Below are 143,439 nucleotides of genomic sequence, written 5' to 3'. Positions count from 1 at the left end.
AAGGATTAAAGTTCTAAGGTTGTGTTGTGCTCGTTGCCACTAGGGATAAAACATTGATGCTATGTCTAAGGATGTAGTTGTTGATTACATTACGCACCATACTTAATGCAATTGTCTCGTTGCTTTGCAACTTAATACCGGAGGGGGTTCGGATGATAACCCGAAGGTGGACTTTTTAGGCATAGATGCAGTTGGATGGCGGTCTATGTACTTTGTCGTAATGCCCAATTAAATCTCACTATACTCATCATAATATGTATGTGCATTGTCATGCTCTCTTTATTTGTCAATTGCCCAACCGTAATTTGTTCACCCAACATGTCGTTCGTCTTATGGGAGAGACACCTCTAGTGAACTCGTGGACCCCGGTCCAATTCTCTTTACTGAAATACAATCTACTGCAATACTTGTTCTACTGTTTTCTCGCAAACAATCATCTTCCACACAATACGGTTAATCCTTTGTTACAGACAAGCCGGTGAGATTGACAACCTCACTGTTTCGTTGGGGCAAAGTACTTTGGTTGTGTTGTGCAGGTTCCACGTTGGCGCCGGAATCCCCGGTGTTGCGCCGCACTACATCTCGCCGCCATCAACCTTCAACGTGCTTCTTGGCTCCTCCTGGTTCGATAAACCTTGGTTTCTTTCTGAGGGAAAACTTGCTGCTGTGCGCATCATACCTTCCTCTTGGGGTTGCCCAACGAACGTGTGAAATACACGCCATCAGCTCTACTCATAGTATTCATGGCGAAGTTTCTTCTTCGTTAAATTGTTATATGGTTGGAATTGGAAAATACTACATGTAGTAACTCTAAAATGTCTTGAATAATTTGATACTTGGCAATTGTTGTGCTCATGTTTAAGCTCTTGCATCATATACTTTGCACCCATTAATGAAGAAACACTTAGAGCTTGCTAATTTGGTTTGCATATTTGGTTTCTCTAGAGTCTAGATAATATCTAGTATTGAGTTTTGAACAACAAGGAAGACGGTGTAGAGTCTTATAATGTTTACGATATGTCTTTTATGTGAGTTTTGCTGCACCGTTCATCCTTGTGTTTGTTTCAAATAACCTTGCTAGCCTAAACCTTGTATCGAGAGGGAATACTTCTCATGCATCCAAAATCCTTGAGCCAACCACTATGCCATTTGTGTCCACCATATCTACCTACTACATGGTATTTATCCGCCATTCAAAAGTAAATTGCTTGAGTGCTACCTTTAAAATTCCATCATTCACCTTTGCAATATATAGCTCATGGGACAAATAGCTTAAAAACTATTGTGGTATTGAATATGTACTTATGCACTTTATCTCTTATTAAGTTGCTTGTTGTGCCATAACCATGTTTCTGGGGACGCCATCAACTATTCTTTGTTGAATATCATGTGAGTTGCTATGCATGTCTATCTTGTCTGAAGTAAGAGAGATCTACCACCTTAATGGTTGGAGCATGCATATTGTTAGAGAAGAACATTGGGCCGCTAACTAAAGCCATGATTCATGGTGGAAGTTTCAGTTTTGGACATTGATGGCGTGTATTTCACACGTTCGTTGGGCAACCCCAAGAGGAAGGTATGATGCGCACAGCAGCAAGTTTTCCCTCAGAAAGAAACCAAGGTTTATCGAACCAGGAGGAGCCAAGAAGCACGTTGAAGGTTGATGGCGGCGGGATGTAGTGCGGCGCAACACCAGGGATTCCGGCGCCAACGTGGAACCCGCACAACACAACCAAAGTACTTTGCCCCAACGAAACAGTGAGGTTGTCAATCTCACCGGCTTGCTGTTGCAAAGGATTAACCGTATTGTGTGGAAGATGATTGTTTGCAGAGAAAACAGTAGAAACAAGTATTGCAGCAGATTGTATTTCAGTATTAAAAGAATGGACCGGGGTCCACAGTTCACTAGAGGTGTCTCTCCCATAAGATAAAAGCATGTTGGGTGAACAAATTACAGTCGGGCAATTGACAAATAGAGAGGGCATAACAATGCACATACATGACATGATAAGTATAGTGAGATTTAATTGGGCATTACGACAAAGTACATAGACCGCCATCCAACTCGCATCTATGCCTAAAAAGTCCACCTTCGGGTTATCATCCGAACCCCTCCAGTATTAAGATGCAAAGCAACGGACAATTGCATTAAGTATGGTGCGTAATGTAATCAACAACTACATCCTCGGACATAGCGCCAATGTTTTATCCCTAGTGGCAACAAGACAACACAACCTTAGAACTTTCGTCACTCGTCCCGGTGTCAATGCAGCATGAACCCACTATCGAGCATAAATACTCCCTCTTGGAGTTAAAAGCAAAAACTTGGCCAGAGCCTCTACTAGTAACGGAGAGCATGCAAGATCATAAACAACACATATGTAATAACTTGATAATTAACATAACATGGTATTCTCTATCCATCGGATCCCGACAAACACAACATAGAGTATTACGTATAGATGATCTTGATCATGTTAGGCAGCTCACAAGATCCAACAATGAAGCACAATGAGGAGAAGACAACCATCTAGCTACCGCTATGGACCCATAGTCCAGGGGTGAACTACTCACTCATCACTCCGGAGGCGACCATGGCGGTGTAGAGTCCTCCGGGAGATGAATCCCCTCTCCGGCAGTGGTGCCGAAGGAGATCTCCGTAATCCCCCGAGATGGGATCGGCGGCGTCTCGTAAGGTTTTCCGTATCGTGGTTTTTCGCATCGTGGGTTTCGCGACGGAGGCTTTAAGTAGGCGGAAGGGCAGAGTCGGGGGCCAGACGAGGGGGCCACACCATAGGGCGGCGCGGGCCCCCCCTGGGCCGTGCCGCCTTGTGGTGTCGCCACCTCGTGGCCCCACTTCGTGTGTTCTTCGGTCTTCTGGAAGCTCCGTGGAAAAATAGGCCCCTGGGTCTTCGTTTCGTCCAATTCCGAGAATATTTCGTTACTAGGATTTCTGAAACCAAAAACAGCAAGTAAAACAGAGAACCGGCACTTCGGCATCTTGTTAATAGGTTAGTTCCGTAAAATGCACGAATATGACATAAAGTGTGCATAAAACATGTAGATATCATCAATAATATGGCATAGAACATAAGAAATTATCGATACGTCGGAGACGTATCAGCATCCCCAAGCTTAGTTCTGCTCGTCCCGAGCAGGTAAAACGATAACAAAGATAATTTCTGAAGTGATATGCCATCATAACCTTGATCATACTATTTGTAAACATATGTAGTGTATGCAGCGATCAAAACAATGGTAATGACATGAGTAAACAAGTGAATCATATAGCAAAGACTTTTCATGAATAGTACTTCAAGACAAGCATCAATAAGTCTTGCATAAGAGTTAACTCATAAAGCAATAAATCAAAGTAATGGTATTGAAACAACACAAAGGAAGATTAAGTTTCAGCGGTTACTTTCAACTTGTAACATGTATATCTCATGGATAATTGTCAACACAGAGTAATATAACAAGTACAATATGCAAGTATGTAAGAATCAATGCACAGTTCACACAAGTGTTTGCTTCTTGAGGTGGAGAGAGATAGGTGAACTGACTCAACATAAAAGTAAAGAGAATGGTCCTTCAAAGAGGAAAGCATCGATTGCTATATTTGTGCTAGAGCTTTTATTTTGAAAACATGAAACAATTTTGTCAACGGTAGTAATAAAGCATATGAGTTATGTACATTATATCTTACAAGTTGCAAGTCTCATGCATAGTATACTAATAGTGCCCGCACCTTGTCCTAATTAGCTTGGACTACCGGATCTTTGCAATGCACATGTTTTAACCAAGTGTCACAATGGGGTACCTCCATGCCGCCCGTACAAAGGTCTAAGGAGAAAGCTCGCATTTTGGATTTCTCGCTTTTGATTATTCTCAACTTAGACATCCATACCGGGACAACATGGACAATAGATAATGGACTCCTCTTTAATGCATAAGCATGTGGCAACAATTATTATTCTCATATGAGATTGAGGATATGTGACCAAACTGAAACTTCCACCATGATTCATGGCTTTAGTTAGCGGCCCAAAGTTCTTCTCTAACAACATGCATGGTCCAACCATAAAGGTGGTAGATCTGTCTTACTTCAGACAAGACGGACATGCATAGCAACTCACATGATATTCAACAAAGAATAGTTGATGGCGTCCCCAGAAGCATGGTTATCGCACAACAAGCAACTTAATAAGAGATAAAGTGCATAAGTACATATTCAATACCACAATAGTTTTTAAGCTATTTTGTCCCATGAGCTATATATTGCAAAGGTGAATGATGGAGTTTTAAAGGTAGCACTCAAGCAATTTACTTTGGAATGGCGGATAAATACCATGTAGTAGGTAGGTATGGTGGACACAAATGGCATAGTGGTTGGCTCAAGTATTTTGGATGCATGAGAAGTATTCCCTCTCGATACAAGGTTTAGGCTAGCAAGGTTATTTGAAACAAACACAAGGATGAACGGTACAGTAAAAACTCACATAAAAGACATATGGTAAACATTATAAGACTCCATACCGTCTTCCTTGTTGTTCAAAACTCAATACTAGATATTATCTAGACTCTAGAGAAACCAAATATGCAAACCAAATTAACAAGCTCTAAGTGTTTCTTCATTAATGGGTGCAAAGTATATGATGCAAGAGCTTAAACATGAGCACAACAATTGCCAAGTATCAAATTATCCAAGACATTATAGCATTTTACTACATGTATCATTTTCCAATTCCAACCATATAACAATTTAACGAAGAAGAAACTTCGCCATGAATACTATGAGTAGAACCTAAGGACATATTTGTCCATATGCTACAGCGGAGCGTGTCTCTCTCCCATAAAGTGAATGCAAGGATCCATTTTATTCAAACAAAACAAAAACAAAAACAAACCGACGCTCCAAACAAAGTACATAAGATGTGACGGAATAAAAATATAGTTTCGGGGAGGAACCCGATAATTTTGTCGATGAAGAAGGGGATGCCTTGGGCATCCCCAAGCTTAGACGCTTGAGTCTTCTTATAATATGCAGGGGTGAACCACCGGGGCATCCCCAAGCTTAGAGCTTTCACTCTCCTTGATCATATTGCATCATACTCCTCTCTTGATCCTTGAAAACTTCCTCCACACCAAACTCGAAACAACTCATTAGAGGGTTAGTTCATAATAAAAATTCACATGTTCAGAGGTGACACAATCATTATTAACACTTCTGGACATTGCATAAAGCTACTGGACATTAATGGATCAAAGAAATTCATCCAACATAGCAAAAGAGGCAATGCGAAATAAAAGACAGAATCTGTCAAAACAGAACAGTCCGTAAAGATGGATTTTATTAGGCCACCAGACTTGCTCAAACGAAAATGCTCAAATTGAATGAAAGTTGCGTACATATCTGGGGATCATGCTCGTAAATTGGCGTAATTTTCTGAGCTACCTACAGGGAGATAGACCCAGATTCGTGACAGCAAAGAAATCTGGAACTGCGCAGTAATCCAAATCTAGTACTTACTTTTCTATCAAAGACTTTACTTGGCACAACAAAACATAAAACTAAGATAAGGAGAGGTTGCTACAGTAGTAAACAACTTCCAAGACACAAATATAAAACAAAAATACTGTAGTAAAAACATGGGTTGTCTCCCATAAGCGCTTTTCTTTAACGCCTTTCAGCTAGTCGCAGAAAGTGTATCTCAAGTATTATCAAAGGGTGGTGCATTGGTATTATAACCAGGGGTGTTGGGAGTTTTCTCAACTATGCATTGTATATTATCTATGTAGGTTTCAGAGGCTCCCTTTTCATTAGTTTTAGGCTTGCTATTCTCATCAAACAAATTTTCAGGGACAAGCCAAGCATAATTATTTTCTAGTGCCTCGCACATTCCTAAGAGTTTGCATGGTATTGAGGTTTTAATATCCCCCTCATAATTAACTTGATTAGTATACTTTTGTCTATCTTTTTCCATTTTTTCAAGGGTACTGGCAAAATTGGTATAAGAGCCTAGCATATTATATTTAGTGAAGACTTTTCTAGCTTCTCTTGCTACTCCCCCAATTTCTTTAAGAAGGGTTTCTAATACAAAATCTTTCTTTTCCCCCTCTTCCAAATCACCAAGTGTAAGAAACATGTGTTGGATTATAGGATTGAGATTAACAAATTTAGTTTCCAACATGCGAACTAAGGCAGCGGCAGCAATTTCATAAGTGGGAGCAAGTTCTACCAAGTGTCTATCTTCAAAATCTTCAGTGGTACTGACATGAGTGAAAAATTCTCCTATATTGTTTCTCCCAATTATAGACCCGCGTCCTACCGGTATGTTCTTTGTGGTAAAATTAAAAGGAAACATGATGAATCAAGTAAAGTAAATGCAAGTAAACTAATTTTTTTGTGTTTTTGATATAGCAAACAAGATAGTAAATAAAGTAAAGCTAGCAACTAATTTTTTTTGTGTTTTGATATAATGCAGCAAACAAAGTAGTAAATAAAATAAAGCAAGACAAAAACAAAGTAAAGAGATTGAGAAGTGGAGACTCCCCTTGCAGCGTGTCTTGATCTCCCCGGCAACGGCGCCAGAAAAAGATGCTGGCGTGCAGTTGACGTGGGAGTTAGAGATCTCTGTGGTGTAATTTCCTTCACGTCCCCGGCAACGGCGCCAGAAAAAGAGCTTGATGGCGTGTATTTCACACGTTCGTTGGGCAACCCCAAGAGGAAGGTATGATGCGCACAGCAGCAAGTTTTCCCTCAGAAAGAAACCAAGGTTTATCGAACCAGGTGGAGCCAAGAAGCACGTTGAAGATTGATGGCGGCGGGATGTAGTGCGGCGCAACACCAGGGATTCCGGCGCCAACGTGGAACCTGCACAACACAACCAAAGTACTTTGCCCCAACGAAACAGTGAGGTTGTCAATCTCACCGGCTTGCTGTAACAAAGGATTAACCGTATTGTGTGGAAGATGATTGTTTGCGGAGAAAACAATAAAACAAGTATTGCAGACGGATTGTATTTCAGTATTAAAAGAATGGACCGGGGTCCACGGTTCACTAGAGGTGTCTCTCCCATAAGATAAAAGCATGTTGGGTGAACAAATTACAGTCGGGCAATTGACAAATAGAGAGGGCATAACAATGCACATACATGACATGATAAGTATAGTGAGATTTAATTGGGCATTACGACAAAGTACATAGACCGCCATCCAACCGCATCTATGCCTAAAAAGTCCACCTTCGAGTTATCATCCGAACCCCTCCAGTATTAAGTTGCAAAGCAACAGTACAATTGCATTAAGTATGGTGCGTAATGTAATCAACAACTACATCCTCGGACATAGCGCCAATGTTTTATCCCTAGTGGCAACAAGACAACACAACCTTAGAACTTTCCGTCACCGTCCCGGTGTCAATGCAGGCATGAACCCACTATCGAGCATAAATACTCCCTCTTGGAGTTAAAAGTAAAAACTTGGCCGCAGCCTCTACTAGAAACGGAGAGCATGCAAGATCATAAACAACACATATGTAATAACTTGATAATTAACATGACATGGTATTCTCTATCCATCGGATCCCGACAAACACAACATATAGAATTACAGATAGATGATCTTGATCATGTTAGGCAGCTCACAAGATCCAACAATGAAGCACAATGAGGAGAAGAAAACCATCTAGCTACCTGCTATGGACCCATAGTCCGAGGGTGAAATACTCACTCATCACTCCGGAGGCGACCATGGCGGTGTAGAGTCCTCCAGGAGATGAATCCCCTCTCCGGCAGGGTGCCGGAGGAGATCTCCGGTAATCCCCCGAGATGGGATCGGCGGCGGCGTCTCGGCGAAGGTTTTCCGTATCGTGGTTTTTCGCATCGGGGGTTTCGCGACGGAGGCTTTAAGTAGGCGGAAGGGCGAGTCGGGGCCGGACGAGGGGCCACACCATAGGGCGGCGCGGGCCCCCCGGGCCGCGCCGCCTTGTGGTGTCGCCACCTCGTGGCCCCACTTCGTGTGTTCTTCGGTCTTCCGGAAGCTCCGTGGAAAAATAGGCCCCCGGGTCTTCGTTTCGTCCAATTCCGAGAATATTTCGTTACTAGGATTTCTGAAACCAAAAACAGCAGAAAACAGAACCGGCACTTCGGCATCTTGTTAATAGGTTAGTTCCAGAAAATGCACGAATATGACATAAAGTGTGCATAAAACATGTAGATATCATCAATAATATGGCATAGAACATAAGAAATTATCGATACGTCGGAGACGTATCAGACATATATCCTCAATCTCATATGAGAATAATAATTGTTGCCACATGCTTATGCATTAAAGAGTCCATTATCTGTTGTCCATGTTGTCCCGGTATGGATTTCTAAGTTGAGAATAATCAAAAGTGAGAAATCCAAAATGCGAGCTTTCTACTTAGACCTTTGTACAGGCAGCATGGAGGTACCCCATTGTGACACTTGGTTAAAACATGTGCATTGCGATGATCCGGTAGTCCAAGCTAATTAGGACAAGGTGCGGGCACTATTAGTATAGTATGCATGAGACTTGCAACTTGTAAGATATAATTTTCATAACTCATATGCTTTATTACTACCGTTGACAAAATTGTTTCATGTTTTCAAAATAAAAGCTCTAGCACAAATATAGCAATCGATGCTTTCCTCTTTGAAGGACCATTATTTTTTACTTTTATGTTGAGTCAGTTCACCTATCTCTCTCCACCTCAAGAAGCAAACACTTGTGTGAACTGTGCATTGATTCCTACATACTAGCATATTGCACTTGTTATACTACTCTATGTTGACAATTATCCATGACATATACATGTTACAAGTTGAAAGCAACCGCTGAAACTTAATCTTCCTTTGTGTTGCTTCAATACCTTTACTTTGATTTATTGCTTTATGAGTTAACTCTTATGCAAGACTTATTGATGCTTGTCTTGAAGTACTATTCATGAAAAGTATTTGCTTTATGATTCAGTTGTTTACTCATGTCATTACCATTGTTTTGATCGCTGCATTCATTACATATGTTTACAAATAGTATGATCAAGGTTATGATGGCATGTCACTTCAGAAATTATCTTTGTTATCGTTTTACTCGCTCGGGACGAGCGTAACTAAGCTTGGGGATGCCGATACGTCTCCGACGTATCGATAATTTCTTATGTTCCATGCCAGATTATTGATGATATCTACATGTTTTATGCACACTTTATGTCATATTCGTGCATTTTCTGGAACTAACCTATTAACAAGATGCCGAAGAGCCAGTTGCTATTTTATGTTGTTTTTGTTTCAGAAATCCTAGTAACGAAATATTCTCGGAATTGGACGAAATCAACGCCCAGGGTCCTATTTTGCCACGAAGCTTCCAGAAGACCGAAAGGGATACGAAGTGGGGCGACGAGGCGCCGCCACCATAGGGCCGCGCCGCCCTATGGTGTGGGCCCCTCGTCAGCCCTCCGACTCTGCCCTTCCGCCTACTTATAGCCTCCGTCGCGAAACCCCTGATACGAAGAACCACGATACGGAAAACCTTCCAGAGACGCCTCCGCCGCCAATCCCATCTCGGGGGATTCCGGAGATCTCCTCCGGCACCTCGCCGGAGAGGGGATTCATCTCCCGGAGGACTCTACACCGCCATGGTCGCCTCCGGAGTGATGAGTGAGTAGTTCACCCCTGGACTATGGGTCCATAGCAGTAGCTAGATGGTTGTCTTCTCCTCATTGTGCTTCATTGTTGGATCTTGTGAGCTGCCTAACATGATCAAGATCATCTATCCGTAATACTATATGTTGTGTTTGTCGGGATCCGATGGATAGAGAATACCATGTTATGTTAATTATCAAGTTATTACCTATGTGTTGTTTATGATCTTGCATGCTCTCCGTTATTAGTAGAGGCTCTGGCCAAGTTGATGCTAGTAACTCCAAGAGGGAGTATTTATGCTCGATAGTGGGTTCATGCCTACATTGATATCCGGGGAGTGACGAGAACCCCTAAGGTTGTGTTGTGTCGTTGCCACTAGGGATAAAACATTGATGCTATGTCTAAGGATGTAGTTGTTGATTACATTACGCACCATACTTAATGCAATTGTCCTGTTGCTTTGCAACTTAATACTGGAAGGGGTTCGGATGATAACCTGAAGGTGGACTTTTTAGGCATAGATGCAGTTGGATGGCGGTCTATGTACTTTGTCGTAATGCCCAATTAAATCTCACTATGCTTATCATGACATGTATGTGCATTGTTATGCTCTCTCTATTTGTCAATTGCCCGACTATAATTTGTTCACCCAACATGCTTTTATCTTATGGGAGAGACACCTCTAGTGAACTGTGGACCCCGGTCCATTCTTTTATACCGAAATACAAATCTGCTGCAATACTTGTTCTTTACTATTTTCTTGCAAACAATCATCTTCCACACAATACAGCTTAATCCTTTGTTACGAGCAAGCCGGTGAGATTGACAACCTCACTGTTTCGTTGGGGCAAAGTACTTTGGTTGTGTTGTGCAGGTTCCACGTTGGCGCCGGAATCTCCGGTGTTGCGCCGCACTACATCCCGCCGCCATCAACCTTCAACGTGCTTCTTGGCTCCTCCTGGTTCGATAAACCTTGGTTTCTTTCTGAGGGAAAACTTGCTGCTGTGCGCATCATACCTTCCTCTTGGGGTTCCCAACGAACGTGTGAATTACACGCCATCAGATCCCACCAGGGACTCCGGGAAGGACGCCGAAGGAACTTCTGCAAACCCGGAGAAAACCTCCGGGGCGGAACATGCAGAACAGAAGGAAGAAAACGCAGCCAAAAAATCCAAGGCTCGTCAGCGAGACTCCGAAGCCAAAGGGAAATGGTGGCCCTGCACCACTACTGAAATGGAGCTGCAGAACCTTGAGGCGGAAGGTTTCCTGCGTCCCGGAAGCTGGCGAACAGTTCCGGGTTCCCTAGCTCCAGCCCCTCAAGATGGCGAGATGGTGGTGACTAAGACGCTAGTGGAGCGAGGCTTCTCCTTTCCGCCCTCATATTTCTTCTCGGAAATCATGAAGGAATATGGGCTTCAACCCCACAACATATCGCCAAACAGCGTCTTGGCGATCAGCAACCACGTCACTCTCTGCGAGGGTCATCTCCGGGTAATTCCTGAACTTCCCCTATTCCAATACTATTTCTCCGTCAAGAAGGAGAAGATCCGCCAGACCTCCGAGCTGGCAACCTGCGGGTCCATCACCTTCATGCTCCGCCCCGGCCGCGTCTACCCCCATACCGACCGTCACGAATCCGCGCGGTACTGGTCCGGAGGCTTCTTCTATTTGAAGGATGTCTCCGACCCGGTGGGCGAAAGGAAGCTGCCACCATTCAAGAACAGCCCTGCCAACGAGACTCCGGCATGGACGCAGTGCCCCCACCTTTCCGAGTCACCTCAGCTGACCCGCGCAGTCAGGCGGATTTTCAAGCTCACGGAGGAGGGCCTGACGGGGAAGGACCTTACCATGTCTTGGTTCACCAAGCGGATCCAGCCACTTCAGCATCGAGACCGCTTGATGTTCCACTACACGGGGCGCGAAGATCCGATGCGCGCCTCGAAGGACAATCTCTCCGCCGACGCCATCGACAAGAGGATCCGGCTCCTCATCAAGATTCCGCGTGAACTACATGTTCACGTGTGTAACAAGGACATCCACACCAGCGGCTCCGGGACCGCGGTATGTTATCTCGAATTGAACATTGTTTTCCTTTGTACTCACAATTTTGTCTAAGTGCTGGCTCTGTAACTTAGCTCGAGGCCCTCGAGGAAGGCGAACTCGGAACTCTCCTCCGAGTCCCATCCACGGGCAACACGGATCCGGAAGCCGCATCGGAGACGGAAGCTCCCGAGGTTCCGCGCCCCCCCAAGAGGAAAAGAGCTGCTCCCTCCAGCCCTGCAGCCAAACGCGCCCGCGAAGTGCCTAGCACTGCGACTACCCGGAAGGCAGAGGCGGAGAAGAAGTGCCTCAAACTCATCGACACCAGCAACAAAGCCCAACCCGACATTCATAAGTTCTTTAAGCCTTCCGGGTAAGTGCTCGATTTCCGAATTCCAAAATCTTCTGTTATCACGAGCAAGTACTTACTTAACTATTATGCTTTTTTCTTTTACAGAAGTTTCGGAAGCCAGCCCCCCAAGGCCCCAAGAGCCCTCAAGAAGAAGGTCAAGCCGTCTCCGGCTTCCATCCCTGTTACGCCAGAGGTCGAGGTTCCGCCCAAAGCCTCCTCTGCCACCAAACCGGATCCCAAGGACGTCATCAACATTGATGACCTTCCTGAAGACCCAACTGGCCATGGTGGTTCCGGGAAGGGCGCATCCTCGTCTACGCCTCCGCCTGAGAACCAACCTTCTCCGATCCTACACCATGGCACTCGGGACGGTGGTACGCGATTTACCCAGCTTCGGAACACATGCACGATGACAGGGCCTACTGCTGCTTGTCTGGATTTATCTGGGCTCTTTCGCGTTGTTACAATGAGTTGTGGTTGTGCCTCTAGGGCTCCCAGGATCCGGCTTATAAAGGCGCACGGATCTAGGGTTTACATGGAGAGTCCTAGCCGGATACAGGTTTGCCTAACTACGGTACTATGCCTTGCCGTGTACATCAAGGATCCGCCTCCCTCTATACGTCGTCCCAGATCCGGGTTCCTACTGGGCCTCCACGGATCCGGGTTCCTCCAAAGGTCGGTCGGATCCGGCTCCCTTCTCCTGGGTCGGACTTCATCCTTCAGGATCAACAACGAATCGGGCCGCCCGATGGGCCACATGCCACATCACCGTCTATGGGCCACCCGGGCTTGCCGGATCTAGGCACTGTCGATGGTACACCCATGAAGTATACCCACAACAGCCCCCTCCCTCTCCTCCTCATTATATAGGTGGAAATCCCCAAGTGTTGGTATCCAAGTCTTCGAATAAGACCTGAAACCAAAACCTTCCATAGGGACAAAACCTACCCAAGGGGGGAATCCTACTCAAGGTGGGACTCCCACCCCTTCCTTGGGGGGGTTGGCGGGCCACCTATGGTGGAGCCCACCTGGGACTCCTCCCCTTAGGGTTTGGCCGGCCATGCACTTTCCATGGTGATTTCTTCCGGACTTTTCTAGAACCTTCTAGAACCTGCCATAAATGCACCGTATCATTTCCAAACTTGGAATATGACTTCCTATATATGAATCTTATTCTCCGGACCATTCCAGAACTCCTCGTGATGTCCTGGATCCCATCCGAGACTCCGAACAAAACTTCGAACTCCATTCCATATTCCATATCTACTAATACGACATCAAACCTTAAGTGTGTCACCATACGGTTCGCGAACTATGTAGACATGGTTGAGACATCTTTACGACCAATAACCAATAGCGGGATCTGGAGATCCATAATGGCTCCCACATATTCAACGATGACTTTAGTGATCGAATGAACCATTCACATGCGATACCGATTCCCTTTGTCACGCGATATTTTACTTGTCCGAGGTTTGATCATCGGTATCTCTATACCTCGTTCAACCTCGTCTTTGACAAGTTCTCTTTACTCGTACCGTGATATGTCATATCTTATGAACCATTCATATGCTTGCAAGCTAATTAGACTACATTCCACCGAGAGGGCCCAGAGTATATCTATCCGTCATCGGGATGGACAAATCCCACTGTTGATCCATATGCCTCAACTCATACTTTCTGGATATCTAATCCCACCTTTATAACCACCCATTTACGCAATGGCGTTTGATGTAATCAAAGTACCCTTCCGGCATAAGTGATTTATATGATCTCATGGTTGAAAGGACTAGGTAACTATGTATCGAAAGTTTATAGCAAATGAACTTAATGATGTGATCTTATGCTACGCTTAATTGGGTGTGTCCATTACATCATTCATTAATGACATAACCTTGTTATTAATAACATCCAATGTTCATGATCATGAAACCATGATCATCTATTAATCAACAAGCTAGTTATACAAGAGGCTTACTAGGGACTCCTTGTTGTTTACATAACACACATGTATCAATGTTTCGGTAAATACAATTATATCATGGTATGTAAACATTATCATAAACACAAAGATATATAATAACCATTTATTATTGCCTCTTGGGAATATCTCCAATAGGATTATCATGAGATTTATCAAAATAGCATGGATTATCATAAATAACAGTAGCATAATTATTCTCACAAGTTTTACTCACAGGGAATATTTCAAGAGAATCCTCATGAACATAACATTCGTCCTCCTTTGGTGAGCATGGAGGGCAATCAAATAATGTAAGAGATAAAGAGTTACTCTCATTAGAAGGTAGGAATGGGTAGCTAAACCAATCTTCCTCCTTTTGTTCATCACTCTCCTCATCTTTTTCATCTAATGAGCTTTCAGGTTCAACAACTTCTTCTTCCACGGGTTCCTGCAAATTGTGGATACATTCTTGTGCATAATTGAGTCTCTCTTTATAATCAATGATATAACAATTATTGATGAAATTTTCTGTGCAATAATCAAGGATAAAAGAGACATAATCTTTAAGGTCATGATAAGCAGCACAAGTTTCATAATTTTAGACATGAAGGATTCTATTTCAGAGGCTCCCATAAATAAGACAAATTGTTCTACTTCTTCGAATCCAAGATGAATATAGTTATTCCAATGATAGTTTGAAATTAAAACTTCTTCACTAAAGTCACATTGGAATTTAAGATGTTTAGTATCCTGTTTAGAGCAACAATTTATATCATGGCGTTTAAGCAAAATTTTAGCAATTCTATCCAACTTTTTCAACACACCACTCATTACTTTTCCCTTATATGATTCTCTATACTTCATAAATAATTCTACAAGTTCCATAGAGTATAAAGCAAGTCCTTCCATAACAATAGTTTTTAGTTTTTCGATTTTTCATTTTTTTATGGATTTTCAGATATATAGGAAAAACAAAACAAGACAAAAATAAACAAAACAAAACAAAATGAAATAAAAACAGCGAGAGAGGTGGAGTGTACTCCCTAGGTGAACTTATAAGTAGAGCTATGCTCCCCGGCAACGGTGCCAGAAAATAGTCTTGATGACCCACAAGTATAGGGGATCGCAACAGTCTTCGAGGGAAGTAAAACCCAAATTTGTTGATTCAATACAAAGGGAGCCAAAGAATACATATAAGTCTTGACAGCGGAGTTGTCAATTCAGCTGCACCTGGAAAAGCACTAGCAACAGGGTGATGTGAAAGCAGTGGTAATATGATGCGGCGCCAGAAAATAGTTGGTACTACTTTGATGGTGTGTTGACATGGAAATACGGTGCAACAATAATATGAGAGCAATAGTAGCACAAAAGTAGCAGTAACACAGAGGCAATGACACTGGAAAATATTCCAGTGCGCAGTTGATTGAAAAGCAATGATGATGAAATAAAGGACCGGGGTTCCCGGCGATCTACGCTAGTGGTAACTCTCTAAATAACAAGTGTTGGGTGAACAAATTACAGCTGGGTAATTGACAGAATTGAATTTAGCATTAAGACAAAATATCCAGTCTATTAATATCGTAGGCATGTTTTCCATATATAGTCATACGTGCTCGCAATGAGAAACTTGCATAACATCTTTTGTCCTACCATCCCGTTTGCAGCGGGGCCTCAAGGGAAACTACTTGTAATTAAGGTACTCCTTTTAATAGAGCACCGGAGCAAAGAATTAACACTTGGTGAAAACATGTGATCCTCATATCAAAGCCATCCCCTCCGGTTATCCCAATTCGAGATCACTTTGGGGCCTCGGGTTCCGGACAAAGACATGTGCATACAATTTGTAGATACAATCTAAGCAACAATTATAGAGCCTAGATCTAAGATCATGCCACTTGTGCACTAGTGACAAGCATTAAACATAACAATATTGCATCAACAAATACTTCACAAACTTATAAGATATACTGAACATAATGATCAATCCATCGGATCCCAACAAACACAACACCGATTACATCATATGGATCTCAATCATGTAAGGCAGCTCATGAGATCATTGTATTGAAGCACATGGGAGAGAGTACCATCTAGCTACAGCCAAGAACCCATAGTCCCTGCGGGAACTACTCACAAACCGCGCAGGGCTGGAACAACGAGAGCCTCCTAGACAAGTGCGTTCTCATGGGTCATGAGCCGAGACGGTGGCGCACCAAGGGCGGCAGTTAGGGCTGACGCAAAAAACGAGAATGCCATCAGCGACGATCTGAATCAGCGGCGAGAACTTCAAGGTTTTGGGTTTTCAACTACCACGGTGGGCAACGGCGGAAGGATGTGGTCGGGTGTGTTTTGGTTTGTGTTGTCTAGGGTTGGTTTTGTACGCGGCGGCTGCAGCAAGGGGCAGCGGCGGCGGTGTTGGTGGTTTTGTGCGCGGCGGCTGCAACAAGGGGCAACGGCGGCGGTGTTGGTTGTTGAGGTTTTGGATGTAGACGTGGCGGCATGACAGACGTGTGGCGGCGATGTTGAGCAGCGGCTGCAGCAAGGGGCAACGGCGGCAATCTCTGGCGGCGGCGGCAACTACGTGCGGCGGCGGTAATCTTGGCAGAAGTGTCGCGGAAGAGGCGGCTATGATACCATATAGGTTTTAGGGTTTTGGTGTAACGACGTTGCCTGTTAGGGGCGTCGGGTTCGTGTTGATATAGATCGATGGAACAGCCCCATTGTAGCTTGTGTAAGGGGCACATACCATATTGGAGTATACGTGTATAGTAAAAGGAAAATAACTCTCTAATACATGTTTAACAGTGCAAACGGTTGTACACTTGGCTGAGGTGAGATTGTCGGAGACGGTGTTGAGATAGCACCGAAGATGCATGTCAGCAAGCGGTGTTGCAAGACGACCGGCGGGGATCGATGGAAAAAAATCCCATCCCAACCTCGGTCGTTGGTCGCACACTAAGCTTGCCACGGCCGAAATAGGCCAGTCAGGATTTCATCGATTATCCTCTCGATTCCGGCGATGCTAGCTCCGTTGCCACCGAACTACATCATCTCCGTCTACCGCTGCCTCCGTTTTGGACCAAATCAAGGTCGGTGCAGCTCCGGTTTCACAAAATTAGAGACGGTGCTAGAGCTACCGATCAATTCCGGCAATGGAGAGCGATTGTGAGTGGGGCGGCAGAGGATTTTGGGGTGCGGCGAAGGAATCTCTGCCATCATAGCGGGGTCTAGGGGGGGGGGGGGGGCGTTGGTGCGGTTGGAGAGCCAACATTATACTTTGCAGGGTCAATGTCGAGTATATACTCAATCGCTTGGCTGATTTCTATAGTTTTTACTCCTCTAACCGTTTTGAGGGTTCGGCTTGGTGCGGTTTAGAGAAGTAAAAAAATAAAATCTACTTCTCTAATATATTATAAGGATCGGTTGGAGATGGTCTTAGCCGGTACCCGGTAGCAACCTCCTAAAAACACGAAAGTTGCAAGCCTCGACGACATCATCTTCACAAGATTTTAGGGATTTCAAGATATGATGCAGATTTAGAGGACATGTTTGTGCGCGAACTCTTTATGAATAGTAAAATAAAGAATACATCATCCTTTCTAAATTCTGATATGTTTTTGGATATTTTAATAGGGACTACATACAAATTGAAATGAGCGAACAAACTCACTAAAATGCGTCTATACACGTGCAATTCAGAACAATGCCAAAATAATTCTTTATAATTCGGAATGGAAGGTGTACTAAGAAATAGAAGAAGAAGTAACAAATCCTGTCGGTAGAGAATGCATGCAGGTATGTGCACTTTAATTTGAAATTAAGACACAATTGGGACGTGCTTATTTGGCTCCTAGGTTCCCGTGCACCCTGTATGAAAAATGTGTAAAAAAAGTTCTAAAATATGGGTCGTAAATTATATGAGTAGAGAATGTATGCAGGTATGTGTGTCGATCTGTTCACAATATATGAGTAGACATGTACTATTCATAATATAGCAAAGTTCCATCTTTTTTTTTGTATAGGTTACATACGGTCGATTTTATTCTTGAAAAGTTGCACGAGTAACTATCATGGTGACATGTAGGTACGTGAATTATTTTAATTTTCTAATACATTTTAAAGAAGTTATTCAATTTTTGAATATCAGGTGCACATCACCCGAGTGCTCCTTCGTAATACTTGAGACAATTGTATGTAACTTGTGAGAGAAAAAGAGTCAACGTAACATTACCAGGACCGGATTTTTACAGTGCAAAAAGATATAAATTTTATTTTATCTTTTTATTTGTGTGTGTAGGCTACACATGATCGCATGTTTACTTGAACACTTGCACAATACTATACTATTTACATGCATGATGCATGATCTATTTCAATTAATTCTAAACTTGGAATGAGATACTTTGAAAATCAGGTCCACATAGACCCATGTTACCCTGGCGATTTTCGTTGCAAGATAATATGCTAATATGGTGAAAGGTGCCCATTGATTCCAGACGATCTCTCTTGGAGAGGGGGCTACATATGTAGAAATGAGGCGGTTACACTTTGTAGAAAAGTGAGCGACTACCTCGGAAATGGTGAATGGAACCTGGGTGCGCGCGCACCCATTTACGAAAAGTTTAAAAAAATACTATTTAAAAGTTTGCAAAAAATGTGAAGTAAATTTTTGCATGTAGATATTATGTTGATACTTACTCGTGCGTGTTTTCACGGAAAAATACCATTATGTGTGACCTACACAAAAATGACAAAATGCAAATTCCTATTCCTGTGAATAGTACAAATTCCTGTTCACTATTCTCATTTGGAAATTTTATCATTTTTATGCAGGCCACACACAATGGTATATTTTTTCGTGAAAACTCACACGAGTAAGTATTAACATAATATGTACATGCAAAATTTTACTTCACATTTTTTTGAAATTTTTAAATAACATTTTTTGAACTTTTCGTAAATGGGTGCGCGTGCACCCAGGTTCTATCCGTCCGGGTCGGCGACTACCTTCCATACTATGGACCTAAACCCCATCGCAGCACTCCAGTACGACCTATTTATGTCATACGTTGGACTTGTTTGGCTCGACATGCAGTAATATGGAGAATGCTTCTCTTTTAAACGGAGACAATAGCTTTGTCTAATCAAAGCTTTGTCCAATCAAAATTTAGACAAGACGACACGGAAGGAAACTTATAGCGTGAGCGGTTGAACACACGGATGTCTGATCGTTCCCATCTCTGTTGGTACAAGTAGGGGTGCAGTGGTGTGAAACAAAGCGCAGGATCGAAGCAATGGCGTCCGCGGTGGTGTGCGCTCTGCTGCTGCTGGTGCTGCTGGAGGTACGTCTACGTTCTTCCGAGTTTGAGTTGGAGTTGGAACGAACATTTGACATGTCTATAGCACTAAGTTCACAAATCAACTACGGCCGGTGGAGGGGAGACCGTGACGTCGATTGCCGTCTTCTGGCGTCAATCCTTACCAGAGACGGAGACAAGGGGGGGACGAGGGGGGGGGGGGGCTGTGCCCCCCTATGCTCATGATTTTGAACACAAGCTATGGTAGCTCATTTATTTGTCTGATTTTAGCTAGTTCTACCCTCCTCATACTAAGATTGTCTCCTTATACTTCATTCCTGGCTCCGTCCCTGATCCTTACGCGGACAGGGAGAGGACACAGAGCGGCAGGGTGTTGGTATGGACACTGGAGGACCTGGGCGACGCCATGTTGCTCGAGCCCGTCGATGTGGTGAAGCAAGGGGTTCCTACCGGTGGTGTTTGGCGTCTGGCCGGAGGCGGCGGGCCATAGACGCTCATGGGTTGGATCGGGTCGGCGCGGAGATCTTCCATGGACGGGCGCATCTGCCGGAGTGGGGGCGGCAGGCCATAGAGGCCACATGATTGGATCGGGGCGGCGCAGAGAAGGGCGCCGCTGCCATAGAGGGGGCGGGCGGCGGGACGGGGATGGGGATGGGGATGGGGATGGTGACGGACAAGCCGTCTAGGAGGGAGGGGGACGGGCGGCTTAAACTGTTTCAATTAGCTCCAAAATTCAGAACCATCTCACATATGCACTTATGTTCGTTTCTGCCATGCAAGTCATCGTCTGTGATTTGTAAATTTATTATTGATGCAGACCTGCAGCGTTGTGTGATTTCGTAAATTTGGTATGAAATGTTGTAGTTGTATGTTATTCATTCTTGGAGTTAGGATCCATCTAACAAAGGAGAATATAATCTCTCAAACTTGTGCAGGCTCTGGCGAATGATTGTTGGAAGCAAGGACAAGGACATGGGCCTGGCAGTGATGTACCGTAGCGTTGATTTCAAGAACTGGGAGAAGGCGGATGACATGCTGCACTCTGGGAGAACCGGCATGTGGGAGTGTCCGGATTTTTACCCGGTTGCAGTGACCGGTGGCAAGGGGAGCCAGATCCTCTAACGTGTAGTAGCAAAGTCAGGTAATCTACAGCACACTGACTTTCCTTCTTCATATCTATATGATTATGATTAATTTGATCTAAATTAACATGCACAATATAAATAGGTGGTATCCATTGAAAGTAATTACTTACAATCAAAATTATGACCTGCTATTTTTTTTTGTTTAGATGATCTATGTGAACAGTAACTACCCACAGTAATTTGCTACAGTGTAATATGTACAGTGTTTCCTACATTATCCTGACTTTGGTTCTTCAATTTACACTACCTCAACACTGTAGCAGCCTGACTTTGCTCTTTCACGTTAGAGGATCCGGTTACGTGGCAAGGAGGTGCAAGGCGGCGAGGAGGAAGTCAAGTACGTGCTTAAGGTCAGCCTTGACTATACTCGGTACGACTACTACACCATCGGGAAGTAGGGGGGTGTAGCCCCCTATGCTCATGATTTTTTTTTGAACACAAGCCATAGCAGCTACTTATTTGTGTGATTTTAGCTATACTTCTTGGCTCCGTCCCTGCATCTGCATGCGACAGACCACTACGTCCCCGATGCCAAGTTTCCAGACAATGAGCTCGGATTTGGCTACGATTACGGCAATTTCTACGCGTCCAAGTCGTTCTACGACCCAGCAAAGCGCCGCCGTGTCGTCTGGGGATGGGCAAACGAGTCAGACACGAGCCAGGATGACACCCTCAAGGGGTGGGCGGGCATTCAGGTACAACACATACATGATTAATAAAATAGCACATGTGAAGTAGAAACTTGTCCTTACAAATTACTTTGGTCTCTGTATTACTGTAGCTGAATCTACTGGTATCAAATATGCGTTGCTAGGTCATCTTAGGGTACAGAAACATATTCGATGACGTATCAGGGTTTACATGTGGCGTGTCCCCCTGAAAGTTTAATCTTTTGCAGAAAGACCAAGATTATGAAATCCCCTCCTTCTCTATTTAGGGCATCTCCAGCGGCACGACGCATTTTATTTTCCGCGAGCGTCCGTTCGCGTCGCGGACGCTAAAATATTCGTTTTTTTGTCCGCGCGTCCATTTGCGTTTGGGGTGGCTCCAGCGGGGCGACGCATTTATTTTTCTTATTTTTTCTCTTCTCCATTTAAACATAGTTTCAAATATTATATATTGGAACATGATTTTACACAAGCTAATACATAGTTTGGAACATGGTTTACACAAACTAATACATAGTTTGAACCATGGTTGACAAAAATAAAACATTGCAAAATGAGAAAACCAGTTGTGTTGATTTCCGTATGTTTGCTGCCAAGAAAGAACATTCGAGGGCAGACCCAGTCACCCAAACTGGAAGATCCAGCTGGTCTCGGTGGTCCTGTTGGTTCTTTCGAGAACGAACATCCAGAAACCTTGACTACTGGCTTCGTGTGGCCCGTAGCCATATTCGCTGCAAAGAAAGAACACTCTAAAATCTAACTACCAGTGTCCGAGCCGGATTCGCCGGTGTGGTAGTGACTGCGGCACGCCATGTCGTCGAACACCTTGACGATCATCTCGCCATCACCCCTCGTAGAGGAAGGTGAGCTGGCAGCTGGGCTCGAGCTCGATGTCGCGCGCGAACTTGTCCCACCCGGTGTGCAGGTACATGTTGCCCTGCCCATCGAACAAGACGTCGACAGGTCACCGATAGAAGTTGCAGCTGGCCTCCCGTAGCTGCAACTGCGCTGGCTCGATGCCATCGACGAACTCGGCGAACTTGTTCGGGAGCCGCTTGATGCCGAGTGGATCGTCGTCGATGCGGAGGAGGAACTCGAAGCAGCGGTCCTCCTGCGAAGACGAGGATTCCGCAGGCGACGGCGACAGTGGTGTCCTAGCTACTCCACCACGGCGGCCCCTGCCCCGGCCACGGCCCCGGGGGCGCCCAGAGGCGCGGCCTCGCCGCCTCGCTGGCCACCAGGTCCGGCCATGGACTTCCTCGCGAGTTTGGCTACGTCGCAGGAAGAGCTAGGCAGCGCTACGGCGGAGCTTCTGGCGGCTAGGGTTTGCTTGGAGGAGTGGATGAGGAAGAAGAAGGCGCGTCCTCTTTATATAGGCCGGAGGCAGGAGTCGGTCGTGGGACGCGTGGCGTCGCCATTAACTTCGTTGGCGGAGGTGGGCGGCGGCCGCTCGGGAGCCGAGGCATCACCATTAACGTGGCGCAGACTGCCGAAGCGACGCAGCGGCGCCAGTCGCTGGCGCGCCTGAGAAGACGCATCGACGCAGGGTCGCTGCCATCCGGGCCCGACGAAACGTCCGCAAGACGCGAGCGGACAGTTTCGGCGTCCGCGTAGCATCCGCAGAGACGCATCCGAGGCGCATATTTGACCAGGTTTGCGTCGCCGCGGACGGCCCGGTCACTTTGCGTCGCCCCGCTGGAGGAGGCCCAGACGCATTTCCGGTCACGCGGACGAAAACGGTCGCTCAGCATCCGTTTGCGTCGCGCCGCTGGAGATGCCCTTAATACACCCCCTTTGCCCAGAGGTGAAGCCGATGGACCCATTCCAAGCCTTCCCACCAGGAGTGGAGGGAGTGGTTTCCACCGGTCGGTAGGTCCGCCGAAGAGAAAAATAATGCCTAATTCCCGTCGGCCCCGCAGTTTGTTCATCTTCGGCCGAGCAAAAGTGACAGTAGTGGCCGGAGCCGTCGACTATTTCGACCGCCTCCGGCATCCCATTCTTCTCTTTCCTGGCGTTTTGTGACCGTGTAGTAGAGATCTACCTGTCACAACAGTCTGAACTCCTCGAGTGCTCTGTAGAAGAAGAACGCCGATGGCATTCATTCAGAGCCACTAGTAGAAACAAGGGCTTTGGTTTTTTGCCCCAAAGAGCTTTTGCACCGAATTTGGCACGAACCGGTGCTAAAGGGGCTCATTAGCACCGGTTCGTGCGGTCCAGCCGTTCGAGGGACCTTTAGCACCGGTTCGTGCTACGAACCGGTGCAAATGAGCTATCTTTTGCACCGGTTCGTAACACGAACCGGTGCTAAAGGTTCGTTGCCAGCCGCGGAACCTTTAGCACCGGTTCGTGTTACGAACCGGTGCAAAAGATTGCTCATTTGCACCGGTTCGTAACATGAACCGGTGCTAAAGGTACTTTGCCCTATATATTGAGCTCACCCCCAACCAGCCAACTCACTTAATTTTTTCTTGGAGAAAGGTGTGTGTGTTGAGTGCTACCTTGTTTTTCTTTGGCATGCACATAAGGTGCTCGATGAAATGTCTGAGAGAATGATGCCGCTTGATTTTACACAAAACAAAAATGATATGAGGTGCCGGAGTGACACTTGAGCTTTCTCCTCTTTATTTCCTCCTCGATCAAGGTTAAGAAACTTTACCCTTTCATTTGTACGGTGCTAATTTCCACTATTTATAAATATTATGATGTTTTGTAATGGTTTTTTGATAAACTTAATTATTTGATGTAGATGAACCGGCGGCAATGGATGTACGTTGATCGACGTCTACCCGAGTTCACTTCGATCGATATATGTAATATAATGGTTTCCTATATATATGTGTATGCATTATAACGTGTTTCGAATGGAGGCAGAGTCTGCCGCGGCAGCATTTTAGTGCAATTCCCTGCCGGGGCAGAGTCTGCCGCGGCAGGGAAGGGCACCAAAACCTTGCCGCGGCACAACCCTTTTGCACCGGTGCTAAAGGTCCCCCCGCCGGGAGCTCCACAGCGGGTCACGTGGTGCCCCCTTTAGCACCGGTTTGTAACTGAACCGGTGCAAAAGGGGGGGAGGGGGGGGGGCTTTTGCACCGAATGGTTTGCACCGATTGGCCATCCGGTGCATATGACCTTTATAAACCGGTGCAAAAGGCCCTGTTTGCAGCCGCTAGCTGTAGGACTCGCGTCGCTGCTAAGTGTACATTAGGTCTAGTTTTGACTCAAACACCTCACAGTTTGCTAACTAATTATGAATCGAACAGTAGCACAAATCGTACACATATTTATCACACGATAAACTCCACCTTAATGAATATTTCCTCGCCATCTTAAAGCCATCACACACAAACATCAGTGTACCTTGGATTTGAACCATTGATCACGGACTACTTACAAGTATTTACCTAATAATGTGCTACTCACAAATAACAAACATGGATTTGTGTGGACTGCATCATATTTTAGGTGGAAAAATCAATATTGTTACAATATAACAACTTATCAATTTCAATGCCTAGTTACAGTTTCATGACTTTGTTGTAGTTCCTACTTGATTGTATGATGGGTGTTTCTTAGACTACTCATAGTGGGAGTAACTAAGGTAGTAATATAGAGCTACATGCATTACCAACTATGCAAATTGATGACATGACATGATATTAAATGAAGAAAGAGATGGTTGTGGTAACTAGCTATGTTACCATAACATCACACTTTTCAAGATAGAATGAGTCTACAAGCTAATTAATACACTCATGCATGATACTACATCTAAGTATGCATTATGAAGGTAGTAACATAGAATAGTGTCATATGCATGACACTACTATATGTTACTCCCCACTATAACTAGTCTTATATTTATTTAAGGGTGAGTTCCAGCTTACATTCCCGTTGTTGAGATGAATTGCCTCATTTAGTATTTTCATCGGGATTACTCCTTTGGTGAAAGTTTTGTCTATTCTTACCACTTCTAAGAGCAATTCCAATAGTATAGCCAACAGTTGGCTATAACAAGATGTCATATCATTTGTAGTCATCATATAGCTAACATGTACAATAGTTGGCTATAAGAATGTAGTACTTTACTAATATATGGCCCACCTTTCACTCTCACAAGGTGCCTAGGAGCACGTGCAAGAGCTCTGCTATGTGCATAGTAGCCCACCTCCCTTCTCTCTCCTCTTCTCTCTCCTCCAACTCATCTAAAATATATTATTTAATGTCTTATAGTCAGCTGACTGGACTCTATTGTACTTGCTCTAAGATTCTAGGAGCGAGCTTCCATGTAGGCCACTGGTTCGCTAAATTAGGTACACGTGGCATGCCAAGTCATGGTTTATGTCCTTTTTTCTTTGCACTTGAACCGGTTCGACTCCGCTGACCCACACCCGCCTAGATAAAGCGGTGCAATTCAGTTTGGGTCAGACCAAGTCAGGGGAGGAAAATTGCATCGGGACGCAAAAAAGAGTCATGCCTCTTCTTCCACCCCGTTCCATGTTAGGCGAGGTGAACCGGTTCTAGCGTAGGGAATGAAAAAAGGACAAAAATCGTGACATGGCCATAGCCTTGTACATGGTGACCGGGACCGACCCTTAAGAGTGTTCTCAGTATATTAGAAGGGCTAAAAAGTGGCAAAGCTTTCACTAAATGTGGTAATCCAGAAGAAAATCTACTACTAGGAAGTAGGAAGCTAAAAACTAGAATTCACTTTTGTCTTCTCTCTCGCGCGTTTGGCCTTCACCTAGCTTTGACTTCGGTCTCCCATACATAACTTTATTCTACCCCCTTTATATTGTCTGAAATCCTACTAGTTCCATACCTAAGTTCAAATTTCAAGCAACGAAGGTTACACAATAACTAGTATACGTTCAGGATCAAACTCAGTTAGGTAGTTTGCGCCTGTACCTTGCGCTGCAATAGACGAATACAAGCAAGTTCAGGAACTGCAGCCCGGCCATGAACCAGAAGAACCGATCTAGATGCCCTTCGTTGAGGTTCTCCGGTATCCAGCCATGTTTCCCTCCTATACTTGTCGCCGAGCCGATAATCTTCAACATGATCGAGACAAGGTAGCTACCGAGAGTGACCATGATGAGACTGCAAGCCTGGCACATGCTTCTCATGGCGTCAGGGGACTGCTCGTATGCGAATTGTATGAAACCGACCACGCTGAACACCTTCGCCACACCGACGAAGAAGTACTGCGGTACCTGCCAGAGGATACTCATCGGAACCACCACGTTCCGATGCGATAGTCCTATGCTCCTCGCCACATTGAGGCGTACCATCTCGACCGAGGCAGCTAGGACCAACGAAATCATCGCGAAGAACATACCGACACCGATGCGGTGCAACTCAGAGAGTCCACGCTTCATGCCGGTGATCCTGCTTGCCATAGGCATCAAGAACTTGTTGTATGCCGGCGCCAGCATGAGGATGCAGACGCAGTTGAACGTCATCAGGGAGGCAGGAGGTACTGAGAAACCGCTGATGCGATTGTCCATGACCGATCCTTGTTCCACGAACAGCGGGAACGAAGCTTCTGCGGTGTTGAAGATTATGGCTGTTGCCAGGACCGGCAGCATTCTCACTAGGATCTTCAGCTCCTCCACTTGTGTCACGGTGCAAAGCCTCCAGTGGTTCAGTAGGTCGCCAGATGTTTTATCACAGGTAGTGACTGTGGCAGCTCGATCAAGAAATCTGAGGAATGATGAATATTGTTAAAGAGTCAGTACGGAATAAAAAGATATGAAGAGGATGAGCCAAAGTAGTTTGATACAATGAAGAAAATATATGCAGAAAAAACTATACGTTAGTCCTGTAGTGTGCATCAGCTTCCGGCTGCCTGCAATGGCCGACTCCTTCCCTGGAGTCTCATACAGAAGATGGCTGTCAACCGGCACATCCACATGAAGCTTTCGAATCGCCGCAACCGCTACCTGGCAGGTCCTCGTAAGCGCGCTTCCTCCGGGCTTCTGGTACCTGTAAACTCTTGTGCAAGAGAGAAATCCAGCAATGCCGACTGCCAAGAAAATTGTAGGGATCCCAAAACCGAGTGCCCAGCCGCAGTTGTCCTGGATCCACACCATGATCGTGCTAGCGAAGAAGAAGCCACCATTGACTGCGAAGTAGTACCAGTTGTAGTAGAGCTCCTTCTGGGCCTTCTCCGCAGCGTCGGTGTCGTCGAATTGGTCGGCTCCGAATGTGGGAACACAAGGCCAGATACCACCCAAACCCAGAGCAGCCATGTAAAGTCCTACCGAGGACAATGCATCCTGAGGAGAGATCGCCACTGAACTGATACCCTCTGGAGCCTCAGCTGATAGTGTCAGGAAAGCCATTCCCTGTAAAATATCACATGAATAATGTTCGGAAATTTTGGCACGAAGAAAACGCGTAATCAATCTAGGATACGTAATCGAGGATCACGGATCACTTACCAAGGTGAAGATGGAGAGGGAGACTACGATTGTTCGGTGTCTTCCCCAGTATGAATCTGCCAAGAATGCTCCGAGTGGAGAAGCAAGGTAGCAGGTACCCTGCCAGGAAATGTTGCGACTCGCTGCCTCGACATTGCTCTGGTGCTGCACCTTGGTCAGATAGCTCACAAGGTTCGTCCCAACCGCGTAGTACGCGAGAGCGCCGCAGAATTCACCACCTGCATATGCGATGCGAAGAACCAGGTCGTGAGAAAACCAAAAACTGATCATACTCCATTGCAAGAGAGTTGCAGCAGCAAGGAGAGTAGCTTACCAAGAATGGAGCAGCAGGCTCTCCATTTCCCCGAATGCTCCCTGGAGGCTGGTGCTCCTTTGAAATCAACAGATCCATCGCCGGTACACGGATCCTGCAGAGGCATGGAGACAGAGACAACGTGCGTGGTGAGATGGTGAGAACAAGGCAGGTAAAAAGGAGGAAGAAAAAGGCCTGGGCGCCGTGTGAGGTGAGAGCTCGTGGAGTTCTCGAATGGCGCGGCTTGCGCACTTTCATCTATGCAGCTTTATACTTTGTGCTACGCGCTCTGCTACGATGTAATCACAATTCTCACATGGGCACGGCCGCCCCATATGTATACTACTTCCGCATTTGTGTGGATCGAGTAGAATGTACACAAAAAAAACTTCCAAGATTTATTCTCTTTGATCGCTCAAGTGCAAAACAACAATAGTCTCTACTCTGTAGTCAAGCCGATCCATGACATCAAAGAAACATCTATTGTTCAAAAACTAAGAAAACGTTAGAAGGAAAACAAAATAGACTTTTTTTTATCCAGGCTCTTAATTTGTCAGTCCTAAGTCCTAGTGTTGAGCTTCATGCACTAAGAACATCTCCAGCCGTTAGGGCTGAAATCCGGCGCTAAATAGCGCCGGATTGGATAAAAGTTTGGTCTGGGAAGGCCCATTTTCCCAGCGGCGAGTCCAGGGTGGATGAATTTTTTTGACAAAATACGGCGAATTCGGACAGAAGTAGGCGAAACTCGTGCAAACATAAGCGAAATTTAGTGATATTTAACTTATATAGGCGAGTTCGTACATATATAGACCGAATTCGTACATATATTTGAATTCGGCGACGGGGAAACATTAACTTAAACTAAAAGCGGCATCCTACATGCTAAAATGGCGGTAGAAGGCTGTGTAGTCCGCGCCATCGTCGTCGTCGTTGTCGCTCGAGCTGGTGGCATCCTAGGGCGGCGCCGCCTCGTACCAGCGGCTCGAACCCTGGCTAGAGTCGCCGGCGCGTGGCAGCGTCGGCCGGTACATGTCATCGTCGCTGCTCTCCTCGAGCTTGATCAGCTCGACGGGCCTGGGCGCGGCGTTCGTTGCCGCGGACGGTCCGGCGGAGCGGACGGTGCGTTGCCGCGCGGCGGCCATGTCCAGCAGCCAACGCTGGTGCTCCGCCTCCTGGCGCTCCCAGTCCCGCCTGGCCCACTAGAGCGCGGCGTCAATGGGGAGGGTGTTGTCGGCGGGCACCAGGTCATTCAGCGACCTGGCGATCGCCTCCTCCATCGCGGCGTCCTCCGAGCGCTTGGCCTCCTCCTCGGCGAGCTGGTTGGCGGCGGCCTCCTTCTTCGACGTCTTCCTCTTCCGCCCGCGCGGTCGAGAGGAGGGTTGGTCGGGGATGACGAGGGCGCCGCTCCTGCGCCCTCTTGTCGGCGGCGGAGACGCCGACTCCTTCTTGACGAAGACCGGTGTCGACGGAGACGCCGGCTCCTTCTTGATGAAGACCGGGGGCGCCGATCCGCCGGACCTGGACGAGGACCTCGACCCAGACGAGGAGGAGGACAGTGTCATCCTCCTCGACGTTCAGGAACTGCCGTGTCAGTGCGACACGGTAGCCGCCACCGGCGGCGGCATCCCCAGGACTGGGGAGTTCCCACCCTCGATGTGCGCGAGCACATTCTCGAGGGTGCGGCCAGGCGCGCTCCACCAGCGGCGGCGGCCGGCGGCGTTGTTCCTAGCGGGAGGGGGAGGAGGCCCGTCGTACTGGGCGAGTTCACGCTCGTACCTGCACAGGAAAAAGGCGGTCCACGCCTCGTAGTTGTCGGGGAAGAAGTGCGGCTCCGCGTCGATCTCCGCCTCCAGGGCGGCGCGACCCATCGCCGGCGGCGGGATCGGGACGCTGCCCGCGCTGAGTCGCCATCCTCCCGGCGCGCGGAAGTCCGGCGGCGCCGGGTAGCCCGCCATGTGGAGGAGTCGGCCATCCCATTGGTGGAGAGAGCGGCGACCGAAGCCATTGTTGGCCGCGTTGTCGTTCGCCATTGCTTGATCACCGCTAGCTCACTCGAGATTGGGGAAGATTGAGCACAGTGAGCGTGGTGAATGCGGCCAGACGCGGTAGTTCGGCGATAGAGGTCGACGCGCGTGAAACCGAGGTGGCGGCATTAACTCGCCGCGTGGAAACGATGTGTCCGGCGAAGACTGATCGGCGGCAGGCCTTTTCAGCGTGCGGAAGACGATGCGATGAGGATGACGATCGGTCTCTCTCGCCGACAAGTTGGGGCCACCAACCGCGCGGGAAACTTTCTCGGCGTTTCGCGCTCTTTCGTTTCGTCCGGAGTCCTCGAGCGCTCCCCGGGGGCCTCGTCGGGGAGACGGCTGGAGATGCTCTAACCAACTATTCCAAAAGATCAATCTGATGGAAATAGTTAGGCAATCTACTTATACAGTTTAGGACAACTAGAGGGAGGGCAAAAATTGGTCCAGACCTGGAAAAGTCCGGTGCTAAAAAGTCAAGCCCGAACCTGATCCGACTGGCAGGCCTATAAATCAGGCCCAAACCCAGCCAGAATAAGCAAAAGCCTAGCCCGGCCCAGCCCAACCTGATATTTACCTAAATCGTGTGGTATGTGAGCCTAGCCCGATCCAGGATTTTTGGGCTGGGCTAGGTTGGGTCATTTGGGCCGGGCTGCCCATGCCCAACTGTAGTATGGAGTATGTCGCTGTCTACAAACATGACAATAAATTCACAGAAAATCAAACTATAAATTCAAAACCGGGCAACAAGTAGTAACAGCAACCATCTCCTTTTCAAAGTTGATGATGTTTTACAAAATATAGTGACAATCGTTTCAATCATATTTTCTACAAGGATTGTTTAACTTTGTAGTTGGTAGATACTGTACTCCCTCCATCCCATGAACATGAGATTCCGAATATGTTTGGCCTGATAACAGCGAATGCTAATGTTGGAATATATGAGATATTAGAGTTACCTATTTCCAAAATGAGAGAAGGAGGGAAGGCAGGCTAGAACAAACTGCTGAAAAACGCCGAAAAAGTCACGAGATCAAAAAAGAAATGTGAGAGTGAAAGAAAAGGAAATATCTCTCTATCTGGTTCCGTGGATTGGGCGTAATAATCAAAATGGCATATAGGCGACTACGTAAACTCAAAAAGTCCATCTGAGCGGAGGAAGAATTATATCTGGTCCTGAATTATATCAAAAACTCCAACTGCAAAGATACTCAGAAGTAGAAACTGACCGGCGACGATGGTATGCCATGGAGAGGAAGAAGAGGAAGCAGCAGCCTGTCCTTCTCTGCCTCTGTGACGAAGCTATCCATTCTTCTGTTCCGCTTTGCTCTACTCCCCCACGGCGACGGATGCTGGGATTGCTGGCTGGTTTTATACACCAAAAAAGTAAGATTAGGGAAAGGAGGTAACGTAGGAAGCACCAGCAAAGCAGGTTTTCAGTTCTCACTAAGAAAGGAGGACTAAATGATGAATTTATCAAAGAAGCTGCACAAGTTCACATCCACCAAAGAGCTGTCATAAACTTGTCCTTTCTCGAACAGCACTCATCAAGGAGCGAGTGATGACGTTGAGATTCAGTACTACCAGTAACTGCATTAACTGCATGCAGCATGCCAGGCAAGATCGAGAAAAACTGTCCCTCAAAGAAACAAGTGGTACCAGAGAAGACACGAGCGTTTCCCCTGATCTTCTCTTGAATGATTCCTGCGAGGAGGAAACGTAGAGCTCTCCTTGTCAAGCTCACGTTGAGAATGAGGCTAACTGTTTGCTGAACGCAGATCATTACAGCCCAGAAAGAGATCGAATCCCCAGCAATTCCAAAAAAAAGAAACATCAAAATCGGGGCCACATATTTCCATATCAGATGCAAGAAGTAGTTGGAGAAGTAGCAGCATTGGCTCATGCTGGCAGGAGGGGGGGTGCTCTTATTTAATTTCTGTGGTAGCCAGAAGGTGGTTGCAATTAAGATCACTAGAAAATAATCTCGTGTTAGGCAAACAAGATCCATGGGGGTAAAAGTAATCTGAAATTGCTGGTTTGTTTCAGATAACGATAGATCTCAAAGTCGCGATGGCATTATCAAATACCATGATCGGAGTAATAGCACGATCGATGTGTTCCACGGGTGCCGGGGTGGACGGCTGAGCTGACTATTTATAACGGTGGTGCCTACATCATGTTGCCTTCTTGTGAACATTGTTGTCGGTGTGCCGCTAACATAACCTTTTTTTTTCCAAACTGGTCATTATCTGTTTGGTTGGCCAGTACATTTGAAGGAGCTTCCACTGGTAAGCCACATTTTCATGTTGTTCGTCTAGGGTGGCTATGGAACAACACAAGATGAGACTCATCTGATTACAAATTATTATCCACGTTTTTGAAAATGTGAATTTATGATTCTTCACATTTTTAACTTGTGATGTTTACGGTCCCATGTGAAAACCTTCTTGATATTGTTGATTATTAGGTAGTCCGATAACAACAATAAAATGAGTAAGAAGGACAATGGGTAGGGTATGGATAGGGTAGGGCAATACCGTATCCATACACATGTAGTCACTTAGACCCATATCCATACCCACGGATACAAAAAAACTTTACCCATACCCATACATGGTGGGTACCCGTACTCATTGGGTACCTGGTGGGTAGGTCAAATTGTACAGAAGTCACTAACAATTTTACGTTTATCGACAACAAATTTGATTAAAAAAATTAATTGTCTCAACTCAATACTAGGTAGTTGAGTACATAAGAATGAACAAAATATAAAAGTCACATTCTCATATTTTTCACCCAAGGGCGAATTTGGCAGGCGCATGTCTAATAAAGAAAACTTTCCTTTGCTTACCATTTCTTATAATAGATTTTACTTTTATGGAATCTCATAATACCTTCTTTATTTTATTCCTTTAACAAACAATCCGTGCATGTGGCTAGAAAATTTGGATCTCATTACGGTTCATATAGAGAAAAAAAACTTATATCGGCAACAGGAGAGGACAAAGTATAAATAGAGTGCCCAAATCTCAACCAAGAACTTGGTCAATTTTTTTAAAAAAAAATGTGCATTTGTGCCTACAAAATGATAATAATTTTTTCACATAGTGGAATAATGTACTGCTTGCTTTCAGAGAAATGTCTGTTGCACGGATAGATTCGGTGGTGTTAGTGTCGAGTGATAGTCTCAGATTTAGCAAAACAAAGTACGTTTTCAGTTCTCACTCAGAAAGGAGGACTAAATGATGAATGGATCGAAGAAACTGCACAAGTTTACATCCACGAAAGGTGTTCATAATCTTGTCCTTTCTCGAACAGCAGTCATCAAGGAGCGAGTTGAGATTCAGGCAAAAACAGAAGAAGTAGCTGAAAACTGTCCCTTAACGGAACAAGTGCCGGAGAAGACATGAGCTTTTTCCCTTGATCTTCTTTTGATAAAACGAGATCATCTAAATGATTCCTGCCACGAGGAAACGTAGAGCCGAGAACTAGATCGAGCTGCCAGCAAATTCCAAAATGTAATCAAAATGCGGGGTCACATGTTTCCTTCCCTGATGCAGAAGTTGTTGGCCAAGTAGCAGCAGCATTGGCTCATGCTGAGGCATCTCCAGCTGGCCGAGCGTATCTGAATCGGTCCGTCGATCCCGCTTTAATCGGCCGACCTAAACGGACCGACTCGTCTGCTCAACCTATCTGTTCACCAAGTTTAAGAAACCGATGCTGCGATGCAACGGCGTGTGTACAAGGATTTTAGGGAAAGCCTCTTACGTGTAATACGTGGGGTTCCTGTGTTTATATATTGGGGCAAAGGCCAAGAGTTAGGGTACAATTACAATTAGAGTACAAGTCAAATACAACTAACTATATCTATCTGCACACGCTAACACCCCCCCCCCCGCAGTCGCAGCGGGGGGCTCTCGGACGCAAAGACTGGACCGAAAGTCGAGGAAGAGCTGAGTCGACAGCCCCTTAGTCATCACATCGGCGAACAGAAGTGAAGACGGAACATGTAACACCCGAACCTCGCCAAGAGACACCTTCTCGCGTACGAAGTGGATGTCAATCTCGATATGCTTGGTACGGCGATACTGGACTGGATTAGAGGACATGTATATGGCAGAAACATTGTCACAATAAACCAGAGTAGCAGAACAAAGAGGTCGATGAAGCTCCTGAAGAACCTGCCGTATCCAACAGCACTCGGCAACAGCATGAGCCACAGCTCGATATTTGGCATCTGCATTGGACCGTGAGACAGTCGTCTGTCGCCTAGAAGACCAGGAAATAAGAATGTCACCATAGTAGACGCAGTAGGCAGAAGTCGATCGGCGAGAGTCGGGACATCCCGCCCAGTCAGCATCAGAGTAAGCTGTGAGTGTTGTCGAGGAGGAGGCACGGAGATGAAGACCAAACTCCAGTATGTCGCGCACGTAGCGAAGCACTCGTTTTACCAGAGCGAGGTGAGGGGAACAAGGTGCATGCATGTGCAAACAGATTTGTTGCACTGCGTAGGAGATGCCAGGACGCGTCAGTGTGAGATACTGAAGAGCACCGGCGAGACTCCTATACTCGGTAGCATCAGCAAGAAGGTCACCATCAGAACTAGAGAGCTTAGCTTGAGTGTCAACAGGGGTCGCCACAGGATGGCAATCAGACATGCCAGCTCGCTGCAGAAGATCCATCGCATACTGCCGCTGAGAGAGGAAGAGTACATCGACGTTCCTTGTCAGCAATGCCCAGAAAGAAGTGAAGTGGTCCAAGATCTGTCACGGCGAACTCCCGATGAAGCTGATCAAGCAGACCCTGAAGAAACTGAGCAGAGGACGCAGTCACAATAATATCATCCACATAGAGCAAGAGATAAGCCGTATCAACTCCTGACTGAAGCACAAACAGGGAGGTATCCGTGGCAGAAGCAACAAATCCTAGCGTCGCGAGATGAGTAGCAAACCGTTGATACCACGCTCGGGTGGCCTGCTTTAATCCATACAAGGACTTGTGTAGGCGACACACGTGATCAGGACGGGCTTCATCAACAAAACCAGGAGGCTGTTGGCAATAAACCACTTCATCAAGATTGCCGTTGAGGAAAGCATTCTTGACATCAAGCTGACGTATAGGCCATGAGCTGGAGATATCGATGGTGAGAACCAACTGGATGGTAGCAGACTTGACAACAGGACTGAACGTCTCATCGTAGTCAATTCCAGGACGCTAGGAATAACCACGAACCGCCCAGCGAGCTTTGTACCGCGCTAGAGTGCCATCTGAGTGAAACTTATGCCGAAAGATCCATTTGCCGGTGACAATGTTGGCACCAGGAGGGCGAGGTACAAGAGACCATGTGTTGTTGTCGAGGAGAGCCTGATGCTCATCAGCCATGGCCGACCGCCAGTTGGGATCCTGCATGGCCTGACCGTAAGTAGTAGGCACAGGTGCAATAGTCGTGTCGGAGACATGGAGATTGATGTTGTTCTTCGAGCGACTGACACGCCCGGACCTTGTGATTTTTACCACAGGAGAAGCAGCAGAGGGTGCGGCAGGGGTCGATGATGAGGTCGTGGAGGAGGTCTGCCGCACGTCACAGGAAAGACCCGCTGAGCGGCAGGGGCATCCTGCCGTGGAGCCGCGGCAGAGCTCACGAGAGGAGCACGGGCGGCAGCGGTGGCCAGTCCCGGTAGTGTCCTGTCTAGGTCGGTGAAGAGGAAGTCGAGCCGACATGGCGGCACCTGCTGTACCGTAAGAGCCACTACAACAATCTGAAATGGAAAAATAGTCTCATCGAAAACAACATGTCGCGAGATTAGCACTTTTCTTGTAGACGGATCATAGCATCGGTACCCCCGATGATTAGATGGATAACCAAGGAAAACACAAGGAAGAGAACGAGGACTCAGTCTGTGTTTGGTGGTAGACGTCACATTAGGGTAACAAAGACAGCCAAATACCCGAAGCCGGTCATAGGGAGCTGAACGACCATGGAGGAGGGTGTAAGGGATCCGCGACTTGATTGCGGTGCTAGGACGTCGGTTAAGAAGATAAGTGGTGGTGGCTAGCGCTTCAGCCCAAAACTGGGAAGGAGCATGAGCATGAAACATGACGGTGCGCATAGTATCATTGATGGTGCGAATGGCGCGCTCGGCTTTACCGTTTTGCTGTGACATGTAACGACACGAAAGATGTACCATGGAACCGCTAGAGTTTAGAAGTGTATTAACGGCGGAGTTGATGAACTCGGTGCCGTTGTCGGTTTGAAGAGAATGAATAGTGGTGTTGAATTGAGTACGAGTGTACGCGAAAAAATTCACAAGAGTGATGGCAGCATCAGATTTGGTGCGCAAAGGAAACGTCCAATAATAATGAGAATAGTCATCGACAATCACAATGTAATATCGAAAACAAGAATTACTAATAATTGGAGATGTCCACAAATCAACAGTGAATCAAATCGACAATAGCACTAGACGCTATAGTAGATGAACTAAACGGCAACCGCACATGTTTGTCGAGCTGGCAGGCGTGGCAAACAGATGGGCGGCACACTTTATTACACTTGATAAACTCTAAACGCCGAAGAGAGGACATATCATCGTGTCCAGGGTGACCAAGACGTTGATGCCAGAGATCTTCAGAGGCGGTGACTAGCAGGGCGGTGGACGCATGGCGGTGGCGACTATGGCGGTGGAAGACGGTGCTAGGCAAAGTGTAGAGATCTCCGTCACTATTGCAATGAAGAATCACACGACGGGTCTTCAGGTCCTTCACAGAGAAACCAAAGGCGTCAAACTCAATAGTGCAAGCATTATCGCGAGTAAATTTGCGAATGGAAAGCAAATTACGAATAATACGAGGAACATGAAGAACATTGTTGAGTTTGAACGAGTGGCCGGTGGGAGAGGAAAAAGTGGCATGACCGGAAGACGCAATAGGGATATTACTGCCGTTTCCGACGGTAACAAAGTGTGGAGGCAAGAGGGGTATCGATCTAGAAAAATGACCATCATCGTTGGTCATGTGAGAGGAGGCCCCCGAGTCCATGACCCAGCCTCCCTATTGAAGGGCAAGGCTGTTCAGCGCCGCGATGAGCGCCGAGTTGTCCCATGTTGGTATAGAGTAGAATGATGGAGCCGACTGGAAGAGCGGTGCTGCAGTGGTGTGGTAAGCCTGACGGGCCGCGGGTCGCGGACCAAGGATGCCCGAGACACGCCACTGCCATTGCCCGGCGAAAAGCACACCCATGGGCCCGAGGGGGCGGGCATCACGGGGTGGTTGGTGGTGGAACCGCCGCCGTTCCAGGGCTTGTTCTTCTTCTGCTTGGTGAAGGGTTTTCCCAAGCCGGTGGAGGAGGAGTCACCGCGTCAGGCCGTGCCAGTGCACGAAGGCGCGGAGGGACGTGCCTGGGCGACGAGGGCGGTCGACACCGCGTTGGAGGCGGCGTTGGCCTGCTGCATCTCCTCCCGGAGGAGCATGCTCCGCGCCCTAACGAAGGTGGGAAACGGATCCTTCATGGAGATACGGTGGCGGCCGAGGTGAACCGAGGCCCGAGCCCGCGCAGAGTGTTGAGGACGAGCGCACGGTTGGAGACCGGGGAGTCGTTGTCGGCGAGGGCGTCGGAAAGCTGCTTCTACCAGCGACAGTACTCGGTGATCGAGGAGGTGCCCTGGACCAGCTGACGGAAGTTGTTGTCGAGGTAGATCACTTTGCTAGCCTTGTTGGCGGAGAAGAGCTCGAGGAGGGAGAGCCAAAGCTGGCGCGCCGTCTGGTCGCGGGAGAGGACCATGTCGGCCACATCCTCGTTGATCCCGGAGTGGAGGTAGTTGAGGACGGCGTAGTCGTTGGAGGACCACGTCGGATCAGAGGGGTTGGCGGTGGTGGTGCCGTTGATGTGGCCGATGACACCGGCGCGGCCGATGGAGGCTTTCATGTAGATGCTCCACTTGGTGTAGTTGGAGGCGTCGAGGGAGAGGACGACGGGTGCATTGCTGCACGTCATGCCACCAGCGGGAAGGGAGCCGGCAGGGAGGGAGACGAGGACACCTGAGGTGGAGTCGAGGTGACCAGGGGTGGTCATCGTCGCAGCGGAGGAGAGTGGAGGTGGCGGCGTAGATTGACTAGGCAGCGGCAGCTGTTTAGGTTCTAGGACCTGAACGTATCTGATACCATGTAGAACGGTTTTGGGGAAAGCCTCTCACGTGTAATACGTGGGGTTCCTGTGTTTATATATTGGGCCAAGGGCCAAGAGTTAGGGTACAATTACAATTAGAGTACAAGTCAAATACAACTAACGCTAACAATGGGGACACCAAGCGTGTCCTCCCGTGTCCACCCGCGTGTAGCTAGGGCTCGCATGGAAGCGACCCAATGGCCTTCTACCTCTCGCCATCAATGAAAGTAGGCTGACTCCTGCTTCGCGCCGCCCGACGCTACGCTTCTGCTTTGGCCATGCCACCTACCGTCAATCAATGCCAGTGTTTCGTTCTACGCGATGGCATCCAATGCTCTGGCCCTTTATAAGCAGCCCAGCGACGACCATTTTCTTCCACAATGCCTCTTTTTCCATTCCCCACCACCACCACCAGCACAGGCATCACCACAGCAATGGATAGCGGCATAGGCTCGAGGGGAGGATGCCTAGGACGTCCTCCGGGTGGTGGCCGTGGTCGAGGCTGCAGCCGAGGCCGACGAGGAAGGAGTAGCGAATGAGGCCATAGTCAGCCACCAGCGTCACCATCGCCACCATCATCGCCCGAGCGCGTCGCCATCGACCTCTCCGGCTTCGAGTTTGGCGTGACCATCCACCAGGGCATGAGCTGCGACAGGCAACGCCTGCCCCCGAGGTTCGCCTCGATTGTCGATGGGCAAGAGCCCCACCATGTCCTCCTACGTGTGTCTGGCGGCGTGACCGGCCTGTGGCCCACGGAGGTGATGTTCGACGGCGAGGGGAAGATGTTCCTCCATAACGGCTGGAGGCGCTTCGCCCGCTCGCACTCCATCGACGTCAGGAACTTCGTCTTCTTCAAGTACAACAGCCACAACGACTTCAGCGTCAAGGTCTTCGACGAGACCATGTGCCGCCGACACTACCACTCCAACGCGGACGAGTAGGGTAATCTATTTACTCTTAGTTCTAACACAATTTATGACATGACACAAAGTCAAGATAGCCTCCCCCACCATTCTTTGGATAAACCTGTTGTATCTAACTTGAAATCATTAGATTGTGGAGAATTGGCAGGCGTCCTCTCATGGATTGTGGGGAGTATGGTTATTTCCTTTTCGGAATCTCATTAGATTGTGGGGAATTGGGAGGCATCCCCTCATGAATTATACCATGTTCCGCACAAAATAACTTGAACTCATTAGAAAAGCACTCTACATCACAATCAGACCGAACCTTTTTTTATCTTTCTTTCAAGTTCATTCTCAACTTCAGTCTTATAGATTTTAAAGAAACCAAGACCCTCATCTTTAGTTTTCAGGAGATACGCACAATAGTACCTAGTCGAATCATCAATTAAATTCATGAGATATTTCTTTCCACATGTTGGCAACTCACCATTCATCTCACATAGATCTTAATGTATGATCTCTAGTGGTGCAAAAATTTCTTTCCTTCGCAGGTTTGTGAGGCTTGCGAGGCTGCATTGCTTGCACACATGCATGACACTTCGAGCATTTGATAAAGGTGAACTTTGAATTAAACTCATATCAACAAACCGCGTCATACAATCAAAGTTAGCATGAAAAAGTCGTGAACGCTAAACATTAGTCTCACTAACACTAGTGCTTACATGGTTCACAACATTGTCATAGAAGTCTTGCAAAGAGAAGTGAAATATTTCTTCACATTCATAATCCTTTCCAACAAAAGTTTCATACTTAGATAGTACAACTTTATTGGACTCAAACACCAACTTAAACTCATCTTTCAGTAGATGGGAGCCACTAACGAGATTCTTCTTGATAGAAGGGACATGCAAAACGTTCTCCAGTTGCACGATCTTCTCGAAGTAAAATTCAGATCTACCATGCCAACACCAAGAATAGTAGCATGTAACACATTTCCCATCACGACAAAGGAACCTCAGGCATGATAGGTAAACATAGAGATGTCAACACACACATGAACATTAGCGCCCGTATCAACCGACCATTTTGTGGGCCAAAATACTAAAAAATAGTAGGTAATAAATTATCGTACCATGAAGTTCCTTCCTCAGTGTTGCCAACAATCATATTGATAGAATTTGAGTTATGTCTAGCCCAACATTTCTTCCTCTTCCATTGTGGACAACGATGATCCCAATGGCCCACCTCGGCACACACACAACAAGGGTCGTTCTTCTCCGTTTTCCCCTTCTTCTTAAAGTTGGCGGTCGGAGAGCCTCTCTTGTTCTTTCGCTTGGACCTGTGGGCATTTTTCTGCACCATATTGGCAGCAGAACGTCCATTGGTTCCACTAGTGTGTTTGTATTTTTCCCTCGCCTTCTCCTCAACATCAAAAGAGCCAATGATATTCTCAACAGAGAACTCATGCCTCTGATGTTTCAGAGAAGTGGAAAAAGTTCCTCCACGAAGGGGGAAGCTTAGCGACAATGCATCCTGCGACAAATTTGTCCGGTAGCACACACTTGTGGAGCTCGAATTCCTTTGCCATGTTATGTATGTCATGAGCATGTTACAATACATATCGGTTCTCTCAACCATTCAGTAGTCATTGAATTGCTCCATAGCATACAGTTCACCTCCGACATCGGCAGCACCGAACTTAGTGTCCAGTGCATCCCACAGTTCCTTTCCATCTCGGAGTGCAGATAAGCATCAATCAACTTGTGTCCAAGCAGACTTAGGACGCCTCCCACAAAGAGCACGGTGGCATCCTTGGACGCTTTATCCTCAGCGAGAGAAAGTGGACGTCTAGGAGTACCAGCCGAAACCCAGTGGATGCCCATAGAAGTGAACCACGAGATGGTCTTAGCCTGCCATCTTTTAAAATGAAAACCTGTAAAAGGGCTAGGTTTAAGTGCAATAGCAAACAAGATGGTGAAAATTTGGTAAGCAAATAAGGTGTTTGGATTGCTAGATTATTAGGCAATTTCTGAATGAATTTAATTATCGAAAGCAACATCAAAGATGAACTAGCATACTTAACCGTACACATCAGACTAAGCACATGCAATAGATCTAAATATGGAACAAGTAGTAGCGCAATGTCTGATATGAGGAGCACGCACATCGCGACCGGGAAGGTTGCTCTAGCAGCAGGTCACCATGTATGTTGTTGATGTCCTCCATGATGTTGTCGGAGACGCCGGATATGGAACAAGTAGCGCAATGTCTGATATGAGGAGCACGCACATCAGACTAAGCACATGCAATAGACAAACCAGCGCAAAAGAACACGAGAAGAAGTGAGAAGTCGCGCCGAGATGCTCTCCAAAAACCTTATCGCCCGCCTCCCGGTGCAAGATCTCGATAGACATGGTTTCGCAGGCCTCCTCTCTCAAATGGCCGTGCAAGCAGTTACTAGGATGGGAAGACTATAGGACGGCGCATCGACCCAAACTCGGTGCGCGCGTAGGAGAGAGAGAGACAAAAGCGAGTGGAAAACTCTAGATGTGTTTCTATCTCTTGTCTCTAGTATAGCTTGGGACAGAAGCACCGAAAGAACAGCCACGCGTAGGAAGGCAACGACACGCGGCGAGCATGCACAATGCACGCTGACAGGTACCTCACTCAGTTGGTGCACCAAGCAAAAAAAAATTAGGCTTTCACAAAACCGGTTTTGAACTCGAGTCACGAAACGCGACGCGCATGCGTGCGATGCATGGCGAGGCAGACAGCAGAGGAGGAGGAGGAGGATGAGTGCGTGAGAACTCCTTCTCTTCTCACTCACTTGCAAGAACGAGAACAACAAACCTTATAGCACCGAACTTAGCGTCCAGTGCATCCCATAGTTCCTTTCCATCTCGGAGTGCAGATAAACCATTTCAACTCCCTGCCAACTAGCAATGTGGAACTAAAATTTAGTCCCCAAAGCTATCCAAGCTGTCACCATAATGGACCTTGAGATTTCATGAAACTGTAGGCTAGATGGGATGGCATTATAGGCCTTGAGATTTCACGAAACTGTAGGGTAGATGGACTGGTTGGCTGGGTCGCACCCATCTACATTTATTTAGTAGAAAGACAGATAGAAATGAATGAGATTAAGCCAAGAAGCTAGAAGCACACTACTACCAACAACCAAAGAGATCTGTGAATGTAGAAGCTCATAATTTAGCTAAGAGTGCTGAATCTGGCCGGCATATCTGGCTTGGAAAGTCTCTTGATCCTATCCTTGTACCTCCAAATATCTTTGATTAATAAAGAAGTATCTTAAGCTAAAAAAAAAGGGAGTGTCTAATTATCAGCTAGCTGATTTTCCATTTGGCCTTAAGTCACATTTTGGTGGGGGTCAGTTTTGGCTTTGGGGTTTGTTCTTCCGTGAGTCTGAAGCCTGTTAGTTCATCCCCGCACCTTTTTTTTTTGAAATTAGTTCATCCCCGCACCTTTGTCCTTCACACGTCTTCACATATGAGTTAGCTGATGATTTTGGTACCTGCTCAATTGGTTTGTTTGGACCTACGGACAAGGCTAAAGAGGCTAGATAACAAACAAAAGCAGTGACCTTTCCTTTCTCTGGCTACTCATTTCGATTTTCTTCTTTTTTTAGTACCACCAGTTTTCGATGTAAAGCAAGATTACAACCATGCTGAAATAAGAAGAGCTAGGAAAAGATGGGAATTCCAAGTACTATCCAGTTGGTCCACCAAGGCAAATTTTAGCTGTAATATGAGCTGCCATGTTCACCTCTGTCTTAACATATACACAAAATAACTCGAGCATAATACACCGGTGTGGTTCAGGATTGAAGTAATGCCTCCTCTGCTACACTTCCTTGAGTTCCACGAATGACACCAGGCCGACATGGTGCACCAGCTGAACTGCTGAACCTAGTCCCTCCAAGACCATCATCTAAGTCAATGAGAGCATTTTCAAGAGCTAGGTACCAATGCCACATTGCCGCAATGATGGCTCCCCAATCGCTCCTCACCACAACACTAGAAGCACCTTCATTTCACGCAGAATTAACTTAGACCATCCATTTTCAGGCAGAATATCAAAGAAGCTGTAGGAAGAAACTAATAAACAAAATTAAAAGGAGAAAGTTCTACACTGTAGTTTCGTGGTGGGCAGAAAATGACACGAGGTCTGCCCATAAGGACTCAATAAAGAGGGACTGGTTAACCTACTATTGCATGATGAAAAACGATTTGTACCTTGATGTTTCTTTAAGCGGGGCTGTCATCAACAAAAGCGGACCAAAAACCTCCATTCAATGTTTGACAATCCGCTGCAAGGCAGAGACTAAAAAGTGGTGAGAGCACAAGAGCAGGTGAAGAAAAGGGAAGCAGGTAAGAGAATGAAAAAAGACAGATACTTCCTGAATAAAAATCAGAGCAAATTTATCTACGTACTGGAATTTCACCATAAGTGATACATATTGGCCATTGCTATGGATGATCAGAGGAACAAAAATGACGAGTTGGAAAAGCGAGGTCGTAGCAACAAGAACAAAGTGTTAGCTGTTCCAATTAAATGGACACAGAAGCAAAAAAATGTGATAGGTATTTAGTAATGTTCAGTAGTTCAAACAATAGAAAGATAGAACGGGAAAATTTTGTGTCACAGATTTGAATAATTAGTGCATGATCCAGTCTACAAGTTGTTACGCTGTATCCTACTGAGCATGCTGAAATACCTCAACATTTCATACTAGTAAAGACAGTCTTTTCTGGTATCTCATGCATATAATAGACTGAACACAACACAATAGCTTGGTCAAGACTTTGCAAATTCAGTTGAAGAAATGAGCAAACCCTCTCGAGCACTGAAAGACCGAGAAAATAACAATGAAAAACCTAGAAAACAAAGAATGAAAGACTAATAAAATAAGAGAAGACTGGGATATTTAAATGATAGAGGCTGAAGAAAGGAACACTGAGAGATTGACACTGAGCAACTGAAGATGACTGAGAACTGAACACGGAAGAATTGACCGAGAAAAGACAAAAGATAAACTGAAGAAATGGAACATAAAAAAGAATGAAAGAAGACTGAGATAAGAATGAAGACTGAAAAACAAAGAAAGAAGAATGAAGAATGAAGAAAGAGATACAAGAAAGATAAAAATGAAATTAAAAAGAATACTGAGATAAGATTGAAGACTCACAAAGAGACAAACATGAATGAAAACTAAGATAAAAAGATAAAAGAGGAAAGATGGCTGAGATACGAAAAAGGACTGGAAAATGAATGAAAGATGACTGAAGAATGATAAATGATAAGATTAATGACCGAAGAATAATAAATAATAAGATCAGTGACTGAAGAATGATACGTGCGGGGATGTGGAGATAGACGAGGTAAGGTTGTAGCATTATCCCATCAAAACATAACAGTCGCAAACACTTAGGTCAATACCAAATTGTTTGGAAAAAGATGCTCATCAAAACCTCCTTTTGTCCTGAGGATTTCCACTGCCCACATATATAATGCAATATATCGATCATCATAGCTTGCTCACCTGCGGAATGCTAGCTCACTGACAGCCTGTTGTCACCATGGCCTCTAAAAAGATACTCCCTCCATATCCATATTAAGTGTCGCTTTAGGACTGAACCAAACAAGAACTAAATCAAGAGTGAAGAACTAGGACTGTTTAAGAAAGAAGCTATGATTACTGACACTACTATAACTAAAAGATAGTGAAACCATGAAAAGAATGAAGAATGAAACAATCATGGCAGAGAGAAAGAGAGACCGATGGACTAAAAGAGGAGGAACTTTACAATGCTATGTAACTATTCTCTTATTTATAAACAATTTTGTAATGCAGAATTCAGGGATATACTCGCAGGGGTAGATATATAACAAAATAAGTTATGCCGAAATTCTACCAAAAACGCAATGCACATTCAGGTACATATTTACAGAGTTCACACGGTGCATGCTACTACATCATCTCACAGACAATTAATCCCCCGTCTCCACTAATGCCAGCCCATCAGAGAAATCACCGGATAAAGGAAAATGTATACTGACTTGAATAAGCAAAATGAAATAACACTCATTAGCACTGAAAATACATGCACACAACGCCTACTAACAAATCTCAGTGGCACGCTGATACATCAACAACGGAAGCAACCTCTCTGTTACTGAATCTGCTCTCCACTGTCCAGACCATCCATCTGCGGTTAAACAGCCCTCCACTAATAGTGACAACAAAAAGAAACACTAGATCGATTCAGACTATTCACCACTGAATCAAAATCAGCTTTAAATGACAAAAATGGGATGCCTAAACCCCCCTAAGATCTCTAGGCACACAATAATTACCCTTGTAGTGTCTAAAAACACTGAAATGGATGAAAAAATATTTGCCATTCCTAGTTTTGTAGCTTGTCTAATACTTCGATTCAGATAAAAATTATTCTAAAACGGGTAATTCAGTGAATTATGATCCTGACCATGTTGCTTACCTAGTGGTGCTCTATGTCTATGCTTGTAGCATTCAGCTCTGATTCCAACATCAGAAGTCGAAGAGCTGCATCAAAGAGCATCAACTAAATCAAAAGGTTGCCTAACACTAGAAAAAATGGAGGGAAATATATCACAGAGGCACGCAGATGAAAATCGCCTCACAAAGCATTTCCCAAATCATTGACTTAGCGCCCTCCACCTAAGAACAAAAATACACCAGATCTGCGTGTAAAACCTACACGTCTAGGATGCAAAGGTGCAGACATAGTGGAATAGAAAAGGGGAACAACGGAGAAGAAACGTACCTCTCGCCGGCGAAGCAGCCTCCTTCTCCTCCTCGAAACGGCGGTCGCTCGCTGGAAGTTTTGGGACGGAAGAACCTAGCTCCTCTGCCAGGCAAACTCATGCTTCCCACACCCAGGCAGCAACAAAAACAACGGGATGAGAAAACGAGCGGGCTCCTCCCAACTCCTCGCTCCTGAGGCCTTCTCCGATTCAACATCACTGGGAGAGAACGGCCTCCGCCATGCGAGAGCCACCAGCACCCCGATTGCCCCCTCCTCTGCAACTCTCTCCCTTGAGGCCTTGAAAGAGGAAAGGGGAAAACCCAGAAAATGGAAAAGACCAAAGAAAAAACCGGACCAACTGAAAACCCAGGGATAATGAAAAAACGAATAACTAACGACGAGGGGGCGAGCACACATCAAGATTCGCGCCACCGTTCGGGAATGAGGGGCCAGAGATCTGACTTGAAGCGAATTGAAATTTCAGCTAGCTGAAATTTAGAAAAGGTGAAAAAAAAACCAACAACCAAATAAACGTACCATAAAAAGGTACCAAACTTCACATCCTCTAGATGTTCACTTATATTGGATAATAATTTTCTATATTTCAAATTATATATCAATGCAAGTGTAGCTACAACTTAAAGAAAACAACAACATTTAGGATTTTCTATAATGATTGCGTTATCCAGTTTAACTATTGATCTGCCATATGAAATCTAATGTACAACAAATGTGTGAAACCTAAAGAAAAAAATGTCGTCTAAATATACAGGTCACTCCGGGCCAATCACAACATTTAGCAGAGTAGAAAATACTTTACCGTCATCGAGGAAAGAAGAAGCTTTCCTAGCCCTGAAAGCCCGGGTAACGGGAGAATCACACCCGGGCCGCGTCCAACAACCTCGGCACCGGCCAATCACAATACAATAGGGACGCCTCATCGTGGAATTCAAGTCACCACCAGCTGCTCAGCCACCGCACAGCGGCAGCCCGCACAGCCAGCCATGGCGTCGGAATTCGAACCCCTCCTCCCCCACGCCGGTCACCGACACCGCCCCGCCACCGGCGGCTGGAAGTCCGCTCTCTTCATAATCTGTAAGCCATCCACGATCTCGCGTTCCAGCTTGCCCTCTCCTAGCTTGCTGGACTCAGTTCGCTAATTACGGGAGCCAAATTCATTTTGTGTGATCACAGGGGTGGAGGTAGCGGAACGGTTCGCGTACTACGGCATCTCGTCCAACCTCATCAACTACCTCACCGGCCCGCTCGGGCAGAGCACGGCCGCCGCCGCCGCGGCCGTCAACGCGTGGTCCGGCGCCGCGTCGATGCTGCCGCTGCTCGGCGCCGCCGTCGCCGATTCCTGGCTGGGCCGTTACCGCACCATCGTCACCTCCTCCGTGCTCTACATCATGGTCAGACCTGTTCCTTGGTCGCTATCAATCGGCAATTCTTGTTTTCCTTAGTTTTTTTAGACTAACCTTGTTTTCCTTAATTCACTCTTCTGTTCAAACATTTTCTTTCATGCACACTTTAGGTACAACTAATAATTGGTATCATACGAGTTTACTCATAAGAAATGTTTCACGAGTGGCGCATGGAACCGTGTGGTATCATTGTTTGGTTTAGTCGCGGACGCAACTAGTTGAGATTTCGTTTCTTCTTTAACAAAGATGTTTTCATTTTAGTGGAAGCGGAAACACCAACGTACTGCTTTGCACGTCATACCTTCAAATTTAGCTGTACGTGCATTTTGAGCCTGTTTGGTGAGGTCTCTGGCTTGAGGGTTAATTATAGAAAGACGACTGCTACTCTCATTAGAGGGACACAGGAGGAAGAGCTGAGAACCACACGTATACTAGGTTGCGAGTTGGCGCGGTTCCCGATGAAGTACCTTGGTCTCCAGTTAGCACTCAGACCCCTGACCAAGGCGGAGTGGCAGCCGTTGCTGGACCAAGTTATCAAGTACGTGCCGGCTTGGCAGCGAGGGCTTATTCAGCGTGAGGGGAGGCTCGTTCTGGTAAACTCTGTGGTAGCGGCTAGGGCAGTGCACCAAATGGTTGTGGCGGAGACCCCCGCGCCCCTGCATGGTTGTTGGAGGATATAAATAGATGGATGAGAGCTTTCTTCTGGGCAGGCAAGGATGAGGTCCAAGGAGGTCAATGCCTAGTGGCATGGAGAACCATATGCAAACCCAAGGAGTTTGGCGGTCTAGGAGTAAAGGACCTGAGATTGCAGGGCCTCGCGCTGCGGGTGCGATGATGTTGGTTGAGGCGCACAGACACAACGAGGCCGTGGCATGGGTTGCCGTGACTGAAGGACCCTGAGGCCGAGGGAGTTTTCCAGAGCCTCGCACTATTTAGTGTGGGTAATGGACGGTCGACCTTCTTCTGGAACGATAGATGGATCGACGGATATACGGCGGATGAGGTGGCACCGAGGGTAGTGGCGAGGGTCCCAACAAGGAGGAAAAATGTGCGCCTAGTGGGAGAGGCACTGCCTGAGGACGGATGGATAGATGACATAACCGGAGAGATGACAGAGGAGATATGGAGAGAATGCTTGATGCTTTGGGAGATAGTGGAGACAGTGGAAAGGGATGCCGAGAATCCGGACATTATCTCCTGGAAGGGGGTGGAATCCGGGAAGTACACGGCCCAGGCCACCTACGGGATGCTTTGCCAGGACAGCGTGAGATGGAGTATGAGCAAGCCAGTGTGGGGATCCTTCGCCCCCATGAAATGCAAAATATTCGCATGGCTAGCGATGAAGTATCGTTTGTGGACCTCAGATAGAAGAGCGAGACACGGACTCCAGGAGAGGCCGGATGCATGCTTTACATGCCTCCAGGGCATGGGTTGCCGTGACTGAAGGACCCTGAGGCCGAGGGAGTTTTCCAGAGCCTCGCACTATTTAGTGTGGGTAATGGACGGTCGACCTTCTTCTGAAAGGATAGATGGATCAATGGCTACACGGCGGAGGAGGTGGCACCGGGGGTAGTTGCGAGGGTCCCAACAAGGAGGAAAAATGCGCGCCTTGTGGGAGAGGCACTACCTGAGGACGGATGGATAGATGACATAACCGGAGAGATGACAGAGGAGATATGGAGAGAATGCTTGATGCTTTGGGAGGCAGTGGAGACTGTGGAAAGAGATGCCGAGAATCCGGACCATATCTCCTGGAAAGGGGTGGAATCCGGGAAGTACACGGCCAAGGCCACCTACGGGATGCTTTGCCAGGGCAGCGTGAGATGGAGTATGAGCAAGCCAGTGTGGGGATCCTTCGCCCCCATGAAATGCAAAATATTCGCATGGCTAGCGATGAAGTATCGTTTGTGGACCTCAGATAGAAGAGCGAGACACGGACTCCAGGAGAGGCCGGATGCATGCTTTACATGCCTCCAGGCGGAGGATAATGTAGACCATATTCTAGTCCTATGCCCATATGCGAGACAGGTATGGTGCAGAGTGATATGCAGCGCAAGCCTACAGCTTCCCGACCCAAGTACAACAGGCAACTTGCAGAGATGGTGGACGGAGGCCCGCAAGCAAGTAAAGAGGACGGACATGAGACGCTTCGACTCGATGGTAGTATGCACGGCATGGACGCTATGGAAGCAACGGAATGCGAGAGTTTTTGGGGATGTGAGGAAACAGAAGAATGTCGGGCAGATAGTCGAGAGATTAGGGAGGAGTTCCACCTATGGGAGAGGGCCATGAGAGGAGGGAGTGGAGGGAGGCTAGTAGTAGCGAGAGAGTAGGCCTTAGGCGGAGGTGTGGGTGTGCGTGGGTTTTCGATCATGATGTTCGTATCTGGTTACCGATTCTTGTAAATGGTTTTTTGCTCCTTTCTATAAAGATAAGGCACGTTTTGAGCGTGCTCTCGAAAAAAGAAAAAAAAAAGCTATACGTGCATATCAGATATGTTGGTCCTTCATTGCAGTGAATTATATATCAGTAATGCTACACCTACAAAATTTGTTTACGGATTAGTCTTACGGAAGTGACATGATTCAGCACGATTGGAGAGTCCACAACAGTTGGTCCGATTTTCTCGCTCCAGATTCACGGCCGACTGCCACATCAGCCTGTAAGTCCGTCCGTAGCAGATCTTGCCCGTAAGTCTAGCATTTTCGGTTATATATATTCTCACCATCACTACGGGAGAGATGGAGTATGCCGACGGCCGCCAGCCGTCGGCACAGCCCAGAAGGCCGTCGGCACAGGCTATGCCGACGGTGACCGTCGGCGTAGCATCGTCGGCACAGTTTTGGTTGGGGACTGGCTAATTACCGTTGGCACAGACTGGCCGTCGGCATAGATTGTTGTACCGACGGTAAAACCGTCGGCATAGTATTTCAAAATTTTCAAAATTATTTTTGAAAAAATATTCAAAAAAATATTTTGAAAAAAATATTTTATTATTATTATTTTTCACTTTTCTTCTTCTACTTTTTTACTTGTTAATCTTTCACAGTCACACTTAGTACACTTAATCTTAGGTCAAATTGCAATTGTGGTCAAACTTTCCAGTTGGTCACCCATCCTCACACTACTCTCATCCCGACACGCTTAACTTCTTGGTTCTCTTCGGATGAGCATCCATGAAAGAAATGACACCTTGATGTCAATATTACCATATCTATCATATTAACCCTTTGACCGTGATGTCACACCTCTATATTTTTGAATTCTAAACAATTACTTAAGTAAACAACAATGAATATATATATAAATAATAATAATATAGAATTTGAAAAACAATTAAATGATTTTTTTGTCTTTTTATTTAATATGGAATAATTAATATCAGTAAATGCAAATTTGGCAAATAATATGTCTAAATTGATCAGAAAAATGAGAGGAATACAAATATGATATCCATATCATCTTTTGAACCTACAAAGTTAACTTACCCAAAAATCATGACCATTAGATCAAGTACCTCTAGTTTAAATTTGACTGACTTTATCGAAAATGAGGTGGAAAACGACCTCGACATGGCATAGTTTGCCGAAACAAGGTCATATTTGGCACGTGTGTGGACCCTAGGATGGGAAGCAAGACCCGGACACGGATTTCTAATCCGACCCACGGAAAGCCATCTTTTCATTTTTAGCATGCCCAAACGATTTTTATTTGTGAAGCAGCTACATGGGGCGTATTTTAGTATGACGTGAAACCTCCGTGTGATGATAGTAGACCACCTACGCACCACCTATCACATGACATGTGCACGCGTTAGCTTTTTGAGAACCCATGCGGCTTCCGGCGGTGTCCCACCGAATTCGCTGGAAACTGACCGGATTTGAACTAGGGGTGAACTATCCGTCGCTCTAGAAATTCCGAAAAATTATTTTTAGTTCAACGATGCATCATTATATGTACTATTTTTTGTCCGTTTAGTTTGTTCGCGAATGGGTGCACCCGCACGCCCGGTACGGCGATACCGCATGTCCCGGGGGTCCTGTTTTGACGAGATAGCAATTTAAACGAAGTCAAAAAAATCTCACGGAGCCGCGTGACATCAATTTATATATCATAGTAACTATTCCTTTTGTTAAAACTGGGATACGGTAATTATTTGAAAAACCCTTCACGAAAAGGGCTATCACATCCGGAGTTATATGGATTTAAGGGGAAATGAGGTGGGAAACGGCCTCGACATGGCATAGTTTGCCGAAACGAGATCATATTTGGCACGTGTGTGGACCCTAGGCATTTTCAGCGTGACTAAACGGTTTTATTTGTGAAGCAGCTACATGGGACGCATTTTAGTATGATGTGAAACCTCTGTGCGATGATAGTAGACCACCTATGCACCACCTATCACATGACATGTGCACGCGTTAACTTTTTGGGAGCCCATGCGGCTTCCGGCGGTGTCCCGCTGAATCCGCTGGAAACTGACCGGATTTGAACTAGGGGTCAACTATCCGTCGCTCCAGAAATTTCGGAAAAATTGTTTTTAGTTCAATAATGCATCATTATATCTGCTATTTTTTGTCCGTTCAGTTTGTTCGCGAATAGGTGCACCCGCACGCCCGGTACGGCGATACTGCATGTCCTGGGGGGTCCTGTTTTGGCCAGATGGCAATTTGAACAAAGTCCAAAAATCCCACGGAGCCGCGTGACGTCATTTTATATGTCATAGTAACTATTCCGTTTGTTAAAACTGGGATACGACAATTATTTCGAAAAATCCTTCACGAAAAGGGCTATCACGTAGGGAGTTCTATGGATTTCAGGGGAAATAAGGTGGGAACGGCCTCGGCATGGCATAGTTTGCCGAAACGAGATCATATTTGGCACGTGTGTGGGCCCTAGGATGGGAAGTAAGACCCCGAACTCGCATTTCTAATCCGACCCACGAGCGACAATATTTTCATTTTTGGTGTGTGTGAAAGCCATGAAACCTCGAACATTATAGCTCATTTCTAAGAATATTTGTTTAGGTATTTGAAATATTCCATTTTTCATATTTTTCTATGATAGATCTTGTTTTTATGTAAAATTTGATATATTATACTTATTTTTCTCAATTAGAATGATTTAGTTATGCTTTTCTGAAGACTGTCGTGCAGAAATAGAAAAAAGCTATGCCGACGGTATAACCGTCGGCACAGGTCCGTAGTAAAAAAAAAGGAAAAAAATGTTGTGCCGACGGCCAGACTGGTCCTGTGCCGACGGTGACCGTCGGCACAACCGGCCTGTACCGACGGCCATTTTAACGCCGATGGCCATCCTTATCGCCGCGGTCCGGAGGCTTCTGTGCCGACGGCCCCGATATTTGGCCGTCGGCACACACGACGGCCGTCGGCACATCTGTGCTCTCCCGTAGTGCATGCGTGGGAGAATTTCCTAATTTCCACCTCTTTTATCTTGAAAACACTTCCTAATCTCCCGAAGTATAGTAATTTCCGGCGGTTTAGGCCAGGCCAATTGAGTCCTTTTTAATGGACCACGATCTTCTCGTGCTATTTCAATTTGAATTTGAAACCTAGATTATTTACTTCAGTTGGACCCTATGTTATGTTTGAATTTTCAAATTTGAAAGCAATGCATTTGAAATGTTGTTGCAATTTTTTCATTGGAAATAAAGATCTGAATTAACATGTTGTGCAAATATATATTTACATAAAGCCTGAAACATTTGTAGTATTTGTACCAACTATCAAGGGTTGTTAAGTCTAATTCTATTCATCCAAACTGAAAATTCTGCAGGGTCTCGGGATGCTGGCGCTGTCTTCCATGTTCTCATCACCTGAGGAGCAACAATGCAACGTCTCCGCTGATGGCCGGCGAGCATGTGCGCCTTCCTCCCTCCAGACGGCATTCTTCTACCTCTCGCTGTACCTGGTAGCCATTGCGCAAAGCGGCCACAAGCCCTGTGTGCAGGCCTTCGGCGCCGACCAGTTCGACGCCACGGATCCCAGAGAATCTTTGTCGCGGAACTCCTTTTTCAACTGGTGGTACTTCGGTATCTGTGCGAGCGCGACGGTGACGACGGCGCTCATGAGCTACGTCCAGGACAACGTCAGCTGGGGTGTCGGCTTTGGCGTGCCGTGTGTTTCCATGATGCTAGCGCTCCTCGTCTTCCTGCTCGGCACAAGGACATACCGGTTCTATGACTCCAGCGACGGTGAGGGCGCCAACCTGTTCTCCCATGCCATCGAGGTCATACGGGCTTGGAGGAAGAGGCCGCCAACAGGAGATGCCTTGGTGGAGCACGGTGACTGTCCGGAAAACACTGCCATCGCGGCGGAGGTGAGGAGCATCGCAAGGCTGTTCCCGATATGGGCCGCGTGCCTGGTGTACGGCGTGGTGTTCGCGCAACCGCCGACGCTGTTCACGAAGCAGGGGGCAACGCTAGACAGAAGGGTTGGCTCGTCGTCCTTTCAGGTGCCCCCCGCGGCGCTGCAGTGCTTCATGACCACCAGCATGATCACCTGTGTCGTGTTGTATGACCGCATCCTGGTGCCGGTGGCGCGCAAGGTGTCCGGCATCGCCTCGGGCATCACCATGCTCCAGCGAATCGGCGCCGGCATGGGCCTGGCCGCGGTTGCTTTCGTGGTTGCGGCTTTGGTCGAGATGAGGCGCCTCGGCGTAGCGAGGGATGCCGGCGTGGTCGACCAGCCCGACGCGGTGGTCCCCATGAGCCTGTGGTGGATCGTTCCGCAGTACTTGCTCCTCGGCGCGGCGGACGTGTTCACCATGGTCGGCATGCAGGAGTTCTTCTACGACCAGATGCCTAGCGCGCTCAAGAGCCTCGGGCTCGGGCTCTACCTGAGCGTCATCGGCGTGGGCAGCTTCATCAGCAGCTTCCTCATCTCAGTGATCGACGGCATCACCAAGAGTGGCGGAGGGACAAGCTGGTTCGCTGACAACCTCAACAGGGGTCATCTCGACTACTTCTATCTGCTTATTGCTGCCCTCACCGCGCTAGAGCTTCTTGCTTTCATTTATTTCTCATCAGCTTACGTTTACAAGAGAAAGACTGCCAATGTTCATTGATAAATCGGTCGACCCATTATGTACAGAAACTGTGTATGCTCACAATTCCACAATTCCACTACTTTTTACTGTTGTTATGAGATTATACTGAAGCAGAGACATTTGAACACGACATTGCTGTTCTGCAAAGATAATATGGGAACACGAAGGTAATCCCCAGGTATCGAAGGATGTCAACTTGACTCAAGAGGAGACATTCATTTGATTCAAACACCTTCAAGTATTTAATCAAACTATCGATCGAGATCGCAAATGAAACTGTGTTCTAATATATTTATGTCACGAGTACAAATTTATGTCATAACCACATGCTTGACTTGAGTCCTAGTACCCGGAAAATAAAACTGCTTGACTTGAGTCCTAGTAGTTAATATGTCTAATAATTAACAGTATGTCCAACAAAATGAAACCTGTGTTTTAATATATTTTACTTGAGACACAGAGAAAAAGTTGCGTGAAGTATTAAATTTGCATTGAGTTGCATTATGCCATACTAGTTGAACTCAAACTTTATTAAGTTTGATCAAATATTTAGACAGAATTTCAACAAAAATCTTATATTAAAATCGCCCTAAAATATATTTTAAATTATATGCATTTAATATTATAAATTTTGATATTTTTTCTTGTATTGAATTATTCAGACATGCCATGTACTCTTTAATGGTGCAGAGCATACACTCTAAATACACTCTATTGGAACAAATGGAACAGGCACCGAAGCAGATAAGGTCTTTTACAATAGGAATTTTTTAGTGCGATATCCTATCTACTTTGCTGATGTAGAATATTATTTAAGAAAGAAATAGAGGGTTGTTATATCTTAGCTACTAGGAAGTAAGATACATCCTTTGCACACAATTATAGGCAAAAAAAAATCTAGTCCAACAGTACGTATGCATGAACCTAAAATGATTAAATGTAACATCTCTTTTTTTTCTTTTTTTTTTGAACTGAAATGTAACATCTCTAAGACAATGCATTGAGGTACTCCTAAGTTTTAAGATACTCACTCTGTATCGATTTAACAGGTGCGCACGAGTTTTAAGGCAAAGTTTGACCACTAATTTGATCAACAAAATCTAAATTATATGTCAGAAAATCTATACCATTAGATTCGTACTCAAACAAGGTTTCCAACGATATAATTTTTATGACATATATTTTATATTTTATTGACCAAAATAATGGTCAAAGCAAATTCTTGAATTATGTGCGTGCCTGTTAGACCATCCGGAGGAAGTAGCATTTAAGGAGTAGTTATCTCTTAAGTTCGAATTGCTCTGATAAAAAATATGTTAAGAAAATCTCCATTGTTAAAGGCTTACCTGCCAGGGGTTGCTCTTAATAACTTGATGTATTGACTATGTTGACCTCTGTGCCTACATGGGATCCATAGGCCAATGAATGCAAGCAATACATGGTGGAATATACAAATCCTGAAATGAGACAGAAACACTTTTTTACAATTCGAAGGTATAAATATATTGCAAAACTTGAAGATGCCAACGATGTAGATGTCATCCTCTCCTAGTAGCATGAGCAAAGAAGTATTTCCGCCACTTCCTTCAATTCATAATAAGTGTCGAGGCTTTAATTTAAATTTGAACTAAAGTCTAGCACTTATTATGGATCAAGAGTAAATTATTATGTAAAGCTCAAAAAAATACCTAATGATCTACCATATGAACTAATGTATGACAAACATGTAAACTCTAAACATAAAAACTAATCAAACCTTGTATTCCATTCATCCCAACAAAAGTGTCTCAACTTTGTCAGTTGAGATATTTTTGGTGAAGCGGAGGGAGTAGTTCAAATGTGCGGTTTCTTTGTTTTTTTTTTTGTCAGTTGAGATATTTTTGGTGAAGCAGAGGGAGTAGTGCAAATGTGCGGTTTCTTTGCTAGTTGTAACACTTGATATGATAGAAAAGGGATTTACCTCATCGAAGAAAAAAACATTCATAAACCTGAAAGCCCATTTAATGCGAGAATCGGCAACCGCCAATCAGTAGACGATAGGACGCCTCCTCGTGGAATTGAAGTCACCAGCACCTGCTCAGCCACCGAACATCGGCAGCCCGCACAGCGCACAGCCAGCCATGGCGTCGGAATTCGAACCCCTCCTCCCCCGCGCCGGTCACCGATACCGCCCCGCCACCGGCGGCTGGAAGTCCGCTCTCTTCATAATCTGTAATCCATCCACGATCTCGCGTTCCAGCTTGCCCTCTCCTAGCTTAATTGCTTGCTCTCACTCTGTTCGCCAATTCGTTTTGTGCGATCACAAATTCACAAGGGGTGGAGGTGGCGGAGCGGTTTGCCTACTACGGCATCTCCGGCAACCTCATCAGCTACCTCACCGGCCCGCTCGGGCAGAGCACGGCCGCCGCTGCCGCCGGCGTGAACGCCTGGTCGGGCGCCGCGTCCATGCTGCCGCTGCTTGGCGCCGCCGTCGCCGACTCCTGGCTGGGACGGTACCGCACCATCGTCGTCTCCTCCCTGCTCTACATCGCGGTGAGCCTAGCAGCTAGAGTTTTTCCTCCCTCCAATCCATTCATTTCGCTGTCGACCAGCAGTTTTATTTTTTCAATTTTTCTTCTATTCAATCATTTCCTTAGTTTATAGCGGTTTAAGAAATTTCGCACGGGGTGGCACATGGAACCCATGTGTAGCAATATTAATCTGATTTAGTGCAGACGCAGCTAGTTTATTTAGAATAATTTCGTTGACTGAATGACATTCAAGTTTTGAACCGCTGGAAGCAATGGCCACCAAGTAGTGCTTTAGCCATTGCTGTGCCTGTGCTCATAAATCAGCAGACCGGTTTTCGAAAATGAAATAATCAGCTTTATTTTTTTAGAAACACTGGTTATAACGTGGACGTACACATACTTACCTGAACTTTTTTGTTCCCCAACAAAGCTTATAGGCTACACTTGAGAGTTGAGAACAACTAATGAATAGCAAAATCCTTCACATATCTTCAGTTAAAAACTGCAACTGTAAAGGCATGAAATTTTGGTCAGGATTTTTGAGAAATTGTATTAGCTCGTGCAAAACTCATGTATTTTGTGCTTCAATTTGGCATCTGTGCCTAAAGCTTTAACATTTAAACCAAGGGTTTCTATTTTTGAACTTCTGATATTGAAATCCAAGCTGACAAAGTGACAAATCTGCAGGGTCTGGGGATGCTGGCGCTCTCATCCATGTTCGCATCACCTGAAGGCCAGCAATGCAACGTCTCCGCTAACGGCCAGGGAGCATGCCCGCCTTCCACCCTACAGACAGCCTTCTTCTACGTCTCGCTCTACCTGGTGGCCATTGCGCAGAGCGGACACAAGCCCTGCGTGCAGGCCTTTGGCGCCGACCAGTTCGACGCCACAGACCCAGCTGAGTCCTTGTCCCGGGGTTCCTTCTTCAACTGGTGGTACTTCGGGATCTGCGGCAGTGCGACGGTGGCCATCGCCCTCATGAGTTACGTACAGGACAACGTCAGCTGGGCCATCGGCTTCGGGGTGCCCTGCATAATCATGATGCTGGCGCTCCTCGTCTTCCTGCTTGGTACCAAAACTTACCGGTTCTATGACTCGGGCGACAGCAATGGCGCCAGCGTGCTATCCCGTGTCACCGAGGCCCTCAGCGCAGCCAGGAAGAGATCGCCAGAAAGTGGCTCGTTGGCTGAGCATGGCGAGAGAAAGGAGAATGATGCGATCGTGGAGGAGGTGAGGAGCATGGCGAGGTTGTTCCCGATATGGGCGGCGTGCCTGCTCTACGGCGTGGTGTTTGCACAGCCGCCGACGCTGTTCACGAAGCAGGCGGCGACGCTCGACCGAAGGGTCGGATCATCTGGTTTCCAGATACCGCCGGCGGCGTTGCAGTGCTTCAGCGGCACCAGCATGATCATTTCTGTCGTCATATACGACCGCATCCTGGTGCCTGTGGCACGCAGGGTGTCCGGCGTCCCCTTGGGTATCACAATGCTCCAGCGGATCGGCACCGGCATGGCCCTGGCCGTGGCCGCCCTGGTGATCGCCGCGGTGGTGGAGATGAGGCGGCTTAGCACCGCAATGGAAGCCGGGTTGGTGGATCAGCCCGACGCGATGGTCCCCATGAGCCTGTGGTGGATCATGCCACAGTATGTGCTCATCGGCGCGGCGGACGTGTTCACCATGGTCGGCATGCAAGAGTTCTTCTACGATCAGATGCCCAGTGCGTTCAAGAGCCTCGGCCTCGCGCTCTACCTGAGCGTCCTCGGCGTCGGCAGTTTCATGAGCAGCTTCCTCATATGGGTCATCGACGGCTTGACGAAGAAGGGCGGCGGAACAAGCTGGCTCGCAGACAACCTCAACCGGGGTCATCTGGACTACTTCTATCTGCTTATTGCTGCGCTCACCGCTTTGGAGCTTCTTGCTTTCCTGTACTTCTCAGCTTCGTACACATACAAAAGAAAGACTGCCAACGTTCATTGATACTTTGGTCGACCAATCATGTATAGCAGGTTATATGCTGCCGGTTCCACTATTCATGTTCTGATTTTTCTGGGAACAATTGCTTCCGGTTACTTTTACTATTGCAATGACCTTACACTGAAGCAGAGACAGACAGTTACATCATGCTGAGGAGGAGAGTCTAGGTACCACCGAGGCACACATGCCAGGCATCAAGCTGGGGGCGTTGCGGAACGGGAAACCTGCTCCGCCACCCAGCAGCATCATCACGGCAAAGCTTAAGAAGAAGAGCGAGAGAGGGCGCCGCTCCCCTGAACACGGCAGCGTTCCGTTGCTTCCAGAGCTGCCAGCAGCAAAGAAGGGCGAACGCAGGTGCCGTCCCAACGTCGATCGAGGGCGGCATGGGTAGGAGGTGGAGGTCCCGGACGTGTGCGTTTGGCGGCACAACGACACCGATCGTCTCCCAGAAACGGACAGCGACAGGGCAGTGGAGCGCCATGTGGCTGGCGGTTTCGAGCGCAGCGTCACAGAGGGGGCAACCAGCCCCGGCAGCATCCACGATGGTCTTCTGGAGCAGCATGTCGCGCGTCTGGATACGCGACAAGGTCAGGAGCCACCCGAAGAACATGACCCTGGATGGCGCATGGCTTTTCCAGATGAAGTCGGCGTTGGTGGAGGCAACTCCGCCGAAGTTGCACAGCCTGTAGAGATCGCCGGTGACAAGCCTGTTCTTTGAGCCAGAGCACCGAGTGAGGGAGCGACGGTCAGCTCCGTCAACACGCGGCAATCCCGCGAGGGTGGCGCGGAGCGAGATCAGCTCGTCTGTCGCAACCCGCGAAAGCCGCGGAACCAAGACGCTGTCCACGCCGCCAGCGAGGACCTGGGCGACGGTCGCCTCCGGAGAAGTGGTGTGGGAGAAGAGCGCCGCCGCGTAGGTTGACAGCGGCCCATCCGGCAGCCAATCATCGTGCCAGAAAGACGTACGGCAGCCGTCACCGACCTCGACCCGGGTGAGGCACCGGTACAGAGGGACCAGCTTGCGAAGAGCAGCCCAGTGCCCACCAGAGGAGGTCGCAGGGCCGGCGACAATGGACCCAGCGCCAATCTCCGCCCAACGCCAAGCTGCCCAGGGCGTGTCCGTTTGGACATGCAGCCTGTGGAGAAGTCTGACAAGGAGGCAAGCGTTTTGAAGCCCAAGCGCGCGGATGCCGAGGCCGCCCTCATCCTTGGGGCGACAGACCTTGTCCCAAGCGACAAGGCACTTGGCGCCGGAGGCCCGGCCCTCGCCAACCCCCGCAGGAACGCCCGGCGAAGGGCATCAAGGGCGGCAATGACCGCGGGGGGGAGCTGAAGCGCTGCCATTGCATGTGTCGGCAGTGAGTCCAACACAGCATTGACAAGGACGAGGCGCCCGGCCGGGGAGAGCAGGAGAGCTCTCCACCCCGAGAGGAATTTGTCGGCCTTGGCGATGAGAGGCGTGAAAGTCTCGAGCGTGAGCTTGTCGCAGGAGAGTGGTAGGCCGAGGTAGGTCTGTGGGAAGCCCTCCACGACACAGCCCAACACCTCGGCCGCGGAGGAGAGAGCCTCTGGATCCACGGACATGGGTACCAAGGTGCTCTTGGAGAAGTTGATGACGAGCCCGGTGGCGGCGGCGAAGTTGTCGAGGATGCCCTTGAGCCTCTCCGCAGCCCCAGGCTCAGCACGGAGGATAATCAGCGTGTCGTCGACGTACTGCAGCACGAGCGGGGGGCGCCCGTCCACCAGCGGGTGCTGGAGGACACCATCTTGCTTGACCAGCTGCTGGAGGATGTCGGCGACGATGAGGAAGAGGTAAGGGGATAGGGGATCCCCTTGCCTGAGGCCGCGCTTGCAGCTGATCCATCTCCCTGGCACGCCATTGAGAACCACCGCGGACTTCGAAGAGTGGAAGATGGCATCCATCCAATCACACCAAAGCGGCGGGAAGCCGCGCGCAAGGAGGGCCCGACGCAGGCTGCCCCAATCGATGGAGTCGAAGGCTTTGGCGAAGTCGAGCTTGAGGACGAGGGTAGGGGCGCGGCGCTTAAAACAGCACTGCACCATCTCCGTCGCATAGACGAAGTTCTCCGATATGCTGCGGCCGGCGATGAAACCGGACTGGTCCACATCGATAATGTCGGCAATCTGGGCTTGGAGGCGTGTGGTAAGAGCCTTGCAAATAATCTTCATGTCACAGTTTTGCAGCGAGACGGGGCGGAACCCGCTGGGAGGAAGAATGCCATCCCGCTTGGGCAGCAGAATGATGTGAGCACGATTGATGCGCTCGATATCCGTTGTCCCAGCATGGAAGGAGTCGACGAGGCGCATCACATCCGCCCCAACGGAGGGCCAGGCCGCCTGGAAGAAGCTTGGGCCAAGACCATCGGGGCCGGGCGCGCTGGAGCGATCAAGCCCGGTCACGGCCGCTTTGATCTCGGGCTCAGTGAAAGGAGCCACCAGCTTGAGACCGTCGACCTGGCGAGAGCTGTCGTAGAGCCGGTGAAGGTCAAAGCTCCAGGAGGTGGCCCGCGCACGCCCAAGAAGGCCGGAGTAGAAAGCGTGCAGCGCCTTCCCTCGATGAGAGAGGACGACGGTGTCGCCGACCTCGAGACCGCGGATCTGGTTCCGGCGGTAGCGCTGTGACGCCATGGCGTGGAAAAAGCGGGTGTTCTCGTCGCCTTCGCGGATGGCCCGGAACTTCCCCCGCTGTTTCCAAAAAGCCGCCTGCGACCGCACGGAGAGCTCAAGGGCAGCCCTCGCATCCGCGCGGAGAGAGCTCTCGGCACCTGAAAGGACTCGGGACTCCTCAAGGAAATCGAAAAGATCAATAATAAACTTGCAATCATTATCACGTGTATGTATAAATTTGTGTTCTCTCTTCCAAACCTTGGCAGCAAAGCGGTATTTTTTCACCTTAGAAGCGATGGAGGCAGCAGCGTTTGCCCCAGGTGGTACCAGTGTCCAGGCCAGAAGGGTAGAAGGGAGGAACTCGGGGTGGAGCAGCCAAGAATTCTCGAAGAAGAAGCGGCGGGAAGCGGGTATGGTGGTGGTAGCGGTGGTGAGGAGTGGGAAGTGGTCGGAAGTGGTGCGGGGGCGGGAGGCGAGGGCGGAGTTGGGGAAGAGGATATCCCAGTCTTCGTTGAAGAAGACACGATCCAGCCGGGCTAGAGTGGGCGGGGAGCGCCGGTTGGTCCAAGTGAACCGACGATCGGAGAGTATAGACTTCTTTTTAGGGAAGAAAAGATATAAACATGACTCAAGAGGATGGTAACATGCATATAAACTAGTGAAGCACAGATACATTTCGACACGGTATTGCTATTCTTCAAACAAGAGTCTTAGAACATGGGCACATAACTTATAATCGCAAAGTAGTGAAGAAGATAGATTCATGCTCTTGATCATTGGGTTTAACCCACTTTAAAGTGGTACCTGAATATTCCTGGTTGGCAGGCTTCGCAACCTTCAGAAAGGTTTGATGCAAATCTTAGAGTGTGCCACGTGCTTGCTTGGCAAATTAAATGGATATAAGTTGGTGTTTAAGAAAGTGGATTCCGACATTCAACTAACAGTATTGTTACAATAACTTGGTCATCTTGGCCTGTCCTACAGACATTCAAGCTTGCCCGGTTTTTTTTTTCAGTAACACTATCGGTGTCAACCATAGCAGCAACTTAACTTTTACATCAATAGCTCATTGATAGAATTCATGACCAAATGATGTTGCAGCCTTAGATACAGCACACAGAATTCGCAAACCTAACCGGATTTCAACATGGAACTGGCTCCCTGATGATCTAATCTATTTGGCAAGCCCAGCTAAAACTGAACCTGACATAGCAGAATAACGTTACAACTGATGCAGAGGAGCTGTGGAGATGTGTCCAAATGTACTATTGCTACACTGAAGCAGAGACGCATTTGGACGTGAACATTGTTCTTCTTCAGACAAACCAGTCTGAGAGCATGGACACATAAAGATGTTACCCCAAGAAAGAATATAAACTTTATTTTAGCGAAGAATATAAACTTCTCGAGAGGATGGTAACATGCATATAAACTAGAGAAGCACAGATACATTTGGACTCGGTATTGCTCTTCTTCAAACAAGCCAGTCTGAGAACATGGGCACATAACTTGCAGTAGTGAAGAAGATAGATTTGTGCTCTTGATCATTAGGTTTTAGCACCAACTTCCCACTTCAAAGTGTTACCTGAATATTCCTAGTTAGCAGCCTTGGCAAACTTCTGAAAGATTTGATGCAAACCTTAGAAAGCGTTCCACGTGCTTGCTTGGTAAATTAATGGACTTAATTTGGTGTTTCACAAAGTGGATTCAGACATTCAACTAACAGTTTGTTTCAATGATGCCAAACTTGGCCATCTTGGCCAGTCCTACAGACTAGAGTTTCCGCTTTCACAGGTTTTTGTCAGGAGCACTCAGCAAGCTCAATCGGTGTCAACAATTGCAGAAACTTAACTTACATCAATAGCTCAGAGAAAGAATTCAAGCTTGGCCAATCCTACAGAGGTTCAAGCTTTCCTGGGTTTTTTCCAGTAACACTATCAGTGTCAATCCCTGAGCTATTGAGTACATCAATAGCTCAGGGATAGAATTCATGACCAAATGATGTTGCAGCCTTAGATACAGGCACACAGAATTTGCAAACCTAACCAAATTTCCACATGGAACTGGCTCCCTGATGATCTAAATATTTCTCAAGCCCAACTAAAAAAGATGTGAACAAGTAAGGAGAAACAAGTTTTGAAAAAAAAGACGTGAATTCTGAAATTTAATGAAAATATGAGACGAAATTAATGAAAACCCTACAAATGACAAAATAAAATTATATAAACAAATAAAAAATAACTTTTAGGAAAAATAGGAAATACTTTGTATTTACACACAGAAAAAATAAGAGAATGACAGGAGGGAGAATGCAAAAATGAGACAAGTTCAGAAAATCAAAACTGAAGAAAAAGAACAAAAATTAGAAATGAAGTTTTGATTTGGAGACCGGAAGAAGAAGAAAGCAAAGCGCGAAACTGAAAATTAATGATATTCTGACAAAAAGAGTGAAGATTAAATAAAAGAGAATGAAAAAAAAAGAATGACTTTAGCTTCTGAAGAATGGAAGATTTAAGATGAGAAACAAAGAATGACAAAACGAAAATCGAAACTGGAGAAAGAGACTAACAAATACAGATTTAGGACTGACATAAGAGATAAGGGAGACTATAGAAAGAAGAAACAGAGAGTGAAGAAAGAATGATACTAAAGGAAGAAAATGAGATCAGATACATTGAGATAGAACACCAAGAAGAAAGAAAAAAGAAAAAAAAAATGACCAACTGACAAAGGAGAAAATGAAGACTAAAGAAAGAAGGAAATGGAAGTGAAGAGAATGTAGAGAATACTGAACCGGGGAATGACAAAAAAAAATGAACAACTAAAAACATAAACTGAAGAAAAAAGGAAAAAATACTGAAACAAAATTGATGACTGAAGGAACACTAAGCTGAAGAAAAAAAATGAAGAAACCAATACTGAAGAAAGATGCTGAAGTTAATGCCAAAGTAAAAATACAGAAACAAATAAATGAACAAACAGAAGCCATAGGACAGATGAAAGACGTAGAAAAGATTAATGCCGACACTAGCCTAAGACTAAAAACAAGAAGCACAAAGAAATTAAAAAGACCAAGAAATAAGAAACTAAATGAATATGGCTTAGGTGTTATGAACAATGGACACACAAAGGTAGATAAAAAGAGATACCCCCAATGAGAATTATGATAAAAGAGATAGAAACTAGGACAACATTATTGACCGACATTCAGACAAAGCTAAGAGACTCTCTTCAGTTTCACTTTCCTACCACACGGTCATTGCTTTAAAAACCGCATGAGACACCTTAGCAAAAAATTGGCTCCAGAGGGGTGAGTGATCAGTACATGAGCCCTCTCCATGTTCGACTAGTATGTTACTATAAACTGTATATAACAGAATGTTGTGTGCTAAATCTGATTAAAAGTGCCATTGTATTGTTGTTCAAAAAGAAATCCAAAGAGAGGAGCATCCGAGCATGGGGGCGAAGGCACAACAACGATGAGAAGAAAAGTAATTCTCATGTTCTAGCCATGGGTAAAGTCCACTAGTAGTATGTTTTTGCATATGCTCAAGCGCTCAACTACAATTTCTTTGTCATTTCCTTATAGCAAGGATAAAATGGATGGTACAAAAGATGAGTTACTGTATAAAAAGGGAAAACTGAAATAATAACCACTGTCCACTGCATAGTCCAGCTCAAAAGATGAATGTTACTTAGATTTGATTCAACACCTAAACTCAGAACCAGAAGATACTAACTAAGAGAAAAATAAATGAAGGCGCATCTACAACAGTTAATCTTTTTTCCAGGGATACACAAACCTTTTTTTCTGCTATACATTAACTGACATAGGGCCCAACTAAATAAGTTCAAATGAATTCATTAAGGAAGTGACAGATTTGACAACCCATCTCTGAGTTCTCATTTTCATGAAAACTGATCATAAACAACTACCTTCAACAAAACTCCTTTGGAGCAACCTTCTTCCTAAATAATACACCAATCTGCTGTAGGGTCTTCTTTCTCACGTGAGTGGCACAAATAGGTTGAATAGTTTGTCAATAAAAATCATCTTAAGTATAAATAAAAAGGTTGTCATTCATATCTCTGAATCCCACTAAGAGAACAATGAAAATAAGAACCTCGTCATACAAGACTGGATATTCTGGGCGATGGTAACTGAACTCAGAAACTACAACACGTGTAATACACGAAATGTATAAAACAAACTGAAGCAACTCCTCAGATACGAAAGCACGTCAAGTATTAGAAACCTCTCATCCATCTGAATCAACACTCACTAAGTCATGACAAGAAAAGCATGGCAAGTTTGTTCAGTAATCAATACAAACATCAGAAATCATGACAAGGATGGGGTTTCATGGAGCAGCACAGCACAATCAGTACTGGTCACGAGGTCTACCACAGCACCACACAACGAATTCTCCCCTCCCCAGATACATCAAGCGAATTAGAAAACAGCTAGCTGCGAATTAGCAAAACTGTACTTTCACTATTGCTATGACCTTACACTGAAGCAGAGACACTTTTGGACATGAGCGTTGTTCTTCTTCTGGGTCTGGCAAACCAGTCTGAGAGCATGGATGCATAAAGATATCACCCCGAGAAAGGAAATAAACTTTTTTTTAGTGAAGAAAGGATATAGACTTGACTCAAGAGGATGAGTAACATGCATATAAACCAGTGAAGCACAGATACATTTGGATACGGTATTGCTCTTCTTCAAACAAGCCAGTCTGAGAACATGGGCACATAACTTGCAAAGTAGTGAAGAAGATAGATTTGTGCTCTTGATCATTGGGTTTTAGCACCAACTCCCCACTTTAAAGTGTTACCTGAATATTCCTGGTTAGCAGCCTTGGTAAACCTCTGAAAGGTATGATGCAAATCTTAGAAAGTGTTCCACGTGCTTGCTTGGTTAACCAAATGGACTTAATTTGGTGTTTCACAAAGTGGATTCAGACATTCAACTAACAGTCTGTTTCAATGATGGCAAACTTGGCCAGTCCTACAGACAGAGTTCAAGCTTTCCCAGGTTTTTGTCAGTAGCACTCAGCAAGCTCTATCGGTGTCAACAATTGCAGCAACTTAACTTACATCGATAGCTGAGGGAAAGAATTCATGACCAAATGATGTTGCAGCCTTAGGAACAGCCACACCCCTGATGATCTAAAATATTTTGCAAGCCAGCTAAAACTGAACCTGGTATAGCAGAATAACATTACAACTGATGCAGAGGAGCTGGGTAGAGCAGAGCTCACCTGCTGACCAGTCAGTCTTCCTCGTCGAATTCGACAGCCGGCTCGGGCAGTGTCGGCAGCACAGGGTAGTTTCGCGAGAAGCAGGCGTCGCAGTAGTCGCCCGCCTCCTCGCCGTAGATGCTGTGCAGCTTATCGAGCGAGAGGAAGGCGAGGGAGTCGCTGCCGATCAACTGGCGAACACCCTCCAGGTCCATCTGGTTGGAGATGAGCTCCCCGTCGCTGGGCGTGTCGATGCCGTAGAGGCAGGAGCCCACGACGGGCGGGCTGGCGATGCGCATGTGCACCTCGCGCGCGCCAGCGTCGCGGAGCAGCCGCACGATCTTGCTGGACGTGGTGCCGCGCACCAGGGAGTCGTCCACCACCACGACGCTCTTGCCGCGGATCACGCCGTGCACAGGGGCCAGCTTGAGCTTGACGGCCAGGTCGCGGACCGCCTGCGTGGGCTGGATGAAGCTGCGGCCGCTGTAGTGCCACCGGATGAGGCCCTGCTGGAACTCCAGCCCGGACTCGCGCGAGAACCCGAGCGCGGCGTAGAAGCCGGAGTCGGGCACCGGGATGACCACGTCTGCGCCGAGCGCGGGGGACTCCTCGGCGAGGGCGCGGCCGAAGGCGGTGCGGCGCTCGTGGACGTCGTGCGAGAAGACGACCGAGTTGGGGAGGGAGAAGTAGATGTGCTCGAAGACGCAGGCGCGGCGCGGCACGCGCGCGACGAGGCAGGCCGAGGAGACCGACATGTCGCGGCGGTCGACCATGACCACCTCCCCGGGCTCCACCTCGCGCTCGTAGACGGCGTCGATGAGGTCGAGCGCGCAGGTCTCGGACGCGAAGACGACGGCGCCGTCGCGGCCGCGGCGGCCGAGGACCAGCGGGCGGAAGCCGTGCGGGTCCCGCACGGCGAACATCTTGTCGGCGGTGAGGAAGAGCAGCGAGTAGGCGCCCTCGAGGCGCTCGCAGGCGTCGCAGATGCGCGCGAGCAGCGGGCGCGCGAGCGAGGTGGAGAGGAGGTGGAGGACCACCTCCGTGTCGGAGGTGGTGTTGAAGATGGAGCCCCGCGCCTCCAGCTTGCTCCGCAGCGCCTGGTAGTTGACGAGGTTCCCGTTGTGCGCCACGGCCACCTGCCCGAACCTGTACCCGGCCAGGAACGGCTGCACGTTGCGGAGGGAGGCGACGGCGCCGGCGGTGGAGTAGCGCACGTGCCCGATTGCGGCGGGGCCGGCGAGGGAGGCGAGCCTGGATGGGTCGCTGAAGACGTCGGCGACGAGGCCCAGCCCGGTTACCGAGTTGAGCTTGCCGTCTGCGCCGACGGAGACGATCCCGGCCCCCTCCTCCCCGCGGTGCTGCAGCTTCTGCAGGCCCAGGTAGCAGAGCGAGGCCGCGTCCGGGTCGCCCACGACCCCCACCAGGCCGCACTCCTCGCGGGGGTGGTCGTCGGATTCGTCATCCGCGTTGTATGAGAAGGGGGTGATGCGGTCGGGGAAGAGCGCCCCGGCCGGCGAAAGGCGGCGGCGGCGCAGAGCGAGAGGGGAAGGATTGGGGGAGTACCTAAGTCGCTGTTGCTGCTGCTGGCGCCTGGAGGCAGTGGTGTGGTGGTGGTGATAGAGCAGGCGCGAGGTGGAGGGGGCGGCGGTGGCCATTCCCATCGGCGAGGGGGAAAGGGGAATAGGAGGCGGCGGCGGCGAGGGTTGGGGCGTGATGCCCCTCCGAGTTGGGGTCAAGGGGCGGGATTTAAAAGAGGTTTTTGCTTGGTCGGCTGGTGTGCGCCGTAGGATGCGATGTACTGGGATACCGTTGGTACCGTACGATGCACAGTTACTTGCTGTAGCCTGATACGGCGGTGGAAAAATGGTAGGGCCACCAACGAGCAGTCAGCGATATCGTAGTGGATGGTTGGACCAGTGATGTAATCGCGGGTCAAGATAGCACCGTATGGTCTATTATCTTTTTCTTCAATTCTTTTACGAAAAAGACTCTAGCATTGAAAGAAACATCGAATAATGTAAAGTACTCCGTATATTAAATAAATTACAATACTAAAACTATTAAGATGCTCTCCATCTTCAAACTTCAGCCCCGACAACGGCACATCGCCGTTGTCGCTCCTCCCTAAGTTGGCCTGACGTTATTAGATGCGAATAGAAAGTCGCCAAACGGGTCAACAAGATCACATCCATCCCAAAGACGAAAAGAAATAACAGTCGGAGAAACTCCTTGATGATTCGGAGTTCCCCACATCCAGAAAAAGTTTTCTAGAATCACACCACTCCCACAAGGTTCTTGACGTCGCCGTCGAAATAGGGTTGAAGCCGGCCGGGGGAGACTTTATTAGACAAGGTGCCAAACAAACCTTAACCCTAAAACCAGAAACCCCGCCTTCGTGGCCTGAAGGCCACAAAAGCGAGGCAGATCTACGGCAACGTCGACAGGAGGCGTTTCGTGGTACCCTTAAAAGTAATATGACTTTTAGAGTAAAATGCGGGGTAGGCTAGCCTGCAGGAAAATCTAATACAATACAGTGGATCAAAATTTTAGTGGGCTAGACTTTGGTATTTTGCTCCGAAATTGAGTGGGCCATGTCCTTGTTTTGCCCCAACATATGTCCACCACTACACAACACATATCTCAACATATCAAATTTTAACTTTGCAAAATCACCACAAACATATCGACAATGATTAAATTTTTAACTTCGCAAAATCATCACACAAATATAAAATTATACTTCAAATAAAAATGTGCCCCGCACGGTATTATTTGAAACTGCAATCATATGATTTTTAGAGTAAACTAGGTTATTGCCAAATCGATTGGAATATACAGCCACACACACAATGGTACTACAAAATCGCTCGGTCAAAATCGATTGGAATGCCACACACAAAAAGCTACAACCTAATCGTTGTATTCGAAATCAATTGGAATCGATTGAGCTGGGTTGGTTGAGAAAAATAAGTAACCAACACGAGAAAAGGAAAAAAAAATCCCGCATATGCCTCTACCTCTCCCCTCCCGATTGTCGCTCACGTCCCTGCGGCTAGGGTGACAAGCGGGGCGGGATGCGACTTTCCTTCTAATGAAGCTTTAATTCCCTAACTTTGGTTCACCTTTTCGCACTAGTTTAGTCTTTGCGGGGCAGATTGTGGGTGTCGCTTGCCACCTTACCCGCACCCCAACCCCACTCCATGATAGCAAAAACAAAACAAAAGAGAGAGAGAGAGAGAGAGAGAGAGAGATATTTCAGGACCAACAACTGTGTCGGGGGGATGAACCCTGGTAGGTCAAGACTATGAAAAATATGCCCTGATAAGATGCTTGTAAAATGGATTAAAAGATAATCTAGATTATGAAAGCTTGGTTTAATAGTGTTGGATGATACAATCCGGTATACCAGGAGGGGTATGTCTGAGTAAGGGCAACCGGTGATATCTAAGCCGGAGGAACACCCAAGAGAACTAAAGTCTTAGGATAAAAAGACAAGAGTCCGGTTTATACCGGTCGTATTAACTTGGATCCGGCATAGCCATTGCGGCAGCATGTCGGCACCTAGGTCAAAGATTCCCTCTGGGACCGAAGGACATGAAGGAGCTAAGCGGTTCAGCTTTAAACGAAGCCCTGAAGTCAAAGTAGAAGGATGATGAAAAAGGTATCGTAGGCCGACCAAGCGAGGTCACCAGACCATTGGTGTAGAACGGAGCGTCACCCCTGCAGCCAAAGAAGGTTTATAAAGTAGCTTAGATAAGAAAAGATACCGAGGGTTCCTTCCCTTGTAAGCCTCCTCTCCACTGTATAAGGAGAGGAGGGGCACCCCTGTGCGGGAGGATCGATTGAGTAGTTAGAGGGGCGCTAGGCTAGACTAAGTCGGTACGTCTTCAACCTCTGGCCAAAGGCCAAGTTCTGTAGCTCCTTGCTTGAGTTCTAATACATACAATGTGTTTGGGCTTGTCCCTTGAGTTCTTGTGTTTTCCATCTTAATCTTCCCCTCCTCCGGATCCCCTTGCGTTCATCAGGCTCCAAGTTAAGCCTACCCATGGCATCTGTTGTATCACCACGACGACAAGTTGCATCCCACATGCAGCTCAGAAAGGTACTCGTCTGAGGTACTTGTCCGGACAGTTCTTTACAACGGTATAATAGATTGATTATTCAGTGCCATTCTGAACTATTTGATCATGTATAAGTTTACTTAACCCATGAGCGATATTATGTTGAGATAAGGGATGTAAAACTTTAAGGGATCATACATCTTAGTTACCAGCTAGCATCTATATAGGAATGGCCATCTCATCAGTCACTGTGACATTATCATGCCTACATAAGCTTGGTTGAGCTAACAAGACATACTCAGGATGAAACTGGTACACATAATTCCTTTGTAGGTTCTATCTTTGGGAATTTATGTGAGCAAAGCCAAGAAAGTTCAGTCCCCAATTGATAAATACAACCATGTCTCCTAAATGATCTTTCTATATCAAGACCCAAGCACCATCTTCCCTTGATCAGGTCAAAGGCAATGAATTCATATGGATTTCCCATTTATATGTAACAGATACATAGCACACTTGCACAAGTTGGGCACTTCATGAGCCAGAGGCTTTTCCATGGTTGCCTTGGTGGAAGATCTATAATCAAATCAAGCCGAGCCATGGGTAACGGAAAAGGTGAGGAATTCTGCTTGAGAAAACCTTCGCTGGCCATCAAATAAGTAGAATGCGCCATTTAGAAAGACGATGTTGTTGACCATGTTTATCCAAAAGCTAAAGAATTAAACAAAGAACCTAACTCCCGGAATTGTTCCTCGTGATAGCAATAATGATCTATCTGTTATCATCATCAACGATCCCAAATAGACTTCTTCGGCATCAATCTCAACTGGAAGTGTATACCTATGTGAAATTATGTCAGTAATGAACATGATGAGCAAACACTTGGTAGCTGTAGATGACCATTAGTAACATAAATAGGGTGTCCTAGAGAAACTTCGAATGAGTCAGCCGCCGGAAGGAACACCAAGAAATGTCGATGGGTATGATACCCAACTATGTGCCCACTTTCCATCCTACCATCTCTTGTCATCGATCATTTTGTCTTTGCATTCTTTATATGTTGTCTTAGCCAGAGTTTTTCTCACGCGAAGCGCCTGGTCCAAATAAATTTTGGACTAGGAGGCGAGTTTAACAAATATAATTGGCACTAAACTTTTATACTCTTCTTTAATTCATTTTATTATAATATATAGTCATAATAATCATACATACGTGTTGTAATACTTACTCAAATATAAAACTTACTAATATGTACATTAATTATTCCTCTTGCCTTTGGATTTACACAACTAATATGTACATTTATTATAATGCAGTCATATTACTTACGTCACTACATAGATACGGTATAATCAAGTTCTATCTTTTTATTGCAATGTACATTAATTATTTCTCTTTCCTTGGGCTATAGATATGTATTTTGTATGAAAACTTTATTATTATGCAATGTACAAACATTGAAAAAATTAAATTGTACGCATCCTTGTTTTTGCATCTACCTTAATGTTTATATAAATATCTTTTATATTTTGGTATATACATTTAGTGGGTATGTGAAAGGATCGTATGTCGCACCTAGAGGGGGGGTGAATAGGTGCTAACCAATTTTTAGTTCTTTTTCAATTTAGGCTTGACACAAAAGGTAAATTCTCTAGATATGCAACTAAGTGAATTTACCTATATGACAAGGATAACAACTAATCAAGATATAGCTACGCAATATAGGAGATAGAATGGGATAGAGGTAACCGAGAGTGGAGCACGCGATGACACGGAGATGATTCTCGTAGTTCCCTTCCTTTGCAAGAAGGTACGTCTACGTTTGGAGGAGTGTGGTTGCTACGCAAGCCAAACCAACAGCCACGAAGGTTTCACTCAGATCTCCTGTGAGCAACGCCACGAGGGCCTAGCCCACTTCCACTAAGGGATTTCCTCGAGGCGGAAACCGGGCCTTTACAAAGTTCTTGGGGCACACATCCACAACCAAATTGGAGGCTCCCAAATCTGTAACAATACAACAGTCAACAACAACACATCAACAACAAATCAACTAGGGAACCAAATAGGAACACTAGCATGAGATCCCTCAAACAAATGAGGGGAAATGAAAAACGCTTCGGTGAGGATGTAGATCGGTGGCTTCTCCTTCGAATCTCCAAAGATCAAGAGATTTGGTTGGGGGAGGAAGGAGATCTTGCAAATCTTGTGTTTCTTGAGGTGGCTCTAATGGAGATGAAGCTTGGCAGAATTCTTGTGCAATGATTGAGCAAAGGGGTAAGGAAGAAGAAGAGGGGTATAAATACCCCTCCCCAAAATCCAGCCGTTGTGCATTTCGGGGGGCCGGATAATCCGCCCTCCAGGAACAAAACCATGACAATGTCCGGGCAAATATCCGGGCCCTGTCCAGAGAGGCAATTCTTCAAGTCCTTAGCCATTTTCGAGGGGCCCGGATATTCTTGAAATATCCGGCCCGGATAATCCGGCCCTGGTACAAAACCGGGACAATATCCGGGCAAATGTCCGGCCCCTATACTGAGCTGCATTTCCCCAAGTCCTTAGCCGAATTCCGGGGGCCGGATATTTTGGAAATATCCGGCCCGTATTATCCGGCCCGGTGAGTTTTCTGCTGAAACTTTTTGACAAAGATCGACCACATCCAACACACATACACATGTATCTATGTAATCCCCGTACCACTTAAACAACCATTAGTGTATCACATACATTGACATCAAACACACAAAACATAATATGAGAGATGTTCTTTCAATCTCCCCCTTTTTGGTGTTTGATGACAATATACGGATTTGCAAGAGAATAACTATAGAGGCAAGCATGATGACAAAAACATAGAGGCACTCCCCCTACATGTGTGCATATAAGTAATTTGCATTTGAATACAAATACACAACACATAGGATTGAGGTGCCTCAACACTAGAGGTATCCATCATGAGCTCTAACAAGAGACATATACATATATGAAGTTGAGATAGGATGCTAGAAGTCATACCCATGTGTAGATATATGATACGGAGATATAGCATCACACATGATATAATAGTCTTGATCTCAACATATAGAAATCCGAAAACCATAACAATGTCTCACACCACATAGCACATAGTTTTAAACGAACACAACCAAAGCAAATAGTTCAAATAAGAGGGAACACAAGCAATAAAGGAATGATAAACGCATATGCTTGTTCCCAAACCATGCAAATCCCCGAGAGAGTTCCTAATAGAACGCTTCTCCCCCTTTGGCATCGAGACGCCAAAAAGGGACAAGCGCGATGCTACTCGCCCCATGGGGATCACTCGGAGGCATCATCATCATCGGACTCGGGCGCCACATCTTCTTCTTCTTCTTCATCCTCTTCTTCATCAGTGTCAGGTGCATCTGGAGAGCGGCGAGTGAGGCTGGACCTTTGAATGCAACTATCAAGATCACTCCATGGAACATGTGCAGAATGCCACCCACTGTAACCTGGGTGAACTGGAGGCTGAGGAGGGGGTCCTTGCTCACCACTGAGCTTGTGCAGAATAACCGCCTGGGTATTCTTAATCTCAGAACGCTCCCGGCTGGCCGCATAGTTCTCCTTATGGATCTCAATGTTCATGCAAAGGATGTAACGATGAAACCAACTGAGCCTGTTCACTTGTTTCTTCATAGCAGGGAGATCAGAATGGCGAGACCACTAGAACGAGCATCACCCATGAAGGAGTCAGGTGGAGGTACAACAGAAGAGACAGGCTTAAGCTTGTAGGCCTTCTTGACAGAGTGCTTCAAATAAGAGTACCCGCTCAAGTCTTCACCACGCACGCCCGCAGTGTTGTTGATGAGGAGCTAGATGTAAGGCGCATAAGGTATGGTGGTCCGGGAGATCATGGCATCACGAATCTCATGGAAGATGTAGTCCATGATATCAATAGCGAAGTTCCGTTCCTCATTCTCATCACGAGCAACCCGAAAGCTGAGGTACATGAGGTCCACAAGAGTTCCCCTGAGAGCATCATTGTTACCACCACTAGGAGCGATGGTGGCCCGAAAGAACCTAAGCAACTGACCATAGATGGTAAGCAGCCCCTTGGACTCTCCCACCTTTCCAGGAGATGTATAGAGATCATGCAGCTGATTCTTATCCGTCCTCCGAGGTCCATGGAGACGACGGCCACCTTCTGCAGGAATTCCAAGAATAGCAAAGAAACGGTGCAAGGGGCACTACGATGAGTGGAGCCGGACATCCATTCCATAGTACGGTCATCATCGGTCTTGATGGCCAACGTAGCAAAGAACTCGCTTCAACAACTCGGACTATAGTCACATTGAATCTTCATCAAGTCCTTCAAGCCCAACCTTCCAAAGAACCCAAATGGCATCCTCAAAGTGATTGTTGACCGCTAGAACGTCCACATCGATAGCTTGCATGGGACGAACTTTCCTCATGGGCTCATAGATATCTTTATAGATGAACTCCTGCTCCATGCACCAAGTACTTTTCGCCCTCTCGTCTCTTCATCCCTTGGGAGGTCTTCATACCAGCTTCTTCATACGGATTGCTTGATAAGAGATAATGTCCATAGACTTGTAATTTTCCCTTGAGGCCTTGTTCTTGTGCCTAGATGAGGTCGACTTGCGAGGAGCGTTGGACACGAACTCATCACTTGAACGATCAGCTCTTGCGCGTCTCCAAGAGGTACCCCGAGAAGAACGACCTGTGAATAGCAAAGATGGATAGCAAAGAGGAGATAATGCTCATGAGTCATGTATGATACAGTAATGCACTCTAGAAACATACTATAAGCTGGTACAAGTCTAAAACAAGATAGATTGAATCAAAACTGCAGTGGCGATGAAGCTCCAGGCCGGATAATCCGGTGCCCCAAGGGGGCGGATAATCCGGCCGGACCGGATAATCCGGTCCTCGCGGGGCCCGGATAATCCGGCCCTGCGATTCTAGCAGATTTTGCAATCAACAACCTGTCTTGGAACAGATCGGCCTAATAGCATGCAAGAGGAGTACACTACAAGCGATTTGGAACAACTAGACACCAAATCCACCAAAAAAAATAGCACATATAAAACACAACACCTAGGGTTAGGGATTGTGAATCATACCCGCATCCATTGCGAGAGCCGCTTGGAGGAGAAGGTAGCTAGGAGGGAGGAGCACCCGATCCACCCAAAAACTCCGGGAGGGAGTGGACGGGGCAACTCCGGCGAGGAGGGGAGTCTCCGGCGACCTTGAGAGGAGAGAGAGGAGAGAGAGGCGCGTGGGGGTGGAATAAACCGTTTCCCCCCCCCCCCCCGTGGCCTCGTCCTCAGCCCTTTCAAGATCCGCCCAGGCCGGATAATCCGGCCCTAGTTTAGGCGGATAATCCGGCGGGCCGGATTTTCCAGGTCGCTGTGGGGCGGATTATCCGGTGTTCTGGAGAATTTCAGAACACCGTCAATCCCGCCTATCTTTAGTTGGTTATTTGCGTACCCATATGTGGTGCAATAAACTATCACCTCACATATAAGATGCATATTTACCAATAAGATGGGGCAACCTAGATCATCCGTCCGAGAAACCTCAAACTCCAAGTTTTTTTTTTACCAAACATGACAAATGAGCAAGATGGAAATGGCTTATAGATGAGTGTAGGCTTGGGTTTAGAAGACTCAAACTGTTAATGGTACATGATCACTCAAGTTTGCAAGATATGAGCAAATAAGGCCAAACTAGAGTGATTTCCCATAAGAACAAGGAGTTTTCAAATAAAATGCAATAAGATCCAAATACCTCCAACTCTTCACAAAGAAGAGTGTGGTGGCCTAGGCCACCATATATGAGTGTTGTGGCATGGCACCGCGAAGATATATCTTGGGTCCAAGCCACTACTCATCATTGACGCTCACATATCAACGTATGATATAAAGAGTATGATTTCTTAATGTTGGCATTATGGGGGGAGGGATAGCTCAATAATTTAAACCGCACTCCCCCTATTTCCATGCCCACATCTAGACCAAATAAAGTTTTGAGACAAAGGTGTGTTTGCAAGATGGTCAAGCTATACTCCTTGAATCAATGATATTTAGCTCATTCCTCAAATAAGAGAACCTTGCTTCATCAAGAGGTTCGTGAATATATCGGCAAGTTGATCTTTGGTTGGAACATAGATACGCTCAATATCACCACGGGCAACATGATCCCTAATGAAATGATTCCGGATCTCAATATGCTTCGTTCTTGAATGTTGCACCGGATTATAGGCAATCTTGATGGCACTTTCATTGTCACACAATAGAGGCACTTTGTCACAAATGACACCGTATTCCTTTAAAGTTTGCCTCATCCATAACAATTGAGTGCATCCACTTTCGGCGGCAACATATTCGGCTTCGGCGGTGGAGAGAGATATACAATTTTGCTTCTTAGAAGACCAACACACCAAGGACCTACCAAGGAATTGGCAAGCCCCGGAAGTTGATTTCCTATCATCCTTGTCACCCGCCCAATCCGCATCGGTATAACCATTGAGAATAAAGCTTGAGCCTTTGGGGTACCAAATACCATATCTTGGGGTATCAACCAAATATCGAAAGATTCTTTTGAGAGCCATCATGTGGCTCTCCTTAGGAGAAGCTTGATACCTTGCACACACACGAACACTCAATACTATGTCCGGTCTAGATGCACAAAGGTAAAGCAAGGATCCAATCATGGAGCGATATACCTTTTGATCCACCTCTTTACCATTGGGATCTAGTGCAAGATGACATTTGGTAACCATAGGAGTGGCTACACCCTTCATCTCGGTCATCTTGAACCTCTTGAGCATGTCTTGAAGATATTTTGCTTGGTTGATGAAGGTTCCTTCCCTCAATTGCTTGATCTCAAAACCAAGGAAGAACTTCATCTCTCCCATCATAGACATCTCAAACCTATTGGTCATAAGCTTTGAGAATTCATCATTGAAAGCTTTGTTAGTAGAGCCAAATATAATATCATCAACATATAATTGGCAAACGAAAAGCTCCCTATTGACCCTCTTAGTAAAAAGAGTGGGGTCGATTAGCCCAACATCAAACCCACGGTCTACCAACAATTCCTTAAGGTGCTCGTACCAAGCTCTAGGAGCTTGTTTGAGACCATAAAGTGCTTTATCAAGCTTGTAGACATGGTTAGGAAAGTTGAGATCCTCGAACCCCGGGGGTTGCTTAACATAAACCTCTTCATGCAAAGGACCATTAAGAAAAGCACTTTTCACATCCATTTGTTGTAACTTAAAGTTATGATGCGAAGCATAGGCAAGAAGGATACGGATGGACTCAAGGCGAGCCATGGGAGCATAGGTTTCTCCAAAGTCAATTCCCTCAACTTGAGAGAACCCTTGAGCCACCAATCTTGCCTTGTTCCTCACAACATTTCCAAACTCATCTTTCTTGTTCTTGAAAATCCATTTAGTGCCTATAACATTGCGGCACTCCTTTGGCTTCTTAACTAAAGTCCACACTTTGTTGCGCTTGAAGTTGTTGAGTTCTTCATGCATAGCTTCCAACCAATCCGAATCTTCAAGGGCTTCAAATACTTTCTTGGGTTCCACCAAGGAGATATAAGCATGATGATGGCTAAAGTTCGCCAATTGCCTTCTTGTGGAAACCTTTGCCCTTACATCACCAAGAACCTTGTCATATGAGTGTGTCCACGAAGTTCGAGGTTCCTTTCTCTTCTTGCTAGACGACGGGCCTCGATCTCCTCCTTGGTCTTTCTAGGCCTTGGAGGTGTCACTTGATCAACTTGATCATTTGGGTCCCCGTCTTGACCTTGAACTTGAGCTTCCTCAATTGCTGGGGGTTGCTCAATCTCATGTGCTTGATCTTGAACAATATTCGGAGAAGGGCAAGAGTTGATTGGATCCTCATTGGAGCCATTATGAATGATTGGTTGATCTTAACCTTGATCTTGTCCTTGATCTTGCACATAATAGGGAGGGTCTTGTTCTTGTTCTTGGGTTGGTGCATCATTTGCTTCACTAGGTAGGGTTTTTTGATGTTGAGAAGATGAGGGCTCCACCGTGGTAGAGCATAGTTCTTCCCGAGATGCCACACCGTGTCCCTCAATGGGGCGGAAAAATCCCACACCCATTCTTACTATGGCATCTTGAGGTATTTCATCACCTCGCACAAACATCAACTTGCCCCACTTGGGAGCCATCATTTTCTTCGAACTTCACACTACAAGATTCAATGATAATCCCGGAGGATACATCAAAGATTCTATAAGTGTGAGATTCGGCACCGTAACCAACAAATATACCCTCCAAAGCTTTAGGAGCAAATTTAGACAAACGAACTCCTTTGATTTTGTAGAAACACTTAAACCCGAACACCTTGAAGTATGAGATATTAGGCTTGTTCCCGGTGAGTATTTCATATGGAGTCTTGTTCAAGCCCTTGCGGAGATAGAGCCGGTTAGAGGAGTGGCAAGCGGTGGAGATGGCTTCCGCCCAAAAGTTATAGCGGGATTTATACTCCGCCATCATAGATCTTGCCATATCCATAAGAGTCCGGTTCTTCCTCTCCGCAACACCATTTTGTTGAGGGGTGTAAGCAGCGGAATATTGATGTCGAATCCCCTCATCACTAAGAAAATCATTGAGTGTATAGTTCTTGAACTCGGAGCCGTTGTCACTTCTTATTGCCATAATGAGGAGGTTGTGTTGGCGTTGCACCTCGGTAGCAAAGTCAATGAATATTTGTTGAGTCTCATCTTTCGTCTTGAGAAAGTAGACCCAAGTGTATCTTGAGTAATCATCAACAATCACCAAGCAATGTTTTTTCGCACCAAGACTTGCATGAGTAACGGGACCAAAGAGATCCACATGAAGGAGCTCCAAGATCCTCTTGGAAGAGATGATGGTCTTGCTTGGATGCGGAGAGTCATGCATTTTGCCTTCAACACAAGCCCTACAAACACGATCTTTGGCAAAAGACACATTTTCCATTAGTCCCACAATATGGTTCCCCTTGTGAAGACTTTGCAAAGTTCTCATGTTGACATGGGCTAGGCGGCGATGCCACAACCAACCCACGTCCGCCTTTCCGAATAGGCACATCGCACTTGTCGTGGTGGTCCCCGAAAAGTCCACCACATACAAGTTGTGTTCGCGATACCCAACGAAAGCGACTTTTAGAGTCTTGCTCCACAAGAGGACCACAATATCATTATCAATAAAGACGGCGAAACCCATCTTGCCAAGGGCGGAAACGGAAAGCAAATTATAACGAAGGGTTTTGACAAGCATGACATCCACAAGAGTAATGTTGTGTGCAACCACAACCTTGCCAAAACCCAATACCTCGGATGTAGAATTATCGCCAAAGGAGACGGTGATATCATTTATGTTAGGCCTCAACTCCTTGACGAGGTTCTTGCCGCCGGTCATATGACTTCTACATCCACTATCAAGTACCCATTTTGAACCTCCGATGCATAGTCCTACATGAGATCAATTCTTGGATTTAGGTACCCATTTCGCAATGGGTCCTCTTTTGTTAGCAACAAGGGTCTTTGGGACCCAAATAGACCAAACAACATAACCATCATATGGGCCAACATATTTAGCATAAACATCACCATAATAATCTTTAAATAAAACATAGTGAGGGTTAGCAATTCCCGCATCATCATCATTCATGGTTTTGCCCTTGGAGGCTTCACCATTAGTGACGACTTTCTTCTTCTCTTGTGCGGGTTTGGCCTTTTGCTTGTTTGCCTTCTTTGCCTTGGCATTATAACCAAGGCCCTCCTTCCCATTGTTTGATCTTTGCTTACTCAAAAGATCATCCAAAGAAAGTTTACTTTGGGGAGAGGAGGCCTTAGCAAGTTCATCCTTCAACCTAGCATTTTCCTTAACAATATTTGCATGATCACATAGAGGAGTAGAGGAACTAGGCACATCATATGTAGCAAGCCTAATTTGAAGTTGCTCATAGGACTTGGATAGGAGAGTGAATTCACTCTTCAAAGCTTTGTGAGCTTTGTCTAGTTCATCTAGATCCTTCACAAGTTTCTCATGATCAACCTCAAATTGGGCCTTTTCCTTTTAAGCACTTTAGTCTTAGCCCTAGCAAGATCTCTAGCTTTTGTGAGCTTGTTAATTTTATCTTGAGGCTCTTCAAGAGTTTCTAGCCTCTCCTCAAGAGAAGCTATAGTTTCTTGACTTTCCTCAAGAGCATTTTTAAGAGCATGGATTTCAAGAGAGTCTTCTCTCTCTATTTGACCCTTTTTCTCAAGCATATCACTTTGTTGAGCTAAACGAACCATGAGGTTTGAAACATGCTTTTTAGTGTTACCTTGTAGGTTGAGAATGAAATCATCAAAATCTAGCATTTCTTGTTTCACTTTTAGACTAGCATCATCAACCCCTAGATCACTAGATATGTTAGGCATAGAGGGGCAAGGAGATGATACCTCGGAGGATTTAGCCATGAGGCAACTTTCTTCCTCCACATGAATGACCTCATTGGGGGATTCACTTGGTGATGAAGAGTTAGTGGAGAGGGAGGCAAGAGCGACCAAGCCATTAGAGGTTGCATCTTCTTCATCATCAACATCATCATCTCCGGAGGTATACTCTTCTTGAGTTGATAGCACAATAGAAGTGTCCAAAGAGGACCTTGCCATGAAGCAATGTGCATTCTTGATATGAGAATTCTCATTGGGAGAGTCAAAGAGTGATGAAGAGGGAATGTTGGTGGTGACGATGGCCGCCAATTCCTTTGAGCTTTCTTCATCTTCCTCACTACTAGAGCTTTCCACTTCATCGGAAGAATATTCTTCCCTTGTTACTAGCACAACTCTTGAGGGCCTCTTGCCCTTCTTGGTCTTGTTGTTGTAGAATTTCTTGTTGGGGGCTTTTGAATATTTGCCCTTTGTGTCTTTGCTCTTGTCCTTGGGAATGAGCCTCCCATTATGAAGCTCTCTATTCTCATAGGGGCATTCGGCAATGAAGTGGCGCTTGTCATCACAGTTGTAGCATGATCTTGTCTTTGGACCAAAGCTAGTGAACCCACTTTTGTTGTTCCTCTTGATGTTGTCTTCCTTGGCCTTGGAGGGATCAACCCAAAAGGATTTTTCATGGAAGGCCATGTGATCATGGTAGTGGCATTGCAAATCTTCCGGATAGGACATACTCCAAGATGCCCTATAAGATTCTTGAGGAATCACTTCTTCAACAGAGTTGACCACCAAGGCAAGGTTGGAACCTTTTGCCATCCCAAGAGCTCGATTGCGAGAATCATGAGAGGTTTCCTCAAGCACTTTGAGAGCTTGCATCTCGTGCACGACTTGTTGAGAGGTGAGAGAGGAATAGCATTCCCTCCCCACAAGAGTCTTGACATCGATGGGAACAAATGGCATCATGCATTCAATGTACTTCTCCTTGATCCAAGAGTCATTGATGTGGGTGGCACCAATAAGCCGGAAGGCATCAGCAACGGTGAGGAGTCTTCCATACATGACTTCATGATCTTCATCCGGTAGCCTCATGAACCCTTCGGCTTTATTCTTAAGAGCATTATACTTGTTCCTCCTTGTGCTCTCACTTCCAATGCAACTTGCGGCCAAACCATCCCAAGCTTCCTTGGCGGTGGTGTAGTTCCGAACACGATGCAATTCCTTTGTCCCCACACTAGTTTGAATCATGTGCAAGGCGGTATTGTTGAGTTGACTATCAACCGCCTCTCTTCTAGTCAACTTGTCGGGGTTGTATGGCTTGAAGCCTTCCAAGATGATTCTCCAAAGTTCATTGGAGGCACTCGCAAACATGAGAGCGAAACTCAAATTGCCAAGTATCGAAATTCTCAATGGAAAACTTAGGTGGGTCGCCCCGAATGTTCATATGGGGATGGGGAACCGGTATATCGGGAGATAGAAAAGGTGGAGCTACTCGATTGTAGCTATCACCTCCACTAGTTGTCCTAGGAGATGCAATGGGATTTTTTAAAGTGTTTAAGTTATCACCTTCCACGAGTTTGGTAGAGGAGGGTAATTCCGAAGCCTCACCCTCTTCTAACGCACCCGTGTCCTTTACCTCTACACTAGGAGCCTTGGGAAGGGCCGGAGCCAAAAGCTCGGCAATCATCTTTTTCATGCTTTCCATTTGGGATTCCATGGAGGACTTCAACAAATTGAAGTCTTCCATGGAGACCGTCTTGGTGGCCTCTTCCGTGGGATCCTCGTTCGGCATACTCTTAGGCGGTTAAGCCCGAAATAAGAGCCGAGGCTCTGATACCAATTGAAAGGATCGTATACCGCACCTAGAGGGGGGGTGAATAGGTGCTAACCAATTTTTAGTTCTTTTTCAATTTAGGCTTGACACAAAAGGTAAATTCTCTAGATATGCAACTAAGTGAATTTACCTATATGACAAGGATAACAACTAAGCAAGATATAGCTACGCAATATAGGAGATATAATGGGATAGAGGTAACCGAGAGTGGAGCACGCGATGACACGGAGATGATTCCCGTAGTTCCCTTCCTTTGCAAGAAGGTACGTCTACGTTTGGAGGGGTGTGGTTGCTACGCAAGCCAAACCAACAGCCACGAAGGCTTCACTCAGATCTCCTGTGAGCAACGCCACGAAGGCCTAGCCCACTTCCACTAAGGGATTTCCTCGATGCGGAAACCGAGCCTTTACAAAGTTCTTGGGGCACACAGCCACAACCAAATTGGAGGCTCCCAAATCTGTAACAATACAACAATCAACAACAACACATTAACAACAAATCAACTAGGGAACCAAATAGGAACACTAGCATGAGATCCCTCAAACAAATGAGGAGGAAATGAAAAACGCTTCGGTGAGGATGTAGATCGGTGGCTTCTCCTTCGAATCTCCAAAGATCAAGAGATTTGGTTGGGGGAGGAAGGAGATCTTGCAAATCTTGTGTTTCTTGAGGTGGCTCTAATGGAGATGAAGCTTGGCAGAATTCTTGTGCAATGATTGAGCAAAGGGGTAAGGAAGAAGAAGAGGGGTATAAATACCCCTCCCCAAAATCCAGCCGTTGTGCATTTCGGGGGGCCAGATAATCCGCCCTAAGTAAGGGCCGGATAATCCCCCCCCCGGATAATCCGCCCTCCAGGAACAAAACCATGACAATGTCCGGGCAAATATCCGGGCCTCGTCCGGAGAGGCAATTCTTCAAGTCCTTAGCCATTTTCGAGGGGGCCGTATATTCTTGAAATATCCGGCCCGGATAATCCGGCCCTGGTACAAAACCGGGACAATATCCGGGCAAATGTCCGGCCCCTATACTGAGCTGCATTTCCCCAAGTCCTTAGCCGAATTCTGGGGGCCGGATATTTTAGAAATATCCGGCCCGGATTATCCGGCCTGGTGAGTTTTCTGCTGAAACTTTTTGACAGCACTGACCACATCCAACACACATACACATGTATCTATGTAATCCATGTACCACTTAAACAACCATTAGTGTATCACATACATTGACATCAAACACACAAAACATAATATGAGAGATGTTCTTTCAGTATGTCCTAACAAATATGTACTTAATAGGGAGATTTCTAGTGAAAGATTATGCAAGAAAAAATTATATAAACTTTTAGATTATAAATTAGACCGTTTGCTTGACTATTCACCCATTTTTTTGTGGTCCATAGAAAAATCCATTATGGTCTAGCCGAATTGAAAACAAGTCTTCATTTTCCTCCGCGGTACAAAAACATGTATAAAATCAACTTACATTACTGCAATTGATGTAGCACAAAATGCCAATTTTCCTAACACTGGAAAATAAAAAACTAAGATTGCACATGAACTCAGCACCCAAATATTGTTTTGTCGCACTATAAAATAATAACACATGATTTAATAATGCTCAAAGATTTAATTATTTTAGTACTAGTATTGCATTTGTTAACACTAGTGTCATTTATTTGTTAATCAACACAACTGCCACACTTCCAGAGTTAATAGGAAAGCAACATTAAAATATATAGAAATATGGAACCACTAAAAAGGACTAAATTCAGTGCCAACAACATTCCATCTGAATCATGACAATATATTTAGTTCTGCATAACTATTTTATTTTTCAAAATGTGTTGTGTATTAATCAAATAACAATGTATGAATTACAATTATCTAAAGCCGCTTTCGACATGCAGGTCGGCACCGCGCACCTTTAGAACCCCTCCACACAACACACTACGACTTAATTGGCACAAACCATGAGCAATGTATTACAATTTCTACCAACTTTCAAAACAATAACTTGACAATATGGTGGTCTTAGTAGGTTGATTTCCTTTGCTATGAAAAACAATTCAGATCGGTCACACATGTCTTCCTTGAAAGACCCCAGAACTGACGCCCGGTCCGTCTCAATAATAAGATTAGAACTGCAGTTTGCAAGTCCCAGTTTCGGTCCTTCAAGATAGGCAATAGCTTCTCCCATTGTTGCAGATTCAGAAGTTGTAACGATATCCCAGGATGAAAGAAGGACATTCCACTATGGTCTCGCATAACCACTCCAAGGCACATTTTTTCTGCTCCTTTAAGAAGCTTGCATCCAAGTTCACATTTTATCCAACCATCAGGCGGGTTTCCCTAGATTTCTACCTCGTCTTGTCTCTCTTGCTGAATAGTATCCCCTTTATTTTATCTGCTGGTCAATTTTTTTTCCCCTTGACAATTTATTTTCTCGGAGCCATTGTCTATTTATCTCATGTACAATATCTATTTATCTAATATACAATTTTCACTAGATTTCTTTTCTCGGAGCCACGCTTTTTGATTTTCTTCTTGACCAGCTGACATTTGCCATCTTAGTCCTGAAAGACCCATGTACTTCTCCTTGAAACCTACATTTTATAAGTCCAATGGTGGCCTTGTGTCTCTATACACTTATATCCCAACAACATGGAGCATTTTCCAGGACTAAGAAGTTGCCCTCTAGCATGTTCATATTTATTCAAAACAGTTTTGACCTTGTTTCCTTGGTCTACACTAGCCTCGGAGAAAAGAAGGTTGTCATCGGCGAATAAAAGGTGTGATATGCCCGGGCTGCGCCTACACACCTTCGGTTCTTTAATTTGTCTAGCATCAATCTCTCTTTGTAGCAGTATGGATAATCCATCTGCAACAAATAAAAACAAATAACGTGATAATGGATCTCCTTATCGTGGTCCTCTACTAGGGAAAGGCTTACCGCCGGCGTCCTAAAATGGCTTACCGCCGGCGCCTTCGCATTCGCCGGCGATCACCTCGCCGGTGGTAATGCCTCATCGCCGGCGCCTTCCAATTCGCCGGTGGTAAGTAGCCGTTACCGCCGGCGTTTTACACAATTCGCCGGGGGTAAGCGTTTCCGTCGGCGCCTTCGCATCTCGCCGGGGCTTGGATGTTACCGCCGGCGCTTCCCGTTTCGCCAGCGATAACACTGACAGGAACATCAGGTCCTTACCGCCGGCGCTTCCTATTTCTCCTGCGGTAATACTGACAGGACCATCAGGTCCTTACCGCCGGCGCCTTCCCATTTCGCCAGCAGTAATATGAACAGGAGCAAAAAAATAAAACTCGAATTAGACAATATATACACCGAATTCATAGCATATACACAGAATATACATGCAAGTACAAGAATGACAGCAAGATATACATCAGATGCAAGATAAACATCATTGGCAATACACATCATTAGAAAGTCCCGAAATGTCCACAACATGCATGCATGCATCAATAACACAAGTGTCGACCATATGGTTCAACCATCACGACTCGAAGTAGCACATGTTACAGAAATACATATAAGTCCAGTGTCGATGACCTAGCTAAACAACAATGACATAATAAACTAGAGAGACGGTGGCGGCAAGCATCATCACGATGAAAGGGGTCCTCCACATCTCCCTCCTCCGTCCCGCTCGAAAGTTGGCGCATCGAGTTTCCGCCTCCTCCAAAGTGGTGTACCCCTTGTAGCCGTTGCCGCTGAAACGGTGGACCTGCCTCCTACGGTCTTCCCGAGTCCTCGTAGACTCCGGGAACCCTGCCGTGGTAGACGACATAGTACGTCATCTATGCAAACACAGAAAAAAGAAATGAAAGTTGTTAGTACATTAGTAGAGAGAGATATAACATAGAGTAGTGCAAAGAAAAAGCATGGAAATTACTTAAGTAATTTTATGACTAACATTTGCAAAGGACAAAAGTGTTTGAGTCAAGTCGGCTTCGGCTTCGGCGGGAAGGGACGGATGCCCTCGAGCGTGTTGAATGTTCTGTCGTCACATCCATCTTATAATCGGCCTTCTATCTCGGCCTTAGAAAGTTCGGGACCATAGTGGAACAAGCCACCATTACCGCGTACATCCCTCCACGAGTATTGTGCAAATGGTCCGCTGGATGGCACGGAACTCGGCTCTCACGTTTTCATCGGTGGTGTCCGCCATGTTCACGGACATCCGCTGAAGACTGGATGGCAACAAGAGATCGTTCTGAGACCTTACAATCGACCTCATCTGTAGGATGGCAAACGAGGCCTTCATCCCATTGTCATGCGCCGATTGCTTGAGGCAGGGGAACTTGGTTATGTGGTTGCACACATAGCAACCTTTCACTTTCTTCTCATGCCTGATTTTGTCGATGCCAACCTCGGCTATGAAGCCGCTGAGGGCTTTATCAAGTGTAGACTTAAGGTCGGTGAAGTCCTTGTCCGGATCAAGCCCGGAGTCGAGGTAACTCGACATCTGAATGATACGGGTAAAAGAGGAGGAGGGTGCGAGTACTTGAATCTGCGCAAAATGGAAATAAACCATCATACTCGATCAACTATGAAGGAAATTCATGAAAGAATGTAATAGAGGGTACTCTAGTAACCAAATACTTACTCGCGGAAATATGGTATGACAAAGCATTTCTTATCCTTGTTTAACACCAAGAAATCCTTGATGTACTTCGCTAGAAACGCTTGTTCGTTACGGACGACATCCGGAGTCATGTAGAAGGGGTCCATGATAGCGATGTGCGCCGTGTTCTCCATGGCGATATCGTGCGCCATGTCTGAGCGATAGGGGGCGGACCAAGTTTCGGTCGAGCTGTTGCATGTTCAAGAGCCTGAAGATGTCTTCATATCGAATGAACATCAAGTCCGCAGGGTATGTGGTGACAAAGCCAAAGCCAGTGGGCACCTTCGCCGTCAAAACCGGGTACGAGGGATTTCTATCTCGAAGTCCTCCTTCATTAGAACAGTATCATGCAAGCTCCTCATATCCGGCGTCACCTGCTGGACAATGTGTGCCGGCAGCATAGGCTGGCCTATGTGATGCATCTTCCTCCACGGGGTCGGCAACTTGTCATTAACCACTTTCTTGCTTGCGGCAACATCTCCGGACTTCTTCCGCTTCCCCGGCCTTCTTCTTACCTGCAACCGGGAGTGGCGTTTTGTTTCATACCCTCCGTGGTCGCACCAAGGAGTGTCCTCGAGGTAAGCCCAACTCGGGGTGGAGCGGTGAAGGCGGTAGTGTCTTCCTGCTCGGGAGTTTCTTGTGAAAGGAACAACTTCTTCTTTAGCGTACGATCGGCGGGTGGCTTGTAAGGAGAAACCCCGTCGCCCTCCATCTCAGCGATGAACGTATCGATTGGAGCTTGATCGACGTCCAACGCGTTTCCGTGCTGACTCTCGGGCTGACTGTCGGGCTGGCTATCGGGCCCAAAAGGACCACCAGCCGGTGGAGGACTCGGGGAAGCCGTCGCATCCTGAGGAGTGACCATGCCATAGCTTGCCTCCGAACCTGAGGCGGCGGTGTTCAGCCGAATTAGGGCTTTCGGCCATAGAAGGATGTGATTCTTGAGGTCCCCGAGAGTGAGCGGGGTTTCCGTTTCCGGGGTTGATAAGGAGGATGGAGGTCTTGGCATCCCGGTAACGACCGGTTCACGCGAACCCGGCTCACGCTATCATCCATCCCGACGCAGTGGAAAATCCGCCGTGTTGGCGGGATGACACCGCCGCTCGCTACGGCCTTCCACTTGTTGTCCACATTCGGTAGCAACGTGCAAGGAGTCGCGTTCTCCTCTCGAAAACATGTGTAGGTCGAGAGAGGGCGACGACAAAGTAACTAATTTGTAGAGCTTGAGAGACTAAATTAATTACCGTGAGGGCGTCGAGCTCGGCTCGCGTTGAAGGACCGAGGCCGGGCGTGCAGGGTGGCCGAGGGGCTAGTACGGGGCCCCCCGGGTCCGGCGAATCCTCTCTAGCGCCGACATTGCCGGCGGGTGGAGTCACCAAGTTGGGTGTGCATTGAGCGTGTCTAGTTGGAGGCCGGTTGTCCGAGTTGCTTGGCGCCTAGGCTGATAACCGGCATCGGTCCCTCATCGCCGGCGTCGAAGTAATTCTTCATCGACGGCACAAGATCGGGGATGATTTCATTGACCCCGTTGGCCAGCGCGTCATCGACCTTGCTAGCAACCTCGGCAGCGACGCGTTGCTGAACCTCGGCACCGACTCGTTGCTGAACCTCGGCAGCGACGCGTTGCTCCATGGTTGTTTCCAAGTCGGCCACCTTTTTCGGAAGAGCCTCGTGCTCCCGGTCCTTCTGCGCCTGCCGCGACTCCCTAGTGCTTGCGGGCACGTCCAAGCCATAGTCGGCAAGCTTGCGACCTCCTCCGGCGCCGGGGACACGGTGGGGCTTGTCCAAAAGCGGCCGCGCCTTCACGGTGTTCGGACCCACGATAAAAGGCGTGTCCCACGGGACTTTGTCGGTCGACGTCCGGGACGAGGAGCCGGCTGATTCGGCGGCTGCTTGTTCCGATCAGCGCCGAAGTAACATGAACAATTTTAGAATGTAATGGACTTGGTGAGCAGTATCAAATTAATAAGGCTGGTAAATTGCTTACCATCGCTTTCTCAAGTGCCATCACCTTCGCGTCGGCGACCAACTCAACTCCCACCACCACATCAGGTTTCGTGACACGTTTCCCAGCCAATTCTCTATGGTATCGGGACCTGAGATATGCCCTGAAGAGTGGGTCTTTGTACTTGGCAAAAGGGGGCTCGAGGCCAGCATTTATGTAGGCCTGGTCCTCCTTGTCCCATACCGCCTGCTTGCCTTCGAAGCCACGGCAACCGAGATTGTGGTGACCGATGTTCTTATCCGCCAGCTCCTTCCCCCAGGTCGATTGTCTTTTGGTGTACTCGAGCTCCTCGTTTTCCAAGAATTTATTATACTCGCTCCGGCGTCATCCGCGGGAAGTGGTGCTGGATCTCTTCCCAAGTCTCATTGTTACCAAGCATCCCCCTCAGCATGGTTTTATAACCGCTGAGGTTCTTGGAGAACTTAGAGATGGCTCGTCTGTTCACGATGTTATCCTTGGTATCCTCGTTCCTGTATTCCACAGGGAACTCATACCGTACGTGCAGCCGCGCAAGGAGTTGGGCCTGCGGATGCTCGCTTCTTCTTGGTTCGGAGTTTCGTCTCGTTGACGTCGACGACGTCCCGAAGGATTGCTCCCGGTTGGAGGCCGTACCCCTTCGCCACGTGCTTGGGCTCGGTAGGAATCCCGGTCTTGGCGTCCACCGCGGTGATTATGTCACGAGTGGTGCCGACCCCGTTTGGGCGCCGCCGCTTCCGTTTCCTCTTGGCCTCGGTAGTAGTATCCGAGCTACCCCGGCAACGCCACCGTCGGTGGTCTCGTCGGCAGCGGCCCTCTTATCCTCACCATCGTTGTCCATCTCATCATCCCCCTCCTCCGAGGACTCGTCATCGCTGCCCCTTGGAAGGTCCTCCGGCTGATCCGAGACCATGAGCCCTGTAGTGCTCATCCAACTTCCGCTGAGAAGACCCGTCAACGTCTTCGTTGGGGTCTGCAGAAGACGACATCGCTAGCTACCTTCTGTAAGTGCACAAGCTACTGTAAGTGCACAAGCTATTGTAAGTGCAAAAGCTACTGTAAGTGTTCATTTTAAAAATATACTCAGAAATTCATATACTGTAACTATCACTTGAAAAATTCAGAAATTCATATAAAGTAGCATAGTAGCATGGTTAGTCACTAGTGATGTTCAGTTGATCCAGAAACCTATTGTTCAATGTAGGTTACAAGTTGGAGTTGGAGTACAGTAGCACAGTCATCAATTCAGGTTTCAGACATAAACTACTCCACATATGTTTCAGTCATCAATTCAGGTTTCAGATTTGGATATGGGTGCCTACACTATCCATCACAAAGAAGGATGCATATAAATACATAATAAAAAAGAAAGATATGCTTTAATATCATAGCATAGCATAGCATGCTTTAATTATTAACAGGGTGGAAATCCACTACTAGTTACTACCCTAGCTCGTTAAGCTTATGCTTTTCATTTAATTGCAATCTCTCTGCCTACAGCGAAAATTCGGCATGACCTTTGTTAAAAATGGTCATGCCGGAGTGCCGAAATTCGCCGAAACGGAAGTTAATCGACATTCCGGCGAAACATTGGCACTCAATGTACCTACGAGACACATTTCACACAACTTTTCCTTCCGGACGCATCAATATAGCAATGACACGAGCCTCCGACGATATGCTCGGGTCTAGCACACCACCACATCAGGTCCAACATATGCTCGGGTCTAATTACCTTGAGCTTCCGGAGGAGTGAGCGGTGAAGACGAGGTCGGAGAGGCAGCTTGTTCCTGCGGTGGTTCCTGCAATTCAGAAAATTCAACACTTAGTCTCCACATATAAAAATGACACATATGAATATTGATTCCAAATAAACATCTTAAATGCTACAGCAAGTAAAGGGCTTAACATCTTCATGACTGATAGGGCAGGGGTAATGTCAGGATACTATGTTCAGACAATCTCCATCTTGGCTTCTATGTTCAGACAATATGAATCCATTTGGCTTAAACATAAGTGAAGCTACCCCGACAGGCAGACATGCAAACAATTCGACCAGGCTCTTTAAACATAAGCTTAGGTCAGATTGTTTTCTCCGACTCGAGTGAAACGAAAACTTCTAAACAGGTATAGTTTTCTGTTAACATACATATTTCATCTTTTTTTAAATTCTATTTATTTGAGTGACAACCACTACATGATTACTACAGTTTGCTAGAAAACAAATGTCATAAGTTTGCTGCCCATTCAGTTCACATTAACTGTGCTCATAGTTTTTTAAGTTATGTTTCATATACTGATGATGAACTTTGATGAAGCCGATGGATTAACAATACTAATTATTTTATTTTATTTATAACACTGCAGTAAGATTATATAATATGACACCGATTTACATTCTGTTGCATTCTTATAATACAGACTCTAAAGCTCTAGCTTAGGCCATTATTATTCAACCAAAAAAACAGCATCACGGCATGATTAAGCACATGAAAGCCTAAATCATAATTTCGCAGAACCTGTGGGGAAGTTTTTTTTTTGAACGAACGCTATTCGAACTGTCGAAAAAAAGCTCAAAAAACACAGCAGAAATCCTACACGCATTGCAGGAGCACCAAGCGCAATCGAGCCACAGCAACATCCAAAAACAGAGAAATATTACGCGACCACACGAGAGAGGGATGGGGACTTACGGGAGACGAGAGCTCGCGCCGGGCAGGTCCGCTACGGAATGCAGATCCGACGGGGTCGTCGGCGCCGGAGCCCGCCTCAATCCCACCGGCAACTGGATATGACGCGCGGCTGGCTCCGATCGGCGCGCGGGCGGGGGGGAGTGTCGGTGGGGCTGCTGCTGCTGCGTGCGGTGGGGGATTTGGGGGAGGCGGCGACGGTGGCTCGACGACGGCAGCAGGGGATTTGGGGGAGGCGGCAACGGGGGAATTTGGGGGAGGCGGCGACGGTGGCTCGACGACGGCAGCAGGGGATTTGGGCGAGGCGGCGACGGGGGAATTTGGGGGAGGCGGCGACGGTGGCTCGACGACGGCAGCATGGGATTTGGGGGAGGCGGCGACGGGGGAATTTGGGGGAAGAACGCGCGGCCACCAAACGACTAAGTCGTGCACGCTTTACCCCTGGCGTTTTGGTGTAAACGCCGGCGGTAAGATTTGAGCCACTAACAGGTGGGCCCAAGTTCATTTACCACCGGCGAAATCGACCAAATTCGTCGGGGATAAATAAATTACCCCTTCCCAGCTGGCGAGACATCATTAATTGTTTAAACCATGCTCTTATACAAAAACGATTCGCTAATGCAGTGGTTCCAGTCAGTTGCACAGCCGAAGCACCCAGGGTTCGAATCCCTGTGGGTGCAAGAAAGGCACCCTTTTTTCTCTTTTCTTAAGACCTCTTTCATTGTTTCTAGTTATTATATTTGAAGGATAAATTGCGAGACATAAATTTATGATTTTAATTCTTGAATGATTTCAAAGTCCTTTCGGCGATATCCGATAAAAAAACAACACATAAATTTAGGATAAACATGAAATACACAAATACAATTCTTCACACTCGAAGCATTTTCTCCTTGCCCTTCCGCTTGGTCCTTGTGACCCCACCGGTATCGTCGCGACTCCTTGTGTACGGAGGAACACTTGACCTAGGTAGCGTCGTCCTTCTTCTTCTTAGTGTGTAGGTTCTATCGTCTTCATCGGGTTCTTCCATCATTGGGTCTCCGACGAGGCCGTCGAAGTCTTGCTCGTCGGCCACTCCATCCATTCCGACGAGGGCCCTTTTTCCTCTCCTTACGACAACACGGCTGGGCCTTGACGGGTCGGTTATGAAGAAGCATTGCTCGACGTGCTTAGCCAATACCCAAGGCTCATTTTGCGCGGTGGGGTTCTTGGTCTTGGATTTGGGGGCGAGTCGCATGGTGGTGACATACGCATCTTCTTTTGTGACGTCCGTAGCCCATCCGACACGAAACATCGGTAGCTTCTCCCCGACGTAGTCGAGCTCCCGATTTCCTCGATCCTTCCGTAGTACCTTTTCTTCTCTTCACCCGTGCACGATTCCATCGTCACACCCGAGTTCCGGTAGTCGCTTTTTTGTCTCTCTCCTCTGTGGAGAATGTGTAACCGTTGATGTCGTACTTCTGATAAGTCATGAGGTTGGGGGCGGGCCCATAAGACAAGGCCAATATCATTTTGTCTACGTCGCTTGCCATTTTGGCATCAATCTGGTCTTTGAACCAGCTCGCGAAAGAGGAGTTGTGCGCTCTAAATACCTCTTCTTCCGTCATCGGCTTGTCAGCCCTGCTCTTGATCATGTTTATGTGCTGATCCACCCAAGGCTCTACCTCGTTCATGTGTTGTAGTGCTACTAAGTGGGCCCTGTTAAAGTCTATTCTCCTATCATCTTGATCGGCGTCGAGTTCCCTCCTGCCAGCGTTGTGGCCTACTCCCTCGAATCTGCCGAGGTGCTTGTTGGCGGGCAATCCAACCGGACGTGGGTCGTCCTCGTTTAAATAATTCTTGAGAAAGAGATGCACTCCTCGGTGAGAAAGCCCCGGACGATGCTTCCATCCGGATGTGCCTCGTTACGAACGTATCCTTTGATGAAGCCGTTCATTCTTTCTAACGCCATCATGTTGTGAAGGAACGCGGGCCCGAGATCCTCGATATCGTCCACTATATGCACCAGCAGATGGACCATGATGTCAAAGAATGCGGGCGGGAAGTACATCTCCATCTCGCATAGGATGGTGACGATCTCTTCCTGCAGCCTCCCGAGTTTCTTGACGGTTATCGACTTTCGAGTGATGACGTCGAAGACGTTACACAGGTCAGTCAGCGTTGCACGAACGTGCGGTTCCATTATCCCTCGGATAGCAACCGGAAGTATCTGCGTCATCATGACATGACAGTCATGAGACTTAATCCCGCTGAAGATTTTTTTCGTCGGGTCCAGCCATCTGCGTATCAGCCCCGCGTAGCCTAGCGGAAATTTGACTTCTAGTAGGCACTTGAAGAATTGTTCGAGCTCATCGGGATTTAGAGTGAAGCAGGAGGGGAGAGGAGTTTCGCGCTGCTTGGCCACCCTTTTGCGTTTGCGACCATCCGTCTCCTCCTCCTCGGTTTCCTGGTCAACCTGGGCGAAATGAAGCTCTTTTCGATATCAAGGGCCATCGGGTCGTGTCTTGCTTTCGACCCGTCTTTGGTCCTCTCCGGCATGTTGAGCACGGTGCCAAGCAAGCTCTCGCACACGTTCTTCGTGATATGCATGACATCAAGGCTATGAGGCGTACCGAGGATCTTCCGATACGGCAAGTCCCAAAACACGGACCTCCTTTTCCATACCCCCAAGAGCGGCTCGGGTTCCTTTTTCTTTCTCTTGTCTCCTTTCTTCCGCTTCCGGATCTTTATCTTACCCGCCGGAGGGCGATCTTTCCAGTTTTTCAACAGAAGTATCTATCTCTTCGCCGCTTCGCCTAGGTGGAGGTCCCTCGACCTCATCCTTCCCATTGAACAGGTCTCCACGCTTCCTCCACGGGTCATTCTTGGGAAGCCACATTCGATGCCTCATGTAGACGGTTTTTGAAGACCCGGGATCCTTACCCAGTCTGTAAAAATGGCGTCTTTTCCATGCACCTCACACATGCCTTGTGTCCGTGGCACACCCGACACGCGATATATCCGAATCCAAGATAGTCCCGCACCGTCGTCAACGGTGCGGCTTTCATACGGAAAGTTTCTTGTCCATAGGCGTCCCAAGTTTCGTCCCTTCCTCCCACAGAGTGACTAGCTCCTCCTTCAATAGCTCCGGATACGGGTTGATATCGCTCCCTGGCTGCGTCGGCCCTTGGATTAGCATACTCATGTGTATGTACTTCTTCTTCGAGGCATAGCCATGGAGGGAGGTTGTACATCCATACAAACATGGGCCGAGTGCTGTGCTTGCTGCTTTGGTTCCCAAACGGATTGAGTCCGTCGGTGCTCGCACCCAACTCTGATGTTCCTTGGTTCTTTCCCGAATTCTTCGTAATACTCATCGTCTAATGTTTTCCACCGGCTTGCATCCGAAGGGTGTGTTAGCACTGGGTTTTCAACCCGTTCTACATCACGCATCACCGCCTCCTTTCTTTCCGCGTGCCGGCGCATGAGCTTTGCTTCCTTGGGGTCCACGAAGTACCGCTGCAGACGGGCGTGAGCGGGAAGTACCACACAACTTTTCGAGGAGATTTTCTTGTCCCTCTCTTGTATCGAGATTCGCCACACTCGTGGGCATGTATCGAGATTGGCATGCTCGTTCCGATATATTACGCGGTCACCGATGCATGCGTGGTATTTACGGTGCGGTAAATCGAGAGGGCACACGATTTTCTTGGCCTCCTGTAGGCTACCGGCACACGTGTTATCTTTAGGAAAGTGGATCTTCAAGTATCCGAAGAGTTCGTCCACGCTTGTGTCCGTCCATTTGTGTTTTGCCTTCATCTCCATAATATCGAGAGCGTATCTCAGACGGCTCTCCTCCGTCCCACGAGCTGCATCGTACAACGGAGTTCTCGAGTCTACCTCGAGTTGATCTAGCTTAGCCTTCCGTCTACCAGCGATTTTGGGGTCGGTCGATGTGTTGCTTCGAGAAGAAGTTCTTGAACATGACGGTCCTGCACGGCAGCGGTTAGCAGGGTATTTCTACTCATGTCCTCGTCGGCCGCATGTTCTTCTCGGCCTTCTTGATCACCATCAACGTGTGCGCCATCCTCTTCAACCTCGTCTCCATTGTCGTGTGGGGCATCCTCTCCATCACCTTCGTTATCATCATCTCCACCATCATCATCTCCATCACCATCGATATCATCATCTCCATCATCACTCATCCACCGAGTATGCCCCTCCATGAAACTATACCTGAGCGGTGTTGATTCACTATGCTCGAGAAGGGGTCAAACAACGATCCTAGCTTGCATCTTCGACAAGGACACATTATATCCTTTCGCTTTTTTCGATACATGTCGGCCGTCGCGCGTTCCACGTATCTATCCACGACGCTTTCCCTCATCGCGATGACCATCGCCGCCTACAAGACAAGATAATTGATTACACCGCCGTCTCGGTTTTCACGGAAAAAATTCGGCATGACCTTTGCTAAATATTGTCATGCTTGGAGTTCCAAAATTCGCCGGAACGGAAGTTAATCAACATTCCGGCAAAACATTGGCAACTCAATGTTCCTGCACGCGTAAACAAATGCAAAACAATGCATTTACATATATGGAACCGCGCCTTTTGCAATTCTACTAGTGTAACCGCGACTTTTCACCAACTCATGAACATTCCACTCAGTATTTATATACCTATTAGTTGACGCGACGTCCAAAAGCACCGGAGAGACGTCACACGTCGACTTTATGCTCGAGAGATCTAGAGAGATCTACAAATAGAGAGATCTAGCTAGATCTAGTGGAAAAGGTGGTGGGAGGAGATAGATCTAGATCTAAATCATGCAAATCATGCTAGAGGGGCTAGGTAGTGCATGATTTGCTCAAATACATCATATTTTGTTGGTTGAAATAGCTAAAATGGGTGGGAGAATGAGATAACAAGTGCTTGGGTTGATTTGCCATCACATATGAGTGTGTGAGGGTGGTGGTAGGTGGCTGGTCGAGTTATGGCATATCCCAGGTTACCGCCGGCGCCTACATGCGCGTTTGCCAGCGGTAGGGCCAATTACCGCCGGCACCTACGGCCCACAAACGCCGGCGGTAAGTGCAGGATGGGTGGCCCACTCAGCCACTCGTTACCCCCGGCATTTTCACTTGCGGGTTCGCCGGCGGTACAGCCCCCCTACCCCCGGCGCTTTCGGCGCAATCGCCGGCGGTAAGTGCAGGATGGGTGGCCCGCCCAGCCACTCGTTACCCCCGGCATTTTCACTTCCTGGTTCGCCGGCGGTACAACCCCCTACCCCCGGCGCTTGCGGCACAAATCGCCGGTGGTAAGTGCAGGCTGGGTGGCCCGCCCAGCCACTCGTTACCCCTGGCATTTTACTTTCCGTGTTCGCCGGCGGTAAAGCCCGCACCCCCGGCGCCTTGCGTCCAACTCGCCGGCGGTAGGTTTAGGCCACCCTGGAAGGTCTTACCGCCGGCATTTGCAAACCGTACTCGCCGGCGGTAAGGAGTGCTGCTATAAGCCTTTCCCTAGTAATTCGGTCCTTCAAGATAGGCAATAGCTTCTCCCATTGTTGCAGATTCAGAAGTTGTAACGATATCCCAGGATGAAAGAAGGACATTCCACTATGGTCTCGCATAACCACTCCAAGGCACATTTTTTCTGCTCCTTTAAGAAGCTTGCATCCAAGTTCACATTTTATCCAACCATCAGGCGGGTTTCCCTAGATTTCTACCTCGTCTTGTCTCTCTTGCTGAATAGTATCCCCTTTATTTTATCTGCTGGTCAATTTTTTTTCCCCTTGACAATTTATTTTCTCGGAGCCATTGTCTATTTATCTCATGTACAATATCTATTTATCTAATATACAATTTTCACTAGATTTCTTTTCTCGGAGCCACGCTTTTTGATTTTCTTCTTGACCAGCTGACATTTGCCATCTTAGTCCTGAAAGACCCATGTACTTCTCCTTGAAACCTACATTTTATAAGTCCAATGGTGGCCTTGTGTCTCTATACACTTATATCCCAACAACATGGAGCATTTTCCAGGACTAAGAAGTTGCCCTCTAGCATGTTCATATTTATTCAAAACAGTTTTGACCTTGTTTCCTTGGTCTACACTAGCCTCGGAGAAAAGAAGGTTGTCATCGGCGAATAAAAGGTGTGATATGCCCGGGCTGCGCCTACACACCTTCGGTTCTTTAATTTGTCTAGCATCAATCTCTCTTTGTAGCAGTATGGATAATCCATCTGCAACAAATAAAAACAAATAACGTGATAATGGATCTCCTTATCGTGGTCCTCTAGTTGGTTTGAATTAATTTCTCCAGAACGTCTCCATTAAAACGGATTGAATATATAACTATTCGGACTCAAGTCATGACCCAAGAAATCTATTGTTTTGCGAAATCAAACTTCTACAGAATTCCTTCCAGATATTTCCAATCTAGCTACCATGTCATACGCCTTTGGCCAGATCCAGCTTGTATCGACATAATTTTCCGTTTCCATCACTATTGTTTTGTAGAGCATGAATGCACTAAAAACTATAACTCCATTATCAGTATTGAGTCTTTTCGGGATGAATGAACTATGATTTGGTGCAATAATTTCGAAGTAATGGCCTGAGCTTATTCACCATACATTTGGAACAATTTTGTAAATAACATTACACATGTTTATTGGTCTAAAATCCTAGACACTCTAGGTTTTTGTTTTGGAATCAGCACTATTACCGTGTCCTTTATTCCTCTAGACATAACCCAAGTCCTATTGAACTCTTTTACCACAACAAAAATATCATCCTTGAAAACACCCCCAATGTCTTTGGAAGAATCTAGCTAATCTACATAACTAATTTGAGTGCTCTAAGTACATGAATTTAGTCAAATCCAGAAAACAGGACAACAAAAGTCAGTCAAATTCAAAGAAAGAGGACACTAATAAAATCTGCGAATTTTGATTGCACAAAAAAGTGTACACATCAAAGGATGTTAAATATATGTAATCTAGTTAATCCAAACAATAAAAATAAACTTTTTTATTTGTTTGAGAGTAGCTTATCACGTGTACCACGCGATAAAAAAAATTATAAAAAAAACTTTCACCAATTCACGCCAATCTGACGAATGTCGCTACCACCTATCCGTGCAAAAAAAAATTCCACAATCTTGCAGTTATACCTATTCGTGCTATCAGTAACCCTTGCCTAACATGAATACTGAGTTGTTTCATCCACGATTTCAAGCGCTGAACATGATGGATCATCCACGACGAAAAGCCCTAGCTAAATCCTACCGTTTAGATGTTTACTTCTCTTGTATTTTTTCCCCGATAGGTATGGGGATGGGAGGGGGTTTTGCTGTTCGCCCAATCCTCTCAAATATTTTTCCTCAAAATTGCACTAGTACGACCGAGTGTTTTTAGTAAATACTAGTACAAAACCCGTGCGTTGCTACGGCCTTACGCTAAATCAAAATATCCTTTTATATATTTATAACTATATTTGGAGATGCCAAAGAAACTTCTTGTTGGCAGATTAGACAACGCCGGTATCTATGCTAAGACAATATTTCTAGGGTTACTAAATTTGTTCTTCATCCTTCATATGAGCGCAATATATCGCTATAACATCATGAGATAATAATATCCTAATTAGATTTGCTTTTCTTTATCTTTATCATAACATCATTGCATTTTTTATCATGCACTTGCTAAACCGATGGGTCGCCGCGTTGGAGATGCCCTAAGTACAAACGCACGCACACTCTATCTTGATCTTGATGAGCGACTTGGACAGACTGAGTCTAATAATTTAGCGGATCTTAAAGTTGACAAAGTTATATATTTATCTTTATCTTTACCTACTAATAAATGGTCGTTTTATATTTGCCCCCTACTTTTCAATCGAATTTAGAGGGAATGCCACCGCTTATGTTAAAAACGGTTCGTTATGGGCCCGTTTGGTAGGCTAAGTGCCCTCGAGCCAGCCAAAAATAGCTCGTTTGGCTTCCTGGGCTCATCTAGGTTGTTGCACGAACCATTTCTCGAAGCATCATCGGGCTAGCCCTTGGAAAAACGTTTAGATTAGCTGTTTCCAGCGATGCAGGCACATTCTCTTCACTGGATGCTTGATGCTTGATGATGCAACCTTAGCAAGTGAGTGAGCTTCCGCTCTTCTACCTTACAGTACTTCACACATCCTCTCTTCAACTCAATACAACCATACTCCAGATCAAAATAAGATATACATGAAAAAGATGTGTGTCGGTGATATGAATCAATTTAGACAATCGGTTTCGAGTTTCGTCAGTCGTAAATCGTCAATTCCGTGTATGAAGTTTTAAGCGAATTCTGCCAAATTTGTCGCATTTGAAATTTCCTTTGAGTAGGTTCACCTCACCATTCCGCATGACTTTCGTGTTGAAAGGTTTTTATTTTGGTGGACATAGATGGATAGATAAATGACTCGCTGGTATACTGTAATTCGTACGTATGTGTGAGTACGTTTTGGAGTATTTTGCTCAACTTCTCACTTGCCATCTTTATGATAGGTAAGAAGTGAGAGGTGATAATCCATGGTGGTGGCGGCATGGTGATGTTCGTCTTCGTGGTCGGCGATGTGGTGATGCTTGTGATCGGTGTGACCGGCGGTGTCGTAGTGGTATTCGCTTCGTGGTCGGCGACATGGTGATGCTTGTGACGGGCGTGAACTGCGGTGTCATGGTGGTGTTCAACTTCGTGGTCGGCGACATGGTGATGCTTGTGACATGCGTTAAAAACGGTTCATTATGGGCCCGTTTGGTAGGCTAAGCGCCCTCGAGCCAGCCAAAAATAGCTCGTTTGGCTTCTTGGGCTCACCTAGATTGTTGCACGAACCGTTTCTCAAAGCATCACCGGGCTAGACCCTGGAAAAACGCTTAGATTAGCCGTTTCCAGCGATGCAGGCACATTCTCTTCACTGGGATGCTTGATGATGCTACCTTACACTACTTCACACATCCTCTCTTCAACTCAATACAACCATACTCCAAATCAAAATAAGATGTACATGAAAAAGATGTGTGTCGGTGATATGAATCAATTTCGACAATCGGTTTCGAGTTTCGTCAGTCGTAATCGTGAATTCCGTGTATGAAGTTTTAACCGAATTTTGTCAAATTTGTCGTATTTGAAATTTCCTTTGAGTAGGTTCACCTCACCATTCTGCATGACTTTTGTGTTGAAAGGTTTTTATTTTGGTGGACATAGATGGATAGATAAATGACTCGCTATATCTAAATGTGTGTATCATTTAAATCGAAATAACATTGAGTCCTTGATCAATATGTTTCTTTACCGTGCAATCTTTTGAAAATCGCGCGATGATTTAAGTTGAATGATAGTGAAAAGTAGACGACATCAATGGGAGTGGTGTTTTGGAACATGGGTGCATATGCTCCCTATATTTTGAAATGCATCTTACTTATATTTTAAATTTCAAAAAAATTAAAACAAAAATTTCGTACGTACATCTTCACGTGCTACACGCTTACAAAGTTGTTTCATACAAAATTGACTTATCATGTGACATATATAAAAAAGATAAAATTCAGTGCTAAAAATAATGCTTTTCGCAAGATAAAGTTTCTTCTTTTTACATAGACCACAAAAAACATTGGTTTTTCGTGAAACTTGGCTAATGCACATACATTATGGAAATGTACATGTAGAATTTTTTATCCAAATTTTTTGACATTTCAAAATATGTTTTTTTGGTAGAGGGAGCATACGCACCCGGGAGCCGAATTGAATTTCCGCGACATCAATTTACTAATAAAATGTGTTGATTGATTTTTATGTAGTATAGTTTCTAGGAACATAAAAAAGCGGTCTTAAACTTTGCATAATACAATTAGACTAATAATGTATTGAAATGCTTAATTTTCTGAAATAATAAAGTGTCGTGTTTGTTTAATTAGCTAGCATTGTTAGCCCGGCAAAATTTCGACCACACCTTATTCTCCTAAGAGCATGTCTAACAGGCCCCGTATTTCGCTGCCCCGTATAACTCTCGCATTTCGCCCCGTATCGAAAAACTGCTCCATTTCGAACCATTCCGTCTAGCAGACCCCGTATTTCGCCCCGTATTTTCAAAATAAAAACCCCGGGAAGTTCATCTTCATTAATCATACTACGGATCATACTACATCTAACTACGGATCAACCTATGTCTACTCGTCAAGGATGACGTAGGGGATGAAGGCGATGGAGGCCGCCTCCTCTTCCTCCTCGCCGTTGGTGCTGCCGATGGTCGCCGCCCATGCCGCCTTGGACGCGCGGTCGCGCTGCCACTCGGCGAGCCACTTGTCGAAGGCTTCGCCGCTCATCGGCTTGAGCGGCGGGTCTTGCCGGTACCACCGCCCGCCCGCGGCGTACTCCCAGAGCGAATCCGGCATGTACAGCGCGCCGGCGTACCGGCACACCGCACGGCGGCTCCCGGCGGCGGATCTCTTGCACTTGAGCCGCCACGCCTCCTCCACGGTGTCCGGCGAGCGGGATCGCTTTGATCCGCTCGCCGGCGAGGCGGTACTACGGCGGCGGGTGAAATGCGGCGCGGGTGAGCGACTAATTGCTCGCCGGAGCAGGAGGAGGAGGCGGCGGCGCACGGCGGAGCTAGGGTTAACCCCTCACTCGCACCTGCGCCCAGATAAATAGTGGGCGGAGGGGCCGATTTCCTGGGCCCCGTATTCCGCCGAAACGGGGCGGTCCGAATACGGGGCCTGCTAGACGGCACAAACCGCGCCTGCCCCGTATATCGCCGGAATTTTACGGGATAAGCGGGTTATAAAGGGCCTGTTAGACATGCTCTAACGCTGGCCTACACCAATCCATTGGTTGGACTTAATCTCCTAACGCTGACACTGCTCTGTACTACAAGCCCCGCACCAGTTATTCCAATCCTCCTACTACTATATCTCAAGCTATGCCTCCTCTCCATGGAGCAAGTTCTGGACGACTGGACGGGGTCCTGTGATGCGCTGCTTCTCAGACCGCTCGCTCCCGCGCCGCCGCCCTCCTTTTTTTTTGGAAAATGCTTGTGATCGGACGACCGATCGGGTCGCCGGATCGGTCGCTCTGCCTCTCGCTCGTGCGCGCTTTGTATTTGTTGTCCCGGGCGAGCATGCTCACGCAGCCACCTACTTTTTGACGCCGCAGCTAGCTACCCGGGTAGTAGGTAGCATGCTCATATCGCCCTGGGCTCCTCACCTTGCAACGCAACTTGCTTTTCTAACTTGGGCATAACCACTGCTAGTGCTTTTCTTGTTGCTCGTGTACTGCCAGTACTAGTGCTACTCGATAGCTAGCTAGTGCACTGGTAATACTAGCCAACGGGTCAAATAATATCCTGACACTAGCTACTGTTGACCTTTTTTGCGGTAAAAATGTTAAGGATTAGTTAGAATTTTAGTAGCAAAATTTTAACTAGATTTTTTGTGATAATATATATACTATTTTTGACAAACCGGTATCTTGTCTGTCTTTCGCTCCAAAGTCCAAACACACGAGCGACCAATGAAAATGGGCCCGAGGTCACCGGATCTATTGCCGCCGTCACTCCGACGAGCCAAATTCGTTGTCGTCGTGCCAAGTCGGTGAGTACTGGGTCACCATGGACGATATTTTTACCACGAAATTTGTTGAAAACAACTTATGAATATTTTTGCAAATAGATATCTCACAATTTTTTTGATAATGTAGGATTAGCTAATTTATTTAGTTGTGATAGCTACAAAATATTGTTGTAAATAACTATCGGATTTGTTGTGAAATATTTTAGCACGGGAAATTGTAAATGTTGTTGACTACTATTGTAAATTCCCAATTTTTCGTTGGTTTTGTTGTTACTTATTGTTGTAAATATATTGATGATTTGTTGTAAAGATACTTTTGTCCTGTGAATTTTTACTTATGAAAATCTTATTTTTTGTTAAAATCATTGTTGACTATTGTTGTAAACACCTAAATTATTTGCTATTTTCGTTGTTAATTATTGTTGTAAATATATTGGTGATTTGTTGTAATGATTTTTTTGGCTTTGGAAATTTTTAGTGTTGAAATTCTTGTTTTTGTTAAAATTGTTGCTAACTATTGTTGTAAACACCCAAATTATTTGTAGTTTCTTTCTTAACTATTATTATAAACATATTTGAGTAACAATATCTGCTGATTTTTGTTAACATCATTGTTTATTATTGTGGTAAATACCCAAATTTTTGTTGGATTATTTCTACTCTAGCATAGCATCCCAACAGCTACACGTGGTAGCTAGGCTCTAGTGAGATGACCAAAATATAGTACTGCCTTCACCCGCTTAGCTCAGAAGTAGGAAAGCGACATGGCATGCAGCACAGCAGGAGGAAGTAACGTGTCTGACACAGCGACAACAGCAGAAAAGCGACCAGACCGCGTGGGGGACGATGAACTGATTGCTAACCGCAAGATCGCGATCGAACGGCTGGAATCACAACCGATTTTCAGACCGCCTGTCGGACGACCGACGGCCAGCGTGCGCCTTTTTTTTTCCCTGTCGCTGCCGGGGAACTCCTCTGTACATATATTCTCACGCGGAGATTTGGGAATTTCTTCCCTTTTTTTCTTCTGAAATTTCGCCGCCTTCCAATTCAATCCCGTCTGGTCTGTGCATTGATCCCCTTTTACCTACTTTTCCTTCCTCATATGTCAGGATGCAACTTTCCTTTATTCCTCCCAATATCTTTGGCCCGTGTAGCCATATCTGTCTGCTGTTCCAACTTCGAAGGCGACTTGCGCTAATACAGAAAGAAGAAAGTCCAATTCTCATCCTTAAACTCTTGGGAAAGTTCACTTTCAGTCCCAAAATTTATTTTTAGTCTAGAATGAACCTTGAACTCTCATAATAGTTCATTTTTCATCCCTTTGCAGTTGAGTTGAGAAAATTACTGGCGTGGAAAGAAAAAATAGGGAACCAACCAAATTCGTTTAGAACCAGACCAAGCCCAAACTACCTGATGTTAAACCAAATGTCACAATGCAAAAAACAACCAAACCCTTGGGTCCCTGAACCAGTCTCTCGCTTGATTTCTCTCTCTTCTAATTCACGTGAAGCGTTGCGCCACAAAGGTCTCCTTGTTTGCTTATCAACATTGTCTCGTCTCTCTACCCTTGCACCGTTACCTTGAGTTTTTGGGCACCAATGGCAGATATTTGTCTAGCTCAATCGGGGTAAGGACTAAAAGTGAATGATTCTGAGAGTTCAAGGTTCATTTTGAACCAGACAGAAGTTATAGGACCGAAAGTGAACTTTCACTAGAATTCAAGGACCAAAAGTGGACTTTTTTCATACAGAAAAATAACATATATAAACCGGTGGGATTTCATATATAGAAGCGAGGTGGGACTATTGAATATCTACGATGGCTTTAGCAGGACAGATTCGATTAATGAAATAGGGGAGAAGCAGGCACTGCGAGCTAGGGACCAGGTAATGCCGCAGGCCCATTAAAAATTGGCCCACTTCGGTTTCGTGACTTGACGGAACGCACACATGCGACGGGCAAAGGAAGCCACAGCGACCGACCTTGGTTTTTTTTTTCGTATACGTCCAACCCATTTTATTACTGTGCGGTGGCAATCTTTGAAATTAAGTTTGAAAAACAGGGGTAAGTCAAAAACGGACGAAAAAAGTGGGGAGAAACCTTACTTCCTTTATTAGTAGGTATAGATATAGATATAGATATAGATATAGATGGGGATGGAATGGAACGGAATGGGAAGGGATATCTCAAAATTATTTCGTTCAAACCTGGAGAAGTAAACGGACAAACGATTTTCCGGGATTCGAAATAATCTCCTCCGGTCCCATAAGTACAGTAGAAGTAGACAAAGCCTTAAGCGGAAGTAAACTCCATGATTTAAGCGAAAATCATAGTAAGAACGGAGAACAAGGGTATAGTGTAACACGGCGGCTCTTGAAATCATCGACGGTAGAGCGGGTCCGGTGGCAAGTACATGGAAACGGTGGCACATACGGTGAGCAAGTCAAGGACGACACAGCTATAGCCAAGGAAACAGAAGAGAAAGGTGGGAGGATTGTAAGTTGCCCAGAAAAAACGACGGGACGGTGACAAAATAGGCAAGGAAACGGGTACCTACAGCGGCTGTCTCGCTTCACCATTGTTTCTCCTCCGTCCCGTCCGGAAGTCCGGAACAACACCCCAAGCAAGCACACCACGATCCACTCAACAGCTCAAGGTCTACTATCTCGATCGATGGCGCTTCCGGCGGCCAGCGGAGCCCCACAGGCGCCGCTGCCAGTGGTGGGGCATCAGTTCTGCGCTCCGTACGTCGTGCCGCTCACGGTGACCAAGAAAGCCCTCAGCCTCTCCGACGGCGACTTCGCAATCACCGACGCCAACGGCGCCGTCGTGCTCAAGGTCAAGGGAACCATCTTCAGCATGCGGCACCGCCGCGTCCTCCTCGACGCCGCCGGCCAGCCCCTCCTGTCTATGCAAGAGAAGGTACTCTGCCTGTCTCCCAGTTTGTGTTTCATCTCGATCTTCCCCGCGCGCGGCGCTCAAATTCCCGTAGACCTACCAGTAATTGGGAACACGAAATCAAACTGAGATGCTTGTCTCTTGCCAAATTGTCTGTTTATGTGAATCCGTTCGACAGGCAGAGCGTGGGTTGTCAGATTTGCTATTTCTTTCAGAGATGAGGAAACTTCTTCGCAAAACCATATTCAGTCTAACGGACCTCCAATTTCTAGACTGAGTCGTAGGAAATTACTTTAGCGTTGAAGTGGATCGGACACAATAGGAGTACTTTTCTTTCTCTGCATCGTCTATGTGCTCACTTCAACTTAAAATATCACTTGGTCAGGTATTCAGTATGCACCACAGATGGGAAGTGTTCAGAGGGGACAGCTCAAACGCAAGCGATCTGCTCTTCAGCGTGAAGAAATCTTCGATGATCCAACTCAAGACGGAGATGGATGTCTTCTTGGCTGGAAACACCGCACATCAGGTCTGCGATTTCAAGATCAGCGGCAACTACTTCGACAGGTCCTGCGCCTTCTACCTTGGCGACTCCACCACAATGGTAGCTCAAGTAAGTATCAGAACTGGTTCGAATTTCTTACCACAGTATCATATTTTGAAGCTTCATGAAAACCTTTGGCTGATAAAGTAACCGTTTGTTGCTGCAGATGAACCGTAAGTTCACTGTTTCGAATGTGCTGCTCGACAGGGACACGTTTATGGTTACGGTGTTTCCGCATGTCGACTACGTGTTCATCGCGGCTCTTGTTGTGATCCTGGACGAGGTTCACAGGGAGAAATTCGATGAATGATTGAGATTCCCCTCGAGTCCCAAGCTTCCTTTGAGTTCTGCTACTGTCGTGTCATCTCAAGTTGCTATTGTACGTACCTGATCGAGGGTTGCATGTATTGTACTGTTCTCCGTATTAGCCAGCTCGGTGAACCGTCGAACCGTGTTGAATCGCGATGGTCGATCTGCAATAATAATGTTTATGCACTTCCCTGTTTACATATTTATGTTGCAATATTCTTACTGTCAACGTGTGTCCATTTTGGCATGGATGACCAATTATTAGTGTTAAATGATGAAATCCTACAAGTGGCAAGAACAAATACGTATGCTAAGCAATCACTTTCACTACGCAAATGGGACAAGGTGCCGACGGCGTGGACCTACACCGAGGCCAAAAGTCGGGGCCGTCAGCATATATGCCGGGCTACACCGACGGCTGCCCTCGGTGCCTCTGTGGCCGTTGGCGTAGGCGTGAGCACGCGACCCACCCCAGCCAGGCCGTGATGGCCCTGTCACGGAGTCAGGGCTATGCCGAGGGCTGCCGTCGGCATGGCCTCCCCCTTTTTTTCTTTTTTTCTCCCGCTTCTCCCGCCGGGTGACGTCACAGCTATCCTATACGCCGATGGCCACCCTCGGTATAACCTCACCCTAATTTTTCTTTTTCCCGCCCGATTTCCCGCCAAACTTTCCCGCTCTTTCTCTCCCTCCCGCCCATTCTCGCCCGCCAAGTTTTCCCACCATTTCTCTCCCTCCATTTCTCCTGCCAAACTTTCCCGCCCTCTCTCCCGCCATTTTCTCCCGGCAAGTTCTCCCGCCGCTTCTATCCCACCATTTCTCCCTCCCATTCTCTCCCACCAAGTTTTCCCGTTGTTTCATCCCCTCGCCTCCCTACATATAGCCATGTTTTCTCCTCCAACACAACACCACCAGCAGCGCTTCTCTCCTCCAACACCACCACAAAATCCTCTGAGCTCCACTGCCGCGTTGAGATGGCTCCTCATCGCCGTACCAACACGGGCTTCCTCGGTGTTCGCAAGCGGCCCGCGGGCCATTTCGCGGCTGAAGTCACCATTGGTGGTGTGCGTGTGTGGCTCGGCACCTTCTACACGAAGGAGGCTGCTGACCACGCATACGACATTGCGGCGTGGAGGTTTGCCCAGCCGAACAACAAAATGAACTTCCCGGAGGTCAGGTCTCTAACGGAAGCCAAGAGTCTCGCTCCTGAGCCGTACTTCGCTCAGAGGGGGAAGCGCGGCGGTACAACGAAGGTCACGACGGATTGCTATCACCAAGGCGGACGAGCAGTTCATGGCGTAGTTGCGCAGAGTCCATCTCGAAGACGTCCAGGCCACGCGCGCATTCTGGAAGGAGAAGCAGTCGGTGATAACCCACAAGTATAGGGGATCGCAACAGTCTTTGAGGGAAGTAAAACCCAAATTTGATTCGACACAAGGGGGCAAAAAATATTTATAAGCTTTAACAAGTGAGTAGTCAATTCACCTACACCTAAAAATAGACTTAGTCGCAACAGTTTATCAATAGTAATGGTGGGAGTAGTGAAGTATAGTAACAGCAGTAGTGAAATAAAAACAACAGTAGCAATGATTGCAGTAGACAACAGGATTAAAATACTGTAGGCATAGGGATGGATGAACGGGCGTTGCATAAATGACAAAGTCCATGTAATAGCAAGACATAGGCATTGCAAATGATAAAAGCATCCTAGCATAATATATCCTTAAGTGTGTGTTCCTATTTAGTTGTGCGTGCTCGCAATGAGAAACTTACACAACATCTTTTGTCCTACTAGCCCGTTGCAGCGGGGCCTCTAGGGAAACTACTGGTAATTAAGGTACTCCTTTTAATATAGTACCGGAGCAAAGCATTAACACTCTGTGAACACACGTGATCCTACATTATAGCCATCCCCTCCGGTTATCCCAATTCTTGGTCACTTTAGGGCCTCGGGTTCCAGACAACAATGTGTGTATACAACTTGCAGATATGATAAAAAACAATAATTATTCTCATGAATCAATAACATGTTCAGATCTAAGATCATGGCACTCGGGCCCAAAGTGACAAGCATTACGCATAGAAAGTTGCAACAATGTCAAAAATACTAACAACGGATACTAGGTACTATGCCCATAACAATCTTATAGCTATTACATGACCAATCTCATCCAATCCCTACCATCCCCTACAGCCTACACCGGGGAATTACTCACACATGGATGGGGGAAACATGGATGGTTGATGGAGAGGCGTCGGTGATGGCGATGGCGATGATCTCCTCCAAATCTGCCAGAACGGAACTTCTGGTCCCGGGATTGGGGTTTCTGGTGGCGGTGGAGCAGCGAAACTCTTTCTGGAAAAACGTCGAACCCCCTCGGTTTTTAGGTCCAGGGGCTTCTTATAGTGCGATGGAGAGATCGAGGGGTGGCTGAGGCGGCCATACCACACCTAGGCACGGCCAAGCCCTGGCCCTCGTCTAGGGAAGGTGTGAGCCCCTCGTGGCCCCCTCCATCTCGTCTTCTGGCTCCAGGAGTCTGCAGGTGAAATATGGGTTTTTTTTCTATATTTTCCTGATTTTTCCCGAAAGTTGGATTTCTGCACAAAAACAAGACACCAGAGCAATTCTACTGAAAACAGCGTTAGTCCGTGTTAATTGTATTCAAAACACACAAGATATAGGGCAAACAACAGCAGAAGTGTTCGAGAAAGTAGATACGTTTTGGACGTATCAACTCCCCCAAGTTTAGCTTATTGCTTGTCCTCAAGCAATTCAGTGACAACTGAGTGCAATAAAAGAAACTTTCGCGGACATATTTGCTTCATATGATGTATATATTCTCACTACATGATCAAATGCTCAGGCAATTCATAATAAGAAGCATGCAACTAAGAATACTTAATAGTTATGCAAGTCACGAAAGGATACCAACACAATAATAAGCAACATGAAACATAAGTATTTCAAGGATTGCAATGTTCATAATATGATATGATAAAGTGGTATCTCGCTTGCCCTATTTGTGGAGCAAAACATAAATGCCGGGGAACCTCTGAAGTTCAAGAGAAGACTAGAAGTAAAAAATGTCGAAAGAGTCAAGAATCACAGTTATACCACAATTAATCTTATTCCGGGACAAGCACATTAAACTAAGAATGACAGCTATGCTTTCAAGAAAATGCTCGAAGAACGAATGGTGACTAATCATAAAAGTATAAGACTGGTTGACAAGGGATTAACTTGTCAATGCCTACGAGTTGTAGACTAGGGTTTCGTTGGATGTAGAGGGCAAGTAGATCTCGAAGGTTTCAGCCGAAAAGTACTCGACGATGTAAAAACTAGGGTTTGTGAGACAATGATTCGATCCATTCTTCGTCCCTCGACCCCCCCTTATATAGGAGGCGGAGCCGAGGGATTCGTGATACACAAGTTTACAGAGTCCGGGAGGGTTTCTAACCCGTCCCGCAAGATTACAAACAATGACTCCTATTACAACTCTAGCTTTCCTTAATAGTATCTTGGGATTCTGAATCTTCTTATCCTTCGGGTCGTGGGCCTTCAATAAACCCCGGGTACCATCTTCGGCAGGCCCATTGGGGATGCCTATGTCAGTAGCCCCCGAGATTTTGCTTGAATCGCAGAGTCAGGGAAAATCTCCAACTTTATATTTGTTCAATAGCTCTGATCTTTATCATATATCTTTGGATATGAAATTATATATTGCACATGGATAATGGTAGTTGGGGCTAGTTCATCTGACGGATCAGGTACTAGTTAACTGCTCTAGTGGCAATCCGCAAAAACCTACTTCAAGATCACGTCCCTGGACATGATCTCGGGATACTGGTGTAAACTTCGACGAGTGCCGCTTAAGGTCTTACCATTCTGTCGAGTCCCAGTCATATTTTATCGGGTACCTAACGCGTCCGTTAGGATTTTTCTTCGTATCTGTTGATACGGAAAAAAATAGCAAACCGACGTCAGAGACGGCGCCACGCCGCTCAGAACGGATCTGGGGTCTTACCTTCGCAAATTTTGCGGCATTCAGAGATTATTCGCAACTTTGGCGCTCTGAGAATATATTGTCGAGTGCTTTTTCGGCTATTGAAATAGCACATTTTATTGAGTCAACGGATGACTTATTTTGCCTTCCCGATGGGAGTATATGTAGAGTTATTTGTATAACTCGAAATATACTCACTTCTTCTTTCTTTCTTTTTCCTCTCTCTGTTCTCTCTTCTTTTTTATAATTTCATCGGGCACGCGAACAGCGTTCCCGATGGGAGTAGCCCCCGAGGCTACAGCCAAGGACTAGTGCTTGGTTGTAGGCTCAACATTCTAATGCCTCATGTCGCTATATTGTCATTTTTTCTCGAATTTTTATATCTATCGGGTGCGCGAACAGCGCTCCCGATGGGAGTAGCCCCCGAGGCTATGAACAAATGCTTGCGTTTGGTCAGAGGCTCTCGCCATTTCTATTTTGCCATACTCGAATATTTCTTTTTTCCAAAGTAGGCCCCGAGCATTTGAGCAAAAACTTGTATTTGATCAAAGGCTCCCGAAATAAACAATAATCTTCTGCTGTCGCCGTTCTTGTGAAGCTTCATAGCCGAGATTTTCTTTTACCAAGGTGACATCATTGTTGACGACAGCCACGACCAAAGTATCGGGAAAACGCGAGAACCGCTCTCTCTCTGCCTTGCGGGCCCAGAAACCTCATCAATTTGACACGTCGTGCAAGTGGGGGACACACGTCCTCCGCTTTTCCTGGCGCACATACTGTAGCTCCAGTGCTTTCTCGTCCATATGAAATTACTTTTTACCCCTTGTCCACGTGTACACCATCTGTCCCACAATCTCTCAATCCAACGGCGCGTCGATTCACCGCACCTCTATATAAAGGTATCGTCTTCCTCCTCTAGTCCTTTCGCTTCGCGCCGCACCTCTGCTTCTCCTCTGCAAAATCCTCCATTGCTCCCATTGCTTCAAGCGCTCAACCACACTCACACCCTTCGCCGCCAAGCTCATTGATGCCGCCTCGCATCCGTTTGACTAGGCACAGCACTCCAGAGTCGAAGATGGCGACGGCGGATCTGGGAAGCGCCGAGTGGGAGAGATCCAAGATCTCTGCCCAAGACATCAACCTGCTGAAGAAGATGGGGTTCAGCAAGAAGGAGAACTCGCTCCGCTTCCCCAAGGAGGAGAGCTATCCAAGGCCTCCAATCGAGTATCGGGTCAGTTTCGTTGACCACCTCATCCGAGGTCTTTCTCCCCCAATCCATGAGTTTCTTCGGGGTCTTTTGTTTGTCTATGGGATTCAACTGCATCAGTTGACGCCCAATTCCATCCTCCACGTGTCGATTTTTATCACATTGTGTGAGTGCTTCCTCGGGGTCCAACCTAATTGGCTCTGTGGAAGCGTATCTTCTTCCTCCGCCGTAATGGCTCCCACAACGTCGCCTACAACATTGGCGGCGTTGTTATCTGTGTTCGTTCTGACGTCGAATATTTCGACATCAAATTCCCCGACTCCGTCCAAGGTTGGCGGAAGAAGTGGTTGTATATCCATGAAGAAAGCTCCAATCCAGTGGAGGAAAACATCGCCCCTTTTGACGGAGAAGCTAAAATCCTTCGCCGCCGTTCCTGGGATGCTGAAGCTACCAAAGCTGAGAAGTTGGCGACAGAAGCGCTGATGACTCGCATCCACGAGCTACAGAACACCCGTGGCAAGGAAATTTCGGGTATTGAGATTACTGCCTATTTCCTTAGGATTAGAGTGCAGCCTCTCCAGGCTCGCAAAAATCCCCTCTGGAAGTATGCTGGTGAAGAAGATGTCGACAGGCTCTCAAAAGACCTTCCTTTGAAGGATTTTGAAAAGCTTATCCGCAAAATCTCATCGCTCAACAAGAAGGATCCAATTCCATCCTCTTGCCGCATTGCGCCATATAGTGGCGCCAATCCTCTCCCCGAGGTAATTTTTCCTCTTAGTTGCTATATTGTCTCCTCGAGTTTTACTACTTTATCGACTACTGTCTTGCTAGCTTTTTTTTGCATAACTTCTTTTTTACCGACACTCTTTCTTTATCTCAGAACCACCCCGTTCTCGCTTCTCTTCCTCCTCTTCCTGAGGGTGGAGAAGTTGAAGACCGTACCGTTGTCGATGATGACAACCAAGGCACCTCGCGCCCTGAAAGTGAAGTCACGGGTTCTCACAAATCTGCGGCTTCTTCTGAAAAAGACGCTGAGTCTGAGGCTACTGCCTCGACACACTCCCTTCCTCATGCTGTTTCTCCAAGGAACAAGAGGAAAAGAGATGAAGTCGAAGATTCCGGCACCTCCAAAGCCGAAGAAGCTGGCCCTTCAGATAAGAAGGCAGCTTTCAATCCATACGATGATGCCCTCGTCAGCTCGTAAGTTACCCCTTGCTTCTTACTGTTTTGCTCTTGACGTTTTTTTGTCTATCTTGCTTCTTATACTGTCGCCATTTTACTGTAGTGGTGATGAGGAAGAAACGCAAGCTATTGACGCGACTGCTCAAACGAGTACGTCGCGTACTTTAGTTGTTTCAGAAGTGCACGTTGAAGGAGAAGAATCTTCGCCTCCTCAACAAAACACCGAACAGCCTACTCCTCCTGCAAGCCCCTGTGTCCCTTCACCAAAAAGGGCAAGGGTGGTTCCACGACTCCTCTTTTGGATGATGTAAGTCCCTTCTCTCTTTTTTTGTGCTAAGTATTTTCCGATGCTATCGACTGTTTTTGTTGTTTGCCTCGTTTTTGCTTTGTGCTGTCGAGCTTTTTACTATATTGACGCTTTCTTTCTCTATCTTTCTTTATTAGCCTTTGATTAAGGAGTTCATCCGCTTCGGTGCCCAATTCGTCGGGTACCGTGAATATGCTAGCAAAGCTGAAGGTAATATTTTGCTGCATCTTCTGGCCCACGACTTCTCACTCCTTTCTTGTCGTGATTTTGACTGGTTTTGACTATTTTGGCAGAAAATCTTGCGGAAGCCAACAAGCGTGCTGATGCACTTGCTAAAAAATTGGAGCAAAGTGAAAAGGCTCGTAAGAAGGCTGAAGCGGATGCCAAGAAGGCCAAGGCAGATGCTGAAAAGGCCAAGGCAGATGCTGCTGGTGTTGAAGATCTTCGGAAGAGGCTTCACGACGCAGAAACTGCTTTGAGTGACAAACTAACTGAGCAAGCTGCTCGAGAAGAAAAGATCCTCAGTCGCTTGGTGTCACAAAGTCGACGTTTTGTTAGTAAGTGCTTGAATCCTTGTGCATTTCCTCGGGTTACTTCACATTTTCCAAGCATTCTTTATTTACGAGCTACCTCTTTGCTTGTTTTCAGGGAGAACTCATCAAGAATACGAAGTGGATGGTCCTGAAGGTGACGAGCTTCTCGACGCGCTGACCCTTCTTGAAATCCATGGGGATGAAGCACGCGAAGGCCTATCTGACGCTGAGGCAGGTCTGTCGAAGCTTTTCCCCTACTTCTTCCCGAAGAAAGAGGAGCCCAACACTTTTGTTTCTCTTGCCAAAGGCTTCAACGTGCCGGAAGATCTTGGGCTCAAACTTCGCCAAGAGGGCCTGAAGATTGGCGTTGAGGGCACCATCGCGCTAATTGCTGATAGCCAGCAAAACGTCGATTGGACCAAGGTTGGCGACATAGGGGAGATGGAAACGAAGAAATGGAAATCTCTAATTAGAGCTGCCAAGCCTCCCTCGAAACCAATCCTTTCCTTCCTTAGTGTTAAACCAACTCCTGCTCCAAGCGCATCCAAGCCAGAGGTCAAGTAGACCACCCTTTGTTTCTTTTCTTTTTTCTTTTGATGCTGTCGCCAAAGTATCTTTGGCGACGCCTACCCCACTAGTTTGTTAGGGCTTTCTCCATTGTAATGTCTTGTAAATATTCTGAAAATTAATGGAATTCTATCTTGCTTGATGATTGATGTCGAGCCTTTTCTTTCAGTTGACGTTCGACAACTATACTCCAACTCCTGCTCCTTCCGATGTTTTGCCTACTTCTTCTCGCTCGAAGAAAACGCTTGTTAATACTGAACTTGGTGAAGATTCCTTGATGTCTACGGGAGCTTCTATTCTTGTAGACAGTGTTGGGCCTCCAAGAGCAGAGGTTTGTAGAACAGCAACAAGTTTCCCTTAAGTGGATCACCCAAGGTTTATCGATCTCAGGGAGGAAGAGGTCAAAGATATCCCTCTCATGCAACCCTGCAACCACAAAGCAAGAAGTCTCTTGTGTCCCCAACACACCTAATAGGTGCACTAGTTCGGCGAAGAGATAGTGAAATACATGTGGTATAAATAAGTAGTAGCAACGGCACCAGAAAAGTGCTTTGCCCAGGACAGTAAACAAGCAGTAGTAACGCAGCAGTAGTAACGCAGCAAAACAGTAAACAAGCAGTAGTAACGCAGCAGTATTTAGGAACAAGGCCTAGGGAATAGAGTTTCACTAGTGGACACTCTCAACATTGATCACATAACAGAATAGATAAATGCATACTCTACACGCTTGTTGGATGATGAACACATTGCGTAGGATTACACGAACCCTCAATGCCGGAGTTAACAAGCTCCACAATTCAATGTTCATATTTAAATAACCTTAGAGTGCAAGAAAGATCAATACGACTAAACCAAGTACTAACATAGCATGCACACTGTCACCTTCACGCCACGTAGGAGGAATAGATCACATCAATACTATCATAGCAATAGTTAACTTCACAATCTACAAGAGATCATGATCATAGCATACGCCAAGTACTAACACGGATGCACACACCTGTCACCATTACACCGTGCGGGAGGAATAAACTACTTTAATAACACATCACTAGAGTAGCACATAGATAAATTGTGATACAAAACACATTGCAATCATAAAGAGATGTAAATAAGCACTTCACTACGCCATTCATAACAAGTGAGTAAGTATTCCGTGAAATATAGCCTAAGAGACCCACACGGTGCACACACTCGTCACCTTTACACACATGGGACAAGGAGTCTCCGGAGATCACATAAGTAAAACTCACTTGACTAGCATAATGACATCTAGATTACAAGCATCATCATATGAATCTCAATCATGTAAGGCAGCTCATGAGATTATTGTATTGAAGCACATATGAGAGAGATGAACCACATAGCTACCGGTACAGCCCCGAGCCTCGATGGAGAACTACTCCCTCCTCATGGGAGCAGCAGCGGTGATGAAGATGGCGGTGGAGATGGCAGCGGTGTCGATGGAGAAGCCTTCCGGGGCACTTCCCCGCTCCGGCAGGTGCCGGAACGGAGACTCCTGTCCCCCGGATCTTGGCTTCGCGATGGCGGCGGCTCCGGAAGGTTTTCCGTATCGTGGTTTTTCGTCTCGGGGTTTTCGCGACGGAGGCTTTATATAGGCGAAGAGGCGGCGCAGGAGGGTCGAAGGGGTGGCCACACCATATGGCGGCGCGGCCGGAGCCCGGGCCGCGCCGGCCTATGGTCCGGGGGCCCAGTGCCCCCTCCGGTCCTTCCCGGGTGTTCGGATGCTTCCGGTGAAAATAGGAACCCGGGTCTTGATTTCGTCCGATTCCGAGAATATTTCGTTACTAGGATTTCTGAAACCAAAAACAGCAGAAAACGAGAACCGGCACTTCGGCATCTTGTTAATAGGTTAGTTCCGTAAAATGCACGAATATGACATAAAGTGTGCATAAAACATGTAGGTATCATTAATAATATGGCATAGAACATAAGAAATTATCGATACGTCGGAGACGTATCAAGCATCCCCAAGCTTAGTTCCGCTCGTCCCGAGCGGGTAAAACGATAACAAAGATAATTTCTGAAGTGACATGCCATCATAACCTTGATCATACTATTTGTAAACATATGTAGTGGATGCAGCGATCAAAACAATGGTAATGACATGAGTAAACAAGTGAATCATAAAGCAAAGACTTTTCATGAATAGTACTTCAAGACAAGTATTAATAAGTCTTGCATAAGAGTTAACTCATAAAGCAATAAATCAAAGTAAAGGCATTGAAGCAACACAAAGGAAGATTAAGTTTCAGCGGTTGCTTTCAACTTGTAACATGTATATCTCATGGATAATTGTCAACATAGACTAATATAACAAGTGCAATATGCAAATATGTAGGAATCAATGCACAGTTCACACAAGTGTTTGCTTCTTGAGGTGAAGAGAGATAGGTGAACTGACTCAACATAAAAGTAAAATAATGGTCCTTCGAAGAGGAAAGCATCGATTGCTATATTTGTGCTAGAGCTTTTATTTTGAAAACATGAAACAATTTTGTCAACGGTAGTAATAAAGCATATGAGTTATGTAAATTATATCTTACAAGTTGCAAGTCTCATGCATAGTATACTAATAGTGCCCGCACCTTGTCCTAATTAGCTTGGACTACCGGATCTTTGCAATGCACATGTTTTAACCAAGTGTCACAATGGGGTACCTCCATGTCGCATGTACAAAGGTCTAAGGAGAAAGCTCGCATTTTGGATTTCTCGCTTTTGATTATTCTCAACTTAGACATCCATACCGGGACAACATGGACAACAGATAATGGACTCCTCTTTAATGCATAAGCATGTGGCAACAATTATTATTCTCATATGAGATTGAGGATATATATCCAAAACTGAAACTTCCACCATGGATCATGGCTTAAGTTAGCGGCCCAATGCTCTTCTCTAACAATATGCATGCTCCAACCATAAAGGTGGTAGATCTCTCTTACTTCAGACAAGACGGACATGCATAGCAACTCACATGATATTCAACAAAGAATAGTTGACGGCGTCCCCGAAACATGGTTATCGCACAACAAGCAACTTAATAAGAGATAAAGTGCATAAGTACATATTCAATACCACAATAGTTTTTAAGCTATTTGTCCCATGAGCTATATATTGCAAAGGTGAATGATGGAATTTTAAAGGTAGCACTCAAGCAATTTACTTTGGAATGACGGATAAATACCATGTAGTAGGTAGGTATGGTGGACACAAATGGCATAGTGGTTGGCTCAAGTATTTTGGATGCATGAGAAGTATTCCCTCTCGATACAAGGTTTAGGCTAGCAAGGTTATTTGAAACAAACACAAGGTTGAACGGTACAGCAAAACTCACATAAAAGACATATTGCAAACATTATAAGACTCCATACCGTCTTCCTTGTTGTTCAAAACTCAATACTAGATGTTATCTAGACTCTAGAGAAACCAAATATGCAAACCAAATTAGCAAGCTCTAAGTGTTTCTTCATTAATGGGTGCAAAGTATATGATGCAAGAGCTTAAACATGAGCACACAAATTGCCAAGTATCAAATTATCCAAGACATTTTTTGAGTTAATACATTTAGTATTTTCCAATTCCAACCATATAACAATTTAACGAAGAAGAAACTTCGCCATGAATACTATGAGTAGAGCCTAAGGACATATTTGTCCATATGCTACAGCGGAGCGTGTCTCTCTCCCATAAAGTGAATGCTAGGATCCATTTTATTCAAACAAAACAAAAAACAAAAACAAACCGACGCTCCAAGCAAAGTGCATAAGATGTGACGGAATAAAAATATAGTTTCAGGGGAGGAACCTGATAATGTTGTCGATGAAGAAGGGGATGCCTTGGGCATCCCCAAGCTTAGACGCTTGAGTCTTATTATAATATGCAGGGGTGAACCACCGGGGCATCCCCAAGCTTAGACTCTTCACTCTTCTTGATCATAGTATATCATCCTCCTCTCTTGACCCTTGAAAACTTCCTCCACACCAAACACGAAACAACTCATTAGAGGGTTAGTGGACAATAAAAATTAACATGTTCAGAGGTGACACAATCATTCTTAACACTTCGGACATTGCATAAAGCTACTGGACATTAATGGATCAAAGAAATTCATCCAACATAGCAAAAGAGGCAATGCGAAATAAAAGACAGAATCTGTCAAAACAGAACAGTCCGTAAAGATGGATTTTATTAGGCCACCAGACTTGCTCAAACGAAAATGCTCAAATTGAATGAAAGTTGCGTACATATCTGAGGATCATGCACGTAAATTGACTTAATTTTCTGAGCTACCTACAGGGAGGTAGACCCAGATTCGTGACAGCAAAGAAATCTGTAACTGCGCAGTAATCCAAATCTAGTACTTACTTTTCTATCAAAGACTTTACTTGGCACAACAAAACTCAAAACTAAGATAAGGAGAGGTTGCTACAGTAGTAAACAACTTCCAAGAGTCAAATATAAAACAAAGTACTGTAGCAAAATAACACATGGGTTATCTCCCAAGAAGTTCTTTCTTTATAGCCGTTAAGATGGGGTCAGCAGTTTTAATGATGCACTCGCAAGAAATAGTATTTGAAGCAAAAGGGAGCATCAAGAGGAAAATTCAAAACACATTTAAGTCTAACATGCTTCCTATGCATAGGAATCTTGTAAATAAACAAGTTCATGAAGAGCAAAGTAACAAGCATAGGAAGATAAAACAAGTGTAGCTTCAAAAATTTCAGCACATAGAGAGGCATTTTAGTAACATGAAAATTTCTACAACCATATTTTCCTCTCTCATAATAACTTTCAGTAGCAACATGAGAAAACTCAACAATATAACTATCACATAAAGTATTCTTATCATGAGTCTCATGCATAAAATTATTACTCTCCACATAAGCATAATCAATTTTATTAGTTGTAGTGGGAGCAAATTCAACAAAGTAGCTATCATTATTATTCTCATCAAGTGTAGGAGGCAAAGTATCATCAAAGTAAATTTTCTCCTCAATGCTTGGGGGACTAAAGAGATCATGAAAACCAGCTTCCCCAAGCTTAGAACTTTCTATATCATTATCAACAATGGTGTTCAAAGCGTTCATACTAATATTACTACCAAGCATGCAAATAAGATTTCATAGGTTTTTTAATTTTCGCATCAAACCATCCATGTCTTAAATCAGGAAATAGAATAAGAAGCTCATTGTTGTCCATTATGCCAAACTAGTGTAAACAAGAAACAAAAAGATGTAATTGCAAGATCTAAAGGAAATAGCTTCGAGCACACACACAATGGCGCCAGAAAAGTACTGTTACCTGGAACCGGAGTATGAGTGCCTTTTTACCTTTCCTCCCCGGCAACGGCGCCAGAAAAGTGCTTAGTTGCCGGGGTCCGGTGTGTGTGTGTGCCGTTTACCTTTCCTCCCCGACAACGGCGCCAGAAAAGTGCTTGATGTCTACGGGAGCTTCTATTCTTGTAGACAGTGTTGGGCCTCCAAGAGCAGAGGTTTGTAGAACAGCGAGCAAGTTTCCCTTAAGTGGATCACCCAAGGTTTATCGATCTCGGGGAGGAAGAGGTCAAAGATATCCCTCTCATGCAACCACCGCAACCACAAAGCAAGAAGTCTCTTGTGTCCCCAACACACCTAATAGGTGCACTAGTTCGGCGAAGAGATAGTGAAATACAGGTGGTATAAATAAGTAGTAGCAACGGCACCGGAAAAGTGCTTTGCCCGGGACGATAAAACAAGCAGTAGTAACGCAGCAGTAGTAACGCAGCAAAACAGTAAACAAGCAGTAGTAACGCAGCAGTATTTAGGAACAAGGCCTAGGGAATAGACTTTCACTAGTGGACACTCTCAACATTGATCACATAACAGAATAGATAAATGCATACTCTACACTCTTGTTGGATGATGAACACATTGCGTAGGATTACACGAACCCTCAATGCCGGAGTTAACAAGCTCCACAATTCAATGTTCATATTTAAATAACCTTAGAGTGCAAGAAAGATCAATACGACTAAACCAAGTACTAACATAGCATGCACACTGTCACCTTCACGCCACGTAGGAGGAATAGATCACATCAATACTATCATAGCAATAATTAACTTCACAATCTACAAGAGATCATGATCATAGCATACGCCAAGTACTAACACGGATGCACACACTGTCACCATTACACCGTGCAGGAGGAATAAACTACTTTAATAACACATCACTAGAGTAGCACATAGATAAATTGTGATACAAAACACATTGCAATCATAAAGAGATATAAATAAGCACTTCACTACGCCATTCATAACGGTGAGTAAGTATTCTGTGAAATATAGCCTAAGAGACCCACACGGTGCACACACCTGTCACCTTTACACACGTGGGACAAGGAGTCTCCGGAGATCACATAAGTAAAACTCACTTGACTAGCATAATGACATCTAGATTACAAGCATCATCATATGAATCTCAATCATGTAAGGCAGCTCATGAGATTATTGTATTGAAGCACATAGGAGAGAGATGAACCACATAGCTACCGGTACAGCCCCGAGCCTCGATGGAGAACTACTCCCTCCTCATGGGAGCAGCAGCGGTGATGAAGATGGCGGTGGAGATGGCAGCGGTGTCGATGGAGAAGCCTTCCGGGGGCACTTCCCCGCTCCGGCAGGGTGCCGGAACAGAGACTCCTGTCCCCCAGATCTTGGCTTCGCGATGGCGGCGGCTCTAGAAGGTTTTCCGTATCGTGGTTTTTCGTCTCAGGGTTTTCGCGACGGAGGCTTTATATAGGCGAAGAGGCGGCGCAGGAGGGTCGAAGGGGTGGCCACACCATATGGCGGCGCGGCCAGGGCCTGGGCCGCGCCGGCCTATGGTCCGGGGGCCCGGTGCCCCCTCTCGGTCCTTCCCGGGTGTTCCGGATGCTTCCGGTGAAAATAGGAACCTGGGTCTTGATTTCGTCCGATTCGAAAATATTTCGTTACTAGGATTTCGAAACCAAAAACAGCGAGAAAATAGGAACCGGCACTTCGGCATCTTGTTAATAGGTTAGTTCCAGAAAATGCACGAATATGACATAAAGTGTGCATAAAACATGTAGGTATCATCAATAATATGGCATAGAACATAAGAAATTATCGATACGTCGGAGACGTATCATTCCTCGAGTAAGAATTTATCGCAAGACCTGGAAGAACTTTGTCAACAACTTCAGTATGCGAAGAAGCAAACACTTGTGATGATGGAGCAATCTCGCAAGGCATCCGAAAAAGAGAAAATTGCACTTCAACAAGCTCGAGAAGCCATAGCTGCCAAGGAAGCCGCCGTTTCTGAAGCTGAAAAAGCAACCACTCGAGAGAATTTTATGCTCGACTTGATGAATGAAGCCAGTATGGATATGTCAGGTATGCTTTTTCAAATCAAAACTTCTTCTGTCTTCCGGCTGTATCCTTCTTTTTTTGAAATTCCTGTGCCGTCGCCAAATAGGTTCCTTTCTCGACGCTGCTGCCGAAGATGAAAGGGTAAACACAAGGACAAATCTTCTCGTTAACCTTTCTCTTGACCATGGTGCTCTGTTCTGGACCACTCCAGAGCGGACCCGACAGATTGTCAGGTTTCAAGACCGCACCTGTCAGGTTCGCGAGTTCCTTGATTTTTTGCACCAGAACATTGTCCCTGGTTTACAAGACGATGTTTCCTCGGAACGAGGCGCCCGACACTCTTCTTGGTTTGATGGAGAAATTTCGGGATGCTCCTCGTATCCATAACTTTGTGCGAGCTCAATTATCTGCCGGCGCCAGGTTCGCTATGATGATGATAAAAATCTGCTATCCCAAGTTTGACATGAGTCAAATTGTTACTAAGTGCCTGACCAAGATGGCGAAAAGGAAGAGAGATGTTGGCAAAATTGATGATCATGTGAATCCTATAGCAGAAGATATGATGGATGAACTTCTTCGGATGGACGCTGAATTCTTCGTGAAGGGCAGCTATGCTGAACACAGTACCCGTACTATCAATACTGAACGGATGACCATATATAATATACTAGGCCATCATTGACATTTTTCCTTTTAGCTTGTCGAGTTTTCTCATTAATTGCATCTTGTATGTTGTAAACATATTCTATATTGTAGAGCTAGTAAGTGTTTCTATTTTTCTTCATAGAGCCCCCGAGTGTTTCGGTGGTAAATTTCTTTATTGTGTATGCGAGGTTTTAAACCAAGGCAACCCAATTCTTATTGAATATACTATATTTGCGGGTACGAGCCCCCGAGTGTTTTTGCGGATCGCTATTTTGTATCCTTGTTTATTTTGCGAGGTGTTGTGCACCAAAGAGAAATATTTGTCTGTAATGTATATTGTAACTCTTGGGTATAAGACCCCGATCCTATCGAAGAAAAAGATATATATCTCGACTATCTTTATTATATTGCAGCACCGCGAGCCCGCCTCATTAAAAACCTTTTCCGGCCCCACTCGGTGCCCCGAAAAAGAAAAAGAGTGCGTTTGAAAACTCGCGGGCGTTTCAGTACATTGTATTTTTACAAGGAGGACTATATTTCGGCACTAAGCGTAAAAACGCCTTAGCCGCGCCACGTTCTAGGGGTTTTTCTCGGGAACCCCTGTCTTCTTATCCTTGATCCTGTATGCTCCTCCTTCGATGAATTTCGTGACGATGTAAGGGCCAAGCCATGGTGACTCAAGTTTTTCAGTACTTTGTTGATTGAGTCCTAGAACTAGATCTCCAACCTGAAATGACCTTGGTCGCAAGCGTCGACTATGATAGTTTTGCAGGTCTTGCTGGTACTTGGTGACCCGTGATAGTACTTCGTCTCGAGCTTCGTCTAGTGCATCGACATCGTCCTCTAATGCTCTTCTGGAAGTTTCCTCATCGTACTCCGTGACTCTTGGAGAATCATGCTCTATTTCTATCGGCAGTACTGCCTCTGCTCCATGGACCAGAAAGAACGGAGTCTCCTGCGTCGCTGTATTTGGCGTTGTTTGAATACTCCATAATACACTTGGCAGCTCTTCTGGCCACGTATGCCGAGCTTTTTCCAATGGTCCTAACAAGCGCTTCTTGATACCGTTGCAGATGATACCATTGGCTTTCTCGACTTGGCCGTTGGTTTGAGGATGCGCAACTGACGCAAAGTGCAATTTGATGCCTACCTCTGCACAGTATGCCTTGAATTCCTTGGATGTAAAGTTACTGCCGTTGTCCGTGACAATGTGTTATCACCAGAATTTGACCGGATCAGAGGTAGGCCGCGATTGGAGATGGGCTTGAAGAATATACATGGAAGGAATACATGAATCGGCCTTATATGCAAAGTTTGGGCTAGTTTGCCCGTGTATCTGTAACATAGTAGGATACGTGTCGGTTAGATAGAGTTTGGCTCGTGCCCGGTTGGGATTATTCCCACGGTAGAAAGTCTACGGACTATAAATATGTATCTAGGGTTTATGAAATAAACAACAATCACGTTCACCACAAACCAATCTAGGCGCATCGCCAACTCCCTTGTCTCGAGGGTTTCTTCCGGGTAAGCATCATGCTGCCTAGATAGCATCTTGCGATCTAGGCAGTACACGTTTATTCGCTGTTCATGTGTTGCTCGTGCTGAAGCCTTGTTGATGGCGAGCAACGTAGTTATCATAGATGTGTTAGGGTTAGCATTGCTTCATCGTATCATATTCTTTCGTCCGTGCAACCCTTAGACATCTAGCCGTCCTTACACCTATCTTAGGTGTAAGGGCGGCACCCCGCTTGATCATTATTTAGTAGATCCGATCCGTTATGATTGCTCCTTGTTATTCAAGGATTAGTTTAATATCTGCATAGTTAGGCCTTACAAACGGGTTGAAGGATCCGAGTGGCGCGTAGGGTGTAGTTTGCTAGCCCTAGACAGGATGTTCCGGGATCAACTTCATGTTGGTTTTTAGGCCTTGTCTAGGGTCGGCTTACGATCACCGTGCGTGGCCGCCGAGCTCAATCACGAGTAGGATGTTCCGATTATGTGGTGAAAACCCTAAATCGTAGTAGGTCATTTTAGCTTTATTTTGATCAAGCAGGACCACCATCTGATCGTACACCTCGTACGAATCATGGGTGGATCGGCTCCTTGAGCCGATTCACAGGATAACCTGAGATCCGATCGAGGCTCGTATTTAATGTTTACATGTATGCCATGCAGGAAACTAAGCGAGGCACAATCCATCACCTTCCCGACCGGTATAGGTCGGGTGGCACGCCCTTGCACCAGGCATCGGACGTGCGTGCCGAGTATTTGCGGGCCGTCGCTCGGAGGGACCAGGGCCAGCCGCGCATCCCGGGAGCCTCCCGGCTCTACCGTGTTGCCCGTCGCTGCTCGCCGGTGGGTTTCGACCGCAACACATTACGGCGATCAACATTATGCCATACTCCATGCTACGTCGGTTGGGACGCTCTAGCTCGGATCCGATCAAGACCAACGTGACACCGAGCGATTTCAACGGCCAAGCATCCGACGCACAAGGTGTTCCGAACGTGGATCCGACCGTAGGAAGGAAAACCATCCCTACGACGTTCTTTATTGTCGACAACAAGAGCACCTATGCTGTCCTGCTAGGAAGAGATTGGATCCACGCCAACTGTTGCATTCCATCCACAATGCACCAATGCTTAATACAGTGGGATGGAGATGAAGTAGAGGTCGTCCACGCAGCTGATTCAGCCGAGATTTCAACGGCTGGCATGAACGTTTGGGAGACAACAGGCCAAGAGCCACTCTCAGGCACCAATTTGGACGACTGCGAGCGCATCGACGTGACGAAGGACGGGGTTAGGCTGGTCTTATCCACCGGCCTGACCGTGTAACAAGAGCAAAATCTATGGACAAACGTGGCGAGGCCGATCCTTGTGATCGGCCCCAAAGATCTATGGACGAACATTGCAAAATCTTCATTGAGCGATTCAATCAACATGGAGGCCGATTCCAGCAATCGGCCAAAATTATCCTCACCATACGTTCGCCTCGTGTTCAACGTCGATCTAATGGGCAACGGTTTTACGTCGGCTGATGAGCTGGAAGAAGTCAACATTGGTCCTAACGGAGCCGACGTCCAAATACAGTGCCTTGGCTAACCACAGAGCCGATATCCGCAGTTACCTGGCAGATTCGGCTCGGGGGGCACCTAATCAGATGAACATGTGCGATACATGTGCAGTGAAATATTGGGGGCCGATAGAAAATCGGCCAGTAAAAAAAAATTCTCATGATGTACAGCCGATGCACGGACATCGACTTTAGAACTAAGGAACAAAGCCGATGCACAGCCATCGACTCTAGTACAAATTACACAGGATCTACCAGCTGCGTGTCCGTGCAAGTCGGTCTTCAGTTCAGCTTCGAGGCTTTCTGCTTCCTTGAGGGAGTGAACAATGAGAACTTCCTCGGCTGCAATGAGGTGTCAGTTTCGGCATGCAAGGCAGCCTTTTGCTCATTAAGCCGTTGGTTTTTCGTCTACGATACCGGCTTTCAGCGGAAGAAAAGGTGATCGATGGTGGCAAGTTTGGCTGGCTCTGCGTGGTGGTTTTCTCAGAATTGCCTGAGTTCAAAGCCCTTTTGTCTGATCTGTGCGTCCTCACCGCTATTCTCGCCTTGACTGAGGCTCGGGGGCAGCTGACCTGGTAGATGCTCTGTTTTTAGAAGCCGATTGGAGTGTCATCGGCTGGCCCTGCGCCATAACCTTCTTCAAAGATGGTGGATTCTTGCAGAAGAGGATCACTGGAGCTGGTGGGAGGAATTTAAGGGCTCTCTTGAAGGCATGGGTCTTCCACATTATCCACCAGATCTCAAAGTCATCAGTCGAAGAGTTGAAGGATAGATTGTAAAGGACCGATGCGTTGCCATCGGCTCGTTGAGCATTGGCTAAGTGAACAATCGGCAAAGTCAGTGTGAGGGGAAATCGGCTAAATTAGCATAAAGGAAATCGGCAAAATCAAATTGGGAGAAATTCTTCATTGATAAACGGGATTTCTTACATAAAGAGCTGATTGCTCTCAAAAGTAAGTACTAGGGGATACATTGCCCCATCTACTACTACTGATCCTATGCTAAGGGTCCTATCTACGGGCCGTCGCTGCCCTCGTCATCGCCGTCGCCGCTGTCGGCGCTACTCCCGGCGGGCTCGTCGTCGCTGCTGCAGTGGCCGCCGGCGGGGCCCTCGTTGTCCTCGTCTTCCTCGTCAGCGTCGTCGTCATCGCTGTCGAAGTCGCTGAGGTTCCCCGGCCAGGGGCAGAAGTGCTTGGCCGGCGGTGCATCGGAGGAGGTGTCGTCGTCCTCCTCCTCCTCCTCCTCCTCGGAGGAGGTGAAGTCGTCCCAGGAGAAGCGATCGTCATCGCTCTCCTTCTCCGTTTCCCCGTCGGCAAGTAAGCGGAGGTCACTTTCCCCGTCGGTCGAGGACTTGTCGTCCTCAGACCAGACGGAGAAGTCGTGACTGGACTCGTCCCCGTTTTCTATGGCGCGGCAGATGTTGGCCGCGTGGGCCTCCTCCGGGTCCCACTCCGGCGTCGGCTCGCGGGAGGAGGAGGACTGGGTGGAAAGACCCGACGAGGCAGAGGAGGAAGAAGACATGGTGGCGCAGGAGGGCTTTTGGAGTGCTAATGCGAAGGGGATGAAGAAGCAAACTGTTTGGAACGGTTAAATAAAAGGGGATATAGTGGAGATTCAATGCCACGAGCAGCTTCGAGGAAGTGGTGCCCAACAGAAAAAAAATTGCCAGGTCACGCGGAGAAGTGGAGGAGGCAAGGCATCATGATGAAGGATACTGCGACGGTTCTGCTCTGCCACGACATGACCCGACGAAGAAAAAGCACAGTGATTTTGGAATTGTCATTTCAAAAACCAGGGGGGCATGTGTTATCACCAGAATTTGACCGGATCAGAGGTAGGCCGCGATTGGAGATGGGCTTGAAGAATATACATGGAAGGAATACATGAATCGGCCTTATATGCAAAGTTTGGGCTAGTTTGCCCGTGTATCTGTAACATAGTAGGATACGTGTCGGTTAGATAGAGTTTGGCTCGTGCCCGGTTGGGATTATTCCCACGGTAGAAAGTCTACGGACTATAAATATGTATCTAGGGTTTATGAAATAAACAACAATCACGTTCACCACAAACCAATCTAGGCGCATCGCCAACTCCCTTGTCTCGAGGGTTTCTTCCGGTAAGCATCATGCTGCCTAGATCGCATCTTGCGATCTAGGCAGACACGTTTATTCGCTGTTCATGCGTTGCTCGTGCTGAAGCCTTGTTGATGGCGAGCAACGTAGTTATCATAGATGTGTTAGGGTTAGCATTGCTTCATCGTATCATATGCTTTCGTCCGTGCAACCCTTAGACGTCTAGCCGTCCTTACACTATCTTAGGTGTAAGGGCGGCACCCCGCTTGATCATTATTTAGTAGATCCGATCCGTTATGATTGCTCCTTGTTATTCAAGGATTAGTTTAATATCTGCATAGTTAGGCCTTACAAACGGGTTGAAGGATCCAGTGGCGCGTAGGGTGTAGTTTGCTAGCCCTAGACAGGATGTTCCGGGGATCAACTTCATGTTGGTTTTTAGGCCTTGTCTAGGGTCGGCTTACGATCACCGTGCGTGGCCGCCAGGCTCAATCACGAGTAGGATGTTCCGATTATGTGGTGAAAACCCTAAATCGTAGTAGGTCGTTTTAGCTTTATTTTGATCAAGCGGGACCACCATCCGATCGTACACCTCGTACGAATCATGGGTGGATCGGCTCCTTGAGCCGATTCACAGGATAACCTGAGAGCCGATCGAGGCTCGTATTTAATGTTTACATGTATGCCATGCAGGAAACTAAGCGAGGCACAATCCATCACCTTCCTGACCAGGTATAGGTCAGGTGGCACGCCCTTGCACCAGCATCGGACGTGCGTGCCGAGTATTTGCGGGCCGTCGCTCGGAGGGACCAGGGCCAGCCGCAGTCCTGGGAGCCTCCCGGCTCTACTGTGTTGCCCGTCGCTGCTCGCCGGTGGGTTTCTGACTGCAACACAATGCTGTGAGGTACTCTGAATCGAAAGACAATGCTTTTCACGAACTTTATTGCAGATGTTGCGTCCGGTGAATTTATCGGCTTGGCTTCTATCCACTTGGTAAATTTGTCGACAGCGATGAGCATATACTTGTATCCTCCTGGCGAGGCTTTAGGTAACTTCCCCACCATATCGAGGCCCCACTGAGCAAAGGGCCAAGATAAGGGTATTGGCATCAACTCCGCTGCCGGAGAGTGAGGTTTTGCGGCAAATCTCTGGCACGCGTAACAAGTTCGTACTATCTCCTTCGCGTTGCTGTGAACCAGTAAAATCCAGCTCGGAAAACCTTGGCTGCAATAGCTCGACTGCTCGCGTGATGACCACATATTCCTTCGTGCACGTCCTTCAGGATTGTCCTTCCTTCTTCGGGTGTAACGCACCTTTGTAACACACCTGAAATACTTCACTTGTACAACTCCCCTTTGACCACCGTGAAAGCTTTGGATCGTCTAATAACTCGCCTTGCTTCAACTGGATCGTCGGGTATTGTTTTCCTTAGGATGTATGATATGTACGCCTGCATCCATGGAATTTGCACCATCAGTACTAGATCCTGTTCCTCTTCTTCTTCCGATGTTTCTTTCGCAGCCCCCGAGGATTTCTCATCCTTCTCCTTCTTTTTTGATTTCTTCGACTTTGTGGATCTCTCTGTTATCTCCTCCCAGAACACGCCCGGAGGAATCGCGAGACACTGCGACCCGATGTTTGCGAGAACATCGGCTTCATCATTGCTCAGCCTGCTGATATGATTTACTTCGCACCCATCAAATAACTTCTTGAGCTCGTTGTACACTTCCTTGTATGCCACCATGCTGTCATTGACTGCATCACACTGGTTCATGACTTGCTGAGCCACCAATTGTGAGTCGCCAAAGATTTTTAATCGGGTTGCACCACAAGTTTTCGCCATCTTCATCCCGTGTATGAGAGCTTCATATTCTGCTTCATTGTTAGATGCGTTTGGGAACGTCATCCGTAGGACATACTTCAGTTTGTCGCCTTCAGGTGATATAAGTATCACGCCTGCACCGGCTCCTTCTACCCTCTTGGACCTGTCAAAGTTCATAGTCCAAGTTCTCGATAAATCTGGGGGTCCTGTATTTTGCAATTCCATCCACTCTGCGATGAAATCTGGCAAAATTTGCGACTTTATTTCTTTTCTTTTTTTCATACGTGATGTCCCGAGGAGAAATTTCTATTCCCCAAAGGGAGACACGACCCGTAGCTTCTGGATTGTTTAGTATATTGGATAAAGGCGCCTCATTGACCACTATTATCGGATGCGCCAAAAAATAGTGTCGCAATTTTCTTGCGGTTGTGAACACTCCGTATGCTAGCTTTTGGTACTGTGGGTACCTCTGTTTTGAAGGCGATAATACTTCACTAATGAAATATATCGGCCTCTCGCACTCCATGGAGTTTTCCTTCTTCTTCTCTTTCGACAACTAGCGCCGTGCTGACCACCTGGGGTGTAGCCGCAATGTATAGCAGGAGGGGTTCCTTCTCTTTTAGCGCCACCAAGATTGGTGGTGTCGAGATTGTGCGTTTAAGATCCTCAAAGGCTCTATCTGCCTCTTCATTCCACTGGAACTTCTCTCCTTGTTTGATTAAGGCGTAAAATGGTAACACCTTTTCTCCCAACCTGGCGACGAATCTGCTTAAAGTTGCGACTCGCCCAGTTAGCTGTTGTATTTCTTTCAACTTTGTTGGCTTCCTCATCGTTACGATAGCTTGAATTTTTTCGGGATTTGCTTCAATCCCTCTTGCTGAAACTAAGAACCCGAGAAGTTCTCCTGCAGGGACGCCGAAAGAACACTTCGTCGGGTTCAGCTTGAGACAAAACTTGTCGAGGTTGTCGAAAGTTTCCTTCAAGTCCTTGATTAGCGTGTCCCCCTTTTTTGATGTTATGACGACGTCGTCGATGTACACTTGTACGTTTTTCCCGATCTGTGTTGCTAAGCACTTCTGCATCATCCGCTGATATGTTGCTCCCGCGTTTTTCAAACCAAAGGGCATTGTTCTATAACAAAACACGACATAAGGTGTAATGAATGCTGTTTTGACCTCGTCCTCTTCTTTCAATCTGATCTAGTTATAACCAGTATATGCATCCAGGAAGGAAAGACGTTCACATCCTGCCGTGGAGTCGATAATTTGATCGATCATTGTGAGGGGAAAGTGATACTTTGGACAGTGTTTGTTGAGACACGTAAAGTCGACACACATGCGAAGGACTTTAGTGTTTTTCTTCGGGGCCAGCGCTGGATTTGCTACCCATGTGGCCTCTGTATGCAGCTCCTTAATGAAACCAGCTTCTCTTTATCGATCAATTTCTGACAGCATAGCTTTATGGTTTGGCTCCGAAAAACGCCTCAGAGGTTGCTTAATTGGTCTCGCTATTGGATCCAAGTTTAGGTGGTGCTCGGCAAGTTCCCTGGGTACTCCTGGCATGTCAGCTGGACACCATGCGAAGATTTTCCAGTGCTCACGGAGGAACTCGACGAGCGCGCTTTCCTATGCGAGGTCCATGTTTGTCGCGATGGACGTCGTTTTCTTCAGATCTGTCGGGTGAATCTGCACCTCCTTGGAATCTTTTGCGGTGTTGAAGGTTGGTTCTTTATAAGGCCTCCCTACATCTGGCAGCACGTCATAATCAGTTGTAAGCCTCGACGCCATGTATTCTGCTTGCATCCCGAAAGTTTATGACAGTCGATTAAAATCCTTGTCACATTTATCGGCTAGCGCGAAGCTTCCTTTGACTGTGATTGGCCCCTTAGGTCCAGGTAACCTCCAAAGCAGATACATGTAATGTGGTACCGCCATAAACCTGGCATATGCTGGTCGTCCCAATAAAGCGTGATATTGTGACGGGAAGTCCACAACTTCGAATTCCAACCTTTCTATCCTGTAGTTTTCTCGGGTCCCAAATTAATTGAACGTCGAGATTGATCCTCCCCAGTGGGTATCTTGGCTTCTCTGGTGTGATGCCGTGAAAGCGTGTGTCGGTTGGTTTTCAAATTTGCTAGGGAGATGTTCATCTTCCTTAGCATATCTGCGTACATAAGGTTTAAACTGCTGCTGCCATCTATAAACACTCGAGATACATCGAATCCTGCAATTACTGCTGGTAAGATAAGTGCTGATTGCCCTGGTCGAGGAACTTTGTTGCGGGTGATCCGCTATTGTGAAGCCAATGTCTTGCCCTGACCAATTTAAGTACTCAACCGTTGGTGGAGGCATCTTCTCTGCCATAAACACTTGCCGTGAGATTACCTTCTGAGCCCTATTAGATGGCCTAGCTTTCTGAATCATCGAGACCGCGCCATTGGAGTTAGGATCAACATATGGAGGTGGGTTTGGTGCTGCCGCTATTCTGAGCTGATGTCGATTTTCGTCCGTGATCGCGGGAGGAGGTGGCAAGTGGATCTCACACCTGGGCCCCTGGGGGTTTCTATTTGTTACTTGAGCATTGGTTATCCCTGCAACCCGCAGCATTGCTTGAAAATTGCAGCAGTCTTTCTGCAGATGTCCTGACTGCCTTTTCCCATTGCTATCTAGATAAAAATGCATCTGGCATGGCCCGTTCATCATATCTTCGGGAGTTACAAAAGGTCTTTGAAACCTTGACCCGCTATTTTGCCTGTTATTCCAAGAGTCATCTCTATTGTCGCCTTGCTGTGCATTACTCCTCTGATAATCATCTCTATTGTTTCCTCCATTGTTTCCCCGAAACCCAGCCGATATTTGGCCAGGGGCATCGTAACTCGAAAATTGTCGAGGAAATCGGCGTCTATTTTGAAAATTTCGACTGCGGTCCTCCTATGGTGACCTGTGTCGTTTATTATGTACTGCATCTTCGCCATCTGCCCATCTATTTGCTATTTCCATTAATGCTGATATTGTCCTTGGGTTTGTTCTTCCCAAGTCATCCACAAAATCTCCTCGTCGAACTCCTGCTACAAACGCATCTATCGCTCTCTCGTCAGATATATTTTCTGCCGAGTTTTTGATGATGTTCCCTTTGAATGTACTTCCTCATTGATTCATCATGCTTTTGTCGACATGACCTCAACTCCTCTAGTGTCGCAGGTTTTTTGCAGGTTGACCGGAAGTTCTTGACAAACACGTCCTCAAAACTGTCCCAGCTGTCGATGGAACCTGGGGGAAGCTTCTTTATCCACGATCTTGCGGCTCCGCTCAGGTGTATTTGAATGCTCTGCATGGCTGTTGCTCTGGTTCCACCTATCAATTTTACCGTCTCGAGGTAATCGACTAGCCAATCCTCGGGATCTTGCAGGCCATCAAATTTCTTGAAACTATCGTGTAGCTTGAATCCTGATGGGACTCGAGTTTTTCGGACCCGTCGCGTAAAACACGGGAGTCCACACATATCTTCTTTAGCAAGTTCTGGTGAATGCCGATGTTCTCTTCTATCTTGTCGCACTCTATCTACCCTGGCCTGAGTTGCCGTATCTCTGACTCCACTTGCTCTTGGTGGATCTTGCACTGCTGCAATAGGTCTCGGGCTATTTTGTCTTGCAGTTCCTTCGGGAGGTGTGGCTGCGAACGCTGCGCCCATGGCTCCACATCCTGCCATGGCCATGTTGTACAACGCTTCTCTTGGATCCCCGGGAGGTGGCTCCGGATGCTAGGATGAAAGCTTGCGTTGCCATGTATCCTGCTTCCGGTGTTTTTGGAATGATATTCCCCCTCGTGTCGATTGACATAAAAGACATATCGAGGTTTTGAATTAAAGTCTCTCTTTCAGCCTCAGGTATATTTTGCAGCCGAGATCTTTCTCTCCTTCGAGCTTCTCTGTGGCTATCTCCCGAAGTTCCTGATTGTCGACTTAACTCCGCTCTTCGCCTGCTTGATGCGGAAGCTGCCTCCCTTCTTCTATTCAGAGCAGCTATCTGTTTTTCCAATTCTCTTCCGACTCGAGCGAGCCTATATTGGTAGGCCTGCAATTCTTCAGTCGTAGCAGTTATCGCCATTGGTTCTGAACCATCCATAGCTCTTGCGGCTCTATCCCATGCTGCTTGTGGGAGTTGAACCCTAATACGTGGTGTAGGCCCGACATATTTACTGCCCAAACCTCGCCTTAGGTCAGAGGGATCGACATATGGATTTCCCAATTCGTCGAAAGCCTCCGATGTCTCCTCCGATCGCGACTTGCTTCTCCAATGGCGTAAATCTGATGATATTTTGGATTCTGAACCTTGCTGGGTTTGGTGACACCATCATAGAGATTGGTGAAGACCTTTCCAATAGTGATGGATTTGTCGATGAAGTTGAAGTTGTCGGTGTCACTCGAGTCATCGCTTACATATGAGTCCGCGGATGACTCGAAGGACATGTCGTTGAAGATCTTGGCGAGTTTGTCACTTGCCTTGGTCCTGATGAAGCGTGGCGACGAAATATCTTCGTCGCCTGACTCGATGGATGATGCTGAGCTTGAAAAATCAGGATCAACCGCCGATAATCCCGACAAGATCGGAACTTCGAGACGATACGCTCCTTCTTTCTCGACGCGGAAGTGAAACTTTCCGAACGTCATCTCCATGGGCTCCTCCAGATACGCATATGCATCCAAACGGGAGGGAGGGTGAGGAACAAAATCAACGAGACCAGTTTCGATCTGTTTACCTCTGTCCATGATGTTGCTTGCTACTGACGAAGTCGACGATCTTGAACATGCCATCGAGATCAGTTCCTTATCGCCTCTAGATCCCACAGACGGCGCCAATTGACAAGGGATTAACTTGTCAATGCCTACGAGTTGTAGACTAGGGTTTCGTTGGATGTAGAGGGCAAGTAAATCTCGAAGGTTTTAGCCGAAAAGTACTCGACGATGTAAAAACTAGGGTTTGTGAGACAATGATTCGATCCCTTCTTCGTCCCTCGACTCCCCCTTATATAGGAGGCGGAGCCGAGGGATTCGTGATACACAAGTTTACAGAGTCCGGGAGGGTTTCTAACCCGTCCCGCAAGATTACAAACAATGACTCCTATTACAACTCTAGCTTTTCTTAATAGTATCTTGGGCTTCCGAATCTTCTTATCCTTCGCAAGGAAAAAAATAGCAGGCTATTTGATTTAGCGGACACCTCGTCCAGAAGCTATTGAAGCTATAGCGGAGCTATAGCGGAAGCTAAACCAGTTAGCGGTTTTCTCTATAAAAGCAATATATGTCATAGAAACAAAAAATTGCAGCATACATATCATGGAAAGCAATATTTGTCTTTGTCTTCAGGATTATTGCATTGCTTATAATGTGCTACGGATCTAAACTAGATATGCCAATTCTATCTACAATCCTTATTTCTAAATAAATTACATGGGATGGAATGAAATGGAATTGAATAGGCAGGAAAGTATGTAATAGGAAGGAAAGACGTAGCAGTTCTAGTGTTTGAACAAACAATCAAGCTTCTATATACAAATTATTTTTGGCGATTATAGTGTCTGACAGCTGAAACAATTCACCGTTGAACAAAGAGTAAATGAAAAAGGAGTAGAAACAATCCATCCTGAGTTTCGGACGTGGTCGGTCGTCTCGATTCAGCCCGTGACTCCCAAGCCAAGGCGTCGTGTCCTTGGCGCAGCAGCCCGACGAAAACATGTATTGGGCTTCAAATTCTAGTGTCATGGGACAATTATGTTAGCGGCGCTCCAGATCCTCTAGCGGCTACACTATTTAGCGGTGATTAGCGGGGCTTTAGCGGATGTAGCGTCTATAGCGGAAGAAACAGGCTTAGCGTCGCGGAAGGATGTCTGAGAAGCTATAGCGGTGCTATAGCCAGCTATTTTTTTCCTTGATCCTTCGGGTCGTGGGCCTTCAGTAAACCCTGGGTACCATCTTCGGCATGCCCATTGGGGATGCCTATGTCACTGGTCCTGCGTAGAGGGAAGTAAGATTGCTCATGTGCTACAACTTTTCAATTTTGAATGCAGTAGGAGTGTGGAATATATATTTTGAGAGATGCAACTCATGTCAACGGTAGTGATAAATAATATGGATCATGCATAACACTTCCTATAATTTTCTCGCCTCATGCATAATATACTAATAGTGCTCACACCTTGTCCTAATTAGTTTGGATTTCCATGGATTTTCGTCGCATACATATGTTTCAACCAAGTGTCACAAAGGGGCACCTCCTTGCCCCCTGTACAAATGTTCTAGGAGATGAATCTCATTTGATTTCTCAATTTATATAAATCTCAACTTTTTGGACATCCATACCGGGAAAACAAGGACAACATATATTTGGACTTTTGTCCAACTGAAACTTCCACCATGTGAACATGGCTTTCGGCCCAATGTTCCTCTCTAACAATATGCATACTCCAATCTTTGCAACTCATGGTAAATCTCCCTTACTTCAAACAAGATAAGCATGCATAGCGATTCACACGATATTCAACAAAGGAAAGTTGATGGTGTTCCCCATGACAGAATGGTTATCACACAACAAGCAACTTATAAGAACTGAAATGCGTAAGACATAATACTCACCACAATAGTTTTTAGACTACTTTCCCATGAGCTATAAATTACACAAAACAAGTGATGATAATTTTGAAGGTTTAAAGGTATCACACAAGAAATTCACTTTGGAGTGGCAGCGAAATACCACATATAGGTATGTATGGTGGACACAATTGGCCTTTTGGTTTTTATTAGTTGGATGCACGAGTGGAGCTCATACTCAGTACAAGTGAAGGCTAGAAATAGACTGGGAAGCGGCAATCAAAAAAGTAGTAGCTGTCATAATCATGCTTGCGATGGATAAAATTAACGGAAGCATAAAAGTAATACAAGAACTCCGGGTCAGGATAAATCATCGAGGCTTAAATGACTTTTGTTTTAGTTTTATGCATTCTTGAGCATGTGCCAACTCGATTCATATGAAACATTCAGAGGAGGATACCACAATGTCATACCGTTATATGAATAGAGCAATGCAAGTAAAACACTATATATGACATATTACCTAGTATTAGTAAATTGGAATTAATCATGAGAGAGCATAAAATACTTAGCATCATGAAGTAGCATACACCTTTCACACACAAGCTAAGCATATTCACACATATGAGTATATGTACAAAAATGAAAACAAGTAGAGTTCATACCAGCCTCTCACCACAACTCGAATTGCCGTGACCATCATTATTGCTCTTCACTTGTGTGGATTGAATAATATGAAATGATAACCAAGCTCCAATGGAGTCACGGAAGACCGTTGAACCCTGCAGAAAGTTTACAAAACAAAAGAAGAACAACAAATATTTTTGGGTTTTCGATTTTTAATCAACACACAAAGCAAAATCTTTTTGGATTTTTCGCATAGCAAACCATAATGAGAAAATGAAGCAAACTAAGAAGTAAATGGAGATAAATAAAAGAAATATTTTTGGTATTTTTGTGTTTTGGAAAGTAGAAACAAAATCAAGAACAACAAAAAGAAAGAAAACTAAAATAAACACGCAAATGCAATAAGTGGTAGAAATCTGCCAACCCATAACAGCAGGAAAAGATCGATTTTTATGAAAATGTTTTGTAGCTCATCTCGAAAAGTGCTCAACTAAAGAAAGTTAGAGAACAACCTGGGGATATTCTTAAAAATTCAGCTCAAAATTCCATTGCGGCTATTTATACGAATTTTTATGGTGATAGTACGAATCTGTTTTTAGGCAGCAACTCCCCAAATTCTTACCTCCTTCCTATTAGAGGCTATCATTGGTATAAAAACGAAACAAATAAAATAAAGAGAGATTATTACAGTAGTAACAACTCCCAAGTTTCAAATAAAGAGAAATTACTAAAACAAAACTAGCAAGAACAAAAAGAAAGGGAAACATGCATATACAGAGTTCCGACGGAATATGATATGTAGATGAGTGAGATGTCGGTATACCTCCCCCAAGCTTAGGCTTTTGGCCTAAGTGGAGATCAACCCCATGGTGACCAAGCATCTAAAGAAATGTTGCCCCCATAAAACGATGAAGAGGCACCTTCGTCCTGGTATGAACTCGAGGACGGCTCGGTGTAGTGCACGGTGTAATCCTCAGGGGCCGCCTCCTCCTCCTCCTGCTGGCCATGGAATCCAAGCAGTCGAAGATGCTCGTCCAACTCCTCCTTTGAGAGAGACCACGGCCTCCTGTGAACACTAAACAAACCAGGTTGTGGTAGGGGAACCTCCCTTTCTTCCCCATCAACAAATAACATTCTATACACTAAGTTCCATGCACAAGAGTCAGCAGTAACAAAGTGGTGATGTTTCATGACAGCAAGTTCAAGTCTTTGTGGTTCCAATAACACATCATTTGGATCAATAGTAAGATTCAAAGCAGCTACAATTCGTGCAGCGAAAATTCCCCCATAAATGGGTCCTCTAGCAGACAAGCGATGAGCAATAAGAGCACCAAGATTATACTTAGTACTATCATCGAGTGCAGTAGCTAAAGAAGGCAAGTGATTATGGGAAATGTTGCTAGTATTTCCCCTAGCAAGAACACTAGTAGCAAGGTAATAGGTAAAGTATCTAATAGCTGGGAGTTGGATATTTCTTATCTTGCCACGCTAGGCCTTGCAGTCATCATCGTTCGTCACCTCCCGGTAAAGCTCCATCAAGTCAGTGGGGTGGTCCTTGATCTTCCTCGTTGTACCTGTAGTAGGAATACCTAGGATCGAATAAAATTGTTGCAAAGGCAAAGTGATAGACTTGTCATAGAGTTTAAATGCAACACTCGTATTGTACTTAGTGTTGCTAAAGTGGAAACTCTCCACAAATATTTTAGTGAGCGAAGCATATTGCTCGCTCTCATCATTCATGTAATCGGTTAAGCCGACCTTGCCAACAAGGTATAAGAAATCATCACGAATCCCTGCATTAATCATGAAGTCAGTGCAAGGAAAAGTAGATGGATGTGCCTCCCCTTCATCCCTTTCACAAAAATCTTGAGCAATGAGATCTTCATTGTAAGATCGCCGGTATTGAGTAGATGATCTTGAAGATATCCTTGGTCCAGGTCCTTCCCTCTCAAAGATCTCTCCATATGTGTGTTTGTCCATACTTGTTCTCCGAATTTTTTAACGAACCTCATAAAAAATGATTTTTAAGACAAACAAATGAAGGAGAACACTATGGAGACTCATAAGAGGACTAAACATGCATCAAAACAACTTATCCCATCATAATACAAGCATGAAAACTCACTTATCATGTCATCTACAACAACAAAATATTCAAGATATACTTCACCAATCAAAATTCTACTTGGATAATCGGAGGAGTCACATACCGGAGAGAAAATGCTTCAAATTTCAGCAAGAAATATGGGCTAAGGAAGGAGATCGAAAAATTGCGATGAAGAACAACAAAATCACGGGTTTGAGCAATGGGGATGTGTTTTCTCGGGTGAGAGAAGGGAATGGAAGAGGAGGGAGCAAGTGGACGGCCAGGGAGCCCACACCTAGCCTTGGCGCGGCCAGGGGGTGACCCGCGCCACCACATGGTGTGGCCGGCCTGTGGGTCCCCCTGGGCTGCCCCAAGTGCCTCTCTGCCCCTTTTCTCACGTAAAAATTTTCTATACATTTTCTGGAATTTTTCGAGAAACTTTACTTTTGGGAAATTTTCAGAATTTGAATAATTATTATATCGCAGAAAAACAATTATGGAATGATGACAAACAAAATCAAAACCAAACCTACAGTAACTCTAAGACATTCTAATATAAAGTCAATCAATGGTGCATAGGTGAAAAATTCAAAGTTATTTTGTTAACAAGGTTGATCAAGTCTTGTTATCAAAACAATTTTATATGAAGCAAAACCTTGTATTTCACACAATGATTATGTTACCTCAACCTCGATGGGAATAGTTCCAATCATGAAAATATTATTCTTCTTCTTTGGCTTGGGCAAAGGCAAATGGAATTTCCCAATTTGGATGGTGTCAACATCAATAATCGAGTTTAGACCATAATTCACATCAATCTTCTTGGAAAATAAATCGTATGCTCTTTGTCCTCGATATTGAAAGTTAATTTTCCTTGGTTGCAATCAATAACAGCCCCTGCAGTGTTAAGAAAAGGTCTCCCAAGAATAATAGACATATTATCATCTTCCGGCATTTCGAACACAACAAAGTCGGTTAATATCATACAATGATGAGCAACTTGAACAGGAACATCCTCACATATACCAACAGGAATAGTAGTAGACTTATCATCCATTTGCAAGGATATATTAGTCGGTATTAATTTTTCTAGATCAAGTCTTCTATAGAGAGAAAAAGGCATAACGCTAACTCCTGTTCCCAAGTCACATAGAGCAGTTCTAACATAATTATTTTTGATGGAGCATGAAATGGTGGGAATACCTGGATCACCAAGTTTCTTTGGAATCTTACCATTAAAGGAGTAATTAGCGAGAATAGTGGAGATTTCCTCATTTGGAATCTTCCTCTTATTAGAGACAATATCTTTCATATACTTTGAATAAGGAGGCAATTTAATAGCATCAGTCAAAGGAATTTGCAAAAACAAAGGTTTCATCCATTCACAGAACTTATTATAATGTTCTTCCTCCTTTGATTTATGTTTCTTATCAGGAAAAGGCATTGGTTTTTGCACCCAAGGTTCTCTCTCACTACCATGTTTAGTAGCAGTAAGATCATCCTTCGTGTATTTTATATTCTTAGTATGCTTTTCAGGTTCTTCTTAAATATCTCTTTATCGGAAGCATCATTTTTTTTATCATTACTTCAGTTTCAGCATCAGAAATAGATATACTACTAGGATCTTTAGTAGGTTCAGAGGATTCTACAACAGTTTTATGTTTCTTCTTCTTTTTCTTAGACTTGGTCCTAGTATCATTAGACTTGCTTAACAATATAATTATCAAATTCATCTAAGCATTGATCAGGAGGTTTGGAGTAGGGAATATCTCTACTATCAAAGCATTGGAGAGAGTGTACCTCAATAGTGGAAGAACGGGGGATTGGCTTACATAATTCTTCTATAGGTGGTAGATTCTTCACATTTTCAGATTTAATAACCTTCTCATTAAGAGATTTCTTGGCTTCCCTCATCACTTCATCATTTAATTCAATCATTCCCCTTTTCTTCGGTGTTGGTATTGGATCCGGTGCAGTCCAAACATCATAATTCTTGCTTATTTTAGCCAATAATTCATCAGCTTCAGCCGGAGTTCTTTTCCTGAAAACACAACTAGCACAACTATCCAGGTATGTCCTAGATTCAACGGTTAGTCCATTATAAAATATATCAAGGAGTTCATTTTTAGCTAACGGATGTTTAGGTAGTGCTCTAATGAAAGAACAAAATCTTGCCTACGATTCAGGCAATTTATCTCCTTCTACCTACACAAAGTCAAAGATTTTCTGCAAAGCAGCATGTTGAGCACTAGCAGGGAAATATTTCCGAAAGAAAGCATTAACCAAACCAATAGGACTATCAATAGATCCAGGAGACAAATTATCATACCAAATTTTAGCTGCTCCTTTTAGAGAGAAATGGAAAATTTTAGTGATAAAGTAAGTGTGTATATTAATATCATCGGAGAATAAATTGCTCAAAGTAGAGAGTTCATTCATATGTTTCATAGCACTTTCATTTTCAGTACCACAGAAAGATTCTTTCTCAACAATAGATATGTAAGATAAATCCAAAGAGAAATCATAATCGTTATCTCTAATATTTATGGGAGATGTGGCAAACATAGAATCAGGAGATAAATTATATCTAACAGCTCGTCTTGCAAGAAGACTTCTCATATCACTTGCATCTCTAGTAGCATGACATTCTTCAATGAAGTCATCATCAAGATCAATATAAGTTTCATCAAGATCATCGCTAGGATTCCCCCTAGGTTGAGGTGAACTAACAGGTGTAATAATATTTTCAGCATTTTCAATTTGTTTAGCTCTGGCAATTGTAGTATCTAGGAAAGGACCTACCGAACCACTCTTATCAAGACAGTAGAAGCATCATCGTAATCATCAGGAGCATTATCAGATTCAGCAGAAATAGCAGCATGTGGTGGAGTAAGAAGCTTACTCATAACAGATGGCGAATCAAGAGCGATAGAGGTGTTCAGAGTTGTACCTCTTCTTGCAGTGGATGGCAATATAGGGAACTTTGATTCAGGAGCTTTCCCCATAATGAATAAATTGCAGCGAACAATATCACCTTCAAGTGGGCTTGTAAATAAAGCTATGCTCCCCGGCAACGGCACCAGAAAATAGTCTTGATGACCCACAAGTATAGGGGATCGCAACAGTCTTCGAGGGAAGTAAAAACCATATTTATAAGCTTTAACAAGTGAGTTGTCAATTCACCTACACCTGAAAATAGACTTGCTCGCAACAGTTTATCAGTAGTAACAGTTTTATGGCAGTGGGAGTAGTAAGTAACAGAGTAGCGAAATAAAAACAGTAGTAGCGATGATTGCAGTAGACAGCAGGATTAAATACTATAGGTATAGGGATGGATGAACGGGCGTTGCATGAATGAGAAAGTCCATGTAATAGCAAGACATAGGCAATGCAAATGATTATGATGAAAGCATCCTAGCATAATATATACATAAGCATGTGTTCCTATTTAGTCGTGCGTGCTCGCAATGAGAAACTTGCACGACATCTTTTGTCCTACCAGCCCGTTGCAGTGGGGCCTCTAGGAAAACTACTGGTAATTAAGGTACCCCTTTTAATAGAGTACCGAAGCAAAGCATTAACACTCCGTGAACACACGTGATCCTCACATCATAGCCATCCACTCCGGTTATCCCAATTCTTGGTCACTTTGGGGCCTCGGGTTCCAGACAACAATGTGTGTATACAACTTGCAGATATGATCAAAAACAATAATT

The 143,439-nt window shown here is 46.1% G+C and overlaps 5 protein-coding genes across 5 annotated transcripts; 3 read left to right on the top strand and 2 right to left on the bottom strand.

Annotated features, from left to right (window-relative positions):
- Positions 1–25,935: 25,935 nt before the first annotated feature.
- Positions 25,936–37,415, bottom strand: LOC124648548 (protein NRT1/ PTR FAMILY 8.3-like). Its single transcript, XM_047188291.1, has 9 exons — positions 37,305–37,415; positions 35,242–35,310; positions 34,921–35,121; positions 33,844–34,670; positions 31,137–31,272; positions 27,905–27,998; positions 27,592–27,809; positions 26,963–27,495; positions 25,936–26,851 (listed from the first exon to the last, which is right to left on the bottom strand). Exons 1-9 carry the CDS (start codon positions 37,413–37,415, stop codon positions 26,032–26,034), a joined length of 3,009 nt encoding a protein of 1,002 aa, XP_047044247.1. The 3' UTR covers positions 25,936–26,031.
- A 9,332-nt stretch (positions 37,416–46,747) lies between these two features.
- On the top strand, positions 46,748–54,377 carry LOC124707450 (protein NRT1/ PTR FAMILY 5.10-like). The gene is made up of 3 exons (XM_047239105.1): positions 46,748–46,877; positions 46,977–47,194; positions 53,003–54,377. Exons 1-3 carry the CDS (start codon positions 46,787–46,789, stop codon positions 54,290–54,292), a joined length of 1,599 nt encoding a protein of 532 aa, XP_047095061.1. The 5' UTR covers positions 46,748–46,786; the 3' UTR covers positions 54,293–54,377.
- Positions 54,378–56,347: 1,970 nt separating this feature from the next.
- On the top strand, positions 56,348–58,817 carry LOC124707449 (protein NRT1/ PTR FAMILY 5.10-like). Its single transcript, XM_047239104.1, has 3 exons — positions 56,348–56,485; positions 56,589–56,806; positions 57,472–58,817. Exons 1-3 carry the CDS (start codon positions 56,395–56,397, stop codon positions 58,759–58,761), a joined length of 1,599 nt encoding a protein of 532 aa, XP_047095060.1. The 5' UTR covers positions 56,348–56,394; the 3' UTR covers positions 58,762–58,817.
- Positions 58,818–66,357: 7,540 nt separating this feature from the next.
- On the bottom strand, positions 66,358–68,290 carry LOC124650157 (amidophosphoribosyltransferase, chloroplastic-like). The gene has a single exon (XM_047189710.1). The coding sequence runs from the start codon at positions 68,288–68,290 to the stop codon at positions 66,662–66,664; it is 1,629 nt and encodes a 542-aa protein (XP_047045666.1). The 3' UTR covers positions 66,358–66,661.
- A 38,184-nt stretch (positions 68,291–106,474) lies between these two features.
- On the top strand, positions 106,475–107,819 carry LOC124650155 (protein LURP-one-related 15-like). Its single transcript, XM_047189709.1, has 3 exons — positions 106,475–106,792; positions 107,154–107,381; positions 107,479–107,819. Exons 1-3 carry the CDS (start codon positions 106,544–106,546, stop codon positions 107,620–107,622), a joined length of 621 nt encoding a protein of 206 aa, XP_047045665.1. The 5' UTR covers positions 106,475–106,543; the 3' UTR covers positions 107,623–107,819.
- The last annotated feature ends 35,620 nt before the right edge of the window (positions 107,820–143,439 follow it).

The sequence above is a fragment of the Lolium rigidum genome, chromosome 4, assembly GCF_022539505.1.
Source record: "Lolium rigidum isolate FL_2022 chromosome 4, APGP_CSIRO_Lrig_0.1, whole genome shotgun sequence".
Classification (NCBI taxonomy): domain Eukaryota; kingdom Viridiplantae; phylum Streptophyta; class Magnoliopsida; order Poales; family Poaceae; genus Lolium; species Lolium rigidum.
Note: the sequence above shows the minus strand (reverse complement) of the source record. Positions and strands in the feature narration are given on the sequence as shown.

What these genes read in the sequence shown, in the direction of transcription:
- LOC124707449 (XM_047239104.1), top strand. Translation starts at nt 56,395, where the DNA reads ATGGCGTCGGAATTCGAACCCCTCCTCCCCCGCGCCGGTCACCGATAC. An exon ending in GTCCGCTCTCTTCATAATCT is followed by an intron (nt 56,486 to 56,588) that starts GTAATCCATCCA and finishes CAAATTCACAAG; the next exon opens with GGGTGGAGGTGGCGGAGCGG. An exon ending in CCTCCCTGCTCTACATCGCG is followed by an intron (nt 56,807 to 57,471) that starts GTGAGCCTAGCA and finishes ACAAATCTGCAG; the next exon opens with GGTCTGGGGATGCTGGCGCT.
- LOC124650157 (XM_047189710.1), bottom strand. Translation starts at nt 68,290, where the DNA reads ATGGGAATGGCCACCGCCGCCCCCTCCACCTCGCGCCTGCTCTATCAC.
- LOC124650155 (XM_047189709.1), top strand. Translation starts at nt 106,544, where the DNA reads ATGGCGCTTCCGGCGGCCAGCGGAGCCCCACAGGCGCCGCTGCCAGTG. An exon ending in TCCTGTCTATGCAAGAGAAG is followed by an intron (nt 106,793 to 107,153) that starts GTACTCTGCCTG and finishes TCACTTGGTCAG; the next exon opens with GTATTCAGTATGCACCACAG. An exon ending in CCACCACAATGGTAGCTCAA is followed by an intron (nt 107,382 to 107,478) that starts GTAAGTATCAGA and finishes TTGTTGCTGCAG; the next exon opens with ATGAACCGTAAGTTCACTGT.
- LOC124648548 (XM_047188291.1), bottom strand. Translation starts at nt 37,415, where the DNA reads ATGAAGGATCCGTTTCCCACCTTCGTTAGGGCGCGGAGCATGCTCCTC. An exon ending in CGACCGCCCTCGTCGCCCAG is followed by an intron (nt 35,311 to 37,304) that starts GCACGTCCCTCC and finishes CAGGCCATGCAG; the next exon opens with GATCCCAACTGGCGGTCGGC. An exon ending in AGCCTGCTGCTCCATTCTTG is followed by an intron (nt 27,810 to 27,904) that starts GTAAGCTACTCT and finishes TCGCATATGCAG; the next exon opens with GTGGTGAATTCTGCGGCGCT.
- LOC124707450 (XM_047239105.1), top strand. Translation starts at nt 46,787, where the DNA reads ATGGCGTCGGAATTCGAACCCCTCCTCCCCCACGCCGGTCACCGACAC. An exon ending in GTCCGCTCTCTTCATAATCT is followed by an intron (nt 46,878 to 46,976) that starts GTAAGCCATCCA and finishes GTGTGATCACAG; the next exon opens with GGGTGGAGGTAGCGGAACGG. An exon ending in CCTCCGTGCTCTACATCATG is followed by an intron (nt 47,195 to 53,002) that starts GTCAGACCTGTT and finishes AAAATTCTGCAG; the next exon opens with GGTCTCGGGATGCTGGCGCT.